Here is a 134,134-nt window from a genome sequence, read left to right as displayed (position 1 = left end):
TACTGAAATTTACCATTCATATTGATCCTGTCCGAATCAGGAGTCAAGGGACGCTGGGCACGTGGCGCTTCCTGCGGAATCCTCGAATGCTCCGGCGAACCTGCAACAAAACCGAGCCAGGAGGGGTGTCCCGGCGACGGCCCTCCGACGCTCAAGTTAGGCGAGGGATAACAAAAAGGTGGTTCTCCAATTAAGATTTTTCATACCTCCGGTGAAGAAATGGAGGCCTTATATAGACCTCTGGAGGAGACCTGAATGCTCCGGTCAAATCAACCACATGCCTTTGACCATGCTCAAGTATGGGTTTATCAGAAGGACCATGCCCGAATATGGATCTGTCAGGGAAACGTCCTGAGACCATACCGCTACTGCGCCCACCTTCCCATGATGTGACGGTAAGATCCTCCATCTCGCGATTTTGTGTACGGCCTAATCATCAGACATGCTCCTGCTAATATCCCAGGTCCTGGGCCGAGCGCATGAGCCGCTCGGCCATCTTTTACCCTCGCCCATGTTTCTGCCGAGCGGACTTCCGCTTGGCCCGAGCGTACTCCCGCTCGGCCCTTCGGTCTCCCTGCCTTGTCGGAAACCCAAGCCCTTGAATGGGTTAACTCTAGCTCTGCTCGGACATACCCAGATGCTCGGCTCGCTTAATCAGCCTACCCTTGGTCTACTGCCGGATCACTTGCCTTCCCTTCAAGTCTAGTCGAAGGAGGCAGTAAGTCCGACTGACTGGACTGCATGTCCGAGCGGGCGGCCGTCGCCTATAATATTGTTTGAGCCGTTCGGTCTTTGTGCCAGGTTAGGCCGTTCGGCTATTCAATTAGGATGCTTTGTCGTTCCAGATAAATGTCTATTCGCCTGAATTTCCCGAAAATCGCGTAAATCTTTCTCATTAAGTCACAGCATGCGCGGTATGACGCGCATTAATTGCACTTGGTGACAGAGCGCCACGTGTCGATCCTTGTGTGGCGGCGACGTCACTTACGATGGGATGCGTCCGTTTGAAATGGACGGCCCGATGGCGTCCCCGTTTCTCGTGACCTGGATCGGACGGTGGGGGCTGACTTGCCTCGGCCGTATAAATCCTCCCTCTCCTTCCTTTGCCGCACACTGGCTTGCGTGTCGCCTTCTGTTCCGTTCCCTTGCTGCGACCTCCGGCGATCTAGTGTCTGGGTTTAGGCGGCGATCCCCTCATCGGCGATTCTTACGACCTCTCTCCTTCCCCGTGAGTCCTCCGCCTTCACTTATTAAGTTTTTCCTGCTCCTTTCGCCCCTTTCCTTCCCCTTTCTTCAATTTCTCGCCATTCTTTCGCCTTTCTGAGATGGCAAGCTCCTCCGCACCCGCTGGCAGCGTTCTGGGCCCTTGGTACTTGACCATGGAGAGCCGCTTTGATGAGGAGCACGCCCGGCGCCTCGTTCGGACATATGAGCTTCCTGATGACCACGAAATAATCATAGCCGACCCGACCGATCGGCCACATGACCCGCCGACCGGCTCTATTTGTTTCTTTTTAGACCAATTCCAGGGCGGCCTCAGATTTCCCACTCATTCCTTCATTTTGGAAGTTTGTAACTACTTCCGCATCCCGCTCGGCCAGCTTGTGCCGAATTCCTTTAGGTTGCTGAGCGGGATGGTCGTCCTCTTTAAGTTGCACAGCATTCCTCTCGACCCTAAGATATTCCATTTCTTCTTCTACCCCAAACAATCAGAACCGGGCACTTTTATCTTCCAAAGCAGAATAGGCTTTAAGTTTTTTGATAACATGCCGACCTCCAACAAGCATTGGAAGGAGTTTTTCTTTTATATTCGACTTCCCGAGCGGCCAGCATTCCGAACCAGATGGCAAACTGCTGTGCCGACCCAGCCAGAGCTCGGCAAATTCAGAAGCAACCCGGCCTACCTTCATGCGGCCAACTGGTTATCTGGTCAACGGTACAAAATCGACCAGCTGCTGCTCAAAGGGGTCTTGTACATTTTTGGGTTGTCTCCCGTTCGGGCCAATCTCCCGTACCGCATGGGTAAGGATTCTTCATTCCCTTCGCCTTTTTTGTCTAACTGATTTTAATTTTTTCCCCTGCAGCTGAAGTCATGTGGCGCTCTAAGGCTACTGCTCATTTGAAACTGAAGTCCAATGAGATTGAAGCGGCCACCAAAAAGGAGCTCGCCGAGCGGGGACTCATCCCTAGCCGCCCGGCAGATACTGGAGAGGGGGGGGCACAGTCTGCTCCTGAAACAGAAGCTGACCCATCCGCTTCAACGGAGGTTGAAGCGGAAATTGATCCTGTTTCCTCGGCTCCCGCCGAGCTAGGCGTTCCGCATGTCGAGGATCCCCCATTGGAGGTTCGGCGAAAACGTCGACGAGACCCGAACCCTCCGCCGACCCGAGAGGAAGAACCACAGGCGCCGATCGGCGTTACTTCGCCTGACCGGACTCCATCGCAAATCGGGACCCCTATGGCTTCGCCATCGGCACATCTTCCCGGTTCTCCTCCCCGGACTCGTCGTCGCCTGCGACGGTTCGGCGAAACTTCCACTATTGGGGAGTCTTGGGCCAGGCTACTGCAGTGCAAAGCGGCATCCGGCCATCCGACCATCAAGACCACCCTCCGATTTCCGTCGGAGGAATATTTGCTATCCGCCGATCGGCCGTCGAGCCCTGTCCACGAAATAACCTTGACGGGTCCGCTCGCCAAGCTCTTCGAGGACGCCCAGATTCAGGCGGCCCTCATGACGCCCAAGCAGCTCGGCGATAATAATATGCAGCAGGCGACTCAGGTAAACCCATCTCCATTCCCGTGTCATGCTATTGTTTGATTCCTGATATTATTATTTCCTTTACAGCGCTGGGCTGAACAAATTGCCACTAGTCGTCGGCTAGCCGAGTTAGAGGGCCTTCTGGAAAAACTTCAAGTGTCAGAAGGTTCCACGGCCGAGCGGGAGAAACAAATCCTCGAGGCCGAACAGAAAAAGTCTGCCGACCTGGCTAATGAGGTGGCCAGGCTAGAGGCCTTGGTGAAGAAGCGCGACAAAGAGGTGAAGCGCGCTGGTAGCCGGAAGAGGCAGGCGATCGCTGACCTGGACAAAATGAAAGTGGATGTCCGCGCGCTAGGTCAGCAATCCAAGGATCTGGAGGCCCAGCTGAACGCCGAACAGGAGGTCCGTTCGTCCGAACGCACAAAGGCTGAAGCAAACTTGAAGGCCCTCCAAGATTCTTTAACTGGCTCTCGGGCGGTCCTTGAAAAATATAAGGAGGGAGAACCGAGTCGCCTGGCTGCAGCGCGCCAAGAATACCTTCAGTCCGAGAGGTTCGGCGTAAAGTTTGGTGGCCACGTCTCTTCTACTTTCGCCGAGGCGGTCAAGGTCACCGTGGCGTATCTGAAGAAGAGCAGCCACCTTCCTGAAGGCATGCATATTCCCGCCTCCGATCTGACGGCCATGCTTGATGATATCCCCGATGCTTTCTTTAATTTTGAGGATCCGGAGTGATGTGTGTCATTCAAGCACTCTCTGTATTTCATCCGCTTGGCGGATGTAAAATTTTTGTAATCGCCGCTCGGCGCAACTGCCTTTGTTAAAATTGTTTACCCTTCATTGCCTTTGTATTTTTGATGCTGGTTCGTAGAATCAGTTAAGCTCTACTCGTTTAAATCGCTGAGAGGATTCATACTGCTCGCATTCAGCGAATGCCAAATGTTGGCAAACTGATGGCCGGTCGGAGAGGCTATTGATTTTTAACGACGGTGCTCGTCGGCGCGGTTTTTATAGCCGTTCGGCGCGGCTCGGCGGTTTAACGTCTGGGCTAGACGATCTTCCAGCTGGAGTTTTTATTGTCGCTGGTTCAACTCTACGGTTTAACGTCTGGGCTAGACGACCCTGAGGACTAATTCAAACCCGGCCGATCGGCTCGGGGGCCTTTGGTGATAACTCGACCCCGAACGGGGGAGATAGAACATATTACGTTGATCCGTGCAGAGATCTTCAGCTCGGGAGGTTTATAGTCGCCGGTCCGACTGCGTCCCGACTCTTGGTCGGTCGCCCGGAGGTTTACGGTCGCCGGTTCGACTGCGTCCCGACTCTTGGTCGGTCGCCCGGAGGTTTATGGTCGCCGGTCCGACTGCGTCCCGACTCTTGGTCGGTCGCCCGGAGGTTTATAGTCGCCGGTCCGACTGCGTCCCGACTCTTGGTCGGTCGCCCGGAGGTTTATAGTCGCCGGTCCGACTGCGTCCCGACTCTTGGTCGGTCGCCCGGAGGTTTATAGTCGCCGGTCCGACTCTCGATTTTTAACGACGGTGCTCGTCGGTCTCCAAGTGAGACTATATACCCGGCCGAACGACTCAGGCCTTCACATCGAGCGCTGGGCTCGGATACCATATACCCGGCCGACCGGCTCGGGCCTTCGCTCCCTGAGGTAGTACTCAGCTAAAATGTACCTGGCCGAGCGGCTCAGGCCTTCGCTCCTAGGCAATAACCTCCCTCTATCATCCTGAACAGCGCAGGGTTTTGGTTTCTCATCCTGCCATAATAGTATGCAGCCCGGCCGAACGGCTCGGGGTCTTCGTGTTTGAGCCTGTGGCTCGGATATAAACCTCCCGGCCGAACGGCTCGGGGGCCTTCGGCTTCGAGCTCGTGGCTCGGATATAAACCTCCCGGCCGAACGACACGGGGGCCTTCGTGATACCCTCCCCGGCCTAATGGCTCGAGGATACTTACGATAATCTCGACCTAACCGAATGGTTGAGGTCTTAGATTTCAAGCATGTAGCTCGTCTCCCATACGCAGCCCGGCCAAGCGGCTCGGGGTCTTCGTGTTCTGATGATCTGGTCCTATTTTTGCTCCTCCGACTTTTCATTTCTGCATTTCCAATAATCAGTCGAAGAATGTACACGTGGTGGTTTACAGTGATACCCCTTTCACCCCGCCCGGTAAGGCTGGAGGTGGTTCGCGCTCCACGGCCTATCTAGTTGTCGACCGCCCTCATCCTCCAGATAATACGCGCCTGAGCGGAGCTTTTCGATGATTTTGAAAGGACCTGCCCATGGAGCCTCCAACTTACCGACGTCGCCGACCGGCTTGACCTTTTTCCAGACGAGATCGCCAACTTGGAATGATCTGGGAATGACGCGTCGGTTGTAGTTTTGTTTCATCCGCTGACGATATGCCATCAGCCGAACTGACGCCTTTGCCCTTTCCTCTTCGACCAAATCCAGCTCCATGTTTCTCCGCTCGGCGTTGACCTCATCATAGCATTGGATCCGAGCGGATTCAACGCCGACTTCAACCGGGATGACGGCCTCACCGCCATATACCAGATGGAACGGTGTGACTCCCGTCCCTTCTTTTGGCGTCGTCCGGATGGCCCACAAGACGCTCGGCACTTCATCTGGCCAACTCCCTCCCAAATGATCGAGCCGAGCGCGCAGAATACGAAGGATTTCCCGGTTGGCGACTTCAGCTTGACCATTGCTCTGAGGATAGGCCACGGATGTGAAATGTTGCTCAATGCCGTAGCTATTGCACCAATCTTCTAACATCTTCCCTGTGAACTGCCGCCCGTTGTCAGACACTAGTCGGCGAGGGATGCCGAACCGACAAATGATGTGTTGCCAGATGAATTTTTTCACCATTTGTTCCGTAATCTTTGCGAGCGGCTCGGCCTCCACCCATTTGGAGAAGTAATCTACTGCCACTAGTAAAAATTTCCTCTGCCCGGTCGCCATCGGCAATGGACCTACAATATCCAATCCCCACTGATCGAACGGACATGAGATGGTTGATGCCTTCATCTCCTCTGCCGGTCGGTGGGAGAAGTTGTGATACTTCTGGCATGAAAGGCAGGTAGATACTGTCCGAGCGGCGTCTGCTTGTAATGTTGGCCAAAAGTACCCGGCCAAGAGGATCTTCTTGGCTAACGAGCGCCCGCCTGGATGACCGCCGCATGATCCTTGGTGTACTTCTTGAAGGATGTACGCCGAGTCTTCTGAGCTCACACATTTCAACAAAGGGCGCGAGAAAGCTTTCTTGTACAGTTGATCTCCGATCAGTGTAAACCGACCGGCCCTCCTCCTGAGAAGCTGGGCTTCATCCCGATCGGCAGGTGTTTTTTCCGAGCGGAGGAACTCTATGATGGATGTCCTCCAGTCGTCTGGAAATGAGAGTCCTTCCATCCGATCGACGTGCGCCACCAGCAGCGTTTTTTCAATTGGCTGTTGAATGGCGATCGGCGTTATTGAGCTCGCAAGTTTGGCTAATTCATCGGCCGCCTGGTTCTCCGTTCGGGGAATCTTCTGAATAAGCACTTCTCGAAAAGTAGCTTTGAGTTTTTCAAAGGCTTCAGCGTAGAGCTTAAGCCGAACGCTATTGATTTCGAAGGTGCCAGAAAGTTGTTGAGCGGCCAACTGTGAATCGGAATAGAGAATCACCCGACCGGCTCCCACATGCCGTGCTGCCTGTAATCCGGTTATAATAGCCTCATACTTTGCTTCATTGTTGGTGGCCTTGTAGTCCAGCCGGACTGATAGGTGCATCTTTTCTTCTTGCGGTGAGATGAGCAATATCCCAATCCCACTTCCGAGCCGAGTGGAAGACCCATCCACATATATCCTCCATAGAGCTTCCAGTTCTGGCCTCTGTACCTCGGTCACAAAATCAGCCAAGGATTGGGCTTTAATCGCCGGGCGGGGATGGTACTGGATATCAAATTCGCTCAATTCTGTTGTCCACTTGATAAGCCGTCCGGACGCTTCTGGATTCAACAGGACTCTTCCGAGTGGACTGTTCGTCCGGACAATGATTGTATGGGCTAAGAAATACGGTCGAAGGCGCCGAGCGGCTAGAACCAGAGCAAAGGCCAACTTCTCGAGCCCGGTGTAGCGAGATTCAGCATCTTTCAAAATATGGCTCAAAAAATACACCGGCTGCTCTTCGTCACTTGCCCTCACAAGTGCTGAGCCTACAGCATGCTCAGTTGATGACAGATACATATACAGTGATTCCCCGCCGATCGGCTTGGCAAGTATAGGCAGGGAATTTAGGTATGTCTTTAACTCTTCAAATGCTTGGTTACACTCCTCGTCCCACTGGAACTTAGTAGCTTTTCGCAGGATCTTGAAGAAGGGCAGGCTCCGATCGGCGGTTCTAGAGATGAATCTGGATAAAGCAATTATCCGACCGGTCAACCTTTGCACCTCTCTTGTATTTCTTGGGGGCGGCATGTCTTGCAGGGCTTTCACCTTGTTGGGATTTGCTTCGATTCCCCGCTCAGTCACTATATACCCCAAGAAACGCCCTCCTTTAGCTCCGAACAGGCATTTCTGTGGATTTAGCTTGACTCCATATTTGCGCAGTGTTCGGAAGGTTTCTTCCATATCTTTAAAAAGATTAGCCGCCTGGACGGATTTGATAAGAATGTCGTCCACATAAACTTCTAGATTCCGCCCGATTTGCTCCTTGAACACCTTGTTCATTAAGCGTTGATAGGTGGCCCCGGCATTCTTCAATCCGAACGGCATCACATTGTAGCAATATGTGCCGTCAGCCGTTATAAAGCTTACTTTTTCTTGATCTTCCCGGGCGAGCGGCACTTGATGATACCCTTGGTAGGCATCAAGCATGCAAATCAATTCCGTAGAGTCCACCAGCTGATCTATCCGGGGCAGAGGATAAAAGTCCTTGGGGCATGCTTTGTTTAGGTCTCGAAAGTCGATGCAGACCCTCCACTTGCCGCCCGGCTTGGAGACCAAGACTACGTTGGCTAGCCAGCTCGGGAACTGTACCTCGCGTATGTGGCCGGCCCTTAGAAGTTTTTCTACTTCAGCCCGGATAATGGTATTCTGTTCGGCGCTGAAGTCCCTTTTTCTCTGTTTCACTGGCCGAGCGTCCGGTCGGACATGCAATTCATGCAGCATCAGGCTTGGCGAAATTCCGGGCAACTCATGTGTCGACCAGACAAAGACGTCATGATTTTGCTGGAGGCATTGGATCAGCCTCTCCTTCTGTTTTTCCTCCAGATCCGAGGCGATGAAAGTGGTGGCCTCCGATCGGGTCGGATGGATCTGAACTTCCTCCTTTTCATCATAAATTAAAGCAGGAGGCTTATCGGTTATGGCATGTACCTCGATTCGGGGGGCCTTCCGAGCGGAAGAGGCTTCTGCTCGGATCATCTCTATATAGCATCGCCGAGCTGCTAGCTGATCTCCACGCACTTCTCCTACTTTGTCTCCCGTGGGGAACTTTATCTTCTGGTGGAAGGTTGAAACAACCGCTCGGAATTCGCCGAGCGCCGGTCGTCCCAGAATGACATTGTAGGATGATGGAGAGTCGACCACCACGAAGTTTATTGTCCTGGTCCTCCGGAGCGGTTCCTCTCCCAGTGAGGTGGCCAACCGGATCTGTCCGACCGGCTGAACTTCGTTGCCCGTAAACCCGTAGAGCGGGGTTGTCATGGGCAGCAGCTCGGCTCGATCAATTTGCAACTGATCGAACGCCTTCTTGAATATGATGTTGACCGAGCTCCCTGTGTCAACAAATATGCGGTGAATGGTGTAATTCGCTATTACCGCTTTAATGAGCAACGCGTCGTCATGGGGCACTTCTACTCCTTCTAAATCCCCGGGCCCGAAAGTGATTTCTGGTCCAGTCGCCCGCTCTTGGCTACAGCCGACCGCCTTTCTTGCTCGGTTGGAGTCTCCTCCGGTCGGCCCACCAGCAATAACGTTGATTTCGCCCCGGGAAGTATTGCTCCTGTTTTCTTCCTCCCGAGTGGATGGTCGAGACCGTTCCCTGGACGCCCGACGATTCTCTTGTCTGGGTGATCGGTGTCGATCGGGCGTCTGATGATGTTGCCTCTCCATGCGGGTCCGGTCGGTTTCCTGAGCCCTTTGCTTCCTGTCACGGGGAGGAGACCGGCGTTCAACCCTTCTGGGAACGGGATTAGTCACGAAGGGAAGATTCCGGCAATCTCTCGTGTTGTGCGTATCTGACTGGTGGAAGGAGCAGAACATAGGAGTCCACCTCTTCTTTGGCTTGGGCCGAGCGGCAGCCACTTCTTGTACGTGCGATCTGGTGTGGGGAGATCGAATTGCTTCAGCCCTTGGTCCTCTTGGTGGTTGCTGAGCGGAGTGCTGCTTCCGCTCGGCATGAACAAGTGCACGCTCGGTTGGGGCTTCTTTTTTCCGAGCGGCTTGCGCTTCTTCCACGTTTATGTATTCGTTGGCCCGATGTAGCATGTGATCATAGTCTCGGGGCGGCTTTCGGATGAGCGACTTGAAGAAGTCCCCATCAACAAGGCCTTGTGTGAAGGCGTTCATCATCGTTTCCGATGTGGCTGTTGGGATATCCATTGCCACTTGGTTGAATCGCTGGATGTAAGTTCGAAGCGATTCCTTTGGCTCTTGTTTGATGGCGAACAAGCTAACGCTTGTTTTCTGATAACGCCGACTGCTGGCGAAGTGGTGGAGGAAGGCCGTTCGGAAGTCCTTGAAGCTTGAGATGGATCCGTCCGGCAGCCTACGGAACCATCGCTGAGCCGATCCCGAGAGCGTGGTGAGGAAGACTCGGCACTTCACTCCATCAGTGTATTGGTGGAGCGTGGCAGTATTATCAAACTTACCCAAATGATCATCCGGGTCCGTTGTTCCATTATACTCGCCGATCGTAGGGGGCACGTAGTGCTTGGGCAGAGGATCTCGCAGAATGGCTTCCGAAAATTGGAGGTTGGTCCGCTCGGGAGACGAGTCCGTCCGGGGGGCTTTCCCTTTTCTGTCATCCCGCCTTGGCATTTCGTCTGAAGAGGAGCCTCTATCCCTTCGAGCTGGTGCTGCTTCAGGGGTGCGAAATAGGGCCCGATGGAATGCGACGGTGGCTGGAGGTGCTTCCGCTCGGCCACCAGACGCAGACGTCGCTTGTTGTTCCGGCCGCTCGGCTGTTGCTTTTTGTCTTTGCTCCACTAGTTTGGCAGCCCTTATCTCGACCAGAGCTTCGAGTTCTTCGGTTGAAAGCGTCACCACGTGTTGTCGTCCAGCCTCATCCATTGTTTCCGATCGGATGCAGGAGCGTTCCCACAGACGGCGCCAATTTGATCCTGTCCGAATCAGGAGTCAAGGGACGCTGGGCACGTGGCGCTTCCTGCGGAATCCTCGAATGCTCCGGCGAACCTGCAACAAAACCGAGCCGGGAGGGGTGTCCCGGCGACGGCCCTCCGACGCTCAAGTTAGGCGAGGGATAACAAAAAGGTGGTTCTCCAATTAAGATTTTTCATACCTCCGGTGAAGAAATGGAGGCCTTATATAGACCTCTGGAGGAGACCTGAATGCTCCGGTCAAATCAACCACATGCCTTTGACCATGCTCAAGTATGGGTTTATCAGAAGGACCATGCCCGAATATGGATCTGTCAGGGAAACGTCCTGAGACCATACTGCTACTGCGCCCACCTTCCCATGATGTGACGGTAAGATCCTCCATCTCGCGATTTTGTGTACGGCCTAATCATCAGACATGCTCCTGCTAATATCCCAGGTCCTGGGCCGAGCGCATGAGCCGCTCGGCCATCTTTTACCCTCGCCCATGTTTCTGCCGAGCGGACTTCCGCTTGGCCCGAGCGTACTCCCGCTCGGCCCTTCGGTCTCCCTGCCTTGTCGGAAACCCAAGCCCTTGAATGGGTTAACTCTAGCTCTGCTCGGACATACCCAGATGCTCGGCTCGCTTAATCAGCCTACCCTTGGTCTACTGCCGGATCACATATGAACATTGCTCGAAGTGCCTCGGATGGACCAAAGGTGCCTCGGACGTTCATCTAAGTTCTGTTACAAAAAGGATTGGAGGCGCCTCCAATGAATTGATGGTGTCTCGGATGAACAATAGCTGAGGCGCCTCTAGATGATCGGAGATGCCTCTAATGAACAATAGCCGTTAGGCCACCGTTATGACGAGGATAACGTTTTATCCACTTGGAGGTACCTTGGATAGCTTTGGAGGTACTTTCAATGTCACATTAGCAACAATAACTGTTGGGACCTTTGTGCCTGCTAGAGGGGGGTGAATAACGTCTCATCGTGCACTTGTGCTTGCGTTGTCTTGATATGCAGCGGAAACTAAAATACAACACACACAATGCTAACACCTAGGGTTTACTTAGTATACACTTCAAGAAGAGGTGACTAATCCAATGATCTACACACCGACTCACTCCTCCACTATGAAATACTCCTTCTCGGTCGGAGCCGGAGGCGGAGAAGCCTCGTACAAACTCAACACACTAATACAACTCACACAAGAAGAGAAATACAAAAAGACAAGTGAAAACACACTCTTCTTGCTTACTTGTTGTGTGTTGTTGTTGCATCTTGAATCTTGGAGATGCACTCCAAGAACCCTCAAGAACTGGCAAGAATCTCCGAGAAGATCATTGGTGAAAGTCGCAGGAAGAAATCGCAAAGATCTAGCGAAGAAAACGCTCCGCCTAGGCTTTATACAGTGCTCCCAATCGATCCAAATTAGTCACAATCGATTGCCACGTCACATCTGCACAATCCCAGCTGTCCATTGCTCATTTCCTGCTCAACGGTCACTTCCCAATTGATCGACCGATCGATTGGGATCATCTGAATCGATCGGTCAATCGATTTAAACTCATTCTGTGTTCTCGTGTCTGCGCGAGAGCTTCTCCTCCCCAATTGATCGACCGATCGATTGGTAGATCCCAATCGATCGCCCGATCGATTGGGAAAGCTTCTGTGCTTGCGAGTAATGCTCCCAATTGATCGGTCGATCGATTGGAGTCATCCCACACTCGCAGCATACTCCAATCGATCGACCGATCGATTAGACACTGGTCCAATCGATTGACCGATCGATTGGACACTAGTTCAATTGATCGACCGATCAATTGAACACCCTGAACTTGCCTCAAACTCAAGTTCAAGGTCCCAAACCCAACTCCCAGTCAATCATGACCTGTTGGGTATCCATGCCTAGCATTTGACCAACACCCAACCGACCTCGAACTAGCCTTCTAGCCTCCTCCATCAGCCTTACGTCCCTCGGATATCTCCCATCCTTCACGCCTTGCCTTCAGGAGCTTCTTTCGGCCTCATCCTAGTTGTCGGATTATACACCACACTCGATCAACCTCGAACTAGCCTTCTAGCCTCCACCATCAGACTTGCGTCCCTCGGATATCTCCCATCCTTCACGCCTTGCCTTCTGGAGCTTCCTTCGGCCTCATCCTAGTTATTGAGTTCTCCTTGCCAAATCACACTAGGACTTACTTTGCCAAGACCACATGCTTGGACTTTCAACCTTTGCCAAGATCACACTTGGACTTTCCCAATTGTCTGATTCCTCATCAGGACTTTCTCCCTTTGCCAAGATCACACTTGGACTTTTTAATTGCCTGATCTCACTTATCAGGACTTTCACCACCAACTCTAGTCAACACTAACCTACTTGGATTTTCACTCTTGCCAACCTTCCTGTTGGACTTACCTTTGTCTAATCTCCAATTAGGACTTCCCCAATCAAGTCTCCTGTCAACCTTGACCTACTTGACTTCTCTCTTGCCTAACCTTCAGTTAGGACTTTCCCAGATGCCTAAACTCCAGTTAGGACTTTCCCATTGTCTAAACTCCAGTTAGGACTTCTCCACTGCCTAACCTCCAATTAGGACTTCACCATTGCGTAACCTCTAGTTAGGACTTCACCATTGCCTAATCTCCAGTTAGGACTTCTCCACTGCCTAACCTCTAGTTAGGACTTCCAAACACCTAACCTCTAGTTAGGACTTACCCAGTCAAGTCTCCTGTCATCCCTGACCTACTTGACTTATCTTCTTCTCAACGTGGTCAACTCTTTGACCATCTCCATAACCGGACGATTGCCCTAGCAATCTCCATATATTGTCAAACATCAAAACTCAAATCTCGACTCAAGCTTGACTCAACTCAAGATTAGTCAAACTGGTCAAACTTGACCTAGGAAAATTACCCCAACAATCTCCCCCTTTTTGATGTTTGACAATCCTTCTTAGTTAATACCTCTAAGTTAGGCTAAATCCCATAGCCTTAACTTTTCCATGACAACGTATGAATGAAGGCCTAACTTAACATTCAATTCTCTCCCTTTGTCATACATCAAAAATAGAAAACAACTCTTCCCCATAAGAGTTAACCTCACAATTAAGATCACATATCCTTCATTGTTTCCAAAGCTCTCTCTTGAGCTCTACTTCACTCCACAATGCTCAACCTAGAGCATTCACCATTTGACCAATGAAAATCCCATTCATTGTATCCAATGCTCCCCCTTGAACAGTAATCTTCTTATCAATGCTCATCCAAGAGCATTTTCCACTTTACCAATGAAGGTCTGATCCCCCTCATTGAACCCAATGTCCCCCCTTGAGCAAACATCTACTCCAAAATACTCATCCAAGAGCATTTAACATCCTAGCAATGAAGATAACCAACCTTCCATTGCTCTCCAATACTCGACCCTGAGTATTAATTCATCACGAAGGTTTAACCCACCTTCCAAGGTCTTTGAAAATATTTTTATGTTTTCAAAGAGTAACTCCCCCTAAAAACATGGTCAAACTTCTATCATTACACCATCAATGACTTGGGGTTCCTAAATAATTAGGAAAACCAAAACTCGAAGTTTTGAGGTTCAAAATTCAATAATAAAACTAACCTCAACCTAAACTTCATCTAAGTCGACATTAACCAAACCATGCTTGTTTTCATCATGAAAACTCCCCCTAAGTGTATACAAATGTATTCCAAAGGGTTAAAAATAGTTAATGACCCTTGAAAACCGAAACTTGAAGTTTTAAGGTTTCAAAATTCAGAATTGAAACTAAACCTTATCCTAAACTTCACTTTGATATTTCTTAACCAATCCATACTTGTTTTCACATGAAAACTCCCCCTAAATGTATACAAATATATTTCAAGGGGTTTGGAATGGTTAACGGGACTCGAAGTGACTTGAAGTGTTGAAATCAGGCTTTTCCAACCAAAATCAGACTTCCCAATCGATTGAAGTTGGGACTCAATCGATTGAAATCACTTCAATCGATCCATTGATCAATTCTGCAAGCTACTGCTCGCAGAAATTCCCTCTGAATTGATCGACTGATCGATCCAGACTGGGTCAATCGATCGGCTGATCGATTCACTACCCTTCTGTTCGCGGGAATTGACTTCCCAATCGACCGGTTGATCAATTGAATCCAATCTAATCGATCGGCTGATCGATTGAGTTTCTGATTTCCTGAAATTCAATTTCAGTGAACTTCAGAAACTCCCTAAAAATTCTATAAAAATCTAAAAATTATGAAAATTCATGTAAACACTACTTAGGGTATATACTATTAAGGAAAAATAGTTTTCTATAAAAATACTTCCTATTTTCAAAGATTGACATAAACTTTGAAATTTGTAAAAACTCTAGTGTTTTCTTCTAAGTTTGTGCTCAACTATTCAATGATGATTACTATAAAAAGATAGATTTCACCAAGGTTTTCCAAAAGCATTTTAAAATCATTTTCAAAATCAATATCCAACCATGTTCTTTCGGCTCAATGCACATGACTTGTACATTAGCTTTCCCAATGATTGGAAGACACATAACTATGTGTTTTGATGAACCTAAAACTCAACAAGATGCACTAAATCAACATCTTGAATTTCTTTCACCATCCTAACATCTCACTTGTATCTAATGTGTACTAAAGCACATACAAGTCACCTTATGATTCTTTGTGAGATGTATATTTGGTTTTCCTTTAAACTAAGGAATCATGCATATCTATCTAGGCATTAAGAGACTTATGATCATCCACCTAGGATGTCATTTGGTATAATCTCACTTGTTGGGATATTTACCATTCTTAATAAATGCCTTTTGTCCTCAATTATAAGGAAATTAATACAATTAATGATGATCAATGGCATACATCAAAATAAGTAATTTTCAAAAGAAAATCATGCTATAGCTACATGATGTATGTATGACATGACATGGTATTTTTGTATTTTTCATAATAATCATGAATGCAACACATGATGTCATGACATATGATAGGCAATCAATCATGACATTTTAGCATAAACAAAATATACCTAGATAATCTAACTAAGTATCCTTAATCCTTAGCTAAGCCTTAAATTTAATCCTAGATTGCCTATGCCTCCCTTAAGAGAATGTCAAAACCCAACTTGACATCTCTTTCCTTTCTCTATATGTGCCAAAAAATTGAATCCTCGAATTTTACTTGGCACATTTTACTCCTTTTAAGGATTAATCTTTGAGACTCAATTTTGCTCTTACGTCCTTAAGAACATATAAGATCTCAACTAGTCATTCTTTATCCTTCTTCCAAGTGTGTCAACTTACATTAAATGTGATTCCTCAAAGTTTGGCACAACCTACTCTTCCAAGGAGTAATTATTTAGAAATAAGGCTTAAACATATCTTAATTCCCTTAAGAAGATACCAAAATCCTAACTTGGTATTCCTTCTCCTTTTTCCATATGTGCCAATTTAGACTAACATCAACACCTCAAACTTTGGCACATTTTTCTCTTTCTAAGAGTGACAATTTTGGATTAAGGCTTATATTTCCCTTAATTCCATGAGAAAACATCAAATTCCCAATTTGACCTTTCTTTTGCTTCTCCAAGTGTACCAATTAATTTCTAATTTCAATTCTCAATACTTGGCACCTTTTTGCTCTTTAGGCTTAATTGCACTTGATTAAGGCTTGGGTCTTCTCCTCATTTCTTAAGAAAGTATCAAAATTCTAACTTGATTTTTCTTATGTCTTTCTTAAGTATGCCAATTTAGATTAAGTTCATCTTTTCAAGTTTTGACACATATACTACTCTTTCCAAGAGTAACCCAATAATCCTTTTCATTTTTAAAGGTTAACAATAACCTTGAAAATACTCTTAAGTGTCAACTTTAACAAGGTTGGGTTAACTACCCTTCCAATTGGAGTTGACACTCTCTAAACCCATCTAGGGTGTAGAGAATATGCTCCTAGGAACCCAAAACCTATTGGTGCTCCTTGGGTGCTCTAGGTACTCACTAGGGATGAGTTCCCTAGATACCTTCCTAAGGACCTTTCTAGGCTTCTTAGAAGCTTTGGTCACTTCTACTAGGTCACTTCTAGGGATAACTTCCCTTGTAACTTTGTTTGTGACTTTGTTTGACATTTTTGAAGCCTTAGTCACTTTTACTAGGTCAACTTTAGGAATGACCTCCCTTGTGACATTCTTTGTGACTTTGTTAGACTTCTTAGAAGTCTTAGTCACATTTGTCTTGCCAAGGATACTTTTAGGGATTCCTTCCCTAGAGTTTTTGGCTTGACCTCTAAACCTAGGTTTGATTCCATAATTATATGGAACCCTATGAAAAGAAGTCACATCCTTCTTGGCTTTAGGTTTGTATCCCAAACCTCTATAGCCATTGGATGTCTCCTGTGTAGCTTTTCCTAGGTTATGTTCATTTTGACCCTTTAGAAGATTTTCCATTCTTGCTAGGGTTCTTTCCAAGTTATCAAGTCTTGACCTCAAGACTTGGTTTTCCACTCTTAAATTCACAGATTTAGATTTTTCTTGACTCCTATGAGCATTCCTAATTTTAGGCATGTATCTAACGTCCTTAGAGTTATTGCCTAAATTGTTACTATCTACCTTCCTAAACTTAGTTGTGGTAGTTCTAGCATGAGGAGGAATGTATTTTTCCTTAACACCATCACGCTTTCTATTTTCATGATAATTTGTATTAAAAAGATGAAAGTTATTTCTAACATGCATTTTATCATGACTAGGAGGAATTACACTATTAAATGTTACCTTGGGTTCACTTTTCAAAGTTCCCCCTAGATTTGTGCTTCCTCCTTTGACCTTGGTTGGCTTCTTCCCTTTAGGACAGTGACTTCGGTAATGTCCTCTTTGATTGCATGAGAAGCACACAACGTGCTCCTTGCTCTTGCATTCTGTGGGATCAACCACCTTAGGCTTCTCTTTAGCCTTAGTTGCCACTTGGCCCTTCTTCTTGGCCAATTTTGGACACTTGCTTTTATAGTGTCCATGCTCCCTACATTCAAAGCAAATGATATGGTTTTAATTATTTATAATTAAAATTTCTATACCTTTGCTTGTAGGGATGATGCTCGATTCTCCATTTGATGTTGTTGGGACCTTGACGTTCGCTAGAGGGGGGGTGAATAGCGTCTCACCCAAATCGTCGCTTCCTACGCTTGTTAGTGCACAGCGGAAACAAAAATACTAACAAACAAAAGCAAAGCTAACCCTAGAAAACAATAAACAAGAAGCAAACCCAATGACACGTTGTTTAACGTGGTTCGGAGATGAAGTTCCTACTCCACGGTTGTCCGTAAGGTGGACGATCCCGATCCGTCGGTGGATGACTCCCCGGAAAACCTCCGGCTAGCTCGTGTAGCTCCTTGTGGGTGGAGAAACCTCGCCACGACCTTGTACAAGCACGCTAGATCACTTGGGGACTAGGAGACTCTAATTAGGGTTAACCACCACTAATTTCGTCAACTTCAACCAAGCTTCCAATGCTTGGCTATATAGCCCACGGGTTAGAAAACCCCGCCTACCAGTCGACTGCCAAAATATGCAGTCGACTGCCCTTCGTGGAAATTCGACCGTTGCAGCCCAACGGCTCGATACCAACCCTCTGTTCGCTACCAGTCGACTGCACCAGTCGACTGATGAAACCACCAGTCGACTGCTACAGTACTGCTATAGTAACGCTACAGTACTGCTATAGTAACGCTACAGTACTGCTACAGTAACCCTAATTTTGATATTTTACCTCGAGTACATTCACTCAGCACTCGTTCTCGCCCGACCAACCTAGCCTTCTAGCCTCCTCCATCAGCCTTGCGTCCCTCGGATGTCTCCCCATCCTTCACGTCTTGCCTTCTGGAGCTTCCATCGGCCTTGTCATTGTTGTCGGGTCTTCCTTTGCCAAGAGGTCGCGCCTCCGGGACTTCATCCATTGCCAAGTCACACTTGGACTTATGTTGCCAAGACTACATGCTTGGACTTACGCTGCCAAGACTCATCCTTGGACTTTCCTCCTTTGCCAAGATCACACTTGGACTTACGTTGCCAAGACTACATGCTTGGACTTACACTGCCAAGACTCACCCTTGGACTTTCCTTGTTGTACCTGTATCCTGCACACTCACAATGCATATCAAATACAACAATAAACATAATTTAAACCTTTGCCCAAACATCAAAACCTAGGGTACCTAGATTGCTCCAACAGATGTAACTTGAATTGTGGAGGTGACATCATCTTCTATTTCTTCTTTTCCTCTTGAGAGTGTGGGTGCTTCCACCTCTTCAACCCTTGAGGATGTGGACTCTTCCACTTTGTCATCTCTTGAGGATGTGGAAGATCTCTCCCCTTCCACCTCTTCCTTCTCTTCCTTTTCTTCCTCAAATGTTGACCTTGTATAAACATCGGATTGGTCCTTCTCCTCTTGGACCAATGAGCTCTTCTCCTTGGGCTCCTCCACTCCTTGGAGTTGTGTAGGGTTCTCATGATGGGCAATGATCCTTTTTCAAAGATCACTTGCACTTGTATATTTACCTACACTCACAATGACATTAGAAGATAATAAATTTAACAATATGTTTGTTACCTCCTTATTGGCCTCCGCTAGCTCCTTTTGTTCCTCGGTCCAATATCGAGCTTTGAGGCGTTTACCCTTCTTATCCGTTGGAGCTTCAAATGGATCCTCCAAGACCACCCATTGGTTCCACTCCATTTGCAACCAAGTCTCCAACCTTGTCCTCCAAACATTGAAGTCTTCTTTATCATATGGAGGTGGGATTCTGATATCCCATCCAAGTGGACCTCCCAAGTCCATCTCCTTCCTCTAGCTTCTTGCTCTCTTAGCGGTTAGTCCGTAGAAGAGCGACCTCGCTCTGATACCAATTGTTGGGACCTTTGTGCCCGCTAGAGAGGGGGGTGAATAGCGTCTCATCGCGCACTTTTGCTTGTGTTGTCTTGATATGCAGCAGAAACTAAAATACAAACACACAATGCTAACACCTAGGGTTTACTTGGTATCCACCTCAAGAAGAGGTGACTAATCCAAGGATTCACACACCGACTCACTCTTCCACTATGAAATACTCCTTCTCGGTCGCAGCCGGAGGCGGAGAAGCCTCGTACAAACCCAACACACTAATACAACTCACACAAGAAGAGAAATACAAAAAGGCAAGTGAAAACACACTCTTCTTGCTTACTTGTTGTGTGTTGTTGTTGCCTCTTAAATCTTGGAGATGCACTCCAAGAACCCTCAAGAACTGGCAAGAATCTCGGAGAAGATCGCTGGTGAAAGACGCAGAAAATCGTAGGAAGAAATCGCAAAGATCTAGCGAAGAAAATGCTCCGCCAAGACTTTATACAGTGCTCCCAATCGATCCAAATTAGTCCCAATCGATTGCCACGCCACATCTGCACAATCCCAGCCGTCCATTGCTCGTTTCCTGCTCAACGGTCACTTCCCAATCGATCGGCCGATCGATTGGGACCATCTGAATCGATCGGCCGATCGATTCAAACCCATTCTGTGCTCTCGCGTCCGCGCGAGAGCTTCTCCTCCCTAATCAATCGACCGATCGATTGGTAGATCCCAATCGATCGCCCGATCAATTGGGAAAGCTTCTGTGCTTGCGAGTAATGCTCCCAATCGATCGGCCGATCGATTTGAGTCATCCCACACTCGTAGCACACTCCAATCGATCGATCGATCGATTGGACACTGGTTCAATCGATCGACCTATCGATTGGACACTGGTTCAATTGATCGACCGATCAATTGGACACTTGTTCAATTGATCGACCGATCAATTGAACACCCTGGACTTGCCTCAAACTCAAGTTCAAGGTTCCAAACCCAACTCCCAGTCAACCATGACCTGTTGGGTATCCATGCCTAGCATTTGGCCAACACCCGACCGACCTCGAACTAGCCTTCTAGCCTCCTCCATCAGCCTTACGTCCCTCGGATATCTCCCATCCTTCACGCATTGCCTTCAGGAGCTTCCTTCGGTCTCATCATAGTTGTCGGATTATACACCACACTCGATCAACCTCGAACTAGCCTTCTAGCCTCCACCATCAGTCTTGTGTCCCTCGGATATCTCTCATCCTTCACACCTTGCCTTCAGGAGCTTCCTTCGGCCTCATCCTAGTTATTGAGTTCTCCTTGTCAAGTTACACTAGAACTTACCTTGCCAAGATCACATGCTTGGACTTTCAACCTTTGCCAAGATTACACTTGGACTTTCCCAATTGCCTGGCTCCTCACCAGGACTTTCTCCCATTTCCAAGATCACACTTGGACTTTTTAATTGTCTGATCTCACTTATCAGGACTTTCACCACCAAGTCTAGTCAACACTAACATATTTGGATTTTCACTCTTGCCAACCTTCCTGTTGGACTTACCTTTGCCTAATCTTCAATTAGGACTTTCCCAGTCAAGTCTCCTGTCAATCTTGACCTACTTGACTTCTCTCTTGCCTAACCTCTAGTTAGGACTTTCCCATTGCCTAAACTCCAGTTAGGACTTCTCTACTACCTAACCTCCAGTTAGGACTTCACCACTGCCTAACCTCTAGTTAGGACTTCACCATTGCCTAATCTCCAGTTAGGACTTCACCACTGCCTAATCTCCAGTTATGACTTCACCACTGCCTAACCTCTAATTAGAACTTCTCCACTGCCTAACCTCCAGTTAGGACTTCCAGACACCTAACTTCCAGTTAGGATTTACCCAGTCAAGTCTCCTGTCATCCCTGACCTACTTGACTTGTCTTCTTCTCAACCTGGTCAACTTTTTGACCATCTCCACAACCGGATGATTGCCCTAGCAATCTCCATATATTGTCAAACATCAAAACTCAAATCTCGACTCAAACTTGACTCAACTCAAGCTTGACTCAACTCAAGCTTAGTCAAACTGGTCAAACTTGACCTAGGAAAATTATCCCAACAATAACTTTTTCCCAACACGCTATAAATAGCACAATAGAGCTAGGAGTTCAATAACACACTCTGTACTCAATTTCTATATTCTTTTCTTAAACTTTTAATTGCTATATGGGGCTTCTCTGCCTTTGACTTAGTTGAAGGGGTTTTTGCTAGTGATCAGTTTCTACTATCTTAGATTGACAACCACCTAAGTTGTAACAAAGTAAAACTTCGTGTCTCTTACTTAGTCTCTTTTATTTTATGCATTTCTTTTATTTCATTTAATAGTGTGTGCTTGCTAGATTAGAAAGAAAGAGAGTTCGAAATTCCATTTGCAAACTATTCACTCCATCTAGCTGGTTCATCCATTCCAACAAGCGGTATCAGAGTCCAACCACTTTAGAAGGACTAACCGCCAACTGAAACAATAAGAAAATGACCGGATCTAGTATATACCCGTCCAAGTTCAAAGGGAAGTTCGCCCTATGAAAGAGAACAATAGAGGTATACTTTAAAACTGACTTTGATATTTTACTTATAATTAAATATGATTTTGAAGTACCTAAGGATGAGAACGGAAAAGAAAAAGAAGAGCGTCAATGGAACAAGAAGTAGCAGACCAAGTTCATGGCAAACGGTAAGGTCGAATTCCACCTTCTGAGCGTGCTAACATCTCAAGAAGTCAACTGAATTGACGCTTACACTCAGCCAAAAAATTTTAGGAGAAGTTCCTAGAGCTGCACTAAGGGACCTCGGAGGCTAAATTGGCGAGACGGGATCTGCTCCAAAATAAACCGATGAACTTCTGGATGGAAAAGAGAGAAAAAGTAGCTCAACTGCACGTAAAGATCAAGGAACTGATTACTGAATGACTAATCTTAGAGAATCAGTGTCAAATCAGGATTCTCTCTGATATGCACTCAATGCCTTTTCGAGAACCCCAAGAGTAGACATCAATAGTAAATTCATATTACATCTCAAAGAACTTAGAGGTTAGTACGTTAGAAGAGTTATTTTCGACTTTATAATTACATGAGTCTGTTATTTTCGACTTTATAATTACATGAGTCTTGATATGCATGATTTAAATATATAGAAAAATCAAACAAAAACAACAACATAGCACTGCAAGCCGAGAAGAACGGACTAAATTCCAAGTCATCTCTTGACGAAGACGAAGAAGCTTTTATGGTAAGAAAGTTTTCAAAGTTTTTTAAAACTAACAACTTTGATAAGAAACGGGCGACAAAGCTATTTCAAAGGAAAAAGAAGGTTCAATGCTATAACTACTAAGAAGAAAGACATATAAATGACAACTATCTAAGACTAAAAAGCAAAGGAAAAGAAAAGAAAAGAAAAGAAAGAACAATCAAGGACAAAACAAAAGAATCTAACTACAAGCGACATGGAGCGAGTTGTCATCATCCAAGTCCAAGATTGAACAATACATCAAACTATTCATCGAGCAGAAGATGACGAAATCACCTTAGAAGAAAGCAACGATGAAAAGCGAGCATCCACAAGTCCAATACAGTAAGTGACCAAATATACGATGCTATTAAAATGCTAAGTAGGTTTTTATGCAGAACTATGTTCAAATATGTAAATTCAAAAAGAGATTATGCATACCTACTAGAAGAGTTTGACAAAATTAAAATTTAAAATTTAAAACGAAATGAATAAATAGAAATATTGATGAATTCTGGTTATGAAAATTCAAATTTATTATGAATCCCAAATTCTAAAAATTATGAAAGACTAAATTGATATTTGAAGAATTATAAGAACCAAATTATAAAAGTTACTAGAAATACTATTTCAAAAAAATATTTAATTAATCTAGTAGAAAATAATTTATTTTAGATATTAAAATATGTTTTAACCTATTAAATTAATTTAATTGAATTTTTAAATGCATTGACTAAATTAATTTGTAAACTTTCTCTTTCATTTTCTTTCCGTTTAAAGTTTTATGTGATGAATAATTATATTATCCGTTGGTACAACAAATTCCTAGATTTTTCTATAGTTAAATAATTTTTATGAATTTTTTCTAAAAATCAAAATTTTAAAAATGACTTTATGGTCCGGTCCCTCTGCTCCGGTTCCACCCGTCTCGGTCTAGATCTTCCGCTCCGGTTCCGTTTGCTTGGGTGATATCGACCATCCAGAAAAAGGCTCATCCGAACTCGATTTCAGACATTCTCCTCGAGCAACCTTCTTTCCCGGTTTCTCGTCCCTCAAACGTCGTGTATGTTCTTCTCGTCTACCGGTGTACTCTTCCGCGGTCACCTCGTCCCTCAGACACACCGAGTCCGTTGGCTCTCTCCCGTGCCGTCCTTCTCGCTAGCCGCGTCTTCCGCTCGATTTCATGTGTTCCTAAGCTCCTGCACACTTAGACACAATGGTTAAACCAAACAGGATCTAACTTAATTTGTTTGATTACATCAAAATACGTTGGGGTTCCAACATAGTTCTCCTCAATGGTTCTTTCCCGAGCGAGATGGTCAGTCAGGCCTGTCCGAATTGCAGAGGGGTCGTCATGGGCAGCAACTCATTCCAATCAATTTGTAATTGATCGAACGTCTTCTTGAAAATAATGTTCACCGAACTCCCTGTATCAATAAAAGTTCGATGAATAGTATAATTAACGATTACCGCCCGGATGATCAGCGTGTCGTCGTGAGGGATCTCCACTCCCTCCAAGTCGTTGGGGCCGAAGCTGATCTCAGACATTTCGGCCTTCTCCTTGTTGCATCCCACCGCATGGATCTCCACCAGCCAAGCGTACGACTTCCTGACTCTGTTGGAATCGCCGTCGATCAACCCTTCAACGATTATGCCTATTTTGCCTCGGGATGCATTGTTTCTATTGTCTTCTTCCCGAGGGAAGGGTCTATTTCGCTCGGTCGGAACTCGAGAGGGGTCAGTGTCATCCCTCCGCTAATGTTGATAGTGCCACTCTGGCGCCCTTCCTTCATCCTCTCGCTGCCCGGTATATCGATGTCTTTGTCGCTGATCGGGAGAAGGAGATCGGCGGTGGTATCCTCTTGGGGCCGGTCGACTGATGATTGGTGTTAGACCGTGGCAATCACGTGTGTTGTGGGTCACTGACTGGTGGAAATAACAGAATATCGGTGTCCACACCTTGCCTTTTGCTGCCTTTTGCTGACCGGAAGCCACATGCTGCACGGCATGTGTCCTGGTCTCCTGATGTAGTCGCGCTCCTTCGACCCTTGGCCCTTTGGGCGGCTGATGGTTGCTTAACTGTCGGCGCTCGGTCGTCGCTGAGAGTTCGGTTGACGCCTCTTTTCTTCTTGCCGCTTGGGCTTCTTCCACATTTATATATTCATTGGCCTTCTTGAGCATGTGGTCGAAGTCCCTAGACGGCTTCCTGATGAGCGAACGGAAGAAGTCTCCCTCGACGAGTCCCTTAGTGAAGGTGTTCATCATTATCTCGAATGAGACCGAGGGGATGTCCATGGCTACTTGATTGAAACGCTGTATGTAGGCTCGCAGTGTTTCTTTTGATCCTTGTTTCAGGGAGAAGATGTTGACGCTCGTGTTCTGATAGCGTCGGCTGCTGGCGAAATGGTGCTAGAACGTGGATCGGGGCCTTCTTCTCCGATCGGTACATACTTCGCCCGACCAATTGATACTATCCGCACATTAACCGTCTTGACTTTGACCTCCACTACGATCACGAGATGAGGTCCCTCATCATCACCGCATCCGTAAAAAAAAAAGACAATCGGTATTTTAAGCTCTATATTGTTCCATTCCATTTTGTGTATCATGAACAGTGCTATAATAATTAAAATAACAATGTGATATTCTATATTTTGTCTAATAAATCTTCTAGTTTTTATACTTTTGTCTTCAGTCACTTTCCTGCGCTGAATCAAATCCTGATTCCACTAATGATTCCTATGCGATCCTAATTCTTCAAAAAATTACTCTTTTTTAATTTGGACCTCTTGACTAGAGGGACGAAACATCATTCTGGAGTTGACCTCTCGCTACAGGAGGGTTGGTTGTTGAAAAAAACTGGATTTTAGCTTGAACTGCCGATTGAGATAATCTAACCTTTGATTTTATCCACTTAATACTTGCAGGTGAATTTATTGCTAGAAAAGCTGCAAACAAATGAATAGGGAGCAAAAGCTGGAGTCACTAGTTTCATTCCAGATGATCAGTCTGCATCTAGTGGCAATGTAATGGACTTGAACCTGAACATTCAGCAGAAAGTGGACGACCTGCTGAGCACAGGAAGTGGCAGAAATGCGGCGGCCAACATAGATGCTTGTCACTTGCTGGCGGATGGCCAGAAGCCTTTAATTTTCCTGAAGAGCTACAGAGTGCCTAATAATGGGCATCCTTTCTGATCAGGATGACATGAGCAATGAAGACTGCAACTACTACTCCAGCAGTGTCTTTTCAGGGTATCAGAAGCAGGAGGAAGCCCATCTGGAGCAATGGTTGGATTGCGTTGAAAGCATTCTCCTTCCTTGAGAGACCCCTGCGATTAATTAAGTTGGAAATTGAATGATCAAAAGCATGGTTCTACCTCCTGCTGCTTCATCTTCTTCACGTATGTTTATTATGCTTGTGAGTCGATCGCGTTGTTGGACACGTTGCATGCGTAAATGTAGTTTGTTTGGGGATCGTAAGTCATAAGACTGATTTACTTTGTCAGTTACAAGTATTATTTCAACCCACCAGTCATTAAAACTTTCTAAGATATTGCATACTTTGTTTTCATGCCTGTATTTCATCTCGTGTTCAAGGATAATTTTAACTGCATCAAGTCCTGTTAGTGAAAAATTAGTCATAGCTCAAGTAAACCATGGAATTATTCGACTAATTAACTTGGTGAGGAATTACAGGGTCACTGAAGTCGATATGCTTTGTCTCAGTCCCAGTTTTTAGCAGTGTTGAGAAAACTGGATCGGACCGACCGGTCCGACAGGTTGAATCGCGAACCGGCTCTTGATCCGGTTCGGTCAATCATTAAAACCGAAAAAATAAAAAAATTGGTCAAAACCTGTCAAAACCGTTTAAAACCGATCAAAACCACTTAAAATCGGTCAAAATCGCTCGAAATCGATCAAAATCACAGGTTCAATCAGAATTGAAACATAATTTTTAATTATTGAAACATGATTTATATATATATATATATATATATAAATATAACAGTTGAACCACCGGGTCGACCGATCAAACCTTAAAAACCTCGACTTGGTCATTTCACCGGTTCAGTGATCGGTCCAATTTTCAAAACATTACTTTTTAGTTGATACTGTCGTTCCTCAGTGATTCTATTATACCCTTTAGCAACGAGTCCAGTAAATATTATCTCCCACAGTCCATTCTTAAATTATGTGAAAGAAAATAAATCATGAATTTAACTTATAGCCGACAGCCAAATTGATTAGGATGCAACGAGTCATCCATCATGTATGTGGTTCTAAAGTCATGGCAGTCTTCATGCCTTTTTATTTGCAGGCCAAACATATTGCTTATGCCTCAATGACCTTTTTTTTTCTGGCTTTTGAGAAATCCTTGAGCCACAGCATCCATAGTTACAACTCGAAAAGGAACACTTCTAATTTGTCTCCTCGTCTTTTTTCTTATATAAAATTCTGGATAATCTCCACATTAGAGTTGGTCAGTTCTCCATTGTATTCTTTTGAATTAGATTAATTTTGACTTTGGATATATGGAATTGAAACTGGAAAAGGATAGATGCAGATGACCTTCACAAAGGGTGCATCCGCATAGTCAACACACGTAAAGGCAAGAACAAATCAGATAAGGCCTACAAGTTTTGGAATTTATTCTCATGAGAGAAAGATTCACAATAAACTGTCTTATTGTTCTCCTATTGATCTTGGATTGCCATTTAAGTTCCGTAGTGTGACTTGTGTGCTTTTCATAGAAAGAGAAGAAGGGGGAAAAAACTAAAAGGGAAGTTGTAAAGATGTTAGATAGAACTACACGGCAAAATTTAAGTTTCAAAATGAATGAAGTTTATCTATAACTTGTTGCGTGCTGATTTACAATTCAATTTGAAGCCATTTTTCTATGAAAAGAGATTAGCAATTGTGCCATCTCTATCTTAGTCATATATTGGATTAATCCTTCTACCTCTTGTCGTAATCACTTTGAAAGAGGATAACATAAATTGTTCCATGAAGTTACAACTTTACTATGGGAAGGAAATCAAAGCAAGTTAGTATGCAGGTTAATATAATAAGTTAGTATTAAAGTTAGGATAAACACAACTTGATGATATGATATTACTGATTTTAAGTTCACATGGCCCCATCATTTTATAATAGTATACATCATCATGCACAAAACAAATGTTATTTTCTAGTGTCATCTTCCATTTGGGATGTCATCGAGCAATCATATCACAAATCAAAATTGATAAGAACATATCTAGGACACAGTGATGGTGAAATCTTATCAATGCAAAGGACTGCTAGTGGTGCCACCGCACACAATTATGTGATGGATTCTCTTACCAACCTGCATTTAGTCTTTTCCCCTGTGGAACAATGGAGGCTATCTGGAAAATTTTGCTTTCGAATGAAATGTCAAAACCTTGAGTAAGCCTCAAGTTCGGCACAGATGTTTGCTTACAAAAAAGTACAAGATAAACTATCTGATCAATCTAAATTTACCATCAACTTAACTGTATTACCAAGTACATAGCTATAGAATCTTGCACTAATGAAGACCTGACAAATTCAACAGCCAGATGACAATTATTTCACTTATATAAATCTGCACACTGTATAGGAACATGATTCCTGTTTGTATAGTGACAATAGTTTTGGAACTTGCCTTTCTAAAGCATAATATTTACAACAAAATCTCTTAACGATAGTGCCATATTTACATTGTGTTCACGTTATTTACAAGAATATGTACATCAGGCAATGGCGAAAATAAGGTGATATTTACAGAAAAAAAAATAATGAAATAATAAGAACCATTCCCTACAAAATAGTTTGAACATCCGGAAGGTCATGACCCATATATTAACTTCTCTAATTGCCTTATCCATTGTAAAAATCACATTCCGTTTCAATATGGCACGGAACAATGTTAACCAGCCGCACTGTACAATTATTAACTTTGCCCATTGCCCCAGAGAATTTTCAGCCTTCAGAAGGTTGTAAAGCCGCAAGACCAAATAAACTTCTCAATAACCTTCCTTGAATTTGTAAGAAACAGTTAGCTTCCAAGATATCACCAAGCAAATGTTATCCAGCGGTAACTTATGCACCAAGACAACGCCATTGCTTCATAATTTTATTACTCATTAAAAATTTTGTCATATGCATTTTTTTTTCTTTTTGTAAGTTTATTCTCACACCTCATTAGGTCAAGTTGTCAATTAGTATTCAGTCAGATGCTTCAAAGAGAAGAAAGCCATTCCTCCATACGCTTATTACCATCTGCACCAATAAAAGTAAAAGCAAGTCAATAAATAGCACATGGAATATTATTCAAGAAACTTTCGTGTATAAATCCAAGGGAAGGAAAGGAAGTTGCTGCCAGAAAGCAAATTTCAATAACTAGTGGGAAGGAAAAGAATTATGCTCGTTTTCAAGCAAACTTCAACCAAGATCAAGTACATATATACAACAAGCCTTCTATTTGAATAGCGAGTAACAGCTATTCACGAGAGTAGTAGAATATTTTGAGAGGACAAGGCACTCTTTCAAGAAAGCTGCAAGTATTGATACACATTTATCTAGCAAAGCAAAGAATAATGACCAGGGAAAACAAATTTAATTTTCTACATCTATAGAGTAACAAAGAGGAGGATCTATGAATACCACTATTTTCTCAATTGAAAAAATGGGTAGTCTGGCCCTCTGTCAAACTCATGAGTGAATACCAATGCTCCTAAACTGTCTAGACTACATGCACATGTGTCCCAACTGCTTAAATGATACAATTGGATGTTGAGCCTAACAACTATCTGAAATGTTTAAGTTCAAGTTACTAATAGTTCACTCACTCATCTAATTAGCTCATCAAGTTTCTTCATTAGGCCACAACTTACCATATAAGACTAAACTATTGTGTTACAACATGAATATGAGTATTCACAAGGTTATTTGTAGTATATAAACAAACTCAAGACCCCAACTTCGACAAAAAAAATTAAAGCCAACAAGGGATTTGAGAAAATCAAGCTAAAACCTTGGAAATACTACCAAACCAATCTTAATTAGGACCTTTGGTTGGTCAAATCATCCAATAACACTAGTAAGCTAGGAGAGTTATACAAGTGAACCAAACTATGACATTTTCAAGAGTACAATAATACATATCCAAACATAAGAAGATAAAAATGATCAGCATACTAAACTATACGGTGATAGAGTTGAAAATAGCCATCTTATAGTCAAGGTACATATGCAACAATCACAATTGCATTCAAAGTACACTTACATTCCTTGAGCTAAAAGAAAAATCTTATAAAATCATGTAGGGAACGAGCTGACATCTTTATGAGCTAGAACATTAGATGGTTAAGAAACAAAGAATACAAAAAACAAAAGTCTCTGAAATGGATATATGAGATTACAAGAAAAAATGAAACGAAACAAATACAATTATCAGAGAGTAATTTGATAGGTGTAGCTCCAACAAAGAGTTAAACTATCAAAGTGATTTATCATGCATTTAAACTATCAAAGTGATTTATCATGCATTGTGTCAGTCCCACTTTCATCCTGGAAACTGAGCATCATGCAATTAAAAGTATGAATTTATCCTGGGAAGGAGTTGGAAAGACCCAAGTAGAAACAGATAAATGACAACCTGGAGGCATCAGAAGCCTGCAAAAATTCAGGGGAGTGGCTGCCTAAAATTTTGGCGGGGGACTAATAGGTGCATATAGTTCATTAAAGCATGGAAGGGAATTACATAGTTGATGTTTTAGCAAAAGAAAGCCATGAGGAAGAATTATGCTCATATGCATTTCAATATGCGGCTTAGTTTCCTGCATGGCATACTATATTTCTCTGGCAGTCTTCCTGATGGAAATGCAATGTCATTTTTGCTTATTTAATAAAGGACCTTATGGCAGTCCTTTCAATAAAAGAAAAAAAATAAATCCTCTTCTTCTTGCCATATTATATCAAGCTGTAACTAAAGATATACCAACAGTTGCATGTTTGGCTTTCAGAATTAACATAATTTAGGGAAAGTACAATAAAATGGCGAACATAATGTGGTACAAAGGAAAATTGAAACAATCAGTCATAATGCGTCAAAAAGGTAAAATAAAAGTTTGGTGAGTAGATGAAACGCAAACGGATGCAAGGAGATTGAATCTCAAACCTGCAGACTACTTTAAGCTACATATACAAAAGATACATATATAGCAAAGAAGACAAAACTAATTTTTTTTCTTACCTGATAGATCATCATCCATATGACTGACTGCTCCCAGGACATGAGTTCTGGAGTTTTTTGCCTGCTCATTGCGTCCACGACCATAACACCGCACCAAAACTGCGAAGCTTTTCTCTGCTTCTGAATCGCTCTCAAATTCAGGGCCATGAGGTTCCGACCACCCAATAGACCAATCAGAATCATCAGACTCCGACCCAGATATGCATCCACCATCTGAGGGCACAAGAACGATGTCGTACTCCTTGTCTATCCGCCTTTCCTTGCGGTTTTGCAAGTTTTTCTTATTTCTTCTCCAGTTTGACCTTGTCCTGTGTACATTAGAGTAATCCGCTGCTTCCTTGAATCCTGAAGGGAATTCAGGAGGTACGAGTGTCGAATTGGCGGATTCATGATCCTTCCTGCCCCAAATCCAGATAGAGAAACGTGCGAAAGCCATAGTATTTATCCTCCGGCAAGAAAACACTGACTTCTTGGAGTCACACCACTAATCTTATTCTCAAAACGATCTCACACTAAATGACTGAGATAAGAATATCCCACGAATCTGCCGAAAGAACTTCATACCATCAAATCCACTGGCCAAAATAATAACTTTCCTAAAACAGATCAAACTCGTCCTTTCTAACAAAGTCAATCGTATGTTCAGCAAATAATATACGAAAAATATTAGCTTTCATTCGAACTTCCCCGACGAAAGCAATCACAATCATCACTCCAAAGAAATGAAGGTCACAAAACAATATCAATCAGAAGAAATATACTTGTGAATCACAATAAACCTTTCAGCAAAGTCCAAGAAATCAAATAACTTGGAGAAGCAACAGGAAATTAAATATATTCCACCCTGAACTCCCACAAATTCGCAAGAGAAGCGTCGAGCATGAGAAATCCATTTTTTCCCCTTGAAAGGGCAAAAAATAAAATCTTTTTGCCTGATGATTTAGAATCTAAAATTCAACAAGAGTTCCACAGCTGACGCACTGAACGCGTCCGGCGGTCCTCAGGCCGTCGACAGATGAGATTGGAGGGTGCAGAGAGAGAGAGAGAGGAGAGAGAGAGACGGCGGAAACAAGCTGCGAATAGTCATCATCGCAGCCGTCTTCCATCCGAGTTTATAGCGCTCCTAGCTTCCGACCGAAGCTTCAAGATCCACAACACGCGATCGACGAGTCAGATCTGCTAACCAATTATCCTGACGGTCTCCAACCGGCCACGCGTCTTGCGGCGATCGCGAGGCCCTCCCGGAAGAGTGGCGCATACAATTTCCTATGCGATGACGATTCATCAACCGTCCGCTTTAAGGATTGACGGTGGATCCAACATCATTAAACCGGGTACACTAGTTCCAGTAGGTCCCCAGGGAGTAAACGGACGGGTAAGTGTTCCCAGACCAATCATCGTCCCTTTTGTTTTTCCATCAACAAGCAACTGCCACGTGGGAATCGGGACTCCTGCTCTCATCCAAAACCAACGCAACATAGATTAGCACTTCATTTATAATTTGGCAAATTACTGAAATGTAATCAAACTAATCGAATAGCCAAATCATATAGCACTTCATTCATAATTTCTTTACCCTAGTTAATATCTACATGAATAATCTATCCAATAAATTTTGAGATAAAAAAATAATTAATCAAACAAAGAATGTCGAGTTTGGATGACTGATTAACTTCACAGCAATTTTCCAATAGTCATCAGTCATCAGCTAAATGGGAAAAAAAATAATCCCAAATAACCTGAATGACTATATCTGAGGATGATCGATCTGGTCTCACGGAAATTTTTTACCGGTCATCAGGGTAAATCAGGAAGTGCACGTGGTGGCCAACCCAGAAGCCCAGCATCCTTTGATTACGCCCCCCATTTGGAGGAAAAAATTCCTACAAATACGCCGTAACTGGGGTTCGAACCGCGGGTGTCTAAGAAACAATCTGAATGTCCTACCGCGGCACCATGACCCCGGGGACAGTCATCAGGTAAATGAAGAAGCAAATATGGTCAGCATCGAAGTATAAATATCGGGAAGATAATTAAATATCTTTACCACTACATTTTTTGTCTCCTCGAGGCGGTGCGATGGTTAAGGCATGGGGTGTTGCCACATGAGGTCTTGGGGTCGAAACTCGGCGTGACCGAGCATAACCTCCCCCATGTCTTGGTCATTTGCACTAATGGCTAGTAGCCACCCGTGATTTACCTCTTCCGTGTTGGCCTAGGGACAGGTTGGCGGGGGCGTTGGGGGCGAGCGAATCGCCTTTTTGCCACATGAAGAGAATAATTTTAAACAAAACTCGGCATGACCGAGCATAACCTCCCTCATGTCTTGGCCATTTGCACTAATGGCTAGTAGCCACCCGTGATTTACCTCCTCTGTGTTGGCCTAAGGACGGGTTGGCGAGGGCGCTGGGGGCGAGATCAAATCTTCTGTCCCGAAACTCTCCCTGTCCCTCTGTCCCACGTAGAAAACGACACCCGACTCATGAGAAACACGTGACGAAGGCGGAAACCAAAAGAGTGATTCGCCTGTTGCCTGTGGATCGGTCAGTAGACCGATCCGCTGGACCGATCAGGACATATCCTGATCGGTCTGGGAGGCTTCTGATCGGTCTGTGGACCGATCCACCTATAGGCTGATCGGTTCACAGCCCGATCAGAAGCCTCCCAGACCGATCAGGATATGTCCTAATCGGTCCAGCGGATCGGTTGCTCTTTTGGTTTCCGCCTTCGTCACGTGTTTCTCACGAGTCGGGTGTCGTTTTCTGCGTGGGACAGAGGGACAGGGAGAGTTTCGAGACAGAAGATTTGATCTCGCTGGGGGCGAGCGAATCACCTTTTGCCACATGAAGAGAATAATTTTCCACCCGTGATTTACCTCATCCGTATTGGCCTAGGAACGGGTTGTGTGGGGGGGGGGGGGGGGCGCTGAGGGCGAGCGAATCGCCTTTTGCCACATGAAGAGAATAATTTTTGATTTACCTCCCTCGTGATGGCCTTGGGTCGGGTACGGCGAGAGTGTTGGGGGTGAGCGTTTCGCTTTTTGCCACAATGAAGAGAATAACTTTTTTTTTCTCTTCGGATAGGTTTAGTGACTAGCGCATAAGGTGTTGCCAGTATGAGGTTTAGGGTTCGAATCTCAGCAAAGCCAAGGTAAATGTCTCCCTTATGTGTTAGTCACTATTCCAAAGGCTAGTAGCCGTCCATGATTTACCTCCTCCGTGTTGGCCCTGGGACGGGTTGACGGGGGCGCTGGGGGCCAGCGTATTCGCCTTTTGCCACCATGAAGAGAATAATTTTTTTTTTGTCCCCGGGGCATGGTGTCGCGGTAGGACATCCAGGTTGTCACCCAGTCACCCGTGGTTCGATCCCCAGCTACGGCGTATTTCAGAAATTTTCCTCCAAATGGGAAGCGCAATCAAAGAATGCTGGGCATCTGGGTTGGCTGTCGCGTGTGCTTCCCGATTTACCCTGGTGGTCAATGGGAAACTTCCGTGGGGTCTGGCTGGTCATCCCAGAGATAGTCAATGGTGTTAACTCCGATTATTTTTTTTTTTTGAAGAGAATAAATTTTTGTCCCCTCGGATGGGTCTAGTGGCTAGCGCATGAGGTATTGTCATCATGAGATCTAAGGTTCGAATCTCGGTAAAAGCCGAAATAAATAACTCCCTTATGTGCTAGTCATTATTCCAAAGGCTAGTAGTCGCCCGTGATTTATCTCCTCCGTGTTGGTCCTGGGACGGGTTGGCGGGGGTGTTGGGGTGAGCGTATTCGCCTTTTGCCATCATGAAGAGAATAATTTTTTTCCGTGGGGTCGGGTCGGTTACCCCACACTCGACGTTACCAAGCAGGTTAATCATTTTTTTTAAGAGAATAAATTTTGGCCCCGGGGGCTATGGTGCAGCGGCAGGACATTCAGATTGTCGCCCAGGTACCCGCGGTTCGAGCTCCAGCTATGACGAATTCATAGAAATTTTTCCTCCAATGGGGTGCGCAACTAAAGGATGTTGAACTCCTGGGTTACCCGCTGCGAGCACCTCCCGATTTACCCTGGTGGCCGGTCGAAAATTTTTATGTGGTCGGGTCGGTCACCCCGGCTCGACGTTACCTAGCCTGGTTAATTTATTTTCTTCAAAAAAAAAAATTAATTAGGTTAGGTAACGTCGAGCCTGGGGTAATCGATCCGGCCTCACGGAAGTTTCCCACCGGCCACCAGGGTAAATCGCAGACCGCCCAGGAGCCCAGCATCCTTTAATTACGTACCCCATTTAGAGGAAAATTTTTGCAAATTCGTCATAGCTGGGGTTCGAACCGTGGGTATCTAGGTGATAATCTGGATGCCCTGCCACTGCACCATAGCCCCGGGAGCATAAATTTTGAGATAAAAAAAAAAAAAAAATCCCAGTTAGTCTCATTGACTATCTCTGGAATGACCGATTCGCTCCCACGGAAATTTCCCACCGGTCACGAGGATAAATCGGGAAGCGCACGCGGTAGCCAGCCCAGAAGCCTAGCATCTTTTGATTGCGCCCCCTATTTGGAGGAAAAATTCTTATAAATACATCGTAATTAGGGATCAAATCACGGGTAACTGAGAGACAACATGATAATTAAAAAAAAAATCAGATATTAGATAAAACAAATAATAGATTTGTGGCTGCTGGGATTCGAGCCCAGGTCTCCACGGCCACAACGTGGAATTCTCACCACTAAACTACAGCCACAGTTGAAAATTGAGATCAAGTTTTATAAGATGTTGTATTAGAATAAATAATTTATTATTTTTTAAAGAGTGCGGGGTTGATATAAATTTTAAAATTATAAAATTACGTATTTAGTTTTATTTTTACCTTTTCTTATTCTTTCGCACCTATCTTAATCATACAATAATCAATCGTTTCGGACTTTATTAATTAAGTAATGTCCGGAATCGATTATTATATATTATGGTAATTTATTAAAAATTAATTTATATTTTAAAAAATTATTATTTTTAAATATAACATATGAAATCATATTTAAAGATATAAATATAATTAAGAAAATGAGACAAACCTATAAAATCTAATTCTATAACATTTCATACCCTTTAAAATTTTCAATTAATTTTGACATAAATTGATTGATGGACCTTGCAATTGTCTAATTATCTCTGATTCTTTTTGTTTGTCGTAGAGAACAAACAAATGTACGGATTCCAACGAGTTCTCGTTCAATTCTTTCAGTTACTGACCTTTCGAAAGATTAAGCAAAGTAAGAAATTTTTTCCTTTTGCAAAAGAAACCAGGAAGCTAGAGACGGGAGGAATCGCCCAGGCATTTTCACCTTATTCTTGGGATCCATATTGCTTTGTGCTCGCTGATGAAGTGCTACGGAGTCGCATTGTAGACACCTTCTGCATCCTTCCGGCCCTCAGACTGCCTATTTCCGGGTACGCCATGGATATAGGCCCAGTGAAGTTTTCCCCTATGCAGGAGACCTTCTCTTTCCCTCTCAGAAGCAATTCTGAAGCTTGAGGTACATTAGCTTTCCACTGTAATTTGAGGGGTTCAAAAAAAAATTTCTTAATGAGATTGATTCTGTCTAAAATCGGAAGAGATAATGTGCTAAACAAATCATGAAAAGATTCTAAATAGAGAGAAATAGCCTCGAATGCTCCTTTTTTTCACACACTAGATGGAGCAAAGAGAGATGTTAGAGCGAGAACTAAAGAAGGTGTCAGACTTTTCAACCCTCAAGTCAGAATAGTGGCCCAAAAATAAAAAAGATGATGAATACTAGCCTAGATGGCCGACAGGTAATATGATAGAGGTCTTATTCTTGAAGACTGTGGGGTTAAGTCTTGAAGGGTCTGACTGGCACTCTGGCCCGACCAACCATATGTTGAAGGCTTTGCCCATGAGGAGTGAGATGCTCTAAATGTCCAACTAGCATTGGGCCCCGACCGGCTATATACTGAATGTCTTAGTATTGAGAAGTGGGGAATTGTGCCCCAAAAGTTCGACTGGCGCTTGGGCTGATCGACTTTACGCTGAGAGTTGTCCGACCGGTACTTTGGGCCAACCAGTCATATGCTAAGAGTCTTGACGATGAAAACTGGGGAGCTGAACCCCCATGAGAATAACCCGTTCAGTTGCATATATTCTGACTTTGATTCTGACCGCCATCTCACCTTGACATTAACTGTCATATCATCTAAACTATCGATCCACTTATAGTTCTTGTAAAGCCTAAGCCGCATGGATTCTAAGAATCGTATAAGAATTCATATATAGGAAATACAAGAACATATGAACATGGATCTTCATTTTAATCGAAAACATGACATAAAAAAATAAATACTTAAACATAATGACAAAGAACCTAATTGAGAAGTCATGTCATTGTCCTTTAGCATCGTCTAAAAGATCCTGGCGAAGAAGAAGCGGAAGTAAACGAGGACGATCTTCCAAGAGGCTTAGGGGATGACGGCGCCAAAAAGTCTCTTGTCAATGGGAAACAAGAAACTAGGTCAAGATTATCCCTAAACCCTTAGGGACCTCTCCTTATATAGGCGACGAATCTGTTATCAGCCCATAGATGATAACAAATCAGACTAAAGGATTACCTGATGTAACTCCAAAAACCACATTCTCTGTTAATTATAAAATCTAGCTATTATATATCAAGCTTTAAGGCAATATTGAAATTCAAACAATGACTAACACAATGGGTTAATTTGAATTAATCGCAAGATCCATTGATCTTACTTATCGCCGGAGTTACTGTAAGACTAGAATGGTCTTCTATAGGATTGGGTGGCAAGCGAAACTTAGTCTCAATGGGGAAGAATTTAAGAAAAAAGAAGTAACCAAAAACATTCTTGATTTAAGATGCTCAAATCAAAGGAAGCTTTTTTCTTATATACCAAGTCCATTGTGCAATGATCATCCACCTTCAAGTTCATTCATCATTAATAGTCCATTGCTATAATCATTAACCCATTAATATAAATGAATCAAATTATTGGATCTACTTTAAATCCACATCCAATATCTTAAATCCCTTAATGCATAAAATGTTAGATCACTTAATTAGAATTTAATTTTCTTAATGACAATTAGTCAAGTGTGTTAATGAAGTGTAAGCTCACACTATTAGGATTGTAAATAAACTGAACATTCATGGACAAATTTGGTGCTCAGCTTGATAAGAGATTATTTATGTTCATTCAATATATATAAGATCAATTAAATGAACAAACTTGAATAACTTTTAACTAAACTAACAAGTTTAAATATATATGTGTTCAGCTCATTAACGTTTGTGAATAATATTCATGAACAATGTTTATGAATAATGTTAGTGAAGAAGATTTGTGAACAATGTTAGTGAATCATGTTCATCAATAAAACTCTCATTAACATGCTAAATAAATAAAGAAATTTTCAAAATGGATAAACAAATTTGTATTATGAAAGTCGATAACTAATCAAACAAGTTTAAAATATAAAAGTTTTAAACAATAAACAAACTTGAATTGAGATCTCGATAATATCTAAACTGGTCCCGTTTAGAAGCAGAGTAGATGGGTGGTCGGTGAGGAGGCATGAATGTTGATGGAGGACGGAGTTAGGGTTGGAAACCACGAGCCTGCGCACACTATAAAGAGAGCAAACAGGAATGTTAGAGTAAGAACCAGAGAGGGGATCTCTGACACAGACACTCTGACGCTCAAGTTAGAATAGACCTCCAAAATGAGGAAGAAGATAAACAAAAAAATAATAGTGAGGATGCATGTTCGTTGGCACGTACTTGGCCAACGGAGATGACCCCCTTTATACCGCCTCTTATAACCTCCACAATAATGAAACGTTAAAAAATATTTGTTGTCTGAATATGTCGGGTAGTGGAGGATGTACAACAACGTAACCCTCCCCTAAGTAGAGGAAGGTTTTGTTGTGTGTATCTGTCAGAGTAGCGTAATATTCCCTAATGAGTAACCATTATTCTCTAACAGCTCATTGCGATTCTCTGATAATGTTGTCTCCTAGAGGGAGTTCGATCAGTTTGGAGCCGATCGGGTTTATGCTGGCAGCCATAGCCATTAAAAGTGGGGAACTGAGTCCCGTAGGTTCTACCGATTCTTGGGCCGATCGGGTTTTATGCTGGGAGTCTTGCCCATGAGAAGTGAGGAGTTGATCTCCATATGTCCAACCAGCTCTAGGATAGATCAGGTTTATGTAAGTACCCCGTGTTAGTTTTGATGTGATAAATCAAGTTAAGTTAAGTCTTGTGTATTTGATCCTTGTGTCTAAGTGTGCAAGAACTTAGGAATATAAGAAGTTGAGCGGAAGATACAGCAGACAAGAAATATGTCACGGGAATTGAGTCAACGAGCTTGGTGTATCCGAGAAATGAGAAGCTGCGGAAGAGTACATCGTTAGAGTGAGAAGGATGCGCGCGGTGTTTCCGAGGGACGAGAACTTTGAGCAGAAGACTGCTCAAGGAGAAGGCCGGAGTTGGGTTCGGGCGAGTTCAACTCTAGAAGGCTAGAGCATGACCCAAGTGATTAGAAACGAAGCCAGCGATTAGAGAAGGCGTCGGATGGTCAGCATATAGCCGACAGATCCGGATGCTCGAACCACTTTGGAGCCCAACGGGTACTTCTTCGTAGTGGATCAACTTTGGGTCCACGTTGGTAGCAGTCCTAGTGCCCGGAGATGGTCTAGGTGCCCATGAGTGGATAAATTATTATCTCTTTATTGTTGTGAAGCGAATTGAGACAGTTAGCTGGGCCCGCTCGAACCGTGCCACGTCAGCAAATGATCACTACGACCAGTGAGCCTATAAAAGGAGCCCTAGAGCTCAAGATTTGATACAACACTTTCTGTATTCAAAATTTTTATTCTATTCTTAAGTTTCTGCACCGTCAACATCCTATACGAGGCTTCTCCGCTTTTAACTTGTGTCGAAGGAGTCTTCTAGTTGAGCTACATTTGTCTTAGATTAGCAATCTCCCCGGTTGCAAATCAAGTCAATCCTTTTTGTCTCATGCTTCTTTTATGCATTTTAGTTTCTTTTATTAAAGTGTTTATCTTAATCAAAGTCATAAGTTTCGAAAAAGGTATACTTGTCTTTTCAAGACAATTCACCCTTTCTTGCCAGCCGCACGAGACCTACAGTTTATGCTGGAAGCTTTGTCCATGAGAAGTGGAGAATTGAGTCCCATAAATTCAATCGACTCTGGGGCCGATCAGATTTATGTTGGGAGCTTTGCTCATAAGAAGTGGGGAGTTGAGCCTCATAGGTTTGACCAACTCTAGGGCAGATCAGGTTTATGCTGGGAGTATTATCCATGAGAAGTGGGGAGCTGAGCCCCATAGATTTTACCGGCTCTGGGGCCAATTAGGTTTATGTTGGGAGTCTTGTCTATAAAAAGTGGGGAGTTGAGTCTCATAGGTCTGACTAGTTTTGAGGCCGATCGAATTTATGTTGGAAGTCTTGCCCATGAGAAGTGGGAGCTAAGCCCCTTAGGTCCGACCGGTACTGGGGCTAATCGAGTTTATGCTGAGAGATTTGCCTGTTAAAAGTGAGGAGCTGAGCTTCGTAGGTACGACCAACTCTAGCAGATTTATGCTGGGAGTCTTGCCCATGAGAAGTGGAGAACTGACCCCTGTAGGTCCAACTGGCTCTAAGGCTGGTTGGGTTTATGCTTGGACCATTGCCCATGAGAAGTGGAGAGCTGAGCTCCGTAGGTCCGAACGACTCTAGGTCCAATAGGATTTATGTTGGGAGTTTTCCCAAGTGGAGAGTTGAGCCCTGCAAGTCCGACCGGCTCTGGGGGCGATCGAGTTTATGGTGGGAGTCTTGCATATGAAAAGTGAGGAGTTGAGCCCTGTAAGTTCAACCAACTCTGGGTCGATCAGGTTTATACTGGGAGCCTTACCTATGAGAAGTAGGGAACTAAGTCTCATAGGTCCGACAGGATCAAAAGGCAATCGGGTTTATGCTAGGAACCTTACCCATGAGAAGTGGGGAGTTGAGCCCTATAAGTCCGACCGGCTCTAGGATCGATTAGGTTTATGCTGGGAGCCTTGCTCATGAGAAGTGAGGAGCTGAGCCCTATAAGTTTGACCGACTCTAGGGCTAATGAGGTTTATACTGGAGATTTGCCCATGAGAAGTAGGGAGTTGAGCCTGTAGGTCCTATCGACTCTGGTGCCAATCAGATTTATGCTGGGAGTCTTACCTATGAAAAGTGGGGAGTTGAGCTCCATAAGTTCGATTGGCTCCGGGGCCAATCGGATTTATGCCGAGAGTCTTGCCCATAAGCAGTGGAGAGCTAAGACCCGTAGGTTTGACTGACGCTGTTGCTGATCGAGTTTATTTACTGGGAGCCTTGCCCATTAGAAGTGGGGAGTTGAGCCCCATTGAAAGTAGTTAGTTTTGCTACGTATACCATGACTTTAATTGTCAACTCATCTTGACTTTGATTGTAATCTCATCTTGATTTTGACTATCACATCGTCATAACTAGGACTGCAAAAGAATCGAGCCGGCTCGCGAGCTTTTCGAGCCGGCTCGAAAAATATTCGATTCGTATTTGAATTTATCGAATTCGAGCCGAACTCGAACATGTTCGAACTTTTTTTCGAGCCGAACTCGAGCCCAAATTATATTGTTCGAGCACTCGCGAGCTGCTCGCGAGCCTTAATATTTATTAATATAAGTTAAATATATATTAAAAAATAAATTTCGAGCCTTTCGAATATATTTTCGACAATAATTTGAATAGTTCGTGAATATGTTCGAATATTTCCAGCCGAACTCGAACCGAATTCGAACCAAACATTTTGAATTGTTCGAGCTTCGAATCGAACTCGAATATACCTAATTTGAGTCGAATTCGAGCCTTATATTTTTCTACATATTCGGCTTGATTTGGTTCGTTTACACCCCTAGTCATAACTATCAACCTTATATTACCTTTGGTGTCCCTCACTATGCGCTGTATGATAAATAAATCAAGCTCAAACTTATAAAAAAGAAATCAAGTTTGAATAATCATTTTAACGATTTGAGTAATCTCAAAATTTAACTCAGCTGAGCTTAACTTGTTTACTGCTCTACCTACACATTTGGCAGATTTAAGCCCACTAATATGGACTTAATTCTTCAATGTGAACATAAAATTCTCATTTTGGTCTTGTTAACAGAATAAGTGAATGTATCTTCTTACTCTTTCAAACATGTAAGAATTCATTGATTGTATCTTGTCACAGTTACCTGATGGAACTCCGAAAACAACATTCTAACTGTTACTTCAAAACCATATGGTAGCTAATCACTTAATGCACCAGCCAAAAGAGTTGATTCTCGTTTTCAGCGAGGAAGAGAGCAACTAGAAAACGTAACGTGAAGGTGAGATTGGTAGCGAGGGTAAGAAATCTGCGAAAATGAAGAAAAGATGGGAGAACTCTATCGACGACACGTGCTATTGCAGAAGACAATTGCTCCTGTAGTTTTGCTGGATTGTGAGTCGAACTGTTCGGGGAGTATGGGTTTTAAATTATGTTATGTTTTAATTCATTCAAAAAGCTGGATAACATTTTCCCATGTTATCCACTCTTAAAATATAATATAATAGTGATGTGACTCACTATTTAATTTGTAGTGCCATTTCTTTTTTCTAAATGCATAGAATTAAATGAGTCGAAATGATTACAAAGTACGAGTATCCGATTCTTTGTCTTATCGTGATCGCATTTATTGAGGGGACGGGCTTTGATTCTCCTCTAATCACCTTCATCACTAATAAATGACGGCTAGCAATTTAATATAGAAAATTAAGCGTAGTTTTGTGTTTATCGTTTTTGCCTAATAAATCTTCATTTCTTGGCAATTCGTTGATGCAGTGAAATAAAGATGATCATCTGGATGGAACGAGTCCATTCAAAACACACAAGTGAAAATAATAATAATAATAATAAATGATACAGGGCTCTGTTGTGACAGAACCTGTAATAAATTTCGTATCCAACAAGATGGCACCAAGCGAAAAGTAAAACAACAATGTCCAAATGATCATCTCAAGGTGCAAGATCGTGCCTTTTTTTTTTTTTACACTTTGTACCTGGAAATTCGTCTGTTTCTTCATTGATTTGACTTGCTCTGTTTTAAGCTTTCACGGGCATGGAATGTGGCAGTTTTTCCGATTAAATCATTCCAAACTCATTATAGCTTTTACGTGCTGTGGCACCTCCTTGTTCAGAGAAACGGCGTCTATTAAACAAAAGGTGCAGTTTTTTTGTGTAGACAGTCGTCAAGATCGAGAGGTCACACCTTGCATGCTTAAAGCACCGTCGCGTACGCACCCTCGTCGCACTGGGACGTTGTGCTCCTCGAGTCACTGTGGAAGCCTAGAGAAAGTACGAAGCAGCGAGGGAACTTGCAAGGGAGAAATGCTGCAACCTTTTTTATTCGCTTTTTCTTTTCTTTTATCTTTTCAATTTTCTAGCAATTTCTTGGTTGCATTGTTATCTCTGCCTTTGCCCTTTCGCTTTCCCATTCCCATTCATCATGATTTTTTCTTGAGAGAGAGAGAGGACCCTGTCTCCTTGCGTATTAAGATAAACACGTATAAAGCGATAAATAAGAGTAAAAGAAATAGAAAAGGAGAGTCTGCAGAAGATTCCTCCTATAGAGAGAAAGAGAGAAGGGGGCACATTTGTTGTGCTTCGGTCTTTTTTAAGCCATTTGGTGGAAAACAGAGTCTCCTTTTCCCATCGTTTGCCCCACTAGTGGAGGGTTGCCACATCTTCTTCTTGCATTTTCTTCCTCAAGCCACTTCAGGAGGGATTGCGACGGCTGTTGTTGGAATTCGGAGTTGGGGAAAGAAAAAGATTTGTTTTTGACGACTACAATCCTTCAAGTCTTCAGATTTTTCCTGGAGTTGATAGTAGAAAGGTTTGTTCTTTAGCGAGACAAGTGAGTGAGGTTTATAGCTTTCTTGAGGTGGGATTTTGTGGAGGAAGAAAAAAGAGATGGCCGGAGCAGCGCCGCCACCTAAGCAAGACGAGTTGGTGCCACATCCAGTGAAGGACCAGTTACCCAACGTCTCCTTCTGCATCACCAGCCCGCCTCCTTGGCGTGAGTTACTTCATTCCTGTTCTTGCTTTTCCTTCATCTAATTTCTCATTCACCTCGAGTTATTTCCTGGGAAGGTGGGAACTATGTTTGTATGTTTATCTTCATTTTTTGCACTTTTCTTCGCTGGTTCTTGTATTGGAATCATTGTTGCTACTCCTCTAAGTAGTTTGTTTCTCTTTGGTTTATCAGTTTTTTTTTTCTCACAAATGTTGATCTTAAGCCTTGGCTTACCTTTTTTTCCATTGTAACTCAAAAGATGGAATAAGGTTCTTGAATTTATTCTTGTAGTGATGCTGTATTCCCATTTACTAATGTTCTTCCTATTTCTTTTCCTTATCAACTTGATGCGATGAAAGAATATTAAGCTAACCTAAATTATTATTATTATATCTTTTTGCTGGATGTAGCTGAGGCAATCCTTCTTGGTTTCCAACATTACCTGGTGATGCTAGGAACGACTGTTATCATCCCCACTGCACTTGTTCCTCAAATGGGGGGAGGAAATGTGAGATTCTATTTGCATACTCATGATCACAAACAGACCTTCTGTTCAAAATGAAATAGTTTTTTCTTGGCTCAATATTAAGCTGATGCCTATTATTACATTGCTGTTTAGAAAAGCTAGTTATATTTCACTCTCTTTTAGGATGAGAAAGCCAGAGTAGTGCAGACATTGCTGTTTGTTGCTGGTATTAATACACTTTTCCAAACTTATTTTGGAACTCGTTTGCCGGCTGTGATTGGAGGATCATATACCTTTGTGATGCCTACCATATCTATCATCTTGGCTGGGCGGTATAGCGATATCATTGATCCTCATGAGGTGAGGTTGAAACAAGACCTTGATTGGAATTGTGTTTGTATAATTCAGAAGTTAGAAACTGATGATTAATTTTCATTTTTCTTAGAAATTCCTGCACATTATGCGTGGAACCCAGGGTGCACTAATTGTCGCTTCCACCCTGCAAATTATTATTGGTTTTAGCGGTCTTTGGCGGAATGTGACAAGGTTAATATGCTAATGTTTTTGTTTTATTGGGGCAAGTGACTTTGCCGTAAGTTCCAACAACTGTAACTTAACGTTCACATCATACTTTGAATATTTTTTAGATTTTTAAGCCCGTTATCAGCTGTTCCTTTGGTTGCATTAGCTGGGTTTGGCCTCTATGAGCTTGGATTTCCAGGGGTAAGTATTCAATTTTTGAGGATACGCTATTGCGCTTGCAGTGCATTGTGAGGTAAACCGATGTCAATTGCGCAGGTTGCTAAATGTGTTGAGATTGGGCTGCCAGTGATTATTCTATTAGTGATGTTTTCACAGGTAATCTTCATTGATCAGTGGATTGAAATATAACTCATTTACTTCTACTGCAGTTTCATTTCAAATGTTTTCAATTTTAAATGCATTTCATCTTTGACTAAAAGGATCTTGATTGATTGCTTTTATGTTCCTCCCCAGTATATTCCTCACGCTGTAAATTCAGAGAGGCCTGTATTTGATAGATTTGCAGTCATGTTTTCGATTGTGATCGTGTGGATTTATGCATACTTTCTCACAATTGGTGGAGCTTATAGGCATTCTTCACCAAAGACACAGTTCCATTGCCGCACTGATCGTTCTGGGCTTGTTGGTGGGGCTCCTTGGTAAGTTTTTGTTCCTTTGTTTAGTTCTCCTTAGCTTGAATGCGAAACCTTGTTGCCCGTTTGAATGGAGTTGCATCTCTAGTTGCTCATGATCATATTTTGATACCTAGGATAAGAGTACCATATCCTTTTCAATGGGGAGCACCGACTTTTGATGCCGGGGAAGCTTTTGCAATGATGGCAGCCTCATTTGTTGCCCTTGTAGAGGTTGATCACTATCTATTGAAGATTCTTTAAATGATGGTGGTTTGCATTATTATGTCTTCTAATTTGTGCATGATACTACAGTCGACTGGTACTTACATGGCCGTTGCGAGATATGCAAGTGCAACGCCTATACCTCCTTCGGTGCTCAGTAGAGGCATTGGTTGGCAGGCAGGGAATCATGTCCATTTCGCTAGATTTAAAGTTCTTTTGGCTTTTGGAAGTCACAGACACTAATTTTTTTCCCCTCTATTCTAGGGAATTGCTATCTTGTTGGATGGATTGTTTGGAACTTCTATTGGATCATCAGTATCTGTGTAAGATTCTCTTCATGCATTGAGCTTCATATCTGTTATGAGAGGCTATGAATGCCTACCCATTGTGTTTAAGGTATCGACTATCGAGTAATGCTTTGCAGCGAAAATGCTGGTTTGCTGGCTTTGACACGGGTTGGCAGTCGGAGGGTCGTGCAAATTTCAGCAGGATTCATGATTTTCTTTTCCATCCTTGGTAATCTGTTCATGAGTTTAAAATCTGAATTGAATCTGATCATGACTAGTTGGGAGTAGCTAATATTGGAATCCAGTCCTGTTGTTTCAAGTGTAGTGAGTTACCAATTAATTCTATCTTCTCTCGAGCTGAATGATGATACTTCTTTGCGACAGGGAAATTTGGAGCGGTCTTTGCATCTATTCCTGCACCAATTTTCGCGGCTCTTTACTGTCTTTTCTATGCATATGTTGGTTAGTATATAATGCAATGAATTCATACTCGTCCTCGCTAGTGGACTTGCATCGATAACTTGAATACACCGGCTCATGTCTGTGCAGGTGCTGCTGGTCTTAGCTTCCTTCAGTTCTGCAATCTCAATAGCTTCCGCACCAAGTTCATCTTAGGATTCTCCGTCTTCATGGGTTTGTCAGTTCCACAGTACTTCAACGAATACACTTCCGTAGCCGGTTACGGTCCAGTCCACACCGGAGCAAGATGGGTATGTGAAGAACCACAACTATCCCCATCTGTACTCTCTTTTTGTTTGCTGGCCAACATATTGATGAGTCTTTCTTTTTCTCTAGTTCAACGACATAATCAATGTGATATTCTCTTCGAAACCATTTGTCGCCGGATTTGTGGCATTTTTCTTGGACAATACTCTCCACAGGCACGACAACACAGTAAGGAAAGACAGAGGCTCCCATTGGTGGCAAAAGTTCCGGTCCTTCAAGGGCGATGCAAGAAACGAAGAATTCTACGCGCTGCCTTACAATCTCAACAAGTTCTTTCCGTCAGTGTAATCCCTATGCGCTCAGAATCGGATGTGATACAGTTAGCATTGCCCTTTAAGAGAGTTATTGAGTTAAGCTCAGTGTTTTGTGCTAGATCTCTCCTTGTCAATTTCTTATCCTAGGGATGTAGCTTAATGGATATTTATGTTAAAGATTTAACTTCATGCATGTTTGGTCTCTAAGTTACAAAGCTGATGAACATTATTGAATCTCTCTCTTTATAAGAATAAATTTCTGAGCTCATTAATCATAGTCTCAAGACAAGGTGTCAGAGGCTGTGGCACTTTTTATAATATGGATTCTCAAAGCTTTGTGCCAGGTTCCACTTTTGTCTCTTTGGAAATCAATTAGTAAGACTTTATTTTGCTTCAGCTGATGGCCTAGAAGCCATTTTTTGTCTTCTCTTTTTAAAATATATTTTGGCAGGTTGGTCTTAGGTCTTAAGTGCCATAATTAACTTCATTTTAAAAGAAATATTGTTGAGTCGTTGAGCCTGAAAGATTTTACTACACCAAACGACTTATAATTTTTTTTAAAAAAACAATATTTAAAAGTTTTCATCCAATTTGATCAGATTTTAATCAAAATTGGATCCAGTTTTGCCTCCGAGAAACTGTGTTTTTAATCAAGCAAAATTTAGGATCATGTAAGAAGATTGAAGACTAAAAGAGGAGAGTAAGAAAATAAATACATACCAAATGCAAGCCTGCAATGATGTGCAGAAAAGGTAGACACTGGACCAAATGAGTGCATCATGTAGCCCCGAAATCATGAGTCCCTTTTTTTTTTTGCTCCAATTGATGTTAAAATCGAGACAGGATTGAACGAGCCCAACCGGTTAATCTAAGGACCAGAGGTCGAGCTGGTACGATCAGGTTTGGGACCACACTGCCTCACTGTCTGGCTCAGCTTTAAGTGCACTGATCTTGGTCAAACGACCTATTAAAGCTGCGATATGCAGTCAGGCATCACCACCATGAAAAGGAAGCCAAGTCTGCGACCAGACACGATTGATGGTACGTTCTTGTGTTGCATTTATTCTAAGAAGCAGATGATTTCGCCTGCTTCATGTTTGCTCAAAAATGTGAATCCGCTTAACGGTCCCCCATGTGATAACCCCCATCGATAGAAGAAGGTTCATCAAGAGTTGCTGAGTGTATGAAGGAATGAAGGCACATTCCCTGAGACTCAAACCCTTTCCACTACAAATAAACTATTATACATTTATCATCTATGTGAAACCCTGAGCAAATGCCAACAACTCCACTTCTGCTGTTCACCTAATGCCTTTCTAATTGCCACATTTTTCCGATAAGTTTTGATCCTTTATTTCACATAAGTTTTTTAATTAATTAATATTAGAGATTTAGCTGTCCTTTAAAAGAAATAACAATTTTGTAGGAAGATAGATCTAATGAAATCTCTGAGTGTCGGTGCATACAGATTTTCTATATCATTATCGAGAAGATATTAGTGATTTATATATATATATTAAATATTAATACTTTAAATTTTATTTTATTTTTTATTTTTTCTTTAGCAAGAGACATAGTAGAAGGAATTAATTCATTTGAAAATCAAAGACCATAACAATGAGTCATTGAGCCGCACCATTTAGCTGTTAATTCAACTACATTCAGGTCTTTTCTTGTTTTCATCCACTAAATTTCTCTTATTGTTCATAGGATTATTTAACATAATAGTAATTGTATAATTATTAGTTATGATAACCGCATCTACACCATCGACAATAATATCATCACCTGCTAATACAAAAAAGAAAGTAACTAATAAATATGACAGGACATCGAAATCAAACTAATAATTTGCATTCATATCTACATTATAGATTCTAAAATCCAGATATATGTTTGTATTAGTTAATTTTTATATATTGAATTTTCCAATTTTTAGTTAGATCGATGAAAACTGATTTATGATTCCATATATAATTTGAGCTTTTCAGATTCAATTTAAGGTTAGATTTTGGTAACCGTATATCACTCGTCCAAATAGTCCAGGATGAGTATCATCCGCCCCACAACAAAATAATCATAGGGTTGTTTTATCTTAATGCAAATCATAGGGTTATTTTATCTTAATACATCAGCCTTTTACATGAAAAAAGTCAGACATCTAATGTGATTAAAAATTGATCTTAAAATCTATTCAAATAAATACCTATATAGGTATCAAGTACACCAATCCGTGGAATTAAATTTTGATAACCATGATTATATGCCTAGGATATCTCAATCTTCACCGATAGATCCCTACTGGGCTAAGGTTTGAATAAGATGAGATCGGACAATTAGTGTGAGAACTCCAACACTTCACATGGCATCTTAATGACGTTTAGTCGGCAATTGGACTAAGGAAGAGAAACCTAGAAGAGCTATCATACAAGCTAGTACTCGAAGACATCGTACCTTCAAATGGTCATCTGAATGGAACAGACCATCTGTCCTCTGTGTAATCCTTTTCCTTTTTTATTTTGTGCTGCAGAATACAAACATGAAAAATTAAAATACTAAGAGCAGTTAATACCCGAACACAACCAACCCCCATTTTATAATAAGATAGCGGTGGTTGATGAGACTGACTTACGCTTTTTCTAACACAGCAGTACCTCATTCATTTGTATAAAAGATTTAGCAGGTGAAGTATGAGAGAAAAATAGATCAAAAGATAATTTTTCCGTCCAAAGTAGCTTGTTTTTTTCCCCAGTGATGAACACATCCAACTCCGAAACATGTAAACATGTTGGAGACATTTATCTTTCGAGTACGTGGATGACTAGAGTAACATGTAGATTCTCTGCATACATAAATCAAAGTGGAGCATTAGTTAATTAATAAACCCTACTTTGCGACATTGACCGTGATCACTGATTTCATGCCACAACACAAGGCAATCATGGAGCGGAGAAAGAGGTGGCCACTTTGGACCGTTTTGGTTATTGCCGCTGAGCGCTGTCCCTTGTCAGATTAAATGAAGAGAAAACCCACCGCTTGAAGCAACACTACCGTTACCGCAACACAAGGAAGCAACAACTACTGCTATCTGTTACCTGATGCTTGATGCAACCAATTTAATTGACGCTAGAGATCAGGACTCTTCAGGTAAAGGGCAAGCGACCATCACAGAAAGGTAGGAGCAGCTTTTGCCTTCCATATCCCATTCCATGCGGTGGCTTCCTCAGGTAAGGCCAAGCGACCATAACAGAAGGAAGCAACAAAGTAATATATCCATCAGTGACAACAGTCTGCTTACTACCTTCTCTTGGTACGTGGCCCCCTCTCGCGGGCATTCACACTCCGATAGCATGGAGAATCCCACGCCCTGCGTGCAGGGGATGTTATCATGCTTCTCCTTAGTCGCCAGCAACGTATATAACACGCACGCCTACCACACTCTTTTACCATAGCCCATATAAGCTCGCCATTGACATCATGTCACGTGGAAGGTAGCTCAAAGGCAGACGGAAGTATTCATTCTCCCTCTTTGTTTAAAAATATAGAGATTGACTGCAGAATATGTGCGAGAATATATTCTATAATATCGAGCTTTGAGCTAGGCTTCTTACCTCATCCCATCGCATTAAATAAGGCAACTGAACCAAGGTAGCCGAAGTTGGTTGAATGCTCCTATCACTGTTTCTCTTTCTCTACCACACTTCTCCCATACCTGAATCGTACTAAATCACCATAGCCAACTGCAGGCAAAGGTAACACAGAAGGATGGGGAATTGCCAGGCAGCGGATGCGGCAGCGGTGGTGATCCAGTACCCGGGCGGGAAAGTGGAGAGGCTACACTGGCCGACGACCGCTGCCAATGTCATGAAGAGCAACCCAGGGTACCACGTGGCCCTCGTAACCCTCGACGTCCCGCCAAATGAGAGACACGATGGCGGCGTTGGGATCCGGATTACCCGGGTGAAGTTGCTCAAGCCCAAGGAAATGCTTCTGCTCGGCCAAGTTTACCGGCTGATCGCCTCTCAAGGTTCTTATTTCCTCTCGTCTTTATTTTTCTGCCATGCTGATTGCTGTTGTTTAGTCGTCCGGCGTGATCTAACGGCGAACATTTGTGGGGATTTTCTTGGTCAGAAGTCGCAAAAGCTCTGAGGCGAAGGCAATATGAGAAGCTGAAGAAAAGCCAGAAAGAAATGATTATGAAACAGAAACAGCAGCAGAAGCAGAACGGAGATGAAACACAGGAGGATGCAGAAAGAAGACATGAGGTATGACTGCAACAATTGCTACAAAGATATTCTTGCATATAAGTTTCACAATATATCAACTACTAGCGTCTAGAACTGTAGCTAAATCAATAGGTAGATTGGCAAAACAAATAAAAATGATGAAAAAATCTCAGATCTAACCATTAAACAGGAATTTGTCACTCAACGATGAAGAAAATTAATGAGTCGCTCAATGCAACAGATGTTAATTTGCCTACCAATCAGCAGTTGAAAGACACAAAACAAACGGAACATGAACTTGAAATGGGAGCATACGTCTCATTTACTGATGTATACATAATGTTTAGGTTGAATTCAGAAATAATGATTGCAACACTATTCTGTTTGAAATGAACAGGTAACAAGACAAGAACAAGATCCACTGAAGAACACACAGACGACAATGAGAGGCAGACAATGGCGTCCTTCGCTCCAGAGCATCTCAGAAATGTCAGGCTAGTTGTGCAATAGTTTACAAAACATAAAATGAAATCTTGACAGAATTCAAAGATAGATCTCAACCATTAACTAATCTTGTGTGTCTGATGTGTTCATGAATAGTTTAATGTATACCATGAAAATTTGAGATACAGGGTAACGTTGCCAGAGGAAAACCAGCCTGTAAAGATAGATTTCCAATAACGGTTGATGCATGTATTCCCCAGATTGATTTCAACAGGGAAAACATATGTAATCATAAACTAGAATTGACGGAGAATGAATTTGGGGTTTTTCAATCCTGTAGTCAGAACAATTTTACAATTACAACATCCTTATTCAGTTATCAGTAGAACCAAAAAAAAAATCATGTGAATGCTCAATGATCAATAGGCTGTTGGAAATTCTATTTTTGCCTATCCAGGATGAGATAGTTTTGTAGTTTCTAATTTCTCAAAACTATATTGATAATCATTCACAATTTTTCCTAACCAGTTACCATTTGATTCCAGTATCATTTTGATCATATCACAATGTTATCTCATTCTCATCATGTACGCATTGTTCATTTCTTAAAGATGTCTCTTAATACCAATCAATGTTCTTTCTTGCACCAATTTTGTGTCCTGTCTGATTGTCCAGTAGGCATTTAACAGCTTGACACACTGAAGAAGATATAAAAATATTGTTAAATAGGATTCTTTAAAGATCGGTCTTCCGATAATTACAAGTAATGAATATGGAAAATTAATATGGTTTCAGTTCCACGCCTTCTAAATAATGAGCATTTTCCCTTCTAACAACCTTCTTATTCCAGAAAATAGTAGCATGTCTGGGATGATGCCAAGACCTCTTATTAAGTGAGAAAAAAACACCAGTTAATGTCATGCTAATGGTAGGACAAGGGTTTCCCGAGGTCTTCAATTCTAGGGGTGAATTGGATAAAAAAGACTAGGAGCAAAGCGGTTGAAACACTTCCTTAGCCAACCAATGTGCACATGAGCTCATGATCTGGGATAAGGTAAGAAGCCTTATTGCCAATTCCCTACACCCCAATACTGAAATGGTTTGCATGGCTGGGTAATAAAGGGAGAGAGTCAACACTTCACACTTAATCAACTGAAGAGCTATTAGGGAGCCTGTCTCAATAATTTTTTTTTCCCTAAACCCCTTGTTCCATGCAAACTCTAGGCGTGTTCATAAGACCTCCTATAAAGAGAATGAAGGTTGGACACTCAGTGTTCATGGAACCTCCCATCAAGAACCCAAAATCATTGCAGCAAATCCCTCCTAAGCTGACAAAACCATAGAGAGGTGACAATGGCGTGTTTATAATATTTTTGATAAAGCCCAGCCTATCTAAAACTGGCGTCGATGATGAAACAAATAGTAATAATGCAAAGTTAGAGCCATAAGGAGCAAGGATCCTTAACTTCCGTGGGTAGTAGGCATGAGAAAACGGAATAGACCACCACGAGCTCCTTCTGATTATCATGATGGCCGGTGGAAAACTTCCATGGGGTCAGGTTTTTAAAGGATCGGAAACTTCCAATTGCCATTTTCTGCTAGTGCATCGACCACGGATAGGGCAATCCTTGCAGCCAGTGAGTTGCTTCTTGGTCTGGTTAAGAACAATAAGGAGAAGCAACGGGTTCTCTCGAATTTGCTCTTAATATGATTATGTATTTCTAAAATCAACTTTGGCACAAGAATTCTATTTCCAATTCTCTTAACTTCGACAACATTATCCTTGTGATCCTTATCTAGCACTGCAAAAATAGATAATCGGATTCCCCCTTAATTTCAATTTCAATTTCAATTGTCAATCAATCAAAATCAGTAGCCATGCACTGCGTCCTAGAAGAATGATATTCACACTCTTAACAGATATAATTTGTTGGCAAAGAACAACCCACTGTGTTCCAGAAGAATGGTATTCGTACTCTTAAGTCTTAACAGACATAAGAAATGAAGTTTCCAATTTGTCAGGAAAGAACTACCCATTGTATTCCCGAAGAATGATATTCGCACTATTAACAGACATAAGAAATGAAGTTGCTAATTTGTTAGGAAAGAAATACCAACCTCCTCGCCGAATACCTCTTTTGCTCCTGGCAAGATTCTTCCGAGCTCGCCCTCAGACAAAGAACAAGCAGTATCAAAGATCACAAAGCCAGGATGGGATCAGGGTAGAGGTAGGCCGGCTGCTGCGACGCGGCTTGCCAAACACTCCCAGCGGATGCATCGAGGGCGGCACTGATCGAAGAAGCTGTGAAGTGAATTGGTCGGATCGCGAAGCGAAACAGGGATGGATCAGATGATTCGAGAAGCAGAGAAGAAAGAGAAATTGGCCCGGCTCAACCGCATCAATCCTAGTGGGTTGGGCCGGATAACGACTGAGCGAGGCCCAATGAGACAACATAGGCCGACAGCCGGGCCCATCCAATTTGAGTTGGCCACCACCAGTTGCATGATACAATGCTAAGGACAGTTCAAAAAGAACACTGATTCATCTTTATTAATGTCTTTCCGTATCAATAGAAATCTTAATCCAGGCTACTTTACGTAGCCTTTAGCCCTTTACCTGCATTTGGAACATCGAAACAAAGTCCACATGATCCATTTGCTTTCCCCCAGAGCTCTTTCATCACCAACAATGAATTGTCTCTGTCATCTACCACTTCTCCAAACTTAAGGTTCCCCACGGCCATCAAAGTGTCTTCTCCAATTGCACACCATCATGGCAGAAATAAAAAAGAAAAGAAAAGAAAAGCCAAAAGAAAAAGGCAGGGGCATGGCTTTAACTAGTTGACAGGTAGATAGGTAAGAGCTACTGATGATTATGAATAAGACCTTAACTTCTTCATTCTTATTGCGGGGCAGAGTCATTGCAGATATTTACTATATGTCCACTTTGGTTACTTAGTGAACGAATATTTATGCTTTTTACCCTCCTCCTTCAAAGCGTGTACTGTGATACAGTTCTACATCTAGAGGTTATCATTCATCTGCACGAATTGTGAACATTGTGTTATCATGCTGACTTGGGGTTTTTTATATCTCAGGACCTACTTCATCAACATTAGCATGAGGTACATATATAGTTCCTGTAGAGAGAAACAAAAGTTTGAAGCATCCTTTATCAAATCACGCTTGCCTTTAAGTAAATATCCTTTGAGAAAGAAAGGAGGCTAAAGAGAGTATTTAGTGGCGAAAAGTCTTCGGCTTTAGGGCTTTGGGGCTTTGGGCTTGTTCTTTGGATTCCTTGCTTTGAGGTCAAAGAGAGTTCCAAAAGGCTGTGGAAATCTAGGAGGATGTATAAGCAAGAAAGTCTAGTGCACTTAAACAGGAAAAAGGAAGAAAAAAATAGAATATCATCTGCTTTTATTTTTCAGGAAAAAGAAAAATATTCACTCCTTTGGAAACATGTCAGGCATGAGGGAATCTGTCCACGATTTTCAATTTTAACAGCTTCATTTATTTTATCAGGAAAGAGAAAGTTCAAGGAATACCTGAACAGGGCTAGTTAATAAGATATATAACCATCTTATTACAAATCGATAGAAATATACACTAGATAGATGGTTCTGTTCATATCATAGGTTTTAGATCACTTGACCAAACTAATTAATCATGTTAATTTCGAGTGATGAAGTAGATCTTGCTCCGAATGACACTGACTCGACTTAAAGTTTTATCAATACTAAGGGCTCAAATTACCCTTCGATCGGGATGATCGTCTGCGCTAGCCTAAAATATTGATCCCCTCTTAATTTTGACATTGATCTCCCAGACTCTGATCCACCTTATTCACCACATCACACAACATTGAACTCATAGAGTGATTCCTCCGTAGTTAGTATAGTTAGTAGTTGAATCACCATCAACCATCAGTCCATCACCATCGTCCTTGACTACTTACTGAATTATTTATCCATGTAGCATGCATTATTCCTCCTCGACTCCCACATTTTTCCTCCTCTAAAGACTTTGTTTGCTGGGGCAGCTTTACAGCTGCAATATAAGATTCAGACAAATGACATAGGTCAATTTGGTTTTGTTTGAGTTTGAACTTTCACGTCTTATTGGAAAGCAAATCCTTCGCCTATCTGTCCCACTCATTCATATAGCTCTCAAGTCTCACAAGACTATTCTATTAACTATACAAGCAAAGCAATTATGATAGTGTCTCCACAAGCAGTGATGATGATGATGATGAAGGATCTTAGACAGGTCAATGATGAACATGGATAATACAAACAGAAGCACGCAAAGAAATCAAGATCATCAAAGAACACAACTCCTAATCAAGGTCCCACTCACACAGATTCCAATTGCGCACAGATGTGTTTGTTGTTTCCCAGCGGATATGGATCTTGTTAGCACAGTCCACGAGTTCGTTAGTAGGCAGGGAATAAGGGGTAATGCGCGGCAACGTACCCGGCTTCTTGAGCTGTGCAGGTTGGACGCATTCCGACCAAGTCTCATGATTCCTCTGCCCGATCCATCTTCTTTCTCCATGCATCATGTTACTGTCCCCCACACAGATACTGCCACGGTAGCAGGCAGAGTGATATCATCTGCAATCGCAGAATTCATGAGATAATGATTAATCTTCACAACAGCTGTTGGTGTCTTAGGTAAAATTAATGCTTTGCTTGGCCAAAACTATTTTTCACTCGTTTTATCTCAGCAGCAGATTGTGATGCTGATCCGATATACTTGAATTTGACAAAGGAAATATCAGTTTTAAGGTATTGCAAATTTTAGGAGTGGGGATTTTAAATGACCAGTTGAACTTTATATAAAATGGAAAGAATTGCAGGAGCTCTAGGAACACAGCCTCAGGATGGGTGTCACTTCTTCAGGCTGACTGACAAGGCATGCTTCATAATTAACAATGGATACTCAACAACAAGGACTAAACAAAACAACAAAAAGAAAACGCTCATCATGCACATTCTGCCGAGGCAGAGGATGAGTCAGACAGAGTAGTTTGACCAGAAGCAATAGAACAGTGTGAGATCTGGAATGCCATAATAAGTTATCTTGTATCCTGCTTGAATATTGAATTTAGTATTTTTACAACAAGAACCACCAGCTGGAAGAGGCTCTCTTCCATTCAACAATCAATGCATTCTCTATTTGCAACAGACCCCACAGCCATCAGAAAGGAACACAAATCTTCACACTTAGCACTACACAAAATAATGGCAGACCCCCCTCCCTTTGGGGGATATGCGACTCTAAAGCCCAGGACACTTGGATTATTATAAAAATTAAAAAAAAACCAACAAAGGAAATGACTTCTAGGATTAAAAAGGAAGAGAAGAAAATTCCTTCCTCACTAGATTGGAAGCAAACCAAACTCCTGCATGAAATACTGAGGAATCTATAAAAACAAAATGATACTTAATCCTTAAATACAACTTGCTCTCTTATTCCCTAAGGTTCATATTTTATATTTCTAGCAAACTCATTCCATCAGCCACTCAGTGGCGATTCTGTTTGTTAATCTTCCTTCGCTTAGTCGGCAGAGATGAGGATGAAGATGTGAGCACGGAGTCCCTTTTAGATGGACAAGGTACCCTTTGCTGCGAGAGAATCAGTGAAGATTTGCTGAGCCTTCTTTCTACAACTGCTTGTTGCATTATTCGATAACAATTGGAGATTCTCTCCTAAAAAGACAAATTTGATACTATGACTGACCTATCCATCGATTAGCTCATGAATAAAAGCTACTGATCTTTCTAATCAGTTACCTCAGTAAGTCCAATGCACCATGTCGCTGCAATTGTAGGATTAACGACGGCCAGATCCTGAGTCTCATTTATTACACAGATTACAGCAGCTGCAGCAAGAGCCGACGGGGAATGGCTTGCAGTGTCAATCTCTGTTGCAACATGGAGTTCAGATCTAAGCATTATATCAGTTAAAAATCGATATGACACCCAAAACCAATTTTATTACCTCGCATTGCTGCTAATATGATTTGTGTGGCCTTCGAAGCCAAGACTCTTGCTCGTTTACCAGATGAATCAATCTTACAAGCAAAGAAATCAACAAAACTGAAGGGAGATACAGTTTGAAGCTGCCAATCTAATGCAGTGAGCACAAGAAGCTCCATGCGAAGCACAGTACGAGGCTCGAAGATGAATTTTGCATCCTCAACCTACACAATCAACCCAACTCAATTCATGCTCAGATAAGTTACAAAAGCTGCTGTACCATTACTGGTCTTAATGAGCTCAACCACCTGCAGGTCCAAAAGGGTCGGAACGAGTGTTTCCTCCATTTTTGCCCCTAGAGAGAGGCAAGCCACTGATAGAAGTTGCAGTGCCCAACCATTTTGCTGCATTTTGATACAACAAACAATAAGACCCTACAACACAGTTTAGATTCAACCATATTGTAAAATAATCCTCTTATAATTACAACAAATTCCATCACTTTCCTGAATGTTAAATGATTCAGCATTAAGATGTATTTACTTCATCATCGCCGATAATTCGAATGTCTTAAGAAAAAACAATACACACTCAGGCCTAATAGATAATAATTTATTCAGCATAAAAGACAAATATTGGTGGCCGTCCGATTAGATCGAGATCGATCTACCTGCAAGCGGTGAGAAGCAAGGAAACGATCCACGTAAATAACGGCGAGGTACGCCGTCAGTGGTCTGAACCGATAACAAGCGCGCACCTGAAACCAAACCAAAACGTCCGTTAGCCCCACTCCCGGCGCATGTTAGCGAAACGTTGCGGGTAGTTCTAGGATGCGCAGCGCGCCGGAGGCAGCACCTTAAGAATCCAGTCGACGGCGTCGCGCCGGGCGGCTGGGTCGACCGACTCGACGGGGAAGCGAACTGAACCAGCCGTGTCCGCGGCCGCCTCCTCGCCCTCTACGGAGATGGAGTCGCCGGCGTCGCCGCGGTAACCGGCGAGTTCGCCGGCGTCCTCCGTGCAGTGGAGGTCGAAGCAGCCGGAAGAGGCGGAGGAGGTCGACGTCGAGGGCGGCATGGCTGGAGAAGAGGAAGCAGGATCCTCATCGCTTTTCCATCACCGCGGAGCACCAGACCCCGGTAGAGACGGGACGGAGTCGAGACTGAATGAGTAGAAAGCCCGGCGGTAAGTATAAGGACGAAATCGGAGATGCGAAAATAGATAAAGCGTCTACTACTCCCACTACCTCTCAAGTGAGAGGTTTGAGCGTTTATATAGCGATATCTAACTTAAAGTCACTAAAAAAACTCTTTATAACTCATAGAATATGGTGTAAATAAATATTTATTGTATCTCAGTCGATTTTCTTTTCTTATTTTATAGTTCTAAAATTTACAACTCACTTTTCAATTCACCTTGTTGTAATTTACCATGCCGAGGAACAATTGATTGTCGTTGAAGAGTTCTTGTGCTTTGTGTTTGTTTCTTTGTGGCGCAGTACTAATTATTTACGTTGATGTCAGACCAATCTTTTTTGCTTGCAGTTTACCTTGAGGCAAAGACTAGTCTTTTACCTGTGTTCAGTGTTCACCTGCTCAGGAATAGGAAATAACATAAAAGAAACTTAGGAAAATATTCTATTTTCCTTATTTATTTATTTATTCGCAAGGAAATAAAAGGAGAATGAAATCAATCTATCTTATATTTTATTTCTATCGGGATAAAGGAGGAGTTGATATGATGTCTGACTCGCCGTCTATGTCATTCTTCCGCGACTAAGAGAATCCGGGCGTCTCAAAGTGAATACACTTAGGATGTCTGGATCACTTCCGGATGTCCTGACCTGTTAGGAGCACGGACGAATGATGTGAACAGCCAGTCGAACACCATATCAACTCTCTTGGATAATGGCAAGTAAATTTACAAAACACAAGATGAAAGACCCATTCCCTTTCTATTTCTCCCCAAGCAAACACCCCATTAGTTTTTCAGAGTTTGAACGTCTAATTTGTCAGTTCAATTGGTTTAATCCAGTATTTAAAAATGAATAAAAAAATCAGTACCTATTATATTTAATTTTCAATTAGAAAAAAGAGTTCATAAACTGATTAATCAGAGAGCCTTAATCTTTGCAACGTGCAAATCGACTTTGCTTCTGTGCAATTAAGCCTTAAAAAGAATAATATAGCTTATAAGTTCATGCTCAGTGGCAGATATCAGAACAATAATTGGTATACATCCAAAAAATGCCAAGTAAAAGAACAAAAAATGGTCATGTGTGAGCTCCATAAATTCTGACCTTCTCAGAGAAGCTCAGATTCCATCACAAACTGATCTACTATATCCATGGATCAGTCTGATGGTTTTCAGGCACCACTGAAATAAACAGGGTTGGGATTCCATACCAGTTGGTTTGGCACAAAATCTAAAACTATATACGTTCAGATTTAAGGTTGGGGTTTACATATTGCAGTTAGTGCTTACCCATTGTTGAATTGCATTTTGGATACTGCAATTCTGGTTCCAGTTGTTGCTAATCTTCTTTCAACTTGGAGCCTGGGAACATCATTAATTGTTAGCAGAAACACAGATAATGAGAGAAAAAAAGGTAGAAAAAAAAAGAGTTATTGAGCTAGTTCTTTGCATTGTGTGAGGTTATCTTATTCGAAAATTTTCATCTGTTATATGTACTTGAATTGCAAAGATTGAAATAAAGAATTTCCTTTTAAACCATTTACCACACTGTTCTGGAAAGGAATACATTATCAGAAGCATGATTTGGTGTGAAACTTGATCCCTGATTAATCTCACCTACTGTCTTTCTACTAGGTCCCTTGGTTATCCACCAAAAGAGGTTACAGAGTCTTGAATGCTCATATCGACGCAGCGTAAGGTCACAAACAACAAAACAAATGGTAAATAGTACTACTCGATCGCTGCCAAAGTGTCAGTCTAAGACATGAAGATAACTAATGCAACATTTATGTTTCCTGGTTATTTTATTAAGAATAATTTTTCCCTAGTACCTGTTGAGTATAAATAACATAATTATCTCACACTAAATGACAATATATCACGTTGAACCACAATATCCAAACCAGGTGCATGCCTTCAGTGGATATCAGACAAAAATACAATAGATATAGGATTAACAAATCTCCATTTATTCAGTTCTCATGGTAAAAAAAATACAATGTATAGACAGAGTTTGGTACATCCAGAAAAGCCAAAGATGCCAAAGTTTTCTTGTCTTTTGAGTTTTAAATATATGCCAAACTATCATTTATGCACGAGGCAAATGAATCACAAGATCTAACTTTACCAATATAGAGAGATTAAGAAACTAGGGGAGCTTATTTAATGAGCAGGAACTTTTATCTTTATGCTTGTGTTCAACCTTCCTGAAACTGTTGAAATTGGCCATGATCATAGTTGAGAATAATAATAAAATAATCTTATATGTAAGACTTTTAACATGCTAACTAATAGCCACCTTCCTGAAATTGCTGAAATTGCCCATGGTCATAGTTGAGAATAATAAAATAATCTTATATGTAAGACTCTTAACATGATAACTAATAGTGAAATATTCCAAAAGAGATTCTCTCTAGCTATGGAGCATAGTTATCTATCCACAGTCTGCTATTTACATAAAAAATTTATATATATAAACTCGCTGAGCCCATAAAAAGGATATTTTGATCATGCGTTCTTGGTCGATAGTTATATTTGAACAATCAATTGAGAGGCTGAGTAGATAAACACATTTGCTTGCCTTTCCATAGCTTGAATCATACAGCACCTAATAGTCTGTAACTCATGGAATCAGAATGCCTTATCAATTAAAATCAGCAACAGCAACAACTGGAGCTACAAAAAAAAAAAACAATCTCACAGAACACATAGTTCCAACCTGACACCCTGCTAGGGAAGCATCAATTCTCATTGTCGAGGTGCTACCCAAGTCCCAAGGTGGTGAAATTCATTTGGCAGCATGTATATTTCCATGAACGGGGAAAAAATAACCGACTCCAAGAGCTCTTATATATTCTCTGTTTGTGGGATTATCCTCCTCAAATGTCTTGTATTACATAGGACAATAGGACCCACCACCACAGAAGGTTTATCCTCAATTTCAGAGATCTATTTCTTTCTATCCATATCTGGTAAATGGATGCAGCAAACTCACCATCAGTAAAAAAATATTTTAGCCCACTAATACTATTGCTAGTAACATGCCAATTCCACAACATATCTCAAATCAGATCAACCAGGCTATGAAAGCATATCTGGACCATCATATTTACACATTTTAAATGGTTATCAATGCTAGTTTTCAGTGAACCTAACTGGCACTGTCCTACCCTTGATACACTAAGTACTATAAAAATTTCCTCGTTTTGAATAAAGTAGGGAAGGAGTGTTATCCTAGAAGTAAAAAGAAAAGGATTTTTTTCTCATACGATTTTTTTCAAACACCTTGAACGCAATATAGTAGAGAGGTAATAATTGAGAAGATAAGAGTACGGATTCTTTTGCAGTGAGGGACCGGAATCAGACTCTTTTGGCAGCTCTGCCATCGACCGTGAGCCGGACCATGAACTACACAGTCTACTCCCACATCTGACACTTCTGCGTCGTCCCCTCCCTCCATGTAATACCAACGTCATTTTGTTTCTTCTGGACCGAGAACAGACGAACAGAGAGAGGAACAAAGAGTTTGAATTTGGTTTCCGTTATCGATTTGATTGATACAAGTAAAGCTCTTCCGAACAAGATTGAAGAGGGGCAAGGAGGAAGATCTCGAATGCCCTAAAAAGAATAAATATTGTATCTCAAACTTTAGCCTCAATTTGATTTGTAAATCAATTTGCAACCATTTTATTTGATCACGGTGTTAATGTTTTGGGGGATTTAAGGCTTTTTCAGTCATGTCTCACTGATACGAACTATTTTCTTTGTCATTTCATCAGTTCTGAGACGAGTTCAGTCTTGTCTCACTGAAATGCTTTCTGCAAGTGTTAGAGCATACATAATCAAGTAAATAACATTCCGTTTTCAGAAAATGCATTGAATAGATTATTTCTGACATCGTTCACCTCAAAAAAAATGATACGGCCAAATAGATCGAAAATTTGTCTACTCCTAAGTATAGTAAGATCTTCATATGAAGCTGATGTACACTGGAACAACCAGTGTGACTTTAAAAAAAAAAATCTACAGAGGAACAGGCAATGGCATCGGAGAGGAGGAAGCTAAGAACATGATAGCAGCTAAAAGAAGATGTTTATCTCCTTCTCATTCATCTCAAATACATGATCACGAGCCTCCGTAAGAGCTACCTGTATAGTTAGTCAATTTCAATTGTGGAAAAGAAATACTGAAGCACAGATGATGGATGCAATAGAACCAACCTGTCCGTATTTGGTAAGGAAATTGCTTGTAAGGTTCAATGATGTAACAGCAAGATCTTCATTCGCCTTTAATGCCTGAGCTAGAGCAAAAGCTCCTCTGTCCTGTTTGCGGTTTAACTTGTTGGTTATGATGATTGTACATTCTAGGAACTTGGTCTGATCATATTACATTTTGGGCAATGAACTTACTCTTATCTCATTGAAACCTAAATCAAGTGACGTTAGAGCTTCGTTAACAACTTTTAAACTGCGTGCTAGACAGACTGCACCCTGTAAAGAATGATTGGTAAAACATCAAGACAGACTGTCTATGGTGAAAAAATAGTACTTCTTTGCTATGCACAGGTGAATATACATCATCTCCAAGTCCATTTGCCCGTAGATCCAAAGTTGATAATGTCGTATTGTACTTCAAACAGTCTGCAACATACTCAACGCCCTTTGGTCCAATCTGCAAAACATGCTTGATATGAACCAGAGGTAGCAGGATAGATCTTAACATAATCAAACTCATGATACCTGACACCAACCAAGCTTCAATGTTTCTATTTTCCCATGGAATTTTAGAATTTCACATAGATCTTTTGCTCCATCGGGACCGATAGGGTTATAGCTTAGCTCCAGCTGTGAGGCTAATAAAATCAGATTTGACCGCTAAAAAGTAGTTGTACCCCATTGTACGATACAAGACCATGCTGAATTCCAAATAGAAGGAAATAGCAGAATAACAAGTTAGTGGATTACTCACAGTTGTAATGACAGAATTATCTTTCAATACTTTAGCGATCATGCTCACTCCACTTGCATGGATGTTATTACCTCCCTGAAAACATATATTTTCAAAACTGATCTAAGAAACTAACACTCCAACAACAATTATGCAATAATCAACCAGTTGCAGGTAGGTGCTTTCAAATAGTTAGAGTCACATAAAAATAGGGAAGAGGAGAGGCATTACATAAGGCCTAAAGGCATAAAAATGAGGTACTTCAATATCAAATCGCACTAATATCACAACTATTACTTCTTTCCAAAGATCCATTCTTATGGGAACCTCCAATATTACCACAAATATTACTTTTCTAAAGACCCATTTCTATGGGAAACTATAAATAAGGCACATTGAAGACCAACCATTAAAGAATAATTAATAAGTTGCATATGAGTAAGAGAATACTGGCCCAATTCAATAGCAATCCACTACCAGCATATACAAGGATAATCTGTCAAATCCCACGGGTGCTCAGTTGGCTAGAAGGTGACAGACTTGCTACAATGGGGCAAGAGATCAATTCCCAATGGGCGCATGCCCTCGAAGAAAAATAACTCCTCCCACTCCTGGTCAGCTCTAAGCTGACTTGTGATTTACTGCCCTTCACATAACCTGGGACAGGTTGTGAGGGGCGCCTGGGATGAACATAATATCTTTTGCTACAAAAGGATTATTCATCAAAGAAAATAAAACCATAAAACAAAACTGAGATTTGAAGATCATTGTTAAAGATCAAAGTGGGGAAAAATTAGCAAAAATGCCCTTAAAAGTTAGTAATCATATATTTAAAAGAAATGTATCCAGAAATAGTGGAGAAGGAATATACAAAAATGTGCCGTGAACGAACTCTTATGGAGCTACAAAAATATAGCCACACAAATTGCTATGTAAATTATTCATAAAATCAATACTCTTCTTTATTCACCATTTCTTAGACGAGATGATATCTGTCTTATAATGTTTCAAGTTTTTACTGGAACTGAGGGTGATGACGTAATGGCATACATGCAGAAAATGCAAGAACTTGTACTAACATTCTTAGAAGCCAAGAATGCATGAACTCTGCATTGGGGAAGACAAAACTGCTCAATTTTCCAAAATATTAGACCTGGAAAATTCCAGTTCCAGCATGAATAGAGTCAATAGACTTCCCCAGTGACTATGATCTTACTAAACAGGATTAAAAAAATATTGAAATGAAACAAAAAAAGATAAGTAAAACACGAGCTAGTTGACACAACTGACCAAGATTTTCTGGAAAGACTGAAATAAATTTTCTGAATACAAAGTTACAAACTTGAGGACAGTGTATTAAAACCAAGGTTAAAAAGGCAATTATAAAAACATCCATAGAAAGGGGTACCTGCTAGGAAAAAAGGTAGCTGATCAACCACCAGGTACAAAGAAAAAGAAGGAAAAAAGAGTAAAAAGTGTACAAGTGCCAGATAACTCATCAATGGCTTCTTTAAATACCTATAAACCTTATGATAAATAACTTTATGAATCAACTCTTACCAAATCTATTGTAGTTATTGTGCGGTTCTCTTTTAAAGCATCTGCAATCTTTTCAGCTCCCTGTTAGTATTACGTGATAAAAAGCTACATAAAACTTCAAATAAAATGCATCCAAATAATATATCACCAATGAACTTGAATAGAAGCATGGTTGCAATGAAAACCTTGTAGGAAATTTAGCAATTAATATAATCCTTTTATGATTTGTGTCACATAAATTTGCTTATACTGCAGATGGAATTAATGATATGTGAGCACCCTAAACAAATTATCCATCAATCAATAACTAAAGGCCACATGATAATTCAAGTATACATGGAACCAAACTCAGCAACAAAACTAGACTTGATGCTCTAAAGGATGAACATTGGTTGCATAGCATGTGGATTCCCCCTAAGAGACAAAATTTTATCCATAAATTATGATGTGCTTGTAGTCTTATTCACATGCTTTGATATCTTGATGCTATTTTAACTTCCAAGGTAACCAGACAGGTCAAACCCTTGTGTGTGTGTGCGTGTGTAGTCCAAATGCCCTGAGATATATATGCACCTTAGATGATAATTTATGTTTCAGAAGTGAAGCAACAGAGCATAAATGCAACAATAGTCAATAACCACACCTCATCGCCAATGTCATTCATGTAAAGATTCAGCCATAGCAAGGACTTAGTTTTCTTAACATACTCAGCGATGCTAAAGGCGCCTTTGGGACCAATCTCATTGTTGCCAATATCTAGAAGTGTTATTTTTCCTAAACAAGAAGAAATGATTGATTGTGACAACTATATACAACAAACAATATTATATCAGCAACCAAACAAAAGAACCTTTATGAGCAGATAAACCAGATATCAATGCTCGAACACCTTCATTTCCAATAAGATTTCCATGAAGATGAAGTTCCTTGCACTGAGAATTTGTAGATGAGAAAAATACAAATGATTCAGTAGAACTTATTGTCGTTAAAACTACTACAGTTCTCAGGATTACATTCATGTTTTGCATTAATTAAGTAGGGCTTGTTCACAAGCTCTAGTTGGTTTCCAAGTCAAGCAGCAAAAAACCACATAGATTCTTTCAAAAAAATATTTTATGATGATTTAGACATTCTGGTCTTCTGATTTCCATTCTGGCAATCATCTCCAATTTCTTAATAATCTTTGATTCTAATGCAAATGTGTTGGCATTGACATAAATCTTCAATTCTTATGCATAGTGATGACATTGACAACTGTAATAAAGGATGTCATTTTTGCAGCAATACTTAAATGTGTTGCTTAAGTCTCAAAGACGTGAGATGAATTCACAAGCCTCATGAAAACTTTCTTTGTAACAAGCATAGTTCATAGAAATTTGTCCAACTTTTCTGAAATCAGTGGATGAGCAAAATCTTTTACCCCTTCAAGAGGAAGATGGTGTATGTTGTTTAACCATTTTCTTTGGAATTTGACATGGAATCAAATCCAATGAATACAATACAGGTACATACATATTGCATAGCAGTATAGATGTGAAAAGGTCAAGATCATCAAGAAAGATATGAGTTTGGATAAGATGAAAAATAATGATAGAGCAGCATCAATGCAATAGGATACTATAATTCAGTTCAATATCATATGTGAGATTGAACAAATGGGGAGGTCTATATACTTGAGTTTAAGATTATTAAGGTTAATGATCGGAGATAACAAGTCAATAGATTGGTTCTTTCATTTAATCAAGTTATGAGTTATATAGATTTACATCAAATGCAACTCTCAGTGAATGGAGACAAACTTTACAAAACTTAAAGAATAAAAATTGTCCAAATTCTGTGCGCGCTAATATAGAGATGTAAAGTTAGTTTGCTTATGCATTCAGTCATGTTTTCTTCTGTAGGGTCACATAAGCTACATTTCTATGCATTGGTGCACTTTATGGATTTCTATAAATTTTCACTTTGTTTCAAGCTATGTAAATCTTCTTGCTAAAATCAAAAGTGTAAATCCATAATCATTAAGCTGAACTCATACCCTTAAAGACTTATTTCCTTCAATTCCTTTGGCTAGACTTGCAGCACCAAGTGGACCACCATAGTTGCCACTATATTAAGATAGAAATATAGTTTTACATAATTGCTGAGAAGTAATACAATCAATAAATACTGGAAAGCCAACAGATCTGATGAAGTAATTAAATCTGCAAGAAAGAACTGCATGGATAGAAAATCTAAGTGTGTGTAAGTCTTATTAACTTGAGATGTATAGATCGAATTGCCTTATTCTCAACTAGTGCTCCAGCAAGACTTGCAAAACCCTATAAAATTTCACATGGAAATAAGGTGTAAGGAGTAAGGACATCAGAAACAAAGTGTAAAAGATCTAAGAATTTCATAAAAACATGAAAGATTGCCCAAGAATAAGGTCATACAGAATATTCAATCATATTATTGTTAAGCTCCAGCACACGTAAAGTTTGATTTTCTTTCAGCATATCTGCAATAACCCTTGCACCCTGCATAACATATTTAGCATTCAGACTTTACCAGAATCAAGAATCATTTTCTTCCTCAAGAAACAAACAACCGGAACTTGCAACAAGTAAAATTAAACAACCTCATCTCCAATACCCGAACTGTTTAGCTGGAGTTTCTGAATACCTCCATTCACCTTCAAAATATCTGAAAGGCACTGCATGGGAAATTCCACAATCTCAACATCTAATGAAAGGAAACAGGAATAATGTAAAGTAAAATAACATGTACAAAGACTTCTTGGTATATCATAACATAGTATATCATAAAAAATTTGACAACAGAAAATATCATAACATGAGGTATATCTCCCATGTGACATGATATGCTAATCACTACTTCATGCACAATTGGGCTATAAAGAAACATGGTTAAGAGTGATGCAACTAGGTAAATACTGAAATGAACAAAAAACAACAACAAATTGGAGAACTGCATCATCATCCAAGAAGGAAATCTAAAAACGAAAAATATATATATATTTTTACAAAGCAAGAATCATGTAAAACCTATAGTTATTTAAAACTGAAATAAATCAGACAAGCAAAGATAAATTCCATGGCAAGCAAATAATTATCTCATCACTGCTAGAACACAAATATATTAAAAAAAATCCACTACCCCATGAAAACCCCATGAAAACCGACCTAAACAAACTAAGATAAATACAGTCAAATGAACTACATAGTAGGGTATTTGCATTTAGCAACTACAATTAGGATGCTTGTATGCTAATTACTTTGTGTGAATTCCTACTATATCAACCTCAGTAAATTTATCTAATACCATTAAAGGATTTTGTCATTTACCATCAAAGAAATCATCTAATATCAAATTACCAATTAATGGTGATAATGAACTTTAATTTTTCTTGTATTCCAATACACTATTGTACTTCCAGCAGAATCAAATTGCATATTTCCAGATGAATAGGCGCAAACACAAAAATTAGTAAAATTAAAATTAAAACATGGACTTACCTTAGCTCCTTCATCGCCAAAATTATTTCCTGATAGGTTCAGAGTTTTAAGCATGGTATTCGTCTGAAGAACACCATCAAGTGCCTTTAGGCCAACTGCTGTAATCCCATTGCCAGAAAAATCCACTTCCTCTGCTGCCTGAAACATGGAAAAAAACTAATGAGATGCTAAACGACACTAAAAAAAGTTATGCTTAAATGTCTGGCTTTAGTAATGTCATACCTTTAAGAGTCTGGTTCAGCAATAGTTTACAGGTAGGAACAAGAAAAAAAGTAAGGTTATGGAAAGGAAGGAAAAGAACTAACCTGATTGTAACCAAGGCTTTCAGCAAGAAAAAACAGACCATCATCACCAAAGTTACGACCTAACAGAATCATGAATTTGTTAAATATCTACAAGTATTCCATTACCCTGGTAAAGTAAATGTAAGTTTAATCTCCTGGAAAAGTTATCTCAGCATATTCATTACCAGATATTAGATTTAGAAACAATTAGTTATAGAGTGAACAACTGTAATCACTTGCTGTAGATACATTCTAACAAGTTCAGTGTGCTAACCTGACAAGTCAACACTTCTGAATGTTCTAAGTTCCTTGGAAAATTCATTTAGTTTTTGCCTGGACTCTTTTTCAAGTTTTGCAGCACCACCTGATAGCAGGTTAGTCCCAGGGGAAAAGGACCACTTAAGTCCAGGCGACGGAGTTTTTTTAATCTCAGATGTTGAGCCCTTTGGTTTTGGCATGATTAGTTTTCCAGCCACCTTCCATAAAACTGTGTGCTGAAGGAGTAAATTAGCAGTGCCATCTGAATAACTAAAGCATGATGAAGCAAAATGGAATTCAGCAAAGCTAAATTCTTTTAGCATGATTACCAAGATAGTCAAATTTTGGCATCACAGAGGAACCATTCATATACATCTGACTTGAAGATGAACCAACAAGCTAGCATGAACACTAAAGGATGTCAAAAGACTAGCACTGACAACAATAGAGTAAATCAATAGATTTGTCTTCTCGATGCGCCTTTCTCAATGTAGGACGTCATGGATCATCATACCAGATAGAACATTACAAAATGCACACTATTTAAGCCAAATGTAAATTCTACCTTTGAAAGTCTCATAAAGTGGAGCATGATGAAGGTTTTAAACAAGATGAGGACCAAACATATAAATATTCTCAGGTTAAACCCACTTAGAGGCCTCAAAATTTCTGCTTCCATGCACCTCTGCAGAAAATCATGTGTATTTAATACATTTATGCATATACTTGTTTGCCCCGTCAAGTTCAACTTGCACTCCTAGATTTTGTCTAGAGGAAGAAAATAAGAACAAGGTTTTAAAACCACATGCATTGGTATGGTTCAATTTCCATTTTGAGAAATTCTCGCCTACATGCATATACTCCTAGATCAATCAATGTTCCACAAAGTTGAAGAAATCAATAAAGAGAAACAAGTCATTTATGTAGAACCTAAAGTCTGTTTGTAATCCAATCTCTTGAATCAGGAAAACAATCCTCATACCAAAACTGACAGCAAGCAACGCTCCAGCCGGCACAGCAAATGACGCAATTTCTTTCACGGGCAAAGATGGGCTGGTCGTATGTGCCTGAGACTGTCGTAAAACTCTCTTCCCTCCTCTTCCTCGTCCTCCTTCCCCGCCACCTAGGCTCGGCCTTCCATCGCGCACCTCGGCTGCGGCCCTGGGAACGAAAGCCACCGACGATCCAGCTCTACGGCTGGCCGGTAGACACGAGTCACGGAAGGAATATAGGAGGAAACCCTGTCCATGGCGCTGTTTGCAGGGAAGTCCATGCGTGGAGGGGAGTGGTACGGAGGAGGAGGAGCGGACGCCGGATCTGAGAGAATAGGAGGCGGCAAGGGCGTGAGTCTCCATCAAAGAGCTCAGCGAAGGTTCGCTTCCACTATGCGGTGAGCTTCGCTAGAGCTAACGAAGGCGCCGGCGCCGTCGAACTAGTAGGAATCCGTAATCGTCGCTGCAGTAGCAGCCGGAGAGGCAGCGATGGATGACGGCTCGGATCGGTTTCCTACACCGGATCAAGTTTCGACAAGGCACAAACCGTGTGGTGAACCACCTTTCGACCGAACAAATTTAATTGAACCGGCAGGTTATTTTTGCTTTTTTTTTATTCGAATCCCCCTATTCAATAGTCGTCTTCTTCCTCAAACCGCGCTCCGCCTCTCCCTCTCCTTTCCATACCATTTCTCCTCTCCGTTGTCTCTTCCATCTTCCATTCCTCTTCTCTTCCTCGGCTTCCTCTTCGTCGGCGAAGAGGAAGCAGCAATTCATTTGTTCATTATACGATATCAATTCTCCGTCCATTCTTCGATCGATATATAGTTAGGCTTCGAGAGGAAAAGATTAGTCCACCCATGGCGACGCACCGTCCACTTCGGGTGACGATAGCGCCCACCGCCTTCATGGCCACGGCCTTGATCCTCCTCCTTCTTCTCCTTCCGGATGAGGCGGAGGCCAAATTGTCCCCCAAATACTACCAGAACACGTGCCCCAAGGTGCAGCAGATTGTGTCGGACGTGGTGACCAACAAGCAGATCACCACTCCCACAACCGCCGCCGGCACCCTCCGTCTCTTCTTCCACGACTGCTTTGTCGGCGGATGCGACGCCTCCGTCCTCGTCTCCACCAACGCCTTCAACCGCGCGGAGCGCGACGCGGACGAGAACGTCTCCCTCCCCGGCGATGGCTTCGATGCTGTCATCCGCGCTAAGACCGCTCTCGAGTTGGAGTGCCCCGGCGTCGTCTCCTGCTCCGACGTCCTGGCGCTCGCCACCCGCGACCTTGTCTCCATGCTCGGCGGCCCCTTTTACCGAGTCCGCCTCGGTCGCAAGGACGCGCTAGCCTCCACCGCCGCCTCTGTCGCCGGAAATCTCCCGCACACTAACATGACTGTCGACCTGCTCATTGCCAACTTCGCCCAAAAAGGCTTCTCCGTACAAGAGCTGGTAGCGCTCTCCGGCGCCCACACCGTGGGCTTCTCCCACTGTTCCGAGTTCGCGACGCGGATCTACGGGTACGGCGGGGGCGGCCAAGCGGGGCACGACCCATCGATGAATCCTCACTTCGCGGCGGCGCTGCAGAAGGCATGCGCCAACTACCGCAACGACCCGACAATCGCAGCCTTCAACGACGTCATGACGCCGGGAAAGTTCGACAACATGTACTACCAGAACCTGCTCCGTGGGCTGGGGCTGCTCGCTTCCGACTACGCCCTGGCGGCCGACCCGCGTACTCAACCCTACGTGCAGCTCTACGCCGCCAACCAGACAGCCTTCTTCTCTGACTTCGCCCACGCCATGGAGAAGCTCAGCGTGTTCGGGGTGAAGGCCGGCCACAAGGGAGAGGTCCGCCGGCGATGCGACGAGTTCAACAACCTTTCCATTTAATCACTTGATTCCCGAGAGGGATCTTCGCTGGTTTTATGTGGATTGTTGTGGCCGTTGATCGCGATTGGCATCTCGATCATTGTCACTGAGTTGGATCAAGAGAGGGATCTTCATTTCATAGAGCCGGTTTACTTTATGTCGATTTAAATCAATTGTTCGTGTTTTTTTTGTCTGTTTGACCAAGATCATACTAATAAAATATCAGAAAATTTTGCCCGTGAGCTCGCGCGGCCACACGGATGACCTACACGAACTCGTAACAGCCCGTTGGATCTCACGGCGGCCGCACAGGCAACCTGGTGTATGGATCCTTTAATTAGCGTCCAAGTTTAGTTTCACTGTGGAAGATTCGTATTGTAAATCCTTAAATTATTTTCATATCAGGTAGTCGATGTCACACATCACTTCTTATTAATAATAATAATAATACAAGAGGCTGATCGCATCGTCGATGGCCGCAAACCCAGTCAAACCAGATGGCAAGCCGCGTTCCGCGTTGCCAGCTTTCCTCTCCCCGCTGTTCTCCGCCTCCCTCTGCTGCTGCTGCTGCTGACGCCCTCCTGGCGGAGGCAGCGCCTGCGCAGTTCCTGTGCCCCGTCTCGCGCTCGCTCATGGGGGATCCTGTCGTTTTCGCCGCCACAGGGTGGACCTTCGAGCGGAGCTGCGTCCTTGCTTGCCTCGAGCTTGGCATCGCCCCTCCCGACCTCTCCCCGCGACTTCCTTCTTCCTCGATTTCGTCTCCCCCTTTGATGCCCGTGCTGATCCCCAACGCCACCCTCAAATCTGCCATCCACAACTGGTGCGACGCCCGTGGTCTCCCCCGTCCTCTCCCCATCCCTCTCGACGCCGCCCGCGCCCTCGTCCGCCGCCTCGTACCCTCCGATTCCCCTCCCTCCACTTCCGCCGTTATTTTTCGTTCTTCTCCTGGTGGATTGGCTTCCAGTGATTGCGGTGGAAAAGAAAAATATGGAGCCTTGGGGACTAACTCGCTCCGTTTCGTCCCAGAGAACAAAAAGGACCAATCCTTGAAGGTTCCGGCGTTAGCTTCTGGATCAACTAGCCGAGCAGACGACACACTGAGGTTGAAATTGAGTGAAATAGATATCAATTCAGAGGAATCGCCGGAAAATTCTCCTTTGTGTTCTTCGCCCTTCACCACCAGCTCCTCCCATCGCACTTCTTCATCTTCCTCTCTTGAGATCGACAACACAAAAGCTACTATCTTGACTTGTACGGACGTCGATGCGTTCGAAGATGAGATCTTGGCCAAGTTGACGAATGACGACATCAAGGAGCAGGAATTCGCAGCGATCTCCCTCCGCCATGCCACCAGAGAGAATCGCGTCTGCCGAATCAAGCTCTGTAGCCGCCGCTTACTCGCCGCCCTCCGCTCCATGGTCCTCTCTCGCTGTGCCGCTGTACAGGTTAACGCCGTCGCCGCCATTGTGAACCTATCACTGGAGCCAGAAAATAAAGTTGCAATTGTGAGTTGCGGTGTCGTTTTGCCGCTCGTAGACGTGCTCAAGCACGGCCAGCCAGAGGTCCGAGAGCACGCTGCCGCCGCCTTCTTCAGCCTGGCCCTTGAGGAAGAGAACCGGGTGACCATCGGCTCCCTAGGCGCCATCCCGCCGCTGCTCACCCTGTTCTCTTGCCTGACCAACGCCGGCCTCCGGGCCCGTCGCGACGCCGGGATGGCACTCTACTACCTCACCCTTGCGGATCTCAACCGTTCCAAGATCGCACAAACCGCCGGTGCTGTTCGGGCGCTGTTTGCTGTTGCGGAAGCGACAGGAGAGTGCGAGGCCGCCGCGGCAATTCAAACCTCGCCACGGCGGCTGGGCCCTGGCCTGCCACGGCTGGCGATGATGGTGATCAGCCACCTGGCGGCGTGCAGTGATGGGCGCAGCGCATTGATGGATGCCAAGGCGATCGCGGCGGCGGTGGCGCTAATGAGGAGTGACGCCGCGGCGATGGAGGAGCACTGCGTGGCGGTGCTCTATGGAATGAGTCGGGACCGATTAAGGTTTCCGGGCTTGGCGAGGGCCGCGGGGGCAGAGCAGATTCTGATGAGGGTGGCGGAGGGAGGCAACGGCGATGTCCGGCGAAGGATGGCTACGAAGACACTACGAGCAATAAGGAGGCAGGACGACGACGAGACGGCGCCAGTTTCACGACGGACAACAGGTTCCACGGCGGACGGCAACAGTAGGGCGAATTCGGACGGGTTGGTGTCGTTTCGACTCGATAACACGGCGGCCGGTGACGGATCCCACAACAAGTCAGCGCCGTTCTAAGAAGATCCAATATTTTCTTCTGTTAGTTTTTTCTTTTCCTTTTATTTAGAAAAACATTTTCTTTGTAATCAATGTATATAAATTCCATTTTGTCGAATCAGATGAAAAGCTAGGGTTGTTTGTGTATTGATCTTGCAAAGATTGAATCTCTTAAGATAGCAATTCTGAAACGGAAAATTAATAATGTTTATTTGGATGATAATTTCACAACTATATAAAACTTGAGCGACCTTTTCATATGTTATCTGAACTTCATAATTTTAAATCTTGTTGACGTATACAAAGACAGAGAGAGATTCTTAAATTTTCTAAGCCAAGATTTGTTAGGAGTTTACTAGTTAGGAATCAAAAAGTCCTGAATGCATCCGTTGTGACTTGTGATGCTACATACTATTTATTATTTATTTTTATTGGAAAAGAAACTCGTGGTGTTTGGAGCCTGAAACCTTCGAGTCCAAGAAAGCATTGGCAATTACTCGATCATTTCAACAACAACTACTACAAAGTCAATTCAAGAGTACGGAATAGAGTTTTTTTTAAAAAAAAATTGTATTAGAGCATTTAGCGTTAACATCTGTTATGGAGGGGTTTGCCACTTGAACGCGTTCAAACAAAGTATGCCCCATGTGTGTGTGTTTTTTTAAAAAATTTTATTTATTAAAAATTAAAATTTTAAAAAGTAAGATTATTATTAAAAATATTAATAATAATTTAAATATTTTAAAATATATTTATTTAATATAATTTTAAAATAATTAAGTAAATTATGAGACCATAAATAATAAATATTAATATTAAAAAAATCTGAATAAAAAAATATATTATTATAATAAATATGTGATAATGGACTCATATTTTTTTTTTTTTAATGAAATGATGAAGGTTATTGATCCGGTAGTAAGAGCAGGGGGCCCCGCCATGGGAAGTCAACGTCACGTGGAAGCCATAGTGGTAGTCGTCCGTCCGGAGGGGGCAGTGTCCGACCGGACGACCGGACGACCGGAGAGGGCAGTGTCCGACCGGATGTCCGACCGGCCGATGGAATCGAACGCCCGGAGAGGGATGGGTCCGATCGGCTTGCCGACCGGACGATATACGACTGATGGTTAAAGGCGCCCTGTCGAAAGCAGGGTTCCGGCGCTCAGGGGAAAAGGTCGTGGGCCGAGCGGACCCCACGCTCGGCCAAAGCCATAAGGTAACATTGCTAATAGTCCCCATAAAGCATGTGATGGAGAATCTCCCCAAGTAAACCACCGCATATGTCCGGCCGGATGTTGAGGGATCTGTCCGCCCGGACTCTAGATCTAGAGCAAAGGGGAAAAGGACAAGGGAGGTCTTTTCCTGACAGCAGGTATGTTTCACGTATAGGCCATGCTCCAAATCTTGTGACAGGGGATTCTGCTGTCCCATCGAGGACATGCTTTGACTGTAGCGGTATGGGTCAGGTGAGCTTTCTGACAACCACATACCGAGGAAAGGACAGAGGACACATATGCACCTCGGTATGCGTGCCCTAACCCTTCACAACTCTATATAAAGAGCCTCAGACTTCGCCGGAGGTACGCATTCTGAGACTTTGGGAGCCACCTTTTTCATCGTTGCTTACCTGACTTGAGCGTCGGAGGGTCGCCGTCGGGAACCCCCTTCCCGGCTCGACTTCTGTGCAGGTTCGCCGGAGCTTCGTTCCAGCAGTTGAAGAGTCACGTCAGCAGTCGAAGAGCGCTCCGTGCCCAGCGTCCATTGATTCAGCATTCGGACAGGATCAATTTGGCGCCGTCTGTGGGAACGCTCCTGCATCCGACCGGAAACAATGGATGAGGCTGAACGACAACACACGGTGACGCTTTCGACGGAAGAACTCGACGCTCTGGTCGAGATAAGGGCCGCCAAACTTATAGAGCAAAAACAGAAAGCATATGCCGAGCGGCCTGAGCAACAAGCAACATCTGCGTCGGGTGGCCGAGCGGAAGAACCTCAAGCCACCCCTGCATTCCATCGGGCCTTATTTCGCACCCCTGAAGTCGTACCAGCTCGAAGAGATAGAGGATCTTCTTCAGACGAAATGCCTAAGCGAGATGACAGAAAGGGGAAAGCCACCCTAGCGGACGCATCCCCCGAGCGGATCAATCGCCAATTTTCGGAGGCTATTCTACAAGACCCTCTGCCCAAGCACTACGTGCCTCCGACGATCGGCGAATACAATGGAACAACAGACCCGGATGATCATCTGGGTAAGTTTGATAACACGGCTACGCTCCATCAATACACAGATGGAGTAAAATGCCGAGTTTTTCTTACCACTCTCTCGGGATCGGCTCAACGGTGGTTTCGGAGGCTGCCGGACGGATCTATCACCAGCTTCAAAGACTTCCGAACGGCCTTCCTCCACCACTTTGCAAGCAGTCGGCGATATCAAAAAACCAGCGTTAGTCTGTTCGCCATCAAGCAAGAAGCCCGTGAATCGCTCCGAGCTTACATCCAGCGATTCAACAAAGTGGCGATGGATATTCCAACGGCCACATCGGAGACCATGATGAATGCCTTCACACAAGGCCTAGTGGATGGGGACTTCTTCCGGTCGCTCATCCGAAAGCCGCCCCGAGATTATGATCACATGCTACACCGGGCCAACGAATACATCAACGTGGAAGAAGCGCAAGCCGCCCGGAAAAAGGAAACTCCAATCGAGCGGGCACCTACTCATGCCGAACGGAAACAGCATGCCGCTCATCAGCCGCCCAGAGGACCGAGGGCCGAAGCAATCCGATCCCCCCACGCCAGATCACACGTACAAGAGGTAGCTGCCGCTCGACCCAAGCCAAGGAAGAGATGGACCCCTATGTTCTGCTCCTTCCACCGGACGGATACGCACAACACGAGGGATTGTCGAAGTCTTCCCTTCGTGGCTAATCCCGTTCCCAGGAATGCCGAACGACGGTCTCCTTCCATCGACAGGAGACAAAGGACCCATGAAGCCGACCGGACCCGCACCGAGAGGCAACATCAACAGACGCCCGATCGGCACCGATCTCCAAGACAGGAGAATCGCCGAGCGTCCAGAGAACGGTCCCGACCGTCCACTCGAGAAGAGGAAAATAGGAGCAATACTTCTCGGGGCGAGATCAACGTTATTGCTGGTGGGCCGACCGGAGGTGACTCCAACCGAGCTAGAAAGGCGGGCGTCCGGCAGCTCCAGATCCACGCGGTCGGTTGCAGCCAGGAGCGGGCAAGTGGACCGGAAATCACTTTCGGGCCCGGGGACTTAGAAGGAGTTGAAGTGCCCCACAACGACGCTCTGCTCATTAGAGCGGTAATAGCAAATTACACTATTCACCGCATATTTGTTGACACAGGGAGCTCGGTCAACATCATATTCAAGAAGGCGTTTGATCAGCTGCAAATTGATCGAGCCGAGCTGCTGCCCATGACGACCCCGCTCTACGGGTTTACGGGCAACGAAGTTCAGCCGGTCGAACAGATCCGGCTGGCTACCTCGCTGGGAGAGGAGCCGCTCAGGAGGACCAGGACAATAAATTTCGTGGTGGTCGACTCGCCCTCGTCCTACAACGTCATTTTGGGACGACCGGCGCTCAGCGAATTCCGAGCGGTCATCTCAACCTTCCACCAGAAGATCAAGTTCCCCGTGGAGGACAAAGTGGGAGAAGTAGGGGGAGATCAGCTAGCAGCTCGGCGATGCTACATCGAGATGGTCCGAGCAGAATCCAACTCCGCTCGGAAGGCGCCTCGAATCGAGGTAAATGCCATCACTGAAAAGCCACCCTCTTTAATTTATGAAGAAAAAGAGGAAGTGCAGATTCATCCGACCCGATCGGAGGCCACGACTTTTATTGCCTCTGATCTGGAGGAGAAGCAGAAGGAGGAGCTGATCCAATGCCTCCGGCGAAATCATGATGTCTTCGTCTGGTCGACACACGAGCTGCCCGGAATTTCGCCGAGCATAGCGCAGCACGAGTTACATGTCCGACCGGACGCTCGGCCAGTGAAGCAGAGAAAAAGGGATTTCAGTGCCGAGCAGAATGCCATCATCCGGGCGGAAGTCGAGAAACTTCTGGAGGCAGGCCATATACAAGAAGTACAGTTCTCGAGCTGGCTGGCTAACGTAGTATTAGTCTCTAAGCCGGGCGGCAAGTGGAGAGTCTGCATTGATTTTCGGGACTTGAACAAAGCATGCCCCAAGGACTTTTATCCTTTGCCCCGGATAGATCAGCTGGTGGACTCTACGGCCGGCTGTGAATTAATTTGTATGCTCGACGCCTACCAAGGCTATCATCAAGTGCCGCTCGCCCGTGAAGATCAAGAAAAAGTCAGCTTCGTGACGGCCGACGGCACTTATTGCTATAATGTGATGCCGTTCGGATTGAAGAATGCCGGGGCCACCTATCAACGCTTGATGAACAAAGTGTTCAGGGAGCAGATCGGGCGGAATCTGGAAGTCTATGTAGACGACATTCTTATCAAATCCGCCCGAGCGGCCAATCTCTTCAAGGACATGGAAGAAACCTTCCGAACGCTACGCAAATATGGAGTCAAGCTAAATCCCCATAAGTGCCTGTTCGGAGCAAAAGGAGGGCGTTTCTTGGGGTACGTAGTGACCGAGCGGGGAATTGAAGCAAATCCCAGCAAGGTGCGAGCTCTCCAAGACATGCCGCCTCCGAGAAATACAAGGGAAGTGCAGCGTTTGACCGGTCGGATAACCGCATTGTCCCGATTCATCTCCAAAATTGCCGACCGGAGCCTCCCTTTCTTCAAAATTTTACGCAAGACCACTAAATTTCACTGGGACGAGGAATGCGACCGAGCATTCGAAGAATTGAGGACATATCTTAATTCTTTGCCTATACTAGCCAAGCCGATCGGGGGTGCGTCACTTTATATTTATCTGTCTTCAACCGAGCATGCTGTAGGCTCGGCACTTGTAAGGTCCAGCGGCGAGGAGCAACCGGTGTATTTTCTGAGCCACATTTTAAAAGATGCCGAATCTCGTTACACTGGGCTCGAGAAGTTGGCCTTTGCTTTGGTTCTAGCCGCTCGGCGCCTTCGACCATATTTCTTGGCTCATACCATCATTGTCCGGACGAACAGTCCACTAGGAAGAGTACTGTTGAATCCAGAAGCATCCGGACGGCTCATCAAGTGGACGACAGAACTAAGTGAATTTGACATCCAGTACCAGCCCCGTTCGGCGATCAAAGCGCAATCCTTGGCTGATTTTGTGACCGAGGTGTAAAGACCAGAGCCGGAAGCTATGTGGAGAATATATGTGGATGGGTCTTCCACTCGGCTCGGAAGTGGGATTGGAATATTACTGCTCTCACCTCAAGAAGAAAAGATGCACCTATCCGTCCGGCTGGATTACAAAGCTACCAACAATGAAGCAGAGTATGAGACCCTCATAGCCGGATTGCAGGCAGCTCAGCATGTTGGCGCCGGTCGGGTAACGCTTCATTCTGATTCGCAATTGGCCGCGCAGCAACTCTCTGGTGCATTTGAAATTAACAGCGCCCGGCTCAAGCTCTATGCTGAGGCATTTGGGAACTTAAAGCCAATTTCAGAGAAGTTATCGTCCAGAAGATACCCAGAGCAGAAAACCAAGCAGCTGATGAGTTAGCCAAACTCGCAAGCTCAATAACGCCGGTCGCCATTCAGCAACCAATTGAAAAAGTACTGCTGGTGGCGCACGTCGACCGGATGGAAGGCCTCACGTTTCCAAGCGACTGGAGGACACCCATCATAGAGTTCCTCCGCTCGGGAGCTACATCGGCCGACCGGAATGAGGCCCAACTACTAAGAAGGAGAGCCGGTCGGTTCACACTCATCGGCGATCAGCTTTACAAAAAAGCATTCTCACGTCCGCTGTTGAAATGTGTAAGCTCGGAAGACTCAGCTTACATTCTCCAAGAAGTACATCAAGGATCATGCGGAGGTCATCCGGGCGGACGATCATTGGCTAAGAAGATCTTGCTAGCTGGATACTTTTGGCCAACCCTACAAGCAGACGCCGCTCGGACCGTATCAACATGCCTGTCGTGCCAGAAGTACCATAATTCCTACCACCGACCGGCAGAGGAAATGAAGGCATCAACAGTTTCATGCCCGTTCGACCAATGGGGAATGGATATCGTTGGTCCGTTCCCGATGGCGACCGGGCAGCGAAAATTTTTGCTAGTGGCGGTTGATTATTTTTCCAAGTGGGTGGAAGCCGAGCCGCTAGCCAGGATCACCGAACAGATAGTTAAAAAATTTATATGGCAGCACATCATATGTCGGTTCGGCATCCCTCGTCGACTGATTTCCGACAACGGACAGCAATTCACAGGCAAAATTCTCGAAGATTGGTGCCAAAGCTTCGGCATTGAACAACACTTCACATCTGTAGCCTATCCCCAAAGCAACGGTCAAGCCGAAGTAGCCAATCGGGAAATTCTTCGTATTCTGCGCGCTCGGCTCGATCATTTAGGAGGAAGTTGGGTAGATGAAGTGCCGGGCGTTTTATGTGCCATCCGAACAACTCCTAAGGAAGGAACTGGCGTCACACCTTTCCATCTGGTGTACGGCGGAGAAGCGGTCATTCCGGTTGAAATCGGCGTTGAGTCCGTCCGGGTCTTAAGTTACGATGAAGGCAACGCCGAGCGGAGAAACATGGAGCTGGATTTGGTTGACGAGGAGCGAGCCAAGGCATCCATTCGGCTGATGGCGTACCGGCAACGGATGAAGCAAAACTACAATCGGCGCGTCATTCCCAGATCATTCCAGGTCGGCGATCTGGTCTGGAAGAAAGTCAAGCCGGCCGGCGACGTCGGCAAGCTTGAAGCTCCGTGGGCAGGTCCCTTCAAAGTCATCGAAAAACTCCGCTCGGGCGCGTATTATCTGGAGGATGAAGACGGTCGGCAGCTAGATAGGCCGTGGAGCGCGAACCACCTCCAGCCTTACCGGGCGGGTGAAAGGTGTGCCAATGTAAATCATCCTGTGCACTTTTTTCAACTGAATACTTGAAATGCAGAAATGAAAAATCAAGAGAACGAATATAAGGCATCGTCGACGAGAAAAAGAAGGCCCCGAGCTGCTCAGCCGGAGGTATAGTATCTGAAGGCCCCGTGCCGCTCGGCCAGAGGTAAATTATCTGAGCCAAGCGCTCGACAACGAAGGCTTCGAGCTGCTAAGCCGGAGGTATATTGTACGAGCTAAAGGCTCAATTCCGAAGACCCTGTGCCGTTCGGGCCAGTAAACGTTGTCCAAAATTAGGCTTAAAAGCCCGACGAGCTCCGTCGTTAAAGATCGAGAGCCGCGCCGACCGGCTATAAATATCCGCGCCGACGAGCTCCGTCGTTAAAGATCGAGAGCCGCGCCGACCGGCTATAAATATCCGCGCCGACGAGCTCCGTCGTTAAAGATCGAGAGACGAGCCGGCGTCTATAAATAATCCGAGCGGAAGACCGTCGAGCTCCGACATTAAATATCGAGAGACGAGCCGACGTCTATAAATAATCCGAGCGGAAGACCGTCGAGCTCCGACGTTAAATATCGAGAGACGAGCCGGCGTCTATAAATAATCCGAGCGGAAGACCGTCGAGCTCCGACGTTAAATATCGAGAGACGAGCCGGCGTCTATAAATAATCCGAGCGGAATATCGTCGAAACTGCGATTATCCGTATTCTCCGCCGATATCGTTCGACCGATTCAAAGTTCCGCTTGGACTCAAGGCACAAAGGTTCTGGTCGGTTTATAGCGAGCGACTCTTGATAGCAACACAGAATGATAGTTGTCCGATCGGAAGGGCTTGACATATGCCGAAGGTAGGATAATAGGCGAGCGGGTAACACACATATTAGCAAAGGGACAAAGTGCAAGAAGATAGAGTGCACGAAAGGAAAGCATTTCATTGAAATTAAAACCTTGGGCCGAGTGGCCTAAGTACAAAAAGGTTCATATTCAGCCGAGCGGCCAAATTACAAGAATTACTCAATGTAGTCGTAGAGGTCCCTCGGAATATTGCTCAGGAGCTCCACCTGATCGCCGGCTGGAATATTGGTGGACTCCGGAAGAAGGTCCTTCGACTTCAGATAGGTCATAGTGGCCGTAATGGCCAAGTCGAAAGCTGAGTACATCTGCTCGCAAATTTTCTCCGAGAATTCAGGCGATCGGATGTGGTTTTTTCGAAGAGCGGCCACTCGGCTCGGCTCGGCATCCTGCTATTCTTTGAAGGCCGCCTGGGAGCTTGTGAGAGCCTCATTCTGTAACGCCCACCCTTCTTACCCAAGGGCGGCGCTACGATCTTATACTACTTACGTACATGCTTTAGTTATACTATAACAACGGAAAATTTTAAATCATTCCTTTTTCTTAAATAAGCATGATATCACATATTCTGATTAGTTCGAATGTGCATATATTGATCATATAATTAAAAATATTAATTTGTCCGAATCGTTCTTGCCGAGCCACCACCACACACATCACTATCTGCTCCTCCTGCTGCTCCGTCGTTCCGAATATCCGTCCCCCATATCTGCGGTACAAGGAAAGTAAGCTATGAGCACTCATGGCTCAGTAAGTTCCTTTCCTACTCACTAAAACCGAATTCATATCATTGCATATCAATATCATGCGAGGTATCATAAGCATACGACATACAAGGGTATCATATTCATATTCATATCATAATATCACATGACATTATATCTAATCATCAGATAATTCAAGCACATATGTAGGCAATGCATCATGAATTTGAAAACTTATACTTATAAGTACTTGAAATTAATATCATCATTAGAGGGGATCCCGGTTTGTACCACATACATAATGCGCGCGCTTCATAGGTAGGTCCAAGGTAGTAAGTCTTGAACCCTACCATGCATACATACTAGGCCCAAGTCTTACTCCATCAACCTAGGGCATTCAGAGGCCCATTACTGACGAGGCCCGAGTCTTACTCCATCGACCTAGGGCACTCAGAGGCCCATTACTGACGAGGCCCGAGTCTTACTCCATCGACCCCGGGACGTTTACAGAGCCCACCCTTGGTACAAACCATACAAAAATAACTTATCATGCATAACTATCATATCATGTCCCTAACAATCTTTCATAGCATTTCCTATGCTATAACATATCATGGCATATTACATAATATAATTTCATTTCTTCTCATTATGTATAGCATTTCCTATGCTATAACATATCATGACATGTTACGTAACATAATTTCATTTCTTCTCATTATGTATAGCATTTCCTATGCTATAACATATCATGGCATATTACATAACATAATTTCATTTCTTCTCATTATGTATAGCATTTCCTATGCTATAACCTATCATAGCATATTACATAACATAATTTCATTTCTTCTCATTATGTATAGCATTTCCTAGGTTTCTTTCCCTTTTTCTTTTATTTTCCTTCATGGCCGAAACCTACCAGTCCTTAAGCTAGGTTTCTTAAGTGGCCTAAAGCATGGAAAGCCTAAGTAAATATCATGGCAAAAGTTACTAAGAACATCATACACAAAATTGGATCATAAACAAGCTAGGACTCTTGTGATCTTACATGTCTTATATCATGTAACTAATTTTCTACATTCCAATTAAACCTGAGAGCATTAATCAACTTTCATATCATAATATCACAGAGGTCTTGAGCATATTAATATTTTTGTTTAGGCTAATCTAAGCTATCCCTTTTATCATGGCCGAAAAAAAAAACCTAAAAAGTTCATGAGTTTCTAGCAAGGTGAACACCCTTTAAGAAACTTTATATCCTATCATAGGAGCATGTTTATTTAAAATTTTTTTTTGAAGGTCTTTCTAACCCTTAACCTTTCTGGTCCGAAGCATACAAGTGAGTTTTCTTTTGGTTCCAATTAATTTCCAAGCAAGAAAACCATAGAAAGGTCCTTAGCATTTCATAGAGGGAACCTTGCACTAGTTTGGTTAGACAATAATTTTTCCTAACCTCTTTACAATATTTTTGGTTGAATTTCTAGGGCTAAATACTCCTCTGATCATGCATCATATGTGTATAAAAACATAGGGAAAAACTTTCTTACAAGACATAGAAAAATCATCATGAAGAGAGGACTTATACAAGTATTCCTAGATTGGAAAAAAACCCTTTTGAATCCGAATTTTCTTAAATTTGTTTCTAGCTTTAAAAATCCTCATAAAAAAAATCTGAAAATACATAAGAAGCCTTGTACCACAGGTGAGGGGAAGCTTACCTTCTTTGCTTAAGTTTCCTAGAGTTGAGAATTTGCTTGTGGACCTTTCTTCCTTGCTTGCTCTGCTCGGCACCAATGGAGTAAGAAGTGGCTAGGTCTTTTGGTGGAGAGGAGGAGGAAGAAGAGGAGGCTTCTTCCTCTTGTGTTGCTCGGCAACAAAAAGAAAGAAAGAAAAGAGGGAGTGTCTCGGCACCTCTAGGAGAAGAGGAGGAGAGTGAGTTGAGGATGAAGCCACCCCTCCATGCCTATTTATACTAAAATGAGGGGAGGAAAACTTGACTTGATTCATCCTCCTTATTTATTTCTCCTCTTTAATGATAAGAATATTCTAGAGAAATGCTTCTTGAGTTCTCTCTTTTCTTTCCTTTAATTAAAATTCCTATCTCTCCTCTTACAATATCCTCTCCTATCACACTTGGTTAACATATGCATGCATCCACAAGAGAACCAAGGATCAAAACTTGGTTATGTATATTTTTACTTCTTTTTACTTCCTTTTCCTTTTAAGTAAAAAGAATCCTTTCTTATTCTTAACTACTTAGTCCTTTCTCTCCTTATCAATAATTCTCCTATCCCCTTTGATATCCTATACATGTTCCTTACAAGAGGTCCAAGGTTCAATCCTATTTCTCTTCTAACATATTATTGATATTCTTTTGTACATAATAATTCATATATCACCATATTATGCATTATGCATAAATATTTCATACACATATATATTATCTCATATTCCTTCCTTTTGTTTACATTAATTTCATGTATTATAAATATAGATGATTTATATTCTCAACTTTATTTTTTTTCATAAAGTTTTAATCATCTAAATCCTTCCCATCTTAATATTCAACTTAGAATATTTACACCTTCTTTTCACTACCTTCAAACTCTCATTATTCTTACTTTCTTATCTAGGCTTTCTAGGGGTGTTACACATTCAGATGCTCAATCTTCTCCATGTCGGCCGAGCGGCCCACCTTCTCCCGGTCAAGTTGCTCCGTCAGCTCCTTTATCTTCAACTCCAGGCCTCTGGCCTCAACATTCTTTTTCTCCAGGTCGGAGATAGCAGTATTCTTCCGAGTGGTGGCCAGAGTTATTTTTGTGTCAAGTGACTTGACTTGTCGCTCGGACTCGGACAGGGCGTGGGCCTGATAAGCTGTTTTCTTCTGCTCGGCCGCCAGCAGAGTTTGAGTTTTCTTCAGCTCCTTTTGTAACTCGGCGTACGAGGGGCCTTGAGAGCCGCTCGGACCGCCTGCCGCCCGCAGTTGCCTTATCTCCTCGTCCGCCATAGCCAGGCGGCTGGAAACCGCTATCTCTTCCACCCATCTCTGAAGCAAGAAGGCGCAGTTGTTAAAAGCCGAGCGGAAAAATTACAAGCGAAACGAACTTACCCCCGTAGCCTCCCCCATGTGGCTGTTGGCTAAGTTCCGGAGGGGGATCATTGCAACTCGCGCCCGAGCGTCGGCCACATCTCGGCTAGGGGCCCTTTCAAAGTAATGGTGTGCTCGGGCACGGTGGGTCGATCGTCTTCTGGGAGCAACTCTTCAGTCGGGAGATGAAGAGTGACCCGTATTGTGCGGCCGTGACCTGGGATCGCTCGACCAGGATCAGAAGCCGGCGCGGAAAATCGCGAATGGATGGTCGAGCGTTGGACTAAATGGCGAGCAGGGGGGAGAATGTTGACCGGAGTGGCCTCAACCGGAGCAGTCAGCTCATCCCAGTCAGAAGGAGTCCGGTCGGAAGAAATAGTTTCTGCCATAGGCGCTTTGCCTCTAGCAGTCGCAGCGGCCCGGTCGGAGGGTTGGACCGCTGAGGTAGCCGAGCGCAGCGGAGTCTCCACCCGGCGCCTCTTTTGCAGAGGCTGTTCCTCCTCCCGAGCGGACCCTTCCTCGGGGGCCGTTGGTTCCCCGGAGGGGATAGCTCCGCTGGCCACCTGCTGTTGAGAGGCCTGAGCAGCCGATTCAGCCTGGGTGCCGCTCTCTCCTTCGTGAGAACCGACCGGCTGAATACCCAGCGCTTCCATTTCCTTAGCCGCAGTGGCCTCCAACGCCGCTGCCTTTCTTTTCAGAACGCCGGCCATCACCGAGTCCATGACGATGTTAGCTGCATGGAAAGGAGAAGAAATCAGTTAGCAATTAAAGCAAATGCCCAAACAAAATTCTTACCGAAGCCGGTCGGAAGTGGGGTCCGTATAGGACTCAGCCCGAAAATGTACATCACTCCCTCGTGAAGAAGTTTGTTGATGTCAAGTCGCAGACCGGCTAGTACATTTGCGGCATGAAGATAATCCGGTCGGGTCTTGAATTTCTTCAACTCGGGAGTAGGAGGCAGACTGACCTGCCACTGGGTCGGGAAGTTTGGCTGACTGGGCATGCGGATGTAGAAATAATAATCCTTCCAATGTTTATTGGAGGTTGGTAGTTTGTTGAAGAAGACCAAGCCGGGTCGAGCTTGGAACATAAAGGTGCCCGGCTCGGCTTGCTTAGGGTAGTAGAAATAAAAGAAGACCTCCGGTCGGAGGGGGATGTTGTGAATCTTAAACAAAACAACAACGCCGCAGAGGAGACGGAAGGTATTGGGTACTAAACTGCCGAGCGGCACACCAAAATAATTACAGACATCTACTGTGAAAGGATGTACAGGAAACCGTAGACCGGCGGTAAATTGGTCGCGGAAGACACAGAAAGCGCCGCGCGGCGGTCTGTTTGGCCGAGCGGAGGGACCGGCTAGGCGAACTTCGAAATCCTCGGGGATTTCGAAATTGTCTGTCAAAATATTGAAATCCCGTTGTTCGAATCGGGACCGCATGGTAGTGTACCATGGGCCGAGGGATTGTTCTTCGGGATGAGAAGAACTGGCCATGATCCGGACGGAAGAAATCAAAAAAAGGAGCGGAAAGGCCAGAGGAAAACAACCGACGAAGAAAAGAAGTTTCAAAGATTGGAGCTAGGGCAAGAAATGCGAATGAGACACCGGAAAAGAGGGAGGAAAGATATAAAACCTTATTACGGGGAGAGGGATTAAGGAAAGGCGTCGGAGAGCGTCAGAGGGCAGAAACGAGATCGCCGGAGCTCCAAAGCGTAGAGGGCAGTAGCAGAAGTCGCGGAGGCGAGTGAGGGAGAGAAGGAAACGAAGAATTTATAGGGTGAAGGCCGGGCGGCCTCAACCGTCGGATCCAGGTCACGGGAATCAAAGCATGCATCTAGCCGTCCATTTCGAATTGCTTCGATCACGTCAAAATATCATGCTACCGCCGCCGTGCACCGATGACAGTGCTCCACGTGGCATTCAATCATTCGGAGCATTTAATGAAAGCGTGCTCAACCTTAATGTCGAAGATTGGCGCAGAATACGAGGAGATCCAGTGAAGACCATTGTTGATTCGCTTAGGCTACCTCTATGGTTGGACGAGCGGATGATACAAGCACGGAGGAACCGCTCGGCCGGATTCTTAGTCCAGTCAGTCGGACTATTCGCCTCCTTCGACTAGACTTGAAGGGGAGGCAAGTGATCCGGTAATAAGAGCAGGGGGCCCCGCCATGGGAAGTCAACGCCACGTGGAAGCCATAGTGGTAGTCGTCCGTCCGGAGGGGGCAGTGTCCGACCGGACGACCGGAGAGGGCAGTGTCCGACCGGATGTCCGACCGGCCGATGGAATCGAACGCCCGGAGAGGGATGGGTCCGATCGGCTTGCCGACCGGACGATATACGGCTGATGGTTAAAGGCGCCCTGTCGAAAGCAGGGTTCCGGCGCTCAGGGGAAAAGGTCGTGGGCCGAGCGGACCCCACGCTCGGCCAAAGCCATAAGGTAACACTGCTAATAGTCCCCATAAAGCATGTGATGGAGAATCTCCCCAAGTAAACCACCGCATATGTCCGGCCGGATGTTGAGGGATCTGTCCGCCCGGACTCTAGATCTGGAGCAAAGGGGAAAAGGACAAGGGAGGTCTTTTTCTGACAGCAGGTATGTTTCACGTATAGGCCATGCTCCAAATCTTGTGACAGGGGATTCTGCTGTCCCATCGAGGACATGCTTTGACTGTAGCGGTATGGGTCAGGTGAGCTTTCTGACAACCGCATACCGAGGAAAGGACAGAGGACACATATGCACGTCGATATGCGTGCCCTAACCCTTCACAACTCTATATAAAGAGCCTCAGATTTCGCCGGAGGTACGCATTCTGAGATTTTGGGAGCCACCTTTTTCATCGTTGCTTACCTGACTTGAGCGTCGGAGGGTCGCCGCCGGGAACCCCCTTCCCGGCTCGACTTCTGTGCAGGTTCGCCGGAGCTTCGTTCCAACAGTTGAAGAGTCACGTCAGCAGTCGAAGAGCGCTCCATGCCCAGCGTCCATTGATTCAGTATTCGGACAGGATCAGTTATAATCCATATGGCAAAAGGTTGCGTGCTCATTTCGATCGTCACTCCCGCAACCGTTCGAAGACCAGACATTTGAATCAAAGATAAAATAGAGCGACCTCAAGAAATTATTTCTCTGCGAATTCGACCACAATTTAAATCTACTGCCCAAGACTAACATTGACATTCCATGTGGCAAAAAAACGATTCGCTCGTCCCCAACATCCCCGTCAACCTGTCCTTAGGCCTAACATTGACATTCCAGCACATTACCTTCTTGTCTGTCTTGTGCATCGTATTGAATAGGATCTCAATAGTAGAGATGCTCACATATTTCGTAAAACTATAACCGAGAAACTCGAAGTTTTTTTTTCCCATAGGTACTGGCAATATATTACAATTTTTTAAAAAACATTCTACAAACAAGGGAGGCTGCTCAGCCTCAAGTTAGATTTTTGATGTCGTCTCCTTGATCTCTTCAATGGAGATGGCCTGAAATGAATATATATATATATATATATATATATATATAACATATATATATATATATAACAGTACATCAGGAGCAATATAAAATGTAATAAGATGTTACTTATAACGGCGTGTATGGAATAAATCAATAAAAAACATATGAACACTAAAGTTTGATCATAATGGTAGAGAAGACGTTGCAATTAAAAAATGCAGTCCAATATAATCGACCTTATGATATGATATAAACAGGTAAATTACAGTGGCCCTATGATAAGATACAAATAGGTAAATTTCAGAGACATTTTATCTTAGACCCTTTGCATGAAAAAAGTCAAAACACCCAACGAGATATTTTGCACACGTTGAGAATTAATCTCAAGGCCTATTGGAGCAAACACTCATATATATATCAACTACACCAATTTGTAGGGGCTACGTTGCAATTACTACGAAAGGAAATGTGATTGTCATTGAAAGCAACGAAGCTTCAAGTATTCATTGCATATTTGCATTTTCACTAATTCACATTGCCCCACATCCGATTCCTGTTAAATGGTTTTTGTTCACTACGATTGATAGGGTAGGGATATGGGTATACTACTTGCTACACATCTTTACATAAAACAAATGGATATAACAACTTTCAAGTTGAATGGTTATATGGACATATATTGGAGACACCCATATTGTCGCAAAATAAAATTGGCATCACAGATCCACAGTGCATGCTATGTAGGCAAAGTGATTAGGGTTTAATAGAAAACAAATAAGATATCTCTCATGTTTGTTTTTCTTACCTTTTCTCAAACTCCTAGTCTTTATATTAATGAAATATTCAAACCTATAGAGGTTATCTAGGATATTCTATGTCGTTATTGATATGCAATCACAAGAAGAAGAAAAAATAACAGCAAACAAAAAAAATTATGAATGGCGTACTTGTTCTGTTCCAGCAAAGTCATTCTCAGGGGTGAGAAAAAGCATACAGTGACATTCCTTCCTGGCAAAAAATGACAACCAAATATCAGAAATAACAGAAATTGAATAATTTAGTGAATCGCCCAATCCAATATAGCTTTCAATTTCTTCAAAAAAGTGGTCCTTTAAGCAGCAACTTTTGTTGGTCATTTAAACATATAGAAAATCATATAGGAAATTAACAAAACAAAGTCATGTAAAGTAACATCCAAGATGATAATATAAAAAATATGGTTCCGAGCAATTCATCCACCGGTTAAGTAACTATGTGACCCATAGCAATTCAATTCGGAATCCATGAAGGTGTAAACTATTGGATATCTAAACAAAAGTACCACTTAAAGTCTCCTGTGCAGGGACAATGATGTATGCTGATGGATACAATTTAGACCCTATCATACACTATTCCTGGCTCTTCTAAATTCATCCATCGGGGAGAACAGAGCAAATTCATTTTCAATATGATTACATATTTATGAGGAAAGCTTTGACATCACAGACCTTTCTCTCATAGGTACACATGGGCAGTTCCAAAATCCTTGTGATGCTTCAGCGGCTTTGTCATCATAATGTCTGATGCATAATAAGCCATGCCAAGTAAATGTTTTTTGTTGATATGCTTTCCAATGAAATATGTTAAATTTGTTTAACAAAAATTAAAAAAATTACCTACAAGGACATAATGGTGCTCCAAGTGTATCTCTGTGATCAGCAAGTCCCTGTGAAAATGAAGATTTGTTTTTTCTCAGAATGTGATTATATTCTTTAAAAAAAGGATAGTGGAAAGGATGCCTCTTCTTGATATTCCATATGCCCATATGTGTATTTCACAAAACTTGTAATTGTAGCAAAAGCCCAACTAATAATAGAAGCAACAAGGTAGATTGGCTAATCAAGATCCAACAACACAAGAAAATGCACAACAGCACAAGCAGTCGTCTATATCCAACCAGAATGAAGAATGTTCAGGAATAGTATGTCAATTATATGAATACATGGAAATACTGGTGCCGGAACAACAGTGCCAGCAACACTTTGACTCCATATGTATATGATCTGCATGCAACTGTTGCAAGGCTTTCTGTTTTCCTCTTTGGCGTATGCTAGTAAAATTTCACTAAGAAGAGTACGGTAGCGCTAATTTTTTATAATGTTGAACACAAAGATGACGTCTACCATCTTACTAACCATAAAAGTTGTTCCTGATGAATAATTCAATCAAACAAGAAATAATAAGAAAAATTTTACACAGAGACCGAATCCAAAGGTACCTTTATAACAACAGCAGTGACTCCTTTATCAACACAGAAGTATGTTCCTGAACGACGAGCATATTGTTCTGAGAATTTCCTCATGACTTCAACAGATTTATCAGATGGCTCCGCTGCAAAAATTTGAAAGTTATATACTATTTAGATTTCAGGAAACTGATCGGAAAGCTGAAACCACACAATAGTATAAAATTTTCTGAAGTTCTACAAAAGCACTTAAACACGGGCAAAGCACCGGAACCTTTCCTTTAGTAATAATGATTTGTTTCTTGATAATAATTTAACCAGCAACACATGCCTAGAAATCAAAACATTTTCTTCAGAATTGTTCCTTTTACTATTATTTTTCTTAATTAGGCTGAATTCCCCGAATACACCAGCGCGTTCTATCAACCAGCCACTTGCTATGCCTAAAGATGAGAAAATTTGAGGATTTCTCGCAGATTAACACCAAGTTAAGCTAAATGCTCCCCCCGAAGGATCATAGATCAACCAAAACGCGAAGAGCTTATGAAACTTCGATTTCCTGAGGGGTACCAGTTAACTATCAGAGCCAACCTCAAACCGGAAAGAGAAACAATAGGACAGAAAAGAAGAGACGGCCAACCTTTTGCACGGACCAGGAGACGGCGAGAAGAATGGAGCGAGGAGGAGGCGGGCGCGAGGCTCGGGAGTGCGACGCCGTGGAAAGAAACTTGGATGCTCATCGAGACCGACTCAAAGCGAGCAGATGAATGGCAAGGAGACGCTGCCTTCTCTGCCCTCCACAACCAAATCCTAATGCTTCACCAAGCAGATTTCTTGCAGCCACCCGTTTGCCATTGCAGCTTTAGCTTCGAGATATCGCAGGGCGGAGAGATGCCGACGTGTGGCCCTAGAAATTAGCAGGATCAGTTCTTCCCGCACCCGTCGAAATCATACCCCACTTATACCGTATTTTATTTAGTGGTAGTCTCTTCTGCAGAACTGGACCCATCTCTCTCATGATTCACGAAGCGTCTTGTTTCGGTAGATGAACGGCCAAGATTATCCCCTAGATGACGAAACGTCGTATAATTAATTTATATGTTTATTCTCGAAAAAAAGGGCCCAATTCGTTGTGCACAACCAAGTCGCAGACTTCAGGCTACGTGCAGTTAATCCATCTCCAGTGTTTGTTCGTGTCAGTAAAATGAGATGCCCCGTTGGGTGCCAGGTTAGTTAGAATGTGATCAGAGATAACAAATTAATTTTACGAGGCATGTATTTTTAGAAAAAAATTCCTCCCAATGCTTAATAATTTAACTATTGATTATAAATTCTAATTAGGAATATATTATAAAATATATCTTTTACTAAAAAGTATGTAAAATGAGAAGACGGAGGAGATGTATGGGAATGTGAGACTTTATGATGATGAATGATAAATTCAATTAGTTTTATTATTATTCGTGGGATGATCGATCCGATCTTATAAATTTTTTTTATGGACTATCGAGGTAAATTGAAAAGTGCGCGTAAAAGGTAATCTAGGAATCTAGTATCCTTTGGATATAGGTGAGTATCAACCGCAAGTGTCTAGATAACAACCTAGATATCCTACCACGATTAGCCTCGGGGACATATTTTAATGGTGATTAGGTCGATCACGTAGTAGCATTTTCAGGGCGATAATATCTTGTAAAAATTAAAAGGGTGTTCCATTGAATAACAGATATGAGAAAATGGATTATTTAGATCAATCATCATGAGTATTTTTTTATTTATCTTGGTAATCGATGAAATTTTTTTATAGGATTAGATTGGTCATGTCTAGGATTAGTTAGTTCTATATTTGTAGAAGCTAGTTGCTAGCTTCTATCATAATGATTTTAAATATTTTGATTTTGTTTCTCTGACTATATTTAAAATGAGCAATATCTTGTCATGATTGACTGTGTAGAAGATAGTACGTTACTTCTACCATATATAGAAGTTAGTTTCTAGTTTTTATAATAATGATTTTATATCATTTTATTTTTATCTCTTTGAGTGATAACATGATTAAAATAATATTCAATGAGCAAAACAAATGTATAGACTCCACTATAATCATTACATTTCAATAAACATAATATAATCATAATCGAGTATATAAAAGCGAATATATAATTTCTATAACGTGTAACAATTTCATTGGCTTCTATATATTATAGAAGTTAGCCGATATCTTTTATATGTTGTTCAAACTAAGCTATTCAATTGTTAGTATTAGCCCTAATACTAATTATGAGATAATTGTAAATGACTCAATTTGTATCATATGTCATTATTAATAAAAGGTAAAGTTGATTATTATATTTATTTCAGTTCAGTGTCAATTGAATAAGTATAATAATATCCTTGGGTAGTTGGTTCTTATCTACAATATATCAATTGGTTGAATTGATAGTGAGATATTGTAGAGAATACTATTCTTAACTGTTCCTAGTCGAGCATTAATATACAAGTACAATATTAATGCGTTGAGACTAGCATGTAGGTCAACGGATGACTTGATCTCACAAGTCATGGATATGAGATATCAGGTTGACACATGGATATATATTAGAGAATATATACTGAATGATCCACCATGAGAATGTTTCATGGATCGTTATATGAGTGTCATAAACATTCTCGTGTGACTATTGGTATGAATAGTCCTTTGACCTGAAGTCACTACGATAATCTACATAAGGAGTTGTGTACTTTGGTATCAGCAAACGTCACCTGTAACAAGGTGGACAATAAAGTCGATCACTGGGTATCCAATGAATTATGCGAAGGGATGTGAGTGATGTAGATTGAATCTATTTCTTATATATGACAGAAGCGATATCTGTGGGCCCCTTGATTAGTAGGATACAAGAAAGCATGATCATGCACAAATGAGTCAATATGAGATATTGAGTTTATTTGATTGAGTGTGTCTACTTAGAGATCAAGAAACACAAAGGTTGATAAGAGGATGACACGGTCTATGCCTCATTGATCAATCTAGATATCAAGGATAGAGGGACCAAGTCATACAAGATAATAGCCATGGACAGGTTAGGTCGGATCTTGACCTTCTCGTCACTTGGGTAACAATGATGCCTTGCTAGATGTCACTCATTGATTATGTATCTAAATGTTGATTTGGGTGCATTGTCAACGTTACGAGAACCTATTGGGTCACACATAAAGAACAAGTAGATTTGAAGATGTATTTATATGATGAATAATTGATTAAGTTTAATCCGAATTGGACTTATTGAGTTAGACTCAATTGGATCTAATTATTGTATTAAGTCCAATTCAAACTAGACTAAAGAAAGTCAATTCAAATGAATGAAATAGTGATTCATTGAATTTGAATTGCATGAGAATTAATTAAGACTCGATTGAATTAGACTTGAGTTAGACTCGAGTGAATTAGACCTGAGTTAGACTTAAGTGAGGCTTAATGATGATATTCATTGAATTTTGAATTCAATGATAAATGGTGATATTCATTGAATTTTGAATTCAATGAATCATTGGATTCAATTTTTTGAAATTGAATATGAAAGATGAGGAGTTTCAAAATAACCCTTAATGAAGAGTGAATACTCATTAAGGCTCATTAATAGAGTTAATGAGTATTAAGTATTTTCATTAGATGAAAATACTTAAGCCAATTTTACTTTCATTTTTCTTACTTCTTCATTATCTCCTCCCTCTTCTCCTCTTGGCCGAATCCTCCTTCATAGGTTGCTAGCACAACCTTAGGTGGTAGGCATCTCCACTTAGTGAGTTTGTGAGACAAACAACCCTTGTTCGTGTGAATACCATAGAGGTGCGAGCGTGTGTTCGTGCTAAGATCCGAGCTACCGGGAGTCCGTGAGCACGCAACAAAGGTATACTCTATCATGTTCTTAGATATAAACTTAGTATATAATTTTGTTTCCCTTCGCATGGATCTTCTGGAGGAAATATGTTTTTCCGCTGCGCGTTTGTGTGTTTAGCAACATATTTCCTTACATCAATAACTTCTACAATAGTACTAAATTGAGAGATATCTTTGGAATAAAATAATGATGATCCTGTCTAAAAATAGTGAAAATGACAAGTTGAGGATGTGACTTCAAAGTTAACGTAGCGAAGACTCCAGACAATCTTGTAACACAAAAATGTCAGTGTTGGGCCGAGAGGGTTCCCGGCATTAGCCCTTCAACGCTCAAGTCAGTATTCGGCGATCTTAGAAATAGAGAACTATGGCTAAGAGATGTAGAAAAGGAAGTTGCACATACCTCTTCTTGTAAATGGGAATCCCCTTTTATAGCGTCACTATAGTGTCCATGTACATATCCCAAAGTGTAGGCACATTTTTCTAGGTGCCCTAGGAAAAGACAAATAAAAAAATATTTTTGACATTATTTCTTAAGCAACCATTTAATTTCATGATGTGACAGCCTAGAAGCTTCTAAAGCATGATTGCCTACTGGACATGTCTTACTGTCAGCAACACAAACTCCTAAGAGAATATGATAAGATATTTGGTGGGGTCATGCGTAGCGAAGTCCGCTCGACTAAGCTACCTCCGCTCGGTAGTATCCTTACAGTCCGTCGGTCCATCTCTTTCCTTGCTTCCTGACCCTTGTCGGTTATCCCCCTCTGACCGGACGCGAAGCCCTGTCGACGAGACCACATGCTGCTTAGCTCTCTTTATTGTCAGAGGACAATTTTATCTGGCCGAGGAGAGCCCGACTTATTTGTCTCCTAAGCTAGTACTATGTGCTTGATCATACCAAGTTCGCTCGATCATACCCGTTTTGCTCGGCTGACTAGGATACTCCGCTTGACGTTAGTAGGATACCATCATTATCACATCAAAGGAGAAGGACATCTATTTAATTTAATTTATTTTTTTTTAAAAAAAAATACTTTAATAAGATGTTTCTGGAACGCTTTTTGTTTTTTAAATTTTATCCCTAATATCTTCACCCTCAGTATTTAAATTGTTCCATCAATGTTCCAAAGCTCTTCAACTAGAGACGGATTTAGTCTAAGCTATCCTATGCTATAGCGCTCCCCATTTTTTATTATTTATATAACTTTTATTAAATATTAATTTTTTTAACAAAATAAATAAATAAATAAATAAATTGAATTATCGATACAAAATAAGGTGTTTTATTAAAATCAGATTAGGGTGGAGTAAAATCACGAAGGCATGGAAATAAAAGATAGAATCAACTTTAAATGAGTCAGAAATTGTTTTTTTTTTTAAAATCCTTTTCTATGTATGTAGCATCTACCACCGCCTCGGGCACAAGCCTTCATGAATCTATTTATTGTTCTTCTCCTTCCTTCTTAGTGTTTCTTTTTTTCCTAACTGTAACTTTAGGGGTTACTTATTTGAGGAGTTTGAAATGGGAATGAAACTAAATTTGTGCTTAGTTTGGGGAAATGAAGGTGGGATCCACGGATTCATTCCTCTAAATAAAGGAATGGGTCATTCCCCACTAATATGAGGGGTATGGGTATTATTCTCATTTCAATAATATTTACAATCATTCCCATATCCTTTCCCATTCCTTTACCCGAACCAAACGCCCCCTTAATTGATTTTCTTTTCACCTTTTTTTTTTCTCCTCCTCCTCCTCCTCCTCCTCCTCCTCCTCATTTTGCTATTTTCTAGTCGAGTTCTTCTTCTTCTTAGCAGTATCCTCCTTCTTCTCTCTTCATTTTGCTATTTTCTAGTCGATTAATAACCACCCTAATCTTTCTTCTTCTTCACCTACTAGAGCCGTCTTTAATTTTACATTTTGGTATCGTCTAAGCTAGGCGAGACGTCCCAAAAGAAAGTTATAGTTGTTTTATTGTTTATTTATTTATTTTTTATTTTTGGTCTCTGATCGGTTCAAGTAAACCATCAATAGTTCCTACTATTTTATTTAATTTATCTTTTAGTTTATTATTTCTCATCTTCAACTTTTTTTTTGTCCGGCCTTTTTTTCCTTCGCTCTAAAGTCCAACAAATAATAAATAGATTTATTTTATTTTTTAAGTAAATCCAACTACCTAATAAAAACGTTCTTTAGCAGCCCAACCATTTCAAGTTTCCCCACTTTAATTTTTTGATCCGTCCATATCTACAACCATGACCATTTCGCGCTTTGGAATCCTCTTTTCATCAGTCTCACAAAGTCATGGCCACAGTAGATATCTTTTATCTTTTAAGAATAGTGAAGAGTTTGAGAGAGACCAGGTGAGCGAATTCTCCGTCAAGTTTTGCACCAGCCTCACTCACTCGTTCGTTCAGTTACCATCATTCACCCTTCCTTTGAACATGGTGATCATTAGTTTGCCTCGTTGAGTTGACACTCGAGTGATAAAGGAGAAGGTTATTACTAAAGTATATCTTGAATTCCTAAATTTGAGAATATATTGGTTATGTAATTAGAGATTTAAGATAGTTGATGGTGAAATTTTTTTTGATGTTAATTTAATGGATAAGAATTATTTATGCAGAGAGCTAGAATGTATCATCAAGCATACAGAGAAATTATTAATCCAATCTCAACTTTTGATATTAATGAGTTAAATCTTTATGAAGGGAATTTAATCAACGCTCCTGATATGAGCAGTCAACCAGGTCGTAGGTGGACTACGAGGATATCATCTCAAGTTGAAACACATGTGTTAAAGTGTAGTCGTTGTCATCAGAAAGGTCACAACAGACACAGCTGCAAAGAAGCTATAAACTAGTTATTGTTTCATTAAAATGGTGTTTAAGTGTTTGATTTGTCATTTGTTAGTAAATATATGACACTTAGTTTATTTGTGGATAACCTTACTAATTCTTTTTTTTACACTTCCGAGGGAAAAAGAGATTATTAGAAGGGAAATCAAACATGGTCTTACATATTATAAAGCCTACACCGAGTATTATGTGATTTACACATTATATGATGGTTTTGTTTTTGAAAACCTTGTGCAAGACTTGGTTTGTCTATTTATGTAGTATACTATGATCTATTATATTTTTATATGTAAACATGTATGATTTGTGTTTGTGGTTTATGTTGACTTTGTATCATGTAATAATTACTATTGTGTTTGTGGACGATGTTAGGAACATAAATAATATGTGTTTGTGTTTTGATATTTGATATGTGCTATTTTGTATACTTTGGTTCAAGTGGTGGGATTAAGAATAACCATGTCTAATTTCGACAGAAACTTGAGTACATATGTTGATAAATTGGGTATATGATAATAATGACCAATTAACTGAAATATGATACCGTAGGCATATTTGGTATTGACAAATTTGATATATGATATGTAATAATGTTCCCTCAATAAATATCCAAGAACGTGTGGTATATAATGTACAATCCCTCAATCAACTTGAATTTGGATATATTATACTGAATCAAATAGTATTTTTAGTGAGGTGCTACAAGAGTCTCCAACCTTCGTCCAAATGTATCTGATAGTTTACAAATTATACTGACATCGTGTAAATATATACCTAAATTAAAAGTCAATTGTGCCTGAATTTACTAAGTATGACAAAATCTCCATAATCAAATGAGATAGTCATATTCAGCTCTCACAAATAAGAAAGGAACAAGAAATAAGTTCATACAAAAAATAGTTACGAGTACATCCATCTAACTATTTCTTATAAGAGATACATTCATCAAACTTAAACAAGTCTATTAATTAATCACTAACATACAGAGAATCCAATTTGTTTATTAACTCTTTATACATGTCAGCGATCTTAGGTATATTTTTATGGTACTCATCAGCTAACTCTAGCTGAATATTGATTAACTTTGATAGTTCTTCAGTTTGCTTCTTTTCTTGACTAAAACTTGAAGAGGCAATTGAAGTTGACGTCGAAGTTAAGCTCAAACATCTTTTGGAATTAGGGGTGAAGGAAGCACGTTGTCTCTCCTTGTATGAATTAAAAGCTGTCAATCCTTCCTCTTTACTCATATATGATTTGTGCAATGTATCGTTATATTTGTTAACTTGAGCATGACTTTCTTCCCAACTGTCATAAACACTTGGATTGCTTCCAAAAAAAACAACATATATTTTTTTTCTATATTTACAATAAACAAACATTTCAACTATAAAGCCCTTCTAAAAAAGTATGTTGAAATAAAATCTTAGGGCTCACCATTTTAGCACACAAATCTCTCTTGCCGTTGCTACCTATCTTGCTGTCACTGCCTCTGTTGTCATCGTTGCCGATTTTAGGATACAAATCGAAGTTTGCAAGAGGGAGTTGAAAGGGAGAGGATCAATTTTTGGGAGTTGGGTGGCAGATGAGAGATTAGGATTTGGTAGGGTTTTGCCGCTTCTGCTTCGACTTTTAAGATTTTTTACCCACACACGTGAGGATCACATACACAACATTGTTAAGTATTTTATTTTAACAACATGGTAGGGACATATTTCTTATGAAGGGGCTTTATACCCGGATACTCAACTCTGGTATAATTATACTAAATTAAACTACATTTATACTTAATTAAACTATATTTATATTTTATTTAGGATAATTTGTACCTAATTAACTGTACCTAATTTGTACATATTGATGATTGATCAACTTATTGTAGATAGTGCTCAATTGGATAGAAAATATACTTAATTTAGTTTAAATTATGTTGAATTAAGATAGAATTATACCTCCTTTTGGACTTTTTGTAAATAATTAAGCTGCAATTATATGATCAATGATATATAAATTTGGATATTTAATTATACCAAATTAACATACAATTATACTTAATTTTGAAAAATTTGTACCTAATAAAGTGGAGCTATAGTGTCATTGACCCTAATCCACATTATATGATTAAGCATGTACATAAGGTGATATGACCAAAACAACTCACAACATTTACCTCTTCTAGAATTTAGTTATGGATGTATATCATTTCATGTGAATATCCCATATATTTTCCTTTTCTACTTATGAAGTATTGACTCTCATATTAGTTTGTCCATATTTATGTTAATATGATTTTTACCCTACCGATGGAAACAATCTTCCTTAGCGATGCTATTGATCACACTAAATGTGAAGTAGTAGGTTACGTTCCACAACATCCTAATTATTGCCTATATTGCGTCCAATTGAAACCGATACTTTATAAATTGTACTGAAATTGTGTACATATTATTTTGGTTAAATTGTACATAACAAAATGGATTATGTACCTTATATAACATTTATACATGAATTTAGATATTTTATGAATGTATGCATGCCTTATACTAATAAAGTGCATTTATACATGAATTCCTATAAGAAATAAGTTGAATCCATATTATATGATCAAGTATATACAGAAGGTAATATGACAAAAATAACTCACAAACATTAATCTCTTATAGAATTTAGTTATGGGTGTAGATCACATCATGTGAATATCCCATATATTTTCCTCTTCTACTTATGAAATATTGTCCAAGTGATTATGTACCTTCATATGATCATATATTCACATGCAAAATATTCACCTATTATAGATAGTGTTCACTTTGATAGGAATTATACTAGATTTAGTAAACATTATATTAGATTTACAGGGAAGTATACCCGATTTTAAACTTTTTGTATATATATTTTGTCACATGGCTCAAACAAGTTTTGATAGTCCTATTGTAGATAGTGTTCATTTTGATAGAAATTATATTAGATTTAGTAAACATGGTGTTGTATTTAGGGGGAAGTATACCTAGTTTTGGACTTTTTGTATCCATATTTTGTCACATGACTCTAACAGGTTTTGATAGTCTTATTGTAGATAGTGCTCATTTTGATAGGAATTATACTAGATTTAGTAAACATTGTACTGGATTTAGAGGAAAGTATACCTAATTTTAGACTTTTTGTACCACTATTTTGTCATATGACTCTAACAAGTTTTGATAGTTCTATTATAGATATTGCTCATTTTGATAGAAATTATACTTGATTTAGCTATAACTATGTTAAATTTAGAAGAAAGTATACCTTATATTGGGCTAGCTTTTTTATAGATATTTCATACCTAATTAATAGTATCATCATTGACCATTATGTACCATTATGATCAATGATATCTCTTAAAAATATTTCGAGCAATAATTGATCGACCTATTATAGATAGTGTTCAATTGACTACAAAATATACTAGATTTTAGTATAAATTATCCTGAATTTTAGAAGAGGTATACCTAATTTTTGACCTTTTGTACTTATAAATTATGTGCTTAGGTTGTCATCACTCAATAGAATTTCTACAAAATAAAAACTATATGTCTATCATCATTACAGCATAAAAATTAATAGTACGAGAAAGATTAGCCATCACATCTATTTTTTCGTAAATAACCCAGAGGATGATAAAAATTAGCCAAATATTTTTTTCAACGATCCATTATCATCTGATAATATCGTTGATGCAACATGTGTCTCATAATTATTCATCTCTACATCATTGGCAAACCTCCATAAATCATCAGTGTCACGGGATAGACACTCAACCCACATGTAGGCATAGATTCCACAATCAAGAGTGGCACCTTGATGATGACAATTTGCTCTAATCACCTCCTGACTGCCTATGGCTAAACCTGAAAGATAAGCAATGCAACCAGCTAAAAATCGTGCCTACAACATAGGGAATATGTCAGAGTGGTGTACAGTGCAGGGGCCTCCAGATGTGAGAGTGGACCGGTTTTTAGCAGATGGCAGTTGGAGTCAGGAGACACTTCAGAGGGTGCTGCCCTCATCAGTGGCTGAGGAGGTGACAGAGGTTCAGCTGAGGCCCGAGGAGGAGGACGTTCTGCTGTGGCGACCCACCAGGGATGGGCGATTTACTACGAGGTCTGCTTGGGAGGCCTACAGGACCACGCACCAGAGGGAGGATGTAGCGATAGTGACCTGGAGCAGACTTCTCCTCCCCACCATTTCCGTGTTCATTTGGAGGTTCTTTCGGAGACGACTGCCAGTGGACGAGATCTTACAGCAGCGTGGTGTATGCTTGGTGTCCAGATGCCAGTGCTGTGCGGCAGTGGAGTCATGGGAGCATCTGTTCTATGGGAGCCTGGTGGCAGGAGATGTCTGGGGGTACTTTGGACATTTATTCGGGGTTGGCAGCTGGAGGGCGATGGAGAGCTGGAGGGCAGGCACAGCTTGGAGCAGCACTGGTCTGGTGAGGGAGATCATCCCCCTTTTGATTTGTTGGTTCCTGTGGACGGCCAGGAATGACTCCAAGCACCGGGGGCTGAGGCCAGAGGGACAGAAGATTATCAGACAGATCACACAATATTTGAGGGTCGGGATGACATCTGGTACCATCAAGCCCAGGCACTGGAGGGGAGCTATCTCGGCAGCCCAGGCTATGGTGATTCAGGTGAGGATACGGACATTGCACACGATCTCAGTAGTACACTGGAGGAGGCCTGATGATGGATGGTTCAAGCTCAACACAGATGGTAGTTCTAGAGGGAACCCAAGTGAGTCTGCTTACGGTGCTATTGTTCGAGATCACAGTGGACAGGTGGTGGTGGCCAGGCAGGGAGTCCTTGGAGAGGGCTCCAATATTAGAGCGGAGCTTATGGCGATCCTGAGAGGGTTGGAGTTGTGCGTGGATAGGCAGCTTTCCCCTATTTGGCTGGAGTCTGATTCTCTGGTGGCACTGCATATCATCAGGTCTTCTGGTATTTCCTGGGAGTTTCGGGAGGAGATCTTACGGATCAGAAGGCTTGTACGACAGCATGGGGTCAGATGTACACACATATATAGAGAGGGGAACGCGGCTGCAGACTTCCTCGCCAACCAGGCATATCAGGTGGAGGGGGAGAGGGTGATGGAGGGGCAGGAGATTGTTGGGTTGCTACTTGGTATCTGCAGGATGGATAGATTGGGCTTGCCGTATATCAGGAGCTCTTGCAAGCCAGGATAGCACACTTGATGGAGGGTGAATAGCTCCACCTTAGAGCTATCTAGCCCGCAGCAAACGGCTGCGGTAAAGGCCTCCTAAATCCGTTGATAGCTGTGGCTTTGCTAAAAAGCCAAATAGGGTGACTAGATCCACCTATGGTCTAGCTAGCCCGTAGCAAACGGCTGCGGTAAAGGCGTGCCAAATCCGTTGAGGGCTGTGGCTTTGCCAAAAAGCCAAAGAGGGTGTGTAGGCCCACCATTGGCCTACCTAGTCCGTAGCAAACGGCTGCGGTAAGGACACACTAAATCCGTTGATAGCTGTGGCTTTGCTAAAAAGCCAAATAGGGTGACTAGATCCACCTACGGTCTAGCTAGCCCGTAGCAAACGGCTGCGGTAAAGGCGTGCCAAATCCGTTGAGGGCTGTGGCTTTGCCTAAAAGCCAAAGAGGGTGAGTAGGCCCACCATTGGCCTGCCTAGTCCGTAGCAAACGGCTGCGGTAAGGACACACTAAATCCGTTGAGGGCTGGTCACTTGCCAAAAGTGAACATCGGGTGTGTTGGAGGTCTGTCTGGGAGCGGAGCAGGAAAGGACATCGGTCTTACCTCACTGATGTCTTTGATAGCGGGGCAGGAAAGGACATCGGTTTTACCTCACTGATGTCTTTGATGGCGATTCATGGAGCTTGGGCTGGACTTTCTGGGGTGCTGCTCTAGGACTACGTTGGCACTATTATCATGGAGCGCAGAAGACAGCTATGGTGGGCGGCAGGTGAGAGACAATGGTTGTTTGAACCTATGTGGATCTGTAGGAGCTTGGAGGCCATTGGATATCACATGTAAAGCTTTACTTTATCTTTTATGTGTTGCAAAATCACATGTACTCTCTTGCAAGAGAGAAACCCCTTGTTCCCCTAGGCTAGCAGGTCATGTTTGGTCCCCCTGATAGCCTGGGCTTTTCCTTGGTGAAAAAAAAAAAAAAAAAAAACATAGGGAATACTTTAATACTCGATCTTAAGACTTATTGGAGAAGAATATTGTCAAACGCACATATACACTGGTTGTTCCAACATAAAAGGAATCATGATTTGAATTTCATAGTTTGAATTTTCCTTCAGATACTTCAAAAACCAACAAATACTAATGCCACCTGTCATTAATAGGGAAAAATATATATTTGCATCTTGTAAATATATGTTTATTTATATCCTGCAATCTTCCCTTAGTAGTTGATGTCAAACTGGAAAGAAAAGGTCCATATTCCATGTTCTGTAACTGCCTATATTTACCATATACCTCTAAATGCAGCAACACTTCTTGCTAAATATTTAAAATAAGAGTACAAATGTTATCTTAATTTATCTTAATCTAATAAGAAATACAATCAAATATCAACTGTGCTATGAACCTGTACAGTAGTGTCCATACAGTATATCTCAAATCCATAAGTCGAACTCTATTCTTTCATAATCCTCATGTAAACATTTATGATTTGACTATCAATAGACTGACCAAACAAAAAGGATAGAATACAGGTCCAGTCAAGCTCAGGAAGTCATATTGACAAATGACAACATTAAATGGATAGAAAAATTATTTTCTCTCCAAATATTAAGAAAGAAGTGTTTAGAAAAAATTTAACATATTCAAATTAAACTTACTCCAATTTATCCCTAGACAAAAATTTTGTCAATACATTTCTCTCTTCCTCCTGCGTTTTGGTGCTAAGCTAGGGGGAGTCACAAACACTGATGCCTTTCTTTTCGCTACACGATTAGTTCTACTCCTCACTGTATCCATAATAGAAGATTGAAAAAGACTGATCTTCTCTATTTTTGAAGTAGCAACGTCACTACCAGAAACATGCTCTTTACTTGAACCACTATTCTTTTCTACTTCCAATCCATCACCATCAGATCCTATCAATTCAGTGTTTTCTTTATTCAATTGAGAAATAACATCTTTTACCATTAAATGAACATTATCATCTAAGTTAGGAGTTATATCTTCATTCACTTCCACATTCAACTCAAATAATTTGGCAAGTTCAGTTTCACCACTGACTTCGACTTCAACATTCTTATTCTGTTCAAAATTAAAATTTTCTTTCTCGCCACCTATTTTTTCACTAACTGGTTCTGCCTTCACATCATCATTACTCTTTTTTTCATCGCTTGGTTCAGTCATTATCTTCTTATTAGTTAATCCATGACATCTCACACAATGTTTTTACCATCAAAATAAGAGTAATGTAGTCAAAAAATATCTTATCATCATTATTTAACATAAATAATTTCATATCATTATTTAACATAAATAATTTTATTATTTCTATATTTACCAAAGAACTTCCTTGTTTAATGTTGGACCCCGTGGTTGTTTTGATGTGATCAACCAAGTTAGTTAGATCCTGTTTGTTTTTGATCCCTGTGTCTAAGTGTGCAGGAGCTTAGGAGCACAGGAAGTCGAGCGGAAGATGTAACTAGCGAGAAGGATGACACAGGAAGGGACCCGACGTGATCGGTGCGTCCGAAGGACGAAAGAGCTGCGGAAGAGTACACCAGTGGGCGAGAAGAACATGCGCGACGTTCGAGGGACGTAAAGCCGGGACGGAAGACTGCTCGAGGAGAAGGTCAGAAATTGGATTCAGGTGAGCCCTATTTCGGTTGGCCGAAATCACCCAAGCAAACGGAGTTTCGGAAGTCAAAGCAAAGGAGAAAGCGAGCTGGAAATGCAACTCAAGGTGCCTTCATCAAGATTGGAGGCGCCTCCACCTTTGAGGCGCCTCAATCAAGCATTGGAGGTGCCTCAAACCTTTGAGGCACCTTCAAGCTTGTTTGAGGCGCCTCAGCCTGGGTCAACTCGACCGTTTGTGCGCGGATAGAACTTTATCCGCTTGACTTGGCTCGAGGCGCCTTGAACCTTGTTGGAGGCGCCTTGGACCCTCCGGATAGACTTTCCAGGAGCTATATAAAGGCCCCTGGAGCTAGGAAATATTCATTCATTTAAGCAATCAACTCTGTAATCATTCCTAACAACCTCTGAGCGTTCTAAGTGTGTAAAAAGGCTTCTCCACCTACAGTGAAGGAGATACTCTAGTAGAGCTGTTCAACCACCTTGGATTAACAACCGTCTTGGTTGTAACCAAGTTAATTTCTGGTCTCCTTTTTATTTCTGCTCATTTTTTATTAGTGTTGCATTTTTGAGTTGAAATCCTTGAGGAGGGTATAATCTTATTTTGCAGGCAATTCACCCCCTCTTGTCGGCCCCGCTGCACCAACATTTATCACTTAGCAGAATCTCCTCATCTGAAAATGTTACTATATCCAATACCTTTTCATAATTATAAACAAAACATCACTTCTACAATCATATTTAGAAATAACATACTAAAAACATAGCAACTTATCTTGCTAAAATCAATGTCGGTAAATAATCTCTCGGTAACATTACGTTGGATGGAAATCTTACTCCTTTCCCAACGAAACAATCAGGGAAAACACCATAAAGACCGTGCATATCCAAATGAAGTTATTCTTTCATATAACCAGGTCTAAATACATAAAGATATTATTATAATAATATAAAATATAGCACAATCACACTTCAAAAATTAAAAACTCACCGTCAGGCCAATAGTACAACCATCTATATACTTTTCGCTTCCTTCCAGCCTATTGCCATTATCGATATGTAAAATAAGTTGGTGGCACATAAATCTGTATACTGCATCTCCCCATGAGTAATCAAAGAATCTCATCAGATTATCAATGTAGGATATAATAAATCGAGTAGTGAATTAGTTACCAATAGGAAAAATAACACAATTAAATAAAAGACAAATAAACAGCCTAAAAAAATCATTCACTTCAGAATCCTTCTTTAATCCAGCTAATACAAGTATTTTTATCATAAATTGTAATCCTACTTACGTTGCAAACTTTCCCTCCAAATAACCGAGCCACAAATTTGGACTCCATTCTGGCATCTAAATCAACAGGTTGCCCCCACATGGGCCAAACTAAGGATAATGCAAAACTCAGTCAATGTGAATGAAACTATAATGTTGTTACCAAACAAGAAAGAACACGAAGACTGTTGAAATTTATTTAATACTAAATCTATTCTGGAACTACTATTTAGCATCTCAGGAATCTCGAGCCATGGATCAAGTGGAGTGCTTTTAATCCTCCCTTTTTGCTTATTACCCAAATTGGGTAACACTTCATCCAATATAGCTTTGAAATATGTCGGTGAACAATATGAATATGATTGTTTGCTGCTCTTGCTCTTGCTCTTCTCCACAGATTTCTCCTTAACCTCCTTTAATTTTATAGCTCTGGTTTTCTTTCCCATTTCTGCATAAAAATAAATTACTTAACAATTCATACCATAAACTACAATCCATGGAAAATATGAACATTAAAGAGCTTAAATTGAGTATATTATTCAGTTTATTGATAATCACCATACAACAACCACATATCTCATTCAATGATTCAATTGAAGAAGATAAAACATAAACATATTCATAAAATAGGTTGCAATTAGAAATTCTGAACCTATTTTTATTCAAACTAACAAAATTAACTACACTCAAACAACAAGAACAATTTATAATTCTTATCATAAAGTACAAGTCATGGAAAATATGAGCATTAAAGCACTTCAATTGAGTATATTATTCATTTTTTGCTAATCAATATACAACACTAATATATATCTTTCAATTCTTCAATTAAAGAAGATAAAATACAAACATAGTCATAAAATTACAATTCAAGCATCAAAACTAATTTTATTCTAGCTAGCAGATTGGACAACATCAAAAATTTAAACTATTTATCCATTCATATCCTAAAGTACAAAGTCTAAACATTTTGCGCATCAAAGTACCTAAATTGAGTATATTATTTAGTTTATTGGTAATCAATCCCTATGTAAAAACTCTACACATAGAGTCTTTTGTTTGATCGGCCTTTGTTTGGTCAATCGGGTATTAAGAATTTTGTGAGGCTAAGTGTTTTTGAGCTCGGCCAGATTTTGCCTGGTCGGGTGTACACAGAAAGACTTATGTTCGATCGGCCTTTATCCGGCCAATCGTATGTTAAGATCTTTGTGAGGCTACATGTCTTTGAACCCGGCCGAACTTTGCCCGGTTGGACGTACACAGAGAGCCTTATGTTCAACCGACCTTTATCCAGCCGATTGTATGTTAAGATCTTTGTGAGGCTAAGTGTCTTTGGGTCTGGCCATACTTTGCCTAGCCAAACATATACAGAGATCCTTATGTTCGACCAGCCTTTATCCGGCCAATCACATGTTAAGATCTTTGTGAGGTTAAGTGTCTTTAAGCTTGGCCGGATTTTGCCCGACTGAGCATACATAGAGAGCCTTATGTTCTACTAGCCTTTATCTGACCGATCGCATATTAACATCTTTGTGAGGCTAAGTGTCTTTGAGCCCGGTCGGACTTTGCCCGACCGGGCGTATACAGAGAGCCTTATGTTTGATCGACCTTTATCAGGCTGATCGTATGTTAAGATCTTTGTGATGCTAAGTGTCTTTGAGTCCGACCGGTCTTTGCCCGGACAGGCGTATACAAAGAACCCTAAGTTCGACCGACCTTTATCTAGCCGATCATATATTAAGATTTTTATGAGGCTAAATGTCTTTGAGCCCAACCAGACTTTGTCCGACAGGGCGTACACAAAAAGTTTTATGTTTGACCGACCCTTATCTGACCGATCGTGTATTAAGAGCTCTATAAGACTCAAGTGCCTAGAGTCCAGACGACCTTTCATTCAGTCGGGCTCCTTTAAACCCAGCGAGCTATTTACCGTCCTGGCGTATTATTTCTTTGGTTTCTGAGTAAAACCCTAGAGTCCTTATACTCGATCGGGTGTATACCCGACCAACCTTATCTGAATGCCCTACTTTAGAGCCGCGCAAGCAGGACCCGAGAATTTTGAGGCTGGGTGATCAACAGGACCAAGTGTGGAATGTTCTTCTATCCTGACTTTGACTGCCACATCACCTTAACTTTGACTGCCACGTCATCTTTTGGATTCACTCACTATAACTCGTATCACCCATGAACTAAAACACTCATGAACTAAAACTTCGATTTTTCGCAGAGGAATAACAAATTAATCGAAATCTAGGGCACCCAAGTTTTACTTACAGATGATTCAAGAGTTTAAGATGGTTTAGTCGGGTTTTGCCACCTCTCTAATATTTTCCTTCAATGTCAATGGAGATGGTTTAGAGACGAAGTCAGGGAGTGCGCCGTAGATGGTTTGGAGTCGCGGAGGGGAAGTGCATCACCGATGTTTGGAGTCGGAGAAGCGGAATACGTTACTAAGATTTGGAGTCGCGAAGTAATGCGCTAGATGTTAGAAGAGAAAGGAATAGTTGAACGTTTTAAATCCAAATGAGGGTAATATAGTAATTTTATCAGAGTTAAAGAGTTGAAATAAATAAAGTAATTTAGTTAGTTATCTAGAATAAATTTATATTGACACAGAATTGAATATAAGGTTTAACTTCTAGGGGAATTTAAAAGAAATTTCCTGTTATTTTATTAGGCAAATATTGATTTCCACAAAATTAATTCTTTTGATAATTAAATAACCTCAGGCGAACGAAATTACGCTTGACCGGCGATCGTTAATTTACAAAAAATTAATTGGTATATGGGATTGCTGGAGCTCGGTCAGTCGCCAAGTACAGGCTCAGTGCCCGGACGATTCCCGCCCTGTCACTGCTTTCCACGCGTCGCTCATGAGATTCTGTTTCTTGTTTCATTTATTGCAGCGTTGCATAACTAGCAGAGCAGGGGGCAGCGCAGAAGAATGGGAGGCACCGCATGATCGCGAGCTTCGTCGGCATGTCTAGGTACGGCGGCGGCGGCATGCCGTGGAGTACGTGCGACGTTTGCAGGTCGGCGCCGAGTTTGGTGTACTGCCGCGCGGACGCGGCGTTCATCTGCGGCGGGTGCGACGCGCGCGTGCACACCGCGAATCGCCTGGCGTCGCGGCACGAGCGCGTGTGGGTCTGCGAGTTGTGCGAGCGCGCTCCCGCCGCGTTCGCCTGCTGCGCGGACTCCGCAGTCCTCTGCACCGCCTGCGACGCCGAAGTCCACTCCGCCAACGCGCTCTCTCACCGCCACTACCGCGTCCCCATCTCCCCTCTCCCCTTCCTCGCAGAAGAAGAGGAGCGCCACCACTACGGCGACAGCGAATCAGAGTCGTGGCTGTTGATCGATAGACGGAACAACCTATTTAATCAAGATCGAGTGGCTGAATACATGGACCCTGACGGGTATAACAACGTTTGTAACGAGATTCAGAACCAAAAACAGCAGAACAAAGTGTCAAATTGCGCAGCAGCAGGATTAGGCCACAGAAATTCCCTCAGCCACAGCGTGAGTCATTCTGTAAAGTTATAGTGGATAAGATCTTATTGGCAAGTCGAAAATATGCGTATGTTTCCACAATCTTATTTCAATCTTTAATGGTAAGTATAAATCACACGATTTTGATTGATTCGGAGTCTTTAGTATTGTTCTGTAGGTGAGAGAACATAAGACTACTGCTAAGTAGAACTCTCTTTTGATGTTCAAACTTTGGTAGTTCATTCTCAGGTGTCCTTCACATCCATGGATGTGAGTCTTGTGCCAGACAAGATATCCAATTCTCATCGCTCGGTGAAGGGATCGATGGATCTGTTCTCGTGCCCTCCTCCACTTCCAGTGGCATCGCAATTTCCCATGGACAGGGAGGGCAAGGTGCTGAAATATGTGAGTCTTGTGCCAGACACCACCATGGCCGAGATATCCAATTCTCATCACTCGGCGAAGGGATCAATGGAGCTGTTCTCGTGCCCTCCTCCACTTCCAGAGGCATCGCAATTTCCCATAGACAGGGAGGCCAAATTGCTGAAATATAGGGAGAAGAGGAAGAGCCGAAAATTCGAGAAGACGATAAGGTATGCGTCGAGGAAGGCGTGCGCGGAGACAAGACAGAGAAACAAGGGGCGGTTCATGAAGCGATCGGATGCGGAGACTGCAATGGAGGATCAGCTGTTGATGTCTACTTTGGCGTCGTCGGAAAGCAGCTACGGTCTTGTGCCTTCATTCTAGAGCTGGTGCGTCAGAAATAGCGCATGTGGGTGTCTGCATAAAGCTCAAAATATTGGCTTTGCTATATCTAGATAAATATTGGATTGATATTCCTGACGTGGCCGTCGGGATTTGGTGCCGTGACAAGGGATATATCGGATGTATTTCTTAAGCCGTCAGATTCAATTCTTGCTCAGGACACATCCACTGTTTTTTCCTGAATTTATTTAGGGGACGGAATCACCCTCTATTTCAAAATTAATTGTGTCATAAAATTTGAATATATATATATATATAATATGCGGGTCTTCACTACTCATATATGTCTATTCTCCTTCATATATTCTATCGATCATAGGGCTGGTCAGATTGACAGGATTCAACATTCTTACCGGATCCAAGGGACTTAGCTTCATATTGTTTCCCTAACAGAAAGCCAATAGGACACAATACATAGTCGCCCGATTTATAGACCAGAAGGCCCCCAGGGCGTAGCACAGACGGTGGGCGCATGGTATCTCTGGCGTAATGGTCAGGGGTCGATTCTCAGGAACTGACGACCTGGGGTTTACCCCGCCATGCGCCTATGGCCTGTGTACCTGCATGAACCTCCCTCCATATCCGTGGGGCCGGTACTAGGGGGGCCGCTAAGGTAGCGGATCTACCTTTTTTTTATAGACCAGAAGGCCCTATCATACTAAGTACTCTGCTCATGCATTACTCTATCAAAACATACTCGGTTGGTTAAACGTCCGACCGAGATATATTCAGGAAACAACTTGGTCAGAGAATCACAACCGTCTGTCAAAGAATAATAACTATTCGCCATAAAATATTCATTTATAGCAGACACATTTAACGAAACTTTCTTCGGAGGTTCTACATCTTTCCTCAGCCGACATATTATGACAGTATATTTCTCCAATTGCCTAATTAATGACGCAAGTTATGAAAAGGGTGCATACGGGTAAAGAAAGATTTCTCGAATGGTGACTATACGCCTCTCAAGCTGTACATATTCCCTTACTCGATAGCTTCTGACACTCGACATTCTTTACTACCTCGTGATTACAGAGGCTATGAGAGGTGGTATATAAAGGGAGTCCTCTCCGTTGATAAGGTACGCTTTTACAGCAGTCATCTATGCACGAGCTTTTACTTTTCATCTCTTCATTTTCCGCTCGGCCACTATATTTACTTGAGTGTCGGAGGACCTTCGCTAGGGACTCCTTACCTGATTTTTGGCACTGACATTTTATTTGCTCTTTTGAGTGTGTGCAGAGAAGATTTTCAATCCTGTTTGCAACCTTTTCTCTAATTAAAAGTCTTCTTCTAGTCAGAATCCAAACCACTTATCTAGCATGCTATCTCTCTAGCTTTCAGACAGGATCATGCACACTGAGAACCAAATGTTTTTTTTTTGTTTTTGTTTTTAATTTCTTTATCTTCAAATTTATAACCTAAACCCTATATCCTAAATCCTAAACTTTTAAAAAAAATATACTTTGTGCTTATATATATATTTCCATTTTAGCCTGGGCAATTCTTGTGGGCGGCAAACAAAATCAGTGAAATGCTAATTTTTTTTAAGCTCTCGGTTATGTCAATAAGCGTTTGCCTTTAGGGTTTTGAGTGTTCATGGGGGTGTTTAAAAATTTTCATGGGTGTTCACAGGGTGTTCAAAAATTAAGTACAAAAAAATTTACAAATCAAAAAATAATTTAGGTGTTCACGGCGTGTCCAGGATATTAAAATGCTCTCTCTCTCTCTCTCTCTCTCTCTCTCTATATATATATATATATATATAGAAAGAGAGAAATTTGATATCCTGCCCGACGCCTCCTACACGACTGTGAGTGATGCGCTGAAGTGGCATTGCCAACTTGATTTATTTTATATTATTGAATTCCTTTTATTCTCTCTCCCCATCCACCCTTTATTTACAATTTTCACTCGACTTTTATTCTTTCAACTTTCCTAAATCTAAATTTCCCTCGCTCTTACTCCATCCTTCGCCGCAGTCTTCTGTCGCTCTCACTCCTGCCGACAACTCCCCATCCAGCCCGTTCGCTATAAGAAAAACAAGGGCGCTACAAGTTAAGCACAGAACACAGCCGCAAGCTCTTCTCGAATGGGCTAAAACCTTCAAAACATTTTCCTAAATCTATTTTCCCTATCAGCCTGCAAGCTTTTTTAGTTAATCTTTTTCTCTGCCTACCCTCCACTAAAAAATATTCAAAATACTTCCCTAAATCTGATTTCCCTCTCAGTCGCTCCCTCACTCAGACACACTCACTCTAAACCGCCAACTCCCCTTCTACTCATCTGCTGTAAGATAATCAAAGGCACCACAAGCTTCTTCTTGAACAGACTGGAAGCTCCCTAAACTGTCGCTGCAAACAAAGCCGATGCTACCACTCTCACCCCTCTATTCTTGATCGTATGCCCTTCCTCCAGTATATATTTTTCTCTCTGTACAATATTTTGATTAGAGTTTATACTACACCATACAAGCCCTAGCTACTACACGTTAGTAGCTACTTGACAGTAGCTGCTACACGTTGTAGCAACTACTTGACAGTAGCTGCTACAATATGTAGAGCTACTTGTATAATAGCTTCTACAATGTGTAGCAGCTACTTATGCAATACCTACTACACATTGATTGGTACTTTGATCCTTTTACCTTATGAATTAGTGATGAAGAATAAATATGGTATTTAAAGTTGTAGTGTTTATAGGTCTTCTTCTACGATGTATTAACTCTTGAACAAATTAGTGATGAAGAATAGACTTTTAAATTTATCTTATTGTCATGTTTCTATCTAGTATTAACTACAACGTGTAGCTGCTTGTGGTACAAGCCAAATAATTCTTTCTTACAATGTGAATAATCTTTTTTGATAAATTTTAATTTTTTAATTACATAATTTACAGAAAACTTGCCAAACATCATTTCCTACATTTTATTTGATGGTAAATCTTTTCATTTTAAGTTGTAATTCTCTTTAATCTTGACATATTGTTTATACATGATTCTAAATAATGTATTTAAATAAGGGAAAACATATATTGTCTTTATTAGGCAGCCAGGTATTTATGATACATGGATAGAAGCATCTAGACATGTTAATGGTTTGAAGGACATTATACATCAGTCCTTCAGGAGTAAAGAGGAGGAAAAAGAGCTTTTGAAACACACTTTGATACAAATCTAACATCTATCTTATTTACATCGAGAGTGATCCTATCAAAAAATCGTGGAGATGATAAGCTGGGGATGTGGCTGCTACGTTGACTAGAAGTAGACTCTGCTCCGCTCTACAGCACAAGAAACATCAATGCAGAGCTAGGGAAGGGGTCCCGACGTTGGCTTTCCAACGCTCAAGTTAGTTACCAAAAAGTGGAAAAAGATGAAGCAACAGTAGACACAAGCCTGAATAGTGAATAACGCGTACCTCCACCGATGTATGAACCCCATTATATAGTGTCCTGGTGGGTGACGTGCACACTTCTCGAAACATGGGCACGTCTTCCATTAGTCGTGGGCACATTTTCAATTTAGGATCTATCAGAAAAGTGCTTCTGACACCATACCTTAATAGGGACATGCATATCCTTGACAAGACAATAGAAGCTTCCTTTGTACAATCCACCTGTTGACCATGCCCCGTGTCAGCGGCACTATCTCCCACAAGGTTATCTCGAGATACGTCCATGATCCCGCTGATCGGCCGAGCGGGGAAGCCACTAGGCTAGGGATACCACCACCTGGTCAGACTCAGCTGTTCTTCCTTGTGGTGACTTGACTTAGTAGCCTATTTTCGCCCGACCGGACTAACGCTCCGGTCGTCCAAACGGTCCTCTTCTCCATAGTAAGCGCCTGATGATCTCAGACGTACGGGCATTCTACTTGGACTAGCCCTTCGCCGGTCGAAAGATTTTCGCCCGATCGGCCACAGTTGTAGAGCTCCGCTCAGCTCCACTTTGGTGAGTCATTGGTCCTCTGATGTTGACCTCCTTGACTTTGACCTTCACGTCGACTGCTATCTTCCTCCTTTGACCACACTTAGTGGGCCCCCTTTATCACCATATCATAGAGGAAAAGAAACTTCCTGTACAGCTTCAAATATAATATCAAGTTCAAACTTACAGAGAAAACTATCAAAGACTAAAAAATTTAGAAAAGTGAAAGATGCATTGGAAGATATAAACTGATAGTTAGATTATCTACAAATTAGTGATGAAGAATAGATATGATATATTTGAAGTTGTAGTGCTTATAGGTCTTCTGGCTTAAACTTTTCCATGATGTATTAACTCTTGAACAAATTAGTTATGAAGAATAGACATTTAAATTTATCTTATTGTCATTATTTCTATCTAGTATTATAGTTCGTATATTTGATATAAACCAAATAATCTTTTCTTAAAATGTGAATAATCTTTTTGATGAATTTTATTTTTTTTGGTTATATAATTTTTTGTGTAGCAGCTACACTTTGTAGCCGCTAGTAGCCCTAAAAATATTTTCGGATTTTTTACCAACTTAGTAAAAAAATATTTAAAATCATTTTAAATTAGTTAAATTACTTTAAAATTACTACACATAGTAGCTACTACATATTGTAGCAGCTACTATCCAAGTAACTGCTACACGTTGTAGCAGTTATTGTCCAAGTAACTGCTATACATGTAGCAACTGCTTATACAATAGCTTCTATAACATATACCAGTTACTTGGATAGTAGCTTCTACAACGTGTAGCAGTAACTATGTATAGTAATTTTAACTAATTTAACATACGTTTTTTTTACCAAGTTGGTAAAAATTTTAAAAATATTTGTAGGGCTACTAGCTACTACAAAGTGTAGCTGCTAAAAAAATTATTTAACATAAAAAATGAAAATTTATCAAAAAAGTTTATTCACATTTTAAGAAAAGATTGTTTGGCTTGTATCAAACATAAACATGTGAACTATAATACTGGATAGAAACAATGACAATATGACAAATTTTAATGTCTATTTTTCATATCTAATTTGTTCAAGAGTTAATACTGTTAGAGTGTATACTAAAAGTCTAGCTTTTGTAAATATTTATTTTGAAATAAAGAATCACATAGGTCAAAAATGTCTACATTTATATGCTGAGTGTAGTTGTTCAATTAATTTATATTGTAGATAACATGGTGTGTGGTGTCATATACAGAAGATCATGTTATCAGTTCCTTATAAATTATAAACAGTAGCTCACGACTGAGATGGAAAGGAACAAACCATCAGAACAATCGTAGTGTAATTAGGTATTAGTTTATCTTGACTATATAATTACACTAGTACAGTTAGAGTGTATTGAGTAGGACCATTTAAGGTAAGTTCTTTTTGTACTGACTTAATAAAAGCACAAGACCTTAGTTATTATGGAAGTGTGTGCTTTTAATCCTAATATAATAACAAGCACATATATTTAGTATTTATTTATTTGACTTATCAAAGGGTGAGATTTAGTTCGATAAATCAAAAGGTCCGATAAGTTGGGAAATGATATTACTTATAGTGTGTGTTGTTGATTATAGAAGGAAACTGTGTCCTAGTAATCTAGGTTGATAATGCCCCCAAGAGGAGCTCATAAAGATTGTCATGTTAAACCCTACAGGTGGACTTAGTCTGACATGACGATAAGGTTGAGTGGTACTACTCTTGGACTAAGACATTAATTAAAATGAGTTGTCAGTAACTCAATTAATTAGTGGACATCTGACATCTTAAACACAGGGAGATTAACACACTCATGATAAGAAGGAGCCCATAATGTAATTTGGGATTGGTGCGGTAGTACAATAATAACTCTCTAGTGGAATGAGTTATTATTGATGAACTAGAGTTGTGTGTTCAGGGCGAACACGGGATACTCAAGCTCGTCGGGAGGCCAAAACCAATTTTTCCTCTAGGTCCCTGTCGTAGCCTCATTAATGCCTCATATCCACCCATGAAAAATCCATCTTGGTGTCCAAGAGGAGGCCGACCCAAGGCTTGGTGACCAAGCCAAGGGCCGACCACTATTTTTTCAAAGGGGGCCGACAACAATTAATTTTGAAGGGGCCGACCACTTAATTCAAATTATGAGGGGTGTTTTGAATTTTTAAAATATTCTCTCTGTAGATATCTACAAGTTTTAAAAGAGAGATTTTAAATTATAAAACTTTCCTTATTTGAATTAGGCCACATGGTTTAAAAGAAAGTTTAAAAGTTTTAAAACTTTCCTTTTTTAACCATCCTTATGGTTTTTAAAAAAGGGAGTTTTAAATTTGAAACTTTCCTTTTTTGTCACCATGTTAAAAAAGGAAATTTTAAATGGGAAGTTTTAAATTTTAAAACTTGTTTTAAAATAAAGAAAACTTTTCTTTTTTAAACATCCACATTAGGAGATTAAAAGAGAACTTGTAAAATTTTATAAGAGCTTTTCTTCTTTGCTTATAAAATTTTTACAAGATTTTTATTTCCTTCCTCTTAGGGCTGGACACCCTTGCTTGGTGCCCAAGCAAGTGGCCGGCCAATCAATTAAATCAATCAAAGAGGAGAAAACGGAATTAAAAAGGAGGAAAGGAAAAACAAGAGGAAGATTTTAATTTTTTGTAAAAATCTTTCCTTGTATGCCTTGGGCAAGTATTATAAAAGAAGGGGAGGAGAGACCTCATGATACATCAATTCTTATTCTCTTGCTTGTGCTCCCTCTTGTGGTCGGCCCTCTCCCCTTGCCTCTCCCCTTGCCTTTCGGCCGGATTTTAGAGAAGGAGGAAGGAGCTTTTGGGTGGTGTTTATCTTGAAGGATCGTTGCCCACACGACGTCCAAGACGAGGCGAGGAATACGACAGAAGATCTCGAGGTTATTAGGATACAAAGACAAGGTATAACTAGTAATTATTTTCCACATCATGCTAGTTTTTTTTCTTTGTATGAATTCCAAACACAAGAGGCATATGATTCTAGAGTTTTGAATTTGTGATTCGAGTTTGTATTTTTTTTATTTTTCGAATTTGTGATTCGATTGTTCTTTTTGGTTAAACCTAGAGTTATATAAGGAAATTAAATATTAGCTTTCCTTAAAAGGCTTTGTCTAGGCGGTGGTGGATGATCCCATACCCAAGAAGGACTAGTGCCTCGCCATGCAGTCCTGGAAGCTAATTTTGGAAATTAATATTTAATTGAATTTATAACATAGGTGGATTTGTATCAATAATGTTAAGCATCATTTGCGATCCAATTCTAAACCATTAAGAATAGATAAGTTAAATTTGGAGTCAATAATGTTAAGTTCCGTTTGCGATTCCTAATTTAATTTCTAAAGAACACAATAGGTTGTTTAGGAAAGGTTCGACACTTGTACAAAATTTTTGTACAGTGGAGCCGGTACGATCTTCCTAGGACCAACCAACAAATACATCGTGAAAGAGTTTAAGTCAGAAGACCTATAAACACTACAATTTTAAATAGCATATATATTCTTCATCACTAATTTGTAGAGAATCTAACTGTCACTTTAGCTCTTCCAATGCATCTTTTACTTTTTAAAATTTTTCAGTCTTCGCTGGTTTTCTCTTTGACTTTGAACTTGATATTATATTTGAAGCTACACATGAACTTTCTTTTCCTCTCGATGTAAAGAAGGTATGTGCTAGATTTTTATCAAAGTGTGCTTCAAAAGCACTTTTTTCCTCCTCTTTACTTTTGAAGGACTGGTGTACTCTTAAAATCATTAACTTGTCTAGATGCTTCCATCCAAGTGTCATAAACACTCGACTGACACCCAATAAAGATAACATACATTTTCGCTATATTAAATACAATATTTAGAATCACATATAAATAATATATTAGGATTAAAGGGAATTACAACTTAAAATGAAACAACTTACTATCGAATGAAATGTGGGAAATGATGTTTAACAAGTTTCCTACAAATTATATAACCAAAAAAATTAAAATTTATCAAAAAGATTATTCATAGTGTAGAAAGATTGTTTGGCTTGTACCACAAGCAGCTACACATTGTAGTTAATACTGGATAGAAACATGACAACAAAACAAATTTAAAAGTTTATTCTTCATCACTAATTTATTCAAGAGTTAATACATCATGGAAGAGTTTAAGCCAGAAGATCTATAAACACTACAACTTCAAATACCATGTCTATTCATCATTACTAATTCATAAGGTAGAAGGGTCAATATATCAATCGACGTGTAGTAGTTATTGCACAAGTAGCTGTTATAATATGTAGCATCTAGGGCTTGTACGTTGTGCCATAAACTCTAATAAAAAATATTTTACAGAGAGAAAAATATATACTGGAGGAAGGACTTATGATCGAGAATGGAGGGGTGGGAGAGGCAATGTTAGCTTTGTTTATAGTAGTAGTTTGGGGACCTTCTAGCCCGTCCAACAAAAAGCTTGTGACTCCTTTGATTAGCTTGCAGCAGACGAGCAAAAGGGGAGTTGGCGGCGACGACGAAGGTTTTAGAGCGAGCACGGGTGGAGAGAGAGACTGAGAGGGAAAACAGATTTGGAAAGTGTTTTAAAGGTTTTGATCGGAGAGCGGGTGGAAAGAGAGATTAACTAAAAAAGCTTATGACCGAAAGGGAAAATAGATTTGGGGAAGTGTTTTGAAGGTTTCTAGCCCATTCGAGAAAAAAGCTTGCGGTTGTATTTTGTGTGTAGCTTGTAGCGCCTTTGCTTTGCTTGCTATGGACTGGCTAGAAGGGCATTGCTGGTAGGAGTGAGAGCAATGGAAGACGACAGCGAAGGAAGGAGCAAGAGCGAGGGAAATTTAGATTTAGGAAAGTTGAAAGAATAAAAGTCGAGTGAAGGTTTTGAATAGAGGGTGGAAGGGCAGAAAGAATAAAAGGAATTTAATTATTTAAAAAAATCTAGTTGGCAACGCCACTTCAGCGAGTCACTCATGGTCGTGCAGGATATCAACTATCTATCTATCTATCTATCTACCTCTCTCCCTCTCTCTATATAAAGTGTAATAACAAAAACAATATTTGTTTTATCATAGTGTGTTGATTCCTTTAGGCCGAAATGCTTTCTTGCTAAATATTTAAAGTACTAGGAAGAACAAAAAAAGCCAAAAAAAATCAAAAAATAAAATAAAATAAAATAAATCAAAAGATATTTTTTAATGAATAGGCGGTGATTTACCAAACAACGTAGCTAGTTATATATATTACCTAAAAAGCGTATCCATTTTGAAATTGACCAAATCACGTATCCCTTCTTATTTTCTTTCCGATATTACCCTCTCATCCTTTTTACTGTTCATTTGGGAAAAATAAATTCTAAACCACCTTATTTTTTTCTCCAAAAACACTCTAATCTCCTCTTTTGTCTCTATCGAAGAGTTCACTTACGGAGTGGGCTGATGGCTTGCTCTCCCACATGTTGAGCTTCATCTAGGAGTCTACAATTGTCACGCGAGGTAGGGACATTTCTGTTGACGTTGCCACCGTGACCAAGATGCACCTTCATAGCACTGAAAAAGATGCATGGATTGCTGGCATCATCTTTCTTATCCTTGTAGTTTCCCTTATCATCGAGATGGACCATGAATAGTACTGAACAAGTTAGAAATGCAATAGTTGCCCCTCCTTGTCGTCCCCACCACCTCAACACCCCTCTATACCACCGATGCGCCATCCAAGTGAAAAAAGAAATGAGATGATTATGATCTAATCCCATACTTAGATAGGTGGTAATAGTAATTTCTATTTAAGGTAGTGCATTAAATTTGATGAGGTAAAAATACTTTGATATTCTTGTTTAATTGAATCTTGGATTCCATTGCAATAACTTTTATTATTTATTTTATGATTCTTTTAAGTTAACTAAAAATTATAAATGACCTCCTAACTGATTTGTTTCAAGATTATAGTTTTAAGTTGGCTGAACTTTTTTTATATATCGATTGATTTGTTGGACTTTTTGTTATCACATTAATAAGATATTTTGGCTTTCTAACTAATTACTTGGACTTGACTGATTTTCTTAATATATGTAAAAATCTCATGAATAATATGTCAATTGTTTAGCTCTAATTTTTTTATCCTTATATTTTATTGATGCTAAGTGTTCTACCTTTGGAAAACAATGTAGATAAAGAATGTCAAGGTCGTGAAATAAATTATGTTATGAAACATCACAATCTAATTGTACTGGATTTAAACAATAATATTAAGGGATTATTTATTCTTATAATTATAATAACATTAATCCTAGTCTATTCCTTTTTCTTCTGAATTAATATGACCTCTTTAATTGTTATTTGTATAATATTTATCTTTTCTTACAAAAGACTAAGGATAATAAAAGAATTTGAAGCAAAGTCATGGAGGAGCACTTGAACTATCTTATTACATATATAAAATCATCTAGGATATTTGAAAGCACTAGAAAACTTATTTTTTTTATTGGATGATATGGAGAACTTTGCTTTTCCTAACCAATAAAATCACAAGTATGATTGATTTGCTATGGATTTAAAGAAAGATATTCATAATATTTTTTTATTATTTTTGTCTACATAATTGTTATTGATGTATATAGCTAATTGTTATTTTTTTAAATTATTGTGCTCTTGTTGTGTATTGTTGTAAAACTTAATAAAACTGTTGTTGCTATTTTATGGTATAACAGTTATAAATTGATGCTAGTATAATAATTATTTTTTATTAGATTATTATTGTTGTTGAAATATTGTAGTTACTAGTTTGTTTGTTGTAAATTATTATTCGGTATATTATAAAATGATCTTGTACTTATATTTAAAATTATTATTATTTTAATATATATTGATAATGAAATTACTGATGATATTTTATCAGGTGACTTTTTCAATAAAATAATATTGAGTATGACATATTAAGGAATGAATTTGTGTTGTTGGTTTTGAAAAAAAAATTGCTATTGATATGGTGTATTGCATCTGATACTAGTTATGATCATCGAGCCCTAGTAGTAAGGTAGGAAGTCAGGGTAAGCGGATGAGAAGGTGAGCACAGTTAGTAAAATATGTCACAAGTATGACCGGCCAAACGAAGGACGGACGAGCATAAAGGTGCTCGTATACGCTCGGACAAAAAAGGCCCACCGAGCGTGAAGACATTTAGCCTTATAATGCTTTTATTATATGACCGACCGAATGAAGGTTGGATGAGCACAAAGGTGCTCGTGCACGCTCGGGCGACAAAGGCTGACCGAGCGTGAAGGCATTTAGCCATATAATGCTTTTGTTATATGACCAGCCGAATGAAGGCTGGACGAGCACAAAGGTGCTCGTGCACACTCGGGCGGCAAAGTCTGACCGAGCATGAAGACATTTAGCCTTATAATATTTTTAGTATATGACCGACCGAATGAAGGTCAAACGAGCACAAAGGTGCTCGTATACGCTCGGATGGAAAAGGCCGATTGAGCGTGAAGGCATTTACCCTTATAATGCTTTTAGTATATGACCGGCCAAGCGAAGGTCGGACGAGCACAAAGGTGCTCGTATATGGTCGGGCGGTAAAGGCCGACTGAGCGCGAAGGCACTTAGCCCTATAACATCTTTTAGTATATAACTGGCCGAGCGAAGGCTGGATGAGCACAAAGATGCTTGTATACACTGGGGTAGCAAAGGCCGACCAAGCATGAAGGCACCTAGCCTTATAACATTTTTTAGTATACAACTGGCTGAGCGAAGGTCGGACAAGCACAAAGTGCTCGTATATGCTCGAGCGGTAAAGGTCGACCGAGCGTGAAGGCACTTAGCCTTATAACATCTTTTAGTATGTGACCGACCGAGCGAAGGCCGGATGAGCACAAAGGTGCTCATATATGCTCGGGTGGCAAAAGCCGACTGAGCATGAAGGCACTTAGTCTTATAACATCTTTTAGTATATGACCGGCCGAGCGAAGGCTGGATGAGCACAAAGGTGCTCATATATGCTCGAGCGGCAAAGGCTGAATGAGTGTGAAGGCACTAACTCTTATAACATCTTTGAATATATGACCTACCGAGCGAAGGTTGGACGAGCACAAAGGTGCTCATATACGCTCGGGCTGCAAAGGCAGACCAAGCATGAAGGCACTTAGCCTTATAACATCTTTTATATATGACTGGTCGAGCGAATGCCAGACGAACACAAAGGTACTCATATACTCTCGGATGGCAACGACCGACCGAGCGTGAAGGCATTTGGCCTTATAATGCTTTTAGTATACGACTGGCTGAGCGAAGGTCGGACGAGCACAAAGGTGTTTGTGCACGCTCGGATGGCAAAGGCCGACCGAGTGTGAAGGCATTTAGCGTTATAATGTTTTTAGTATATGACCGGTCGAGTGAAAGCAGAACGAGCACAAGGGTATTAAGCCTTATAAGGTTTCTGGTAAATGACCGAGCGAGACATACCTACTGAAGAACACATAGGATCAGCTTGAATGACCAGTCGAGGATACATATAACACATGACTGATATACAACTTTATGACAACCTGGAAAGTTTGGCAGGAAATATCCTCTCGAAGCTTCCTTAGAAACATAAATATATTCCTTTGTATACGTCATCTAAAATGCATGTCACAAACGATAAAAGAGGTACATCTGAGGTACAAAAAAAATTCCTCAGAGAATTATGACGTAATGCACAAGCTGCACTTTCTTCATCTCTTAACAAACTCTAACAAATCGGGAAGCACCTGATGATCGTGGAGGCTACATGAGGTGGTGTAAAAATGGAAATTCTCTCCACTGGCAAGGTAAGTGAGGAACGGAAACACTGCTCCACCTCACTTCATTACTGTTCTTTTTGTTCCTCTTCTTCTTCTTCTTCTGGGACAAAGAACTAACTTGAGCGTCGGAGGGCCTAGTCAGGGATTCCCACCTCGGTCTTAGATCACTGACATTGCATCTTCCCATCTGGTGGTGCGCAAGACTTTGTATGGGTGTTTCCAGATCCCCGGAGGAGTATCTTCTTCAAATCCGCCGTTCACCAGAGCCAGTTCACCGTCTCGTAGATTTCAGACAGGATCAACATCAATGATTAAGGATATGACTATAGTCAGGAGAACTAGGTAATCACTTAGATCTTAGTTTCATATCATTCTGAGTTCTATAGGTTCATTAGTCACTTTTGGGATGAAACTGGTTGATGAACCTAAGATATTTTAAAAATAAAAAATTTATAAATTGAAACTTATTCAGAGATCTTCAATTTGATATATTATGTGTCTTGTAACTCAACTCGAATCGAAAGTTATGACCTCTGAAAGTTATAACTTCGTTATAGTAGCTACGATTTCTTAGCTGCTACAACGTGTTACCGATCTTCAGAAGACCAGCAACAACATGTTGATGATCTTTAGAGGACCAACAACAACGTGTTGTTGTTCATCAAAAGATCAGCAATAATGTGTTGTTAGTCTTCAAAAGTTCAACAACAAAGACCAACAATAATGTACTGAATTATAAATTTTGAGATGTCATAATTTTTTATTCGGGTTGAATAATAAAACATACAATATATCAAATCAAAGTTTGTTAAGATATCTTGGATTTGATATATTATGTGTCTCATAGTTCAATCTGAATAAAAAATTATGACCTCTCAAAGTTTTTAAAGTGTTGCTAATCTTAGAGGATCAACAATAACATGTTGGTCATCTTAGAAGATTAGCAACATGTAAGATCAGCAAAACACACGTTGTAAATTTTAAAAGGTCATAACTTTGATTTAGGATGAATCATTAAATACACAATATATTAAATCAAAGCTCATTCAGATATCTTTGATTTGATATATTATGCGTCTCATGGATCAACCCGAGTCAAAAGTTATAGTCTCTCAAAATTTACCCAGCATACACGTTATAACAGCTACAAAATCGTAGCTGCTGCAACTACAAGTTAAACTTTAAGAGGTTATAACTTTGATTTACGTTGACCCATAAGATGCAAAGTATATCAAATCAAAAATCTTTGAACGAACTTTGATTTGATATATTGTGTGTTTGATGAATCAAAATGAATCAAAAGTTATGACCTTTCAAAGTTTATAATGTATGTATTGTTGATCCTACCTGATATTATTCATATTAGGCCCAATGTATATGCTACTGATCCTACCTGATATGATTCATACCAAGCCCAAATTATATCAGGCCCCATGTTGGAATTTTTTAGCTGATTGTTCCAATAATATTTTAACACCTCCAAAGAAGTTGAAATAAGTAATGGAGGATATCGTTGGACTCTTTGCAACTCAGAAATCCTTAGAACCTGAAATGAATCCAATTGGACATGTCTAGGTCCATTAATGGATTTTAACTGATATGATTTCATATTAGGCATATCTTGGAATTTTTAGCCAATTGTTGTAATAATATTTTAAAACCTTTAGAGAAATTGAAATAAGCAATGGAGGACACCGTTAAACTTCTTGCAGCCTTAGAAATCTATAGGATCTAAAATGGGTTCAATCAGACATCTCTAGGTCCATGGTCAAAATCCACTAATGAACCTAGACAGGTTCGATTGGACTCATTTCAAGTCATATAGATTTCTGAGGCTAAATTATATCAGGCCTAATGTGAGCTTGATATGACTAATATCAATCTCACATTGGGATTTAATGTCGATTATTCTAATAACATTTTAACACCTCCAAAGAAGTCGAAATAAGTAATGGAGGGCATCATTGGACTCCTTGCGGTCTTAGAAATCAACAAGACCTAAAATGGGTCTAATCGGACATGTCTAGTTCCATTAGTAGGTTTTAGTGGGTCTAATCAGACATGTCTAATTTCTTAAGTGGGTTTTGATCAAAATCTACTAATAGAACCAGATATGTCCGATTGGACCCATTTCAGATCCTGTAGATTTTTTAGGCTGCAAGGAGTTCAACGATGTCCTCCATTGCTTACTTTAGCTTCTTCAAAGGTATTTAAATATTATTGGAATAATCAACTAAAAAAATCCCAACATGACCTTGATATGAATCATATCAAGCTCAACGTGAGCTTGATTTGATTCATATTAGGTAGGATCAGTAACACACACATTATAAACTTTGAAAGGTTATAACTTTTGATTCAGTTTGAATCATGAAACACATAATATATCAAATTAAAGCTCATTCAAAGATTTTTGATTTGATATATTGACTCAGGTTGATCCACAAGATGCAATATATCAAATCGAAGATATCTGAACCAGCTTTGATTTGATATATGTATGTTTCATGATTCAATCTGATTCAAAAGTTATGTCCTTTTAATGTTTACAATGTGTATGTTGTTGATCTTAGAGGATCACAACAAGGTGTTGCTAATCTTAGAGTATCAGCAACACATTGTTGCTGATCTTCTAAGATCAGCAATGTGCTGTTGTTGATCTTCTAAGATCAACAATACATTATAAATTTTGAGAGGTTATAATTTTTTATTCAAATTGAACTATGAGACTCATAATATATTAAATCCAAGATCTCTTGACAAACTTGGATTTGATATATTGTGTGTTTCATGATTCAACCTGAATAAAAAAAATTATGATATCTAAAAGTTTACGGTTCAACATGTTATTATTGGTTTTTGTTGCTAATCTGCTGAAGACCAACAACACATTGTTGTTGATTTTCTAAAGAACAACACATTGTTGTCGGTCCTCTGAAGACCAGCAACATGTTGTAGCAGCTAAAAATTTGTAACTGTTATAACTACAAGCTATAACATTAAGAGGTTATAACTTTTGATTCAGGTTAAACTACGAGTCACATAATATATCAAATTGAAGATCTCTAACGAGCTTCGATTTGATAAATTTTTTATTTTTAGAATATCCTAGGTTCATTAACTGATTTCGTCCCAAAAGTGACTAATAAACCTAAAGAACTCAGAATGATATGAAATCAGGATTTATGTGTTCATCTAGTTCTCTTGATTATAATTATATCCTTATTTATAGATGTAATACATCATATTGAGAGCAACTTTTTTTTTCCAAAATCAAATAACTCAAATTCATTCCTTAATATGTTATACTCAATTTCATTTTATAGAAAAAACAATCTGATAAAATATCATCAATTATTTCATTACCAATATACATTAAAAAATAATAATATTTTTAAATACAACTACAATCATTTTATAATATATCAAATACTGATTTACAACAAACAAACTAGTAACTACGATATTTCAATAACAATAATAATCTAATAAAAAAATAATTATCATACTAGCATCAATTTACAATTAATGTACCATAAAATAACAACAATAGTTTTATTTAGTTTTATAACAACAATACACATTACAACAACACACAAAAAGAGCATAATAATTTAGAAAAAAATAACAATTAGCTATATACATCAATTACAATTATGTACAATAGAATATTATGAATATTTTCTTCAAGATCCATAATAAATCAGCCATGCTTGTGATTTTATTAGTTAGGAAGAGCAAAGTTCTTCATATCATTAAACAAAAAATCAAGTTATGCAGTGTTTTAAAGTATCCTAGATGATTTTCTATAGTATGATTCTCTTCATATCCTTTTATTATCCTTAGTCTTTTACAAGAAGAAATAAATATTCTACAAATAACAATTAAAGAGGTTATGCTAATTCAGAAGAAAAAAGAATAGAGCAAAATTAATATTATTATAATTATAATAATAAATAATCTCTTAGTATGATTGTTCAAATGTAGTATGAGATTATAACATTTCATAACATAATTTATTCCGTGATTATGTCATTCTTTCTCCACATTGTTTTCAAAAGGTAGAACATTTGAATAACATTAATAAAATACAAGGATAAAAAAACTAAAGTTGAACAATCAACATATTATTAATGAGACTTTTACATATATTAAGAAAATCAGTCCCGTTCAAATAAGTAGTTAGAAAATCAAAGTTTTGACATTAAAATATCTAATCAAAGTAATAACAAAAAGTCTAACAAACCAATCATTATATGAAAAATGTTAGACTAACTTAAACTATAGTCCTGGAACAAATCAGTTAGGAGTTCATTTATAATTTTCAATCAACCTTACAAAATCATAAAATAAATAATGAAAATTATCTATAATGAAATACATGATTCAATTAGACAAGAACATCGAAGTATTTTTTAACTTATCAAATTTAATGCACTACCTTAAACAGAAATTACTAAGCATGATATTAGACCATAACCATCTCATTCCTTTTCTCACTTGGATTGCGTGGCAATCATATAGAGGGGCCTTGAGGTGGTGGGGATGATGAGGAGAGCCAACTATTGCATGATGCATCTCCAACTTGTTCAACTACTACTCATGGTCCATCTTGATGATAAGGGGAACTACGAGGATGAGAAAGATGATGTCAGCAATCTATGAATCTTTTCTGGTGCTACAAAAGTGCTTCTTGGTCATGGTGGCAACCTCGACGGTGGTGGCCCTACCTTGAGTGATGATTGTAGACTTCTAGACGAAGCTCAACACATGGGAGAGCAAGCCATCAGTCCATTTCATAAGAGAACTCTTCGACGGACACGAAAGAGAAGATTAGGTTTTTTTTGAGAAAAAAATAAAATGGTTTAGAGTTTTTTTTCTTCTAGCTAAATAGTAAAAAGGAAGGAAGGGGGGGGGGGGGATTATAGGAAAGAAAATAAGAAGGGACACATGATTTGGTCAATTCCAAAATGGGTATGCTTTTTGGGTAATATGCAAAACTATCTACGTTGTTTGGTAAATCATCAATTAAAAGATATTTTATATTGATTTATTGTTAAAAAGATATCTCACCCTTGTAAAATGATATATCTATCATCCACTATAAAGTAGCAGTTTATTTTCATTATTATCTCTTGTCTATTTTTTTCTTGTTTAAATTGGCATGTTGAGCAACTATAAATCCGTAGCTACTATACAGTTATTATAGCTATGATAGCTGCTACACAATTATAGTAGCTATGGTATCATAACTACTACAACCGAGCAGCTACGGCACAGTTGTAGCAGCTACGGAATCATAACTGTTACAACTACAACTGAGGATAATTAGTTAATGATGTCGGGATGACAAAGCAAACTTCTAAAAATCATAACTTTTGACTAGATATCAAAATGAGGAGATCTTTTCTTTTAATCGAAGCTCATTTAAAGATCTATATTTGTTACCAGTGGAGTCCATAGCCGGTTGATCCCATCTAAAATCTATGAAAGATGGACCACCGGTTAGTTTACTTCCAGGTTGACCAGAAGAAGATCTCGAAATGAGAACACCTATAGAAACACAAAGGAGGAGAGAGTGAGAGCGTTAGTAAGCATGCCAAGGGATGTCTCAGCATAGCCACTCTGATGCTCAAGTCAATGGGATGGAGGAAAATGGAGATGAACAATAGTAGAAATAAAGTAGTTGCCCATAAATTGAGTGTCCCTATGCTGTGGGAGGGGGCCTCTTTTATAATACCTTTGTAATCATAATCCTCATTAATTGGGTGTCATGTCATAATAAAACACATGTTAGAATGTTATATTTCTACTGTATCCAGTAGTCTCATCGCTCATATATTACCCATATCTAATATTTATACAAAGATATTGTCCCACGTGCTTTTGATAACTTCACGCATGACATTAATTATGGAATTGACTCATGAGTCAAAGGGCCCATTGGGCTTTTCAGGATTGGCTTAAATAGTGGGATAGTGAGTTAGCAAAGAAGGGGGCCCAATGTTTGATCACGGTTGAATGACTCTGATTGTATGTCTATTCATCTTATGGGGAGTTGAGGGGTGTTGAGTCCCTAGAGTCGAGAGGATCTGGTCGAAATGCTATAGAAGAATTGTCTGATCAAATCTTGGAGTTAGAGGGAGCAGAGCTCTAGGGAAATGGTGAAATCTGTCCGGAAGAGCAGCTTTGAGTTGGTAGAGTGAAGTACTAAGGGGGCATATCCCTTGGCATTGGGGATGACCAATCAGGAAGTGACTTTGAATGGTTTGATCGGGGCGTTAAGTGGAGGGAGCATGTCCCTTAGGGATCGGTGTTTATCCGATTGGCGGTTGTATACGGATGGTCCGATTGGATGATTGCTTAGGTTAACTTTTTTGGATTTTGACTTCCATGTCAGGGAGAACCTCAACCATCCACTTCCACATAGGGCCTTCTAATTCCCTCCTTGTTATAGACCATGTTTTAATCTAAAAAATATCATTTATAGCATTTATAGAAGCTCCGAATATTTTTTATTACTATTTTTGATAATTTCTGATTTGTTTATCAGAAACGAACTCAAAGATGCATATAGAAGATTAGTTTATCAATTCAGACTCAAATTAACTTATCAAAAATGAACTCAAAGATACACATATCAGATTAATTTTTCAACTTGGAATCAAATTAGTTTATCATAAATGAACTCTAAGACGCACACATCAGATTAGTTTCTTGACCTAGACTCAGATTAGTTTATCAGAAACAAACTCAAAGATGCACAGATCTAATTAATTTCTTGACCCGTAAAAATTTTAGATTAAAAAAAATGTCATTTTTTAGAGTTATAAACAATCTTAGTGTTTTTATTAAAAAAGAAATTTTATATTGTAATGTATATGATTTCGCAGCTGATACAATTACCACTATTATAATTATAATAATTATAAAATTGTAACTGCTATGATGCGCTGCTAAATTAAGATTTAGACAAGAATTTAGTAGGCTAAATGTACAAAAGGGTAGAGCATTTTTTTTATAATAAATCAAAGTAGTATGTCTTCAGGATTCGTTAAAATATTTGGGTAAATAACGGCAAGTCAAATAAGCGAAAAAGAATGACAAGAAAAAAAAGAAGCTCCGCATCTACATTCTCACTCATAAAAAGGGGAAAAGTAGCATACGAAACAAGTAGCCTAAGAAAAGCTATTTGCTACAATAAAAAGCAGCAAAAGAAAAAGAAAAAAAGAAAAAAAAAAGGAAAAGCTAAAGCTATCTTTTCTCTGGATGTGCAGACTATTCTTTCTCTTCACTAAACACCACTTGTATTCAGAAACTTTATCATTTCGGTATATCCCTTGTTTGGCATGTCTTACAAAGATAAGGTTCTTGTGTTCGCCATGCCGTCCCCACAAACGCAAAGAGCCATCTCGTGGCACTATAACTTATTTACTACAGAAAGTTGCGCCTAATCTGCAACACTCCACAGTGTTCAAAAGCTAAGAGAAAGTGAAGTTTGTTCCATGCTCCACTCTATAATCTTTCCCCAAAAAGGTAGACCTTTGACATCGGAATGATGCCTAAAATCAGCTTGACTTGAGTTTTACGCTGATCGCCGCTCTTTTGTTAGATTCTGTTATCCGATTCAATGGTCCACGCAAACCACTCGTCAGTTAGAACTTCGAGGTTTCCAATTCTATTGAATTTCAGCTTCTTCGGAGATCAACTGCTTGCTCAGCACCGGAAGAGCTTCTACAAACGTAGTGAATGTGTGCCGTAATGAAAAGATGGATGGACAGGAGTTATTTTCTGTCCATGCACGCGCTGTTGTTATTTCATATGCATGAACGAACAATTGCATACTATAAAAATAATAAACGCTTACGTTGATGTGTTGTTTCTGTTTGTCCTCTAGTGGATAATTACGATGAATCACTCCTACGGAATCACAAACCAAATTCCTTAGCACTTAGTGTTCTTCTCACAGATTTCTCATCCCTATTGCCTTGGATGCCATTATATGAATGGAAACATGTGCGTGTGGGTAGTTATGGTAACTACAAGTACAGTTATCATCCATAAAAACTATGCTTAAAAAGTTATTACACTTTAGGTATATACTCTTCAAGATAAATGGAAGAAATTAATATCTTATATTTTTCTTATATTAAATTATTTAATAGGAATACCTCTAATTACTCATAATACTCATAATGACTATGAGTATGTTCAATATCTCTAATCATTATAATTATTACAATCATATTTTTAATACTAAATAAAAATATAATTGATCGACTAGTGAATAAACATAAAAGATGTAAAAATAATTTTAATATCCTTTTTTAACTAGAATATATTTATTTTAATCCTAGTCATACTTAATAAATTGAATCAACCATAGTCATTATATTGGTCAATCATAGTACACACAATCCATATAATTTATAATAAATGAATAAATCATTTATAATAAACATATTGTTAACACATAACATCCAACCAAGTTGTACATTTAAAAGAAATAAAGTACGAATACAATGCAGATAATAATAGCATGCTAATAGAAAATAACATTGGCATAAATCTATAAACAATTTTAAGAAAATAGATAGGTTATCAGTACTTTTACTATGACTAATACTAGTACAGTAATATCTAACACAATCCCTATCTCTATAGGCTCAGTAGAGGTACTGAACTAAGCAAGTTGACATCAAAATTTTCTATAGAATCCTTATTCCGATCCTCTTTTGGATCCTCCTCAATTTTATTGGGATCCTCTTGAGGAGGTGGTACAACCTCATCAAGATGGTATATATGATGAAGCAGCTCTCAAATCAACTCCACATATATGACACATCTCTCATAGAGTTTTCATAGGTGATGTGTTACTTCATTGAGATGTTTTGCCAACGATGGAACCGGGCCCAAATCTAGTAAATGTCTAGGATAGGAAAATCTTGCTACTCAAATTTCCAAAATAAGCTACTGAATCTCCTAATGTGTCCTCTAATTCCATAAATAAAATTATACTCTATTTTCTATATAGTTTCCCGCAGCTCATTTCATTAACATCACGATAAGACATGGTGTATTATGTATATCATCTAGAATTGAATTAGCACGGTAAATAGAAAACTGAAAAACATAATAAAACCAACTCAATTCAATTCAATTTAAAATAAGCACAGAACTAATACCACTAAGAATATACACACAATATAATCAATAGACAAGAAAATTTTTCCACAAAATTTCCAAACTCATTTTTATTTTAAATTTAATTTTTACAGTGAAAATCCAATTTAAACTACCGAAACACTTAGAAAATTTATTCTAAAAATACTGAAAAATTAGAAAAAAAATCTAAACCGATCCATGATTTTCACGCACTAACACGCGTCGTCATGAGCGGTGTACGCTCCGGTCGAACCTAGTCAATGGCCATGATACCATGATGTGTTACGTCCACGTCATGCGCATTCATTTTATATGTAGGCGACACGTCTAGAGACTAATACCCTACTGTCCGACGCGCCGGCAGTAATGCATGTGTTGCATGCGCCATCAGCATGACCTGGCCTTTGTATTTGACCCAGCCGCCACCATCCGACTTGTTTTCGTATTTTCGTTTTTTCAATCAATAACCTTAATTTTGTTTTAAAATAAACAATAACTTTAAAAAAACTAAAGGTTATTTTTCATTCAAAATTATTTTTCTACGAT

At 41.0% G+C, this 134,134-nt stretch overlaps 9 protein-coding genes, 1 long non-coding RNA gene and 1 other non-coding gene across 23 annotated transcripts; 5 read left to right on the top strand and 6 right to left on the bottom strand.

The window, feature by feature from the left end:
* Positions 1-28,416: 28,416 nt before the first annotated feature.
* LOC122027511 lies at positions 28,417-31,574 on the bottom strand. 2 transcript variants are annotated; one of them, XM_042586504.1, is made up of 3 exons: positions 31,262-31,574; positions 30,483-31,026; positions 28,417-28,507 (listed from the first exon to the last, which is right to left on the bottom strand). In XM_042586504.1, the coding sequence occupies exons 2-3, from the start codon at positions 30,916-30,918 to the stop codon at positions 28,467-28,469; spliced, it is 477 nt and encodes a 158-aa protein (XP_042442438.1). In that variant the 5' UTR covers positions 30,919-31,026; positions 31,262-31,574; the 3' UTR covers positions 28,417-28,466. The 2 variants fall into 2 exon arrangements, with proteins under 2 accessions (XP_042442438.1, XP_042442437.1); XM_042586503.1 differs by having other exon boundaries at positions 30,483-31,574.
* Positions 31,575-35,131: 3,557 nt separating this feature from the next.
* Positions 35,132-35,203, bottom strand: TRNAH-GUG. Its single transcript has one exon. It is a non-coding gene; the product is annotated as a tRNA-His (tRNA).
* Positions 35,204-43,135: 7,932 nt separating this feature from the next.
* LOC122027126 (nucleobase-ascorbate transporter 6-like) lies at positions 43,136-46,995 on the top strand. 2 transcript variants are annotated; one of them, XM_042585986.1, is made up of 14 exons: positions 43,137-43,609; positions 44,017-44,114; positions 44,256-44,432; positions 44,518-44,618; positions 44,720-44,795; positions 44,871-44,930; positions 45,069-45,253; positions 45,364-45,460; positions 45,542-45,628; positions 45,716-45,774; positions 45,876-45,967; positions 46,123-46,200; positions 46,288-46,448; positions 46,534-46,995. In XM_042585986.1, the coding sequence occupies exons 1-14, from the start codon at positions 43,504-43,506 to the stop codon at positions 46,750-46,752; spliced, it is 1,596 nt and encodes a 531-aa protein (XP_042441920.1). In that variant the 5' UTR covers positions 43,137-43,503; the 3' UTR covers positions 46,753-46,995. The 2 variants fall into 2 exon arrangements, with proteins under 2 accessions (XP_042441921.1, XP_042441920.1); XM_042585987.1 differs by lacking the exon at positions 44,017-44,114 and having other exon boundaries at positions 43,136-43,609.
* A 1,380-nt stretch (positions 46,996-48,375) lies between these two features.
* On the bottom strand, positions 48,376-53,759 carry LOC122027345. Of its 3 annotated transcripts, XR_006124372.1 has the most exons (4): positions 53,507-53,759; positions 49,351-50,887; positions 49,173-49,242; positions 48,377-48,506 (listed from the first exon to the last, which is right to left on the bottom strand). It is a non-coding gene; the product is annotated as an uncharacterized LOC122027345 (long non-coding RNA). The 3 variants fall into 3 exon arrangements; XR_006124371.1 differs by having other exon boundaries at positions 48,376-48,506; positions 49,173-50,887; XR_006124370.1 differs by lacking the exon at positions 48,377-48,506 and having other exon boundaries at positions 48,863-49,242; positions 53,507-53,758.
* Positions 50,484-51,828, top strand: LOC122027344. The gene is made up of 3 exons (XM_042586294.1): positions 50,484-50,745; positions 50,850-50,983; positions 51,342-51,828. The coding sequence occupies exons 1-3, from the start codon at positions 50,484-50,486 to the stop codon at positions 51,441-51,443; spliced, it is 498 nt and encodes a 165-aa protein (XP_042442228.1). The 3' UTR covers positions 51,444-51,828.
* A 1,870-nt stretch (positions 53,760-55,629) lies between the features above and the next one.
* Positions 55,630-62,196, bottom strand: LOC122028256 (cyclin-D1-1-like). 8 transcript variants are annotated; one of them, XM_042587282.1, is made up of 11 exons: positions 61,894-62,190; positions 61,280-61,529; positions 60,178-61,176; positions 59,851-59,922; positions 58,782-58,957; positions 58,225-58,528; positions 58,040-58,126; positions 57,678-57,773; positions 57,392-57,593; positions 57,184-57,314; positions 56,454-57,099 (listed from the first exon to the last, which is right to left on the bottom strand). In XM_042587282.1, exons 6-11 carry the CDS (start codon positions 58,441-58,443, stop codon positions 56,914-56,916), a joined length of 921 nt encoding a protein of 306 aa, XP_042443216.1. In that variant the 5' UTR covers positions 58,444-58,528; positions 58,782-58,957; positions 59,851-59,922; positions 60,178-61,176; positions 61,280-61,529; positions 61,894-62,190; the 3' UTR covers positions 56,454-56,913. The 8 variants fall into 8 exon arrangements, with proteins under 8 accessions (XP_042443223.1, XP_042443216.1, XP_042443218.1 ...); XM_042587289.1 differs by lacking the exon at positions 56,454-57,099 and adding an exon at positions 55,630-56,001 and having other exon boundaries at positions 60,178-61,529; positions 61,894-62,196; XM_042587284.1 differs by having other exon boundaries at positions 60,105-61,529.
* Positions 62,197-62,395: 199 nt separating this feature from the next.
* On the bottom strand, positions 62,396-70,670 carry LOC122028005 (NLR family CARD domain-containing protein 3-like). 2 transcript variants are annotated; one of them, XM_042587019.1, is made up of 17 exons: positions 70,086-70,670; positions 69,120-69,332; positions 68,867-68,925; positions 68,562-68,699; positions 67,664-67,738; positions 67,479-67,562; positions 67,303-67,364; positions 67,082-67,151; positions 65,897-65,972; positions 65,690-65,820; positions 65,068-65,127; positions 63,529-63,603; positions 63,300-63,404; positions 63,136-63,231; positions 62,970-63,050; positions 62,781-62,882; positions 62,396-62,708 (listed from the first exon to the last, which is right to left on the bottom strand). In XM_042587019.1, the coding sequence occupies exons 1-17, from the start codon at positions 70,456-70,458 to the stop codon at positions 62,640-62,642; spliced, it is 1,869 nt and encodes a 622-aa protein (XP_042442953.1). In that variant the 5' UTR covers positions 70,459-70,670; the 3' UTR covers positions 62,396-62,639. The 2 variants fall into 2 exon arrangements, with proteins under 2 accessions (XP_042442953.1, XP_042442954.1); XM_042587020.1 differs by having other exon boundaries at positions 69,120-69,339; positions 70,086-70,222.
* A 293-nt stretch (positions 70,671-70,963) lies between these two features.
* On the top strand, positions 70,964-72,162 carry LOC122028007 (peroxidase 65-like). Its single transcript, XM_042587022.1, has one exon. It carries the CDS (start codon positions 71,004-71,006, stop codon positions 71,985-71,987), a length of 984 nt encoding a protein of 327 aa, XP_042442956.1. The 5' UTR covers positions 70,964-71,003; the 3' UTR covers positions 71,988-72,162.
* A 251-nt stretch (positions 72,163-72,413) lies between these two features.
* LOC122028006 (U-box domain-containing protein 38-like) lies at positions 72,414-74,407 on the top strand. The gene has a single exon (XM_042587021.1). The coding sequence runs from the start codon at positions 72,464-72,466 to the stop codon at positions 74,279-74,281; it is 1,818 nt and encodes a 605-aa protein (XP_042442955.1). The 5' UTR covers positions 72,414-72,463; the 3' UTR covers positions 74,282-74,407.
* Positions 74,408-89,222: 14,815 nt separating this feature from the next.
* Positions 89,223-92,461, bottom strand: LOC122028116 (ferredoxin-thioredoxin reductase catalytic chain, chloroplastic-like). The gene is made up of 6 exons (XM_042587131.1): positions 92,215-92,461; positions 91,608-91,720; positions 91,006-91,055; positions 90,838-90,909; positions 90,298-90,358; positions 89,223-89,376 (listed from the first exon to the last, which is right to left on the bottom strand). The coding sequence occupies exons 1-6, from the start codon at positions 92,312-92,314 to the stop codon at positions 89,332-89,334; spliced, it is 441 nt and encodes a 146-aa protein (XP_042443065.1). The 5' UTR covers positions 92,315-92,461; the 3' UTR covers positions 89,223-89,331.
* Positions 92,462-110,338: 17,877 nt separating this feature from the next.
* LOC122027272 (zinc finger protein CONSTANS-LIKE 2-like) lies at positions 110,339-111,949 on the top strand. The gene is made up of 2 exons (XM_042586198.1): positions 110,339-110,953; positions 111,173-111,949. The coding sequence occupies exons 1-2, from the start codon at positions 110,396-110,398 to the stop codon at positions 111,668-111,670; spliced, it is 1,056 nt and encodes a 351-aa protein (XP_042442132.1). The 5' UTR covers positions 110,339-110,395; the 3' UTR covers positions 111,671-111,949.
* The last annotated feature ends 22,185 nt before the right edge of the window (positions 111,950-134,134 follow it).

Source organism: Zingiber officinale, chromosome 10A (genome assembly GCF_018446385.1).
Source record: "Zingiber officinale cultivar Zhangliang chromosome 10A, Zo_v1.1, whole genome shotgun sequence".
NCBI lineage: Eukaryota > Viridiplantae > Streptophyta > Magnoliopsida > Zingiberales > Zingiberaceae > Zingiber > Zingiber officinale.
Note: the sequence above shows the minus strand (reverse complement) of the source record. Positions and strands in the feature narration are given on the sequence as shown.

Excerpts from the sequence above, each read along its gene's own strand:
- LOC122028007 (XM_042587022.1), top strand. The coding sequence starts at position 71,004 with ATGGCCACGGCCTTGATCCTCCTCCTTCTTCTCCTTCCGGATGAGGCG.
- LOC122028256 (XM_042587285.1), bottom strand. The coding sequence starts at position 58,443 with ATGCCGCCCTCGACGTCGACCTCCTCCGCCTCTTCCGGCTGCTTCGAC. Across the intron at positions 57,774-58,039 it reads TTGCTTCTCACCGCTTGCAG|CAAAATGGTTGGGCACTGCA; the intron begins GTAGATCGATCT and ends ATCAAAATGCAG. Across the intron at positions 57,315-57,391 it reads CATATTAGCAGCAATGCGAG|AGATTGACACTGCAAGCCAT; the intron begins GTAATAAAATTG and ends ATGTTGCAACAG.
- LOC122028116 (XM_042587131.1), bottom strand. The coding sequence starts at position 92,314 with ATGAGCATCCAAGTTTCTTTCCACGGCGTCGCACTCCCGAGCCTCGCG. Across the intron at positions 90,359-90,837 it reads TGTGTACCTATGAGAGAAAG|GAAGGAATGTCACTGTATGC; the intron begins GTCTGTGATGTC and ends ATTTTTTGCCAG. Across the intron at positions 89,377-90,297 it reads ACTTTGCTGGAACAGAACAA|GCCATCTCCATTGAAGAGAT; the intron begins GTACGCCATTCA and ends TATTCATTTCAG.
- LOC122027344 (XM_042586294.1), top strand. The coding sequence starts at position 50,484 with ATGGGGAATTGCCAGGCAGCGGATGCGGCAGCGGTGGTGATCCAGTAC. Across the intron at positions 50,746-50,849 it reads CCGGCTGATCGCCTCTCAAG|AAGTCGCAAAAGCTCTGAGG; the intron begins GTTCTTATTTCC and ends TTTCTTGGTCAG. Across the intron at positions 50,984-51,341 it reads ATGCAGAAAGAAGACATGAG|GTAACAAGACAAGAACAAGA; the intron begins GTATGACTGCAA and ends TGAAATGAACAG.
- LOC122028005 (XM_042587019.1), bottom strand. The coding sequence starts at position 70,458 with ATGGAGACTCACGCCCTTGCCGCCTCCTATTCTCTCAGATCCGGCGTC. Across the intron at positions 65,128-65,689 it reads TGAATGACATTGGCGATGAG|GGAGCTGAAAAGATTGCAGA; the intron begins GTGTGGTTATTG and ends TAATACTAACAG. Across the intron at positions 63,051-63,135 it reads CAAATGGACTTGGAGATGAT|GGTGCAGTCTGTCTAGCACG; the intron begins GTATATTCACCT and ends CATTCTTTACAG.
- LOC122027511 (XM_042586503.1), bottom strand. The coding sequence starts at position 30,918 with ATGGCTTTCGCACGTTTCTCTATCTGGATTTGGGGCAGGAAGGATCAT. Across the intron at positions 28,508-30,482 it reads TATGGATGATGATCTATCAG|ATGGTAATAAGCGTATGGAG; the intron begins GTAAGAAAAAAA and ends TTATTGGTGCAG.
- LOC122028006 (XM_042587021.1), top strand. The coding sequence starts at position 72,464 with ATGGCAAGCCGCGTTCCGCGTTGCCAGCTTTCCTCTCCCCGCTGTTCT.
- LOC122027126 (XM_042585986.1), top strand. The coding sequence starts at position 43,504 with ATGGCCGGAGCAGCGCCGCCACCTAAGCAAGACGAGTTGGTGCCACAT. Across the intron at positions 45,629-45,715 it reads GTAGAGGCATTGGTTGGCAG|GGAATTGCTATCTTGTTGGA; the intron begins GCAGGGAATCAT and ends CCTCTATTCTAG. Across the intron at positions 46,449-46,533 it reads TCCACACCGGAGCAAGATGG|TTCAACGACATAATCAATGT; the intron begins GTATGTGAAGAA and ends CTTTTTCTCTAG.
- LOC122027272 (XM_042586198.1), top strand. The coding sequence starts at position 110,396 with ATGATCGCGAGCTTCGTCGGCATGTCTAGGTACGGCGGCGGCGGCATG. Across the intron at positions 110,954-111,172 it reads GAAATTCCCTCAGCCACAGC|GTGTCCTTCACATCCATGGA; the intron begins GTGAGTCATTCT and ends GTTCATTCTCAG.